Source organism: Xenopus laevis, chromosome 9_10L (genome assembly GCF_017654675.1).
Source record: "Xenopus laevis strain J_2021 chromosome 9_10L, Xenopus_laevis_v10.1, whole genome shotgun sequence".
Lineage (NCBI taxonomy): Eukaryota > Metazoa > Chordata > Amphibia > Anura > Pipidae > Xenopus > Xenopus laevis.
Window position 1 is genome coordinate 27337648 of NC_054387.1, and position 122131 is coordinate 27459778.

Genomic DNA, 122131 nt, shown 5'->3' on the forward strand with positions numbered 1-122131 from the left:
GATTCCCGCCTTGTACGTAGTAAGTTACAATACCTTACCAGGTGGAAGGGTTTCGGCCCTGAGGAGAACTCCTGGGTCTCAGTGGATGACATCAAGGCTGACCGACTCAGGAAGAAATTTCATCTTAAATTTCCTGGGAAGCCTGGGGTCCAGTGGACCCCCTAGAGGGGGGGGGTAATGTAAGAAACATACCTGGTGGTGTAGTGGGGGGAAGGCAGGGACGCCTGCCGTCCCCCTCGGTGGGGACGCCCGCAGCGTCGTGTGAGTTTGGGACTCTAACAGATGAAATGCTAGGAGACCAAATAGTGGAAAAAACAAACTCACCTCGCATTAGAGACAGACTGTTCCTAGAGCAGGATTTAACCCTTGCAAAGGCTATTACAGTTGCTAGCCAAATTGAAAGAGCAGTGGCAGAGGCTAAAACTCTGTCAGGGAACTGCTGGAAATGTACAGATTGTGAATTCAGCGCTGTGGCCTCTTTAGCTTTAGATGCACAGTCACAGGCAAAATACAGTGCTAAGGAAAGGGATCACCTACACTGCAAAACCATACAACAAATACAAATAGAAAATACTGCTTTCGCTGTGGTTCAACAGAACACACTGCAAATCATGTTACATGTCCTGCCAAAGCTAAACAGTGCTGTAACTGCAAAAAGGTAGGACATTTTGCTAAGACCTGCCGTAGATCTGCTAAAGATGTTCATGAAGTCACTACTACAAATGTCACAGTATTAAGTGTGGATAAAGCTGGTAATTTATTCCAGACAAGTTTATATGCACTGTCAGTGTCAATACTGCGTCTGCTGACAAAGGACACTCCATTAACCTGATGCTTGATACAGGTTCACCTATTTCTATACTACCAAAGGATATTTTCTTGAAATACTTTGCAAAAGATCTGCTTGTTGCACCTGCCCTGAAACTGGTCAGTTACTTAAAGGATCCAATCCCTGTGCTTGGTTGCTTGTCAGTGACTGTACAATTTGAATCAAATACTGCAAAATCTGACTTTTACATTGTGAATAAGGGTACTGCTATACTTGGAAGGGATCTCTTTGCTGCATTAAACCTACAATTAGTTGATGGTCTCATTACTACAGCAACAGTGCCTGCCACACAGACAGTGTCTAAAATTTCACCACAAAGCAACACTTCACTGGGTTGTGTGAGTTTTCTGGATAATGGGTTTCCATATAATGGATCCCATAACTGTATATGGAACAGAAGCTAAACACAACACAAAATGGGAGCATTGTGGTCCCAGAACTGAAGACAAGATCAACTTGTTTTGGTCCGAATCAGAACAAATGGGTCTTAACTGGAATTAAAAGAATGTCACAAAAACCTTAAACCTTTTAAAAAACACAGTGGTTTTGTATACTTTGTTATTCCAGAATGCCAATTTGGAATAGATTTCTCCATATGAATCTGGAGTACAACTTACATCAAGCTGATGTTAGCTTGTTGGAGTTCATGACATCAAATTAAGAATGATGGAATTAACTGATAAAATTGGTCTATTCCAATTTTTGACAAAAAAAAGTTTTTGTTGGTGTAGTGTGATGTGGTGTTCAGACTATTTTCTGGTGTAAACTAACATATTTTGTCAATTTATTGCCTTATTCAAGTTATTGCCACTTTTGTGATTTCTCTCCTCAGAGGTACATTTATTGGTCCTGTCCTATTACAAAGTGGGATTGGGTCCAAGAGCTTAATTGCCTCTCTGGGGCTCTGTTATTATTATTTGGTATGACTCCCATTCTAAGTGTTCCAGTTGTTGCTAAAATTCAGCTGGACTGAGTTCATTATAGGGGGTAGTTCACAACCTTTATTATCAGTGAAATTGTCAGTGAAATACTGACACAGTTTGCAATTGGTTTTTATTTTTTATGTTTTTATTTTTCATTATTTTATTAGGTAGTGGTTTGAATGACAGACTGAAAGATGAATACAGAGCACTGGTATAATTACCCTTTAGCTGTATTCTTAAGGTATCTTGAACCCCTGCTTCCATCCAAAGCGAAATCCAATAATGCAAGTTGAAAAAGAGCTACTAGCTCGAAACATGTCGTGTGAATACGAGAATTCTTTCCCCAAACTTGTCTGCAAGACTGAAAGATGAATAGGAGAGGACCTAAACAGAAAGATAAGTAATAAAACATAGATAATAACAATAAATTTATAGCACCACAGAGCAATAGGTTCTATGATGGGGTCAGTGACACCCATCAATCAGATCACATTCTAAATTGCAAGCTTGAAAGAAGTAGAAAAAGAAGGGCATTCTATAACATTCTTAAAGGGATCGGTCACCTTTAAGTGAACATTAAGAGGGTTATTTAAGTCCAAATTTATCTCAATAATTTATGCTACAATCTCTGATCAAATCCGCTCCGATTTTTTGTGCTTATTTATTATTACGTCTTTCTGTAAATTTGCTTTGCGGGAAAAACCAGATTTTCACGATTTTTTTCACGAAAACTCAGATTTTTGCCCGAAAACGTTGGGGTATTGTACGAAACCCAGCGCAGATCAAAAAGTCATTGGGACTTCTCCCATTGACTTATATGCAACCTCTACAGGTCTGAGATGCCGTATTTTCAAATTCTGACTTTTCCATCCTCGGGGTTTAATAAATCCTGAAAAATTCGGGATTTATTAAAGTCCGAAAATCTATTTTCGTGATTTTTGCATTCAGAGCTTAATAAATAACCCTCTTATTATGTTGTAGAATGGCCAATTGTAAGCAACCTTTCAGTTGATCTTCATTATTTATTTAGTTATAGTTTTTCAATCATTTGCCTTCTTCTTTTATTTGCCACAAATAATAAAGAATCAAAACCAATTGCAAATTGACTCAGAATATCTCTTTCTACATCATAATAGAAGTTAACTCGAAGGTGAACAACCCCTTTAAATGAACTTTAAGATGAATTACCCCTTTAAGCAATACATAGACCAGAAACTGTTTCGTTTTACTATTCATGCTTTTACACAGTTGCAGTCCCTGAGTAGCACACATGCAGGACCTTTGTTGCAAACTGCAACTGATGACATTGGAAGGCTCACTGTGATCATATTAGTGACCATGTACAACAGATCAGTCTAACCCCAAAGGGTTTGTTGACCTTTGAGTTAACTATTAGTATTTTGTAGGGGATGGTATTTGGAGACAATTGTTTTTTGTTTTTTATTAATTGAGGTTTTTGCGTTTTTTGCAGCTCTCTACTTTGCAGTTTCAGCAATCTGGTTGCTATGGTCCAAATAAGTCTAGCAACCATAATTGATTTAAATAAGAGACTGGAATATGAATAGGAGAGTGCCTGAATAGAAAGATGAGTAATAAAAAGTAGTAATAACAATACATTTGTAATGGGTTTGTTGACCTTTGAGTTAACTTTTAGTATTATGTAGTAGGGGATGATATTTGGAGTAGGGATGCACCAAATCCCGGATTCGGTTCAGGATTCGGCCTTTTTCAGCAGGATTCGGATTCAGCCGAATCCTTCTGCCTGGCTCAACCGAATACAATTTGCATATGCAAATTAGAGGCGGAGAGGGCAATTGCGTGACTTTTAGTCACAAAACAAGGAAGAAAAAAGGAAGATTTTTTTACCACCCCTAATTTGCATATGCAAATTAGGATTCGGATTCGGTATTTCCCACCCCTAATTTGCATATGCAAATTAGGATTCGGATTCGGTATTTGGCCGAATCTTTTGCGAAGGATTCAGGGGTTCGGCTGAATCCAAAATAGTCGATTTGATGCATTCCTAATTTTAAGACAATTGTTTTTTATTTTTTATTATTTGAGGTTGTTGCATTACTTAGCTTTTATTCAGCAGCTCTCTACTTTGCAGTTTCAGCTGGTTGCTAGGGTTAAATTAGTCTAGTAACCATATACTGATTTAAATATGAGACTGGAATATAAATGGGACAGTGCCTGAATAGAAAGATGAGTAATACAAAGTAGTAATAACAATACATTTGTAGCTTTACAGAGCATTTTACATGGGGTCAGTGACAGATAAGAAGAAAAAGAGGAGGCAAATAATTATAAAATGGTAAAAAATAATGAAGACCAATGTAAAAGTTGCTTAGAATTGGTTATTCTATAACATATTAGAAGTTAAAATCTGTTATTCAGTTAAACCACAGTCTTCCATAAAAGTGTCTCAGTTGACATCCTTGCTGCAGGAATGGGGCCCCTACAGGGCACTTCAGGAAAATATCTTGAGGTACTTATATGTGCTGATAAGGATTGCTGTGTATCACTGGAACCCATACAAACAGTAACTACACATGCAAATTATACATCAGCCTGTGCTTTTATCTCAGAATCCATTGTAAATTGCGTGCAGGCGTTTTGAGTTAGGGGCTGTCAAGGACTTTGGGGAACAATCACTACTGTCTCTGAGCGAATAGTAGGCCTGAGTCACAACACAAGCTAATGACTAATCCCACAGGCAGGGCAGCCATCAGGGGGGACAGGGGGGAGAGTTGTAGGGGGCCCGAGGGTAAGGGGGGCCCGGCCATGCCACACTTACTTGATTAGCCGGGCCCCTCACCTTTCTGAGAGCTGCTGACTTCAGGAAGGCATGGAGGTTTAAGGGGCCCTGGCCACCAATTTTCTTATAATGTGGGGGGGGGGGGGGCCTGGCCACCAATTTTTTTTTCTCATGTGGGGTCCTAGCCACCAATATGTTTTAATGGGGGCCCCTGGCCACAAATGTTTTTTTATGGGGGCCCTGACCACAAATATCTCTTTATTTTTTATTAACATGTGGGAACTCTAGCAACCAATATTTTTTTTTGTTTTTTACTGTGTGGTGGGGGGCGGACCTGTGGGGTGGGGAGGGCGGACCTGTAGTGGGGCTTGCAGTGGGCACAGCCCAGGGGGCCGAGGAAATTTTGTCATATAGGGCCCTGTGATTTCTGATGGCGGTCCTGCCCACAGGACATGCATTTCAATAATGTTACCATTCATATATCTACTCCTATGCTGCCTAGAACCTGCAGAGTTCAAAAACAGAATTCCTATATGGAGATAAAGCAGTCACAACACGGAGAGGAAAGAAAGTGGCAAGAAATTACATGTTCTGACTACTTTGATTCACAGTACATGACACATGCGTATTTGGGAAAAATACTCTGCTGACTTAAATGGACGTTAAACCTGTAATGCAGTGGTCCCCAACCAGTAGCTCGCGAGCAACATGTTGCTCTCCAACCCTTTGGCTGTTGCTCTCAGTGGCCTCAAAGCAGGTGCTTATTTTTAAATTACTGTCTTGGAGGCAAGTTTTGGTTTCATAAAAACCAGGTGTACTGCCAAACAGAGACTCCTGAGGGCTACCAGTCCAGATAGGGGCTACCAAACAGCCCTTATTTGACATCCCCATGGACTTTTTCATGCTTGTGTTGCTTTCCAACTCTTTTTTACATTTAAATGTGGCTCACGAGTAAAAAAGGTTGGGGACCCCTGCTGTAATGTATGCAAACATATTATACCTATGACGTCAGTCCTGGACTGTGAGTTCTGGAGGGGATGACAGTGACGACATATCACTGGGCTCCACAGCAAATTATATTTCAGGCCCCCAGAATTTTGGAGGTTGACCTGCTTTACTAATGTTTATTTTAATGTTATATGAATTAGGGCCTCAAAGGGCCAGCTGCACCTGTAGAGTCTGCTTCCTCTGTAGTTCCGCTCCTGGGGGCTGCTGGAAGTGCTATTGCTATCGCTATTGATTGGGCTGGAGCTGTGCAATGGCACTTTAGGGAATGTTCTCCTTTTAACCACCTCATTGCTACCACAGATAAATGGAAATACGTGGAAAATAAAACACAGTGAGCAAAACCTTCCTGTTGTGTGCCCAAGGCCTTATGAGATTCTCATAGACAGACTCTCACAGAACGTTGCTCACGAAGACTGAAATGAATAATGAATATCATTTTTTTACAGAAAAATGTTAGGGACTTTCTTACTTAAATTTCAACTTTGAAATTCTGAATACTCTCCACCAGTAAGGCTGAAGTTCGTCGAAGACACGATGACATACACGAGTAAATACAGCCGGAGGCTCTCAGAGAAGGACGTGCACTGGTTGTGTTTGCCGCCTGATCGTGCCTGTGTGTCTCTCTCTGTTTTTGTGTGTGTCAAGAGGAACACTACGGTTCGTTTGTGCCCTGTTTTACCTCAGCTCGACAGCAGTGGGCGCTCTAACCAACAGCGGATAGAGGGAAGAGGTGTGTGTGCGTGTGTGTGTGCGGGTAGTAGGCAGCTAGAGGGTAACACAAATCACCCAACAGCATTGGCAGTGCTCACGACTCGCTTTTAGCCTATTACACTGCATTACACTGAGAGGCACCACAGCAGCCGAATATTGTCACCCTGCGACTCCTGAGGATATACCTGCAAGAGGATGATGCTGAATTTCCAGCTGATACCTCCCACCCGCTTTTGCCCGTGCAGTCTCCTACTGACCCCATATTTCTGACTTGCCAAGTGCCACTGATCTGTTCTTTGATGCCCCCTGTGCGCCTGATGCCTGCCAATGGGAGGCCTCCTTGCGCTGATCATGTCCTCCTTTTTCAACCTCAGCTTTGCCTTTAGCTCCCACTTCGACTCCGGTAAGTTCTAAGCGCTTCTTCATTTCTCATTCCTTTAGATTTGATAGAATTTATTTGCCTTTAATACTTCCCTCCTGAGATCCTAGAGACAAACCCAGACTCCCCTCCCCCTCTTTCTGCATATCCCTCCCCTCTGCGGATTGATTGGGGAGGCAGGGGAGCAGAGGTCTGATGGAGAGCCCTGGTACCTGCTGCCTCTCTGCTATTCTATTGCTGCCCCTTTGTATCCACTGAGCCCTATCTACACAGCCCAATGCTGAATTCCAGCAGGGGAGGGTACCCTGTGGTTTAGGGATTGTAAATGCTTTTGCACAATGACATGTGCTGGGAATTAAGATTAAGTGGCACTGTGTGCGTCTCCGGGTGCTGCAGGATCAGACAGACCATTTAACTCACACAGGATTGCAGGATGGATTTAGCATCATAGGAAATCCAGGTAACATGCCCTCACTTCACTTTCAACTGTACCTCATTCACACTTCCTCGTGGGTGCTGCTGGGGTTACCCCCTCTTGCATCCATCTTACAATCACAAATTGGTAAATAGAGAACTGACCTTAAGCTTTGCTCTTGATTTCATGGTGCTGGCTTTGAAGGTTATACTTACACTAACTAGCGTAGATTGGGCATTTCCTACCAGTTACACAGTATTTTAATTACATACATAGATGTATATTTCTGATAAACATGTAGTACCAGTACTCTTCTGTAGGACCAGCAGCACCAACAAATGTTCAGCTTCATACCAAGGTTACCTGATCATGCAAGTGTCCATTATATATTATATGTGTATATGGTGTCATTATATATATATTATATATATGTTATGTTTAATTTTTGCCAATTCAAACTTTACTTTTAAACGGATACTATAATGGGAAAACTGTTTTTTTCAAAACGCATCAGTTAATAGTGCTGCTCCAGCAGACTTCTCCACTAACAAACTGATGTTTTTATATTTAATTTTGAAATCTGACATGGGGCTAGACATATTGTCAGTTCTAAGAAGTCCCCATTCAAGTGACTTGTGCTATGATAAACTTCAGTCACTCTTTACTGCTGCTCTGCAAGTTGGAGGGATATCACTCCCTCCCCCCCCAGTAGCCTAATAACAGAACAATGGTAAGGTAACCAAATAGCAACTCCCTAACACAAGATAACAGCTCCCTGGTAGATCTAATAACAGCACTCAATAGTAATCCAGGTCTCACTGTGACACCTTCAGTTACAATGAGGAGAAACAATAGCCTGCCAGAAAGCAGTTCCATAGTGCAACACTGGCTCTTTCTAAAAGCACATGACCAGGCAAAATGACCAGAGATGCTTCCTACACACCAATATTACATCTAAAAAAATACACTTATAGGTTCAGGAATGAAATTATATATGGTAGAGTGAAATAAACACTACACCATAAAAATCATGCCAGAATCCCTTTAATGTCACATGAATCAAAACGATTTAGAATACAATGGTTGCTTTTTAATAATATAACGTATATCTTGTTAACCTGTTTTCTGTGGCAGTTCTCTGAAAAGGTTCCGTATCAATTGAGGGTAACCTGTATTCTCACACCTGTTTGGCCATAGTGATATTTAAATTATATGTTCCTGGTTTATAATGACAATGCAGTTTACGGCTGATATACAGGGGTGCATGAGTTTTTACTGCTTTTTGACCACATTGTAAAAAATTGCATACTTTGGCAAGATTATAGTATGATTAAAGGGGTTGTTTATGTTGAAATGAGCTCTTCGTATTGCATAGACAGCTGTATTATAAGGCAATTTGCCATTAGTCTTCATTTTTGTTTGCTATGTTTTTTATTTTTTTGTTTTTGTTCAGAATGGAAGACGAATAAGAGAGGGTCTCAAAAGAATAGCTGCAAACCAGGAATAGCAACCAGGAAGCAGCATATTCACTGGTCAGTAATTGGTTGCTGGACCTGGGCAAACATTGCAAACAATAAAACAAGAATATCAATACATAGTAACTCTCACCATTGATCTCCTTTTTAGTTGCCAGGGTTATTTTCCCAACCAGATAGCTTTTTATGTTCAGGCTGTAAAAAGGATGGAAGACAGTTAAAAAAATATAAAAGAAATAATGAAAACCAACTGAAAAGTTGCTTTGAATAGTTAATTCTGTAACATACTAAAAGTAAATTTTGCTGGTCATGATTGTGGATATGACAGACTACAATTAGAATTCTACTTCTGTTTGTTTACTAAAATCGTTTAATAAAATTGTTTAATAAATCGTTAATATGCCATATTATGCTCACTTTTTATATTATAAGTATGAATTATAATGAGGCAAATACTATCCTCTAAAGCATGTGCTGCTGTATGATTGCATGGATCATGTAGCTCCTAGGTTTCCTGGACAACTAGACAAGCCATCTATTCCCTGATTGATCTTCTGATATCCTGGCTACCCCCAGTGGTGTACGTAAAAGTCAGCATGAGTACACAGTGCCTTGTGCTTTAGTACACACTGTGCCCTGTACCATGGCACAGTGCAGGTGACAGGTTCAGAGAGGTGCAGTTTTTCTGGCTACATAATGTCCCTAATTGCTGTGTGTGAAAGGCTGAGATTTTGCATAGAGAGATTGCCCTCACATATATAAAACTTGAGAACTAGCATGTTCTCTGTATGTTACAAATGGCAGATGCACCTGGGGATTGCATATTTCCCACTTAAATGCATGATTGCAAAATTGTAAAGTCCTTCCTGCACCAGTCTAGTTGCCAATGTGCCAGTGTCTTCACATTCAAAATTATCTCTTTTTATTCCAGTTGTTTCCACCACAGTGGTTGCAGCAGCACAAACTTGCATCTACACAAAATAATTCAGATGCTTTGCCACCATTTTCTTACTATATTTTTAATTTTTTTCTGCCAATGTAATTAGACATCGTTCACACTGGTTATTTAGTTGTATTTGGAAGAGATAGTTGTTCCTCATGTAGGAACACTTTAAGGCCAATTTTTACTGTTTTTTTTCTTTAGGTGAAAAAATTTAACAATTATTGCTTTATAGCTTTCTGCAGCTTTCACTCAGGGCGTGTGGCAGTTGTAGTTCTTTCATAGATGTAATGTCAATGATTGGCTGTATTTGAATTGGTGCAATAAGTCAAGGTCTGCAAAGTAACAGCTGTAAAGAACCAGAGCTTGAAATTAAATTTATTTTACAGGGGCAGTTCACCTTAAAGTTTTTGTTTGTTATAGAATGAGTTATTCTAAGCACATCATATCACTTGGCTTTTTTTTAGTAATTTGTTGCCTTCTTCTGGCTTTTTACAGGGGTTGTTCACCTTTGCGTTAACTTTTAGTGTGATGAGACAATTTGCAATTGGTTTTCATTTTTATTATTTGTGGATTTTGAGATATTTAGCTTTTTTATTGAGCAGCTCTCCAGTTTGTAATTTCCGCAATCTGGTTGCTAGGGTCCAAATTACCCTAGCAACCATGCATTGATTTGAATAGGAGACTGGAATATGAATAGGGGAGGGCCTGTATAGTAAGTTGAGCAATAACAATACATATTTTAGCCTTACAGAGCATTAGTTTTTAGATGGGGTCAGACCATTTGAGAGCTGGAAAGAGTCAGGAGAAAAGGGCATTCTATAACATACTAAAAGTTAACTTAAAGGTGTTCTTCATCTTCCAACACTTTTTTCAGTTCAGTTGGTTTCAGATAGTTTGCCAGAAATAAAGACTTTTTCTAATTACTTTCTATTTTATATGTGTGACCGTTTTTCTAATAATGAACTGCAAAGTTTATTTTTTCACCTTCTAAAGCAGCTCTGAGAGGGGGGTTGCCAACTCTGTAAACTGTTCTAAATTGATACATTTAGTTGATACATTTGTTATCATTTGAGGCAGCTGCTGGAATTAATACAACAGTTGCTAATGCTCTAGAGATGCTCAACTAAATGTTGCAAAATTGTAATAGTTTAGAGTCTGCACATGAATTACCCAGCTGTCAGGCTAAAACGCCAGAGACAGGAAAGTAATTGAAAAAAAGTCTTTATTTATGGGGAACAATCTGAAAACAGCTGAACTGAAAAAAAGTGTTCGGAAGGTGAACAACCCCTTTAAATGGTGGGTCACTGACCCCATCTAAAACAAATGTTCTGTAAGACTATAAATTAATTGTTATTGCTATTTTTATTATCCATCATTCTATTCAGGCCTTCTCCTGTTCATATTCCAGTCTCTCATTCAAATCATTGAATGGTTGGTAGGGTAACTTGGATCCTAGCAATCAGATTGCTGAAAATGTAAACCAGAGAGCTGCTGAATAAACAGCTAAATAAATTCCAAACCACAAATAAAACAAAATGAAAATCAATTGAAATTTGTCTCCAAATATAACTCTCTCTAAAAGTTAATTTTAAGGCGAACAACAGCTTTAATCTTTTTGTAATTAAAAAATATGTTTACAAGAAATCACTAAATACACACCACATCAGGTATTGTTATAGCTATATAGAAGATATTTAAGAACTTTTTGGTTTTGGCTGCAAAAATCCTACACAATATCTGGGATCATTCCAAATTACAATATGCAGTATAGAATTTTAGTGCAGCTGCTCCTAACAATACAGTTGCATCTGTGATCTCCCAAATATCATCTCCTGTGGAAACATGTGTTACATTCAGTTACATTCAGGGGGTTATTTATTATGTCTGAATGCCAAAAACTCAACAAATTTGCGAATTTTTCTAGATTTATTATACCCCAAGGATGGAAAAAGTCTGAATCCGAAAATCCAGCATCTTAGACCTGCTGAGGTTGTATATAAGTCAATGGGAGAGGTCCCTATCCTACTTGGAAGTTTCTGTGGTTTGTGCTGGAATTAGCCCAAAAATCCAACAAAAATCCAAAAATCCGATGAAATTGGGAAAAAAAACGTGAAAAAATATTACGATTCTGGGTTTCGCTCGATTTTATCGTGTTTGTCCCTGATCTGATTCAATTTTGCTTTTTTAATACTAAATAAGGTCACATTGTAGATTCTACTTTGGTCGGACATTTTTATTTCAAAAAATCAGAAAAAATTGGATTTTGATAAATAACCCTTTCAAAGTCACAGTAGGGTTTGAATGGGGTTGTACATTGAATCCTGGGACATATCCAGTTTGATGCTGGGTTACTGTTCCTGTATATTTGTCTTGCTAATTAGCATTATTTATTCTACTGTATGAAATGCCCCACACCCAGCTTCCTATTTGTTTGGTGCAGTCTTGGTACTTTATTAACCTCTTCAGCTTCTCCAACTCTGGGTGCTGCTTCTTCATGATCAGAGTTTAGAAATATTTCTGCCTGTGCTTTCCTATAGGCTTTTATGACACAGGAAACGGGTGGGTCAGGGGCCACTTCCTAAAATCTGACATGCTGGGGAATTCAGAATTGAAAGCAAGAGGCAAGGCTGCTCAAAGAGGTTTAGGTGCCCTATGAAACATGCAGTCTTGTTATATGTAGCATTTGTGCTTCTATTCTGGAACTGGAACCATGTTTTATTATGTACCCAAGGGATATGCAGACAAAACAGTATATTTCTGAGACATCAGATAGATTTGTAACAGAGGTTGTATGTTTTGGAAGATTATTGCAAATAATCCCAGGTAAACAACCACCTTCACCAACCCACTCCCCTCTCAATTACAAACACCCCCTTTTTTTAAGACCCATTTTAGCTGCAAGAATCAGATCTTCCCGCTAAAAAGGAGATATGGTTGAAGGTTTATATAAGCAACACAATGAAAGTGTAGGTATCTGTAGACTTGGGTGGTAGAAACATTCCTATAAAAATGCTGGCCAGGTGAAAATTATGCAAGAATAATGTAGGTCACAAAAAGTAAGTGCAAAAATTTAATATTCTGTGATGAATTTGACGTAATCTGTTATTTAGTTTAAAGCGTAACGTTTTAAAGGGGTTGTTCACCTTCCAACAGTTCAGCTGTTTTCTAATGGTTCACACAAAATAAAGACTTTTTTCAATTAATTAAAATTTGTATTTGTTACTGTTTTTCTAATATTGAAGTTTAACATTTAATTTTTCGCATTATGTTGTTCTGAAGCAGCTTGGAGGCTTGTCACTGACTTTGTAAACTGTTCTAAACTAATACATTAGTTGGTACATTTTTTATCTTTGGCCCTACTGAGCAGAATCCCTGAGTTTCATTAAAGGCAGCTGTTATACAATAGTTACTAATATTCCACAGATGGATCTTAATTGAATGTAGCAAATTGTAACAGTTCACGATCTGCACCTGAATTACTGAGGTGCCAGACTGAAAAACCAGAGACAGGGGTTATTTACTAATACTCAAATTTATCTCATATTTTTATTAAGCAAAGCTCAACCAAACTTTCTTCCATGATTTAATCTTATTTATCAATAAAATAAAATAAAAAGGTCGGGTCAGGAAAATACTCGATAAAATCTGACATCTGACATTGACTTCTGCATGACCTCAGCATGGCAGAGGTTTTTTTTTCTAAAAATTCGAGTTTTTGCCCAAAAAAACCTTGACCAGAAAAAAAACATAGTTTGGTTAATAACCAGTACTATAAATTTTGAAAAAACGTCAAAAACAAAAGATGAAATGCAATTGAAAAAAAGTCTATATTTCTGTTTTAAAAATGAACTGACATCATATGGGTACATTAAGCTCAGACAATTGTTTGAGATGTCATCAACCCCAGGCTGACCTCGTACATTGTCTTATTATCCAACTCTTCTGGGGTGAGGTTCAGGAATATTGGAAGTCTCTAACACAACAAACAAACACTTTTTCTTTAACATGGGCAATTTTTGGAATACCACCTCCACAATTAAATCTTACACGCTCTGAGAGACAATTAGCTGAAAGGTTAATGGCAGCGTCTAGGAAAACCATCTTACATCACTGGCTCTCCTCATTAGTTAAACAAAAACTTCACTGCATTTTCCATATGGACTGCTTGGAATCTACAACGAATAAAGAACAACACACAGAAAAGTTATTTTCCATTTGGATGAGTTACATTTCCTCACTCCCCACACATACCAGATATCTCACAATATACGGATTCAGACATACAACATGGTATGACACTGAAGTATTACTTGATAACAGGTGATAGGAACAGAATTTACAATCACCCCCCCCCCCCCAGGAGTCACCAAATTAATTGGATCCTGCATACAAACGGTTAAGTATTTTTAAACTATGTATGTGAAAATACTGTTTTGCAGAGCAAAACTCTCTTTGGGATAACTAATCTGAAAATGCTGTTTGGAAGGTTTCTAGTAGCCACTAAGAAAGTAACAAATATGGAATATACATTTATCTGTTTTTCTTTTACCTCCAAAACCCTTTTATGTTTGTTTATTTGTATTGTTATGAAAACCAAACAAAAACAATTTTGAAAAAAACAAAACACTGAACTAGAAGGTGTTTGGAAGATAAACAACCCCTTTAAGACTGTAGAAATAAACCTGAGTTTTTCGGACATAGATTTTTGGGCTGCTACTAAAGTACAGTACTTCCAGCACTAAATGATGAAGTATTCACATGCTGCTTTTTATACCATTTCTAGATCTATGCCAATTTCTATTGACTCTTATGTTGAAAAAAAGCTGGTGTTAAGTGAAGAATGAAGCACTGCAGCAGTTCCACATATTCCAATTGCAAACGCAGCTTCAGGACCCCAAAATGCTTTAGAGTCAATTATGTTTTTTATTTTGTATTGTAGGAATACATTTCATAGTATGATCATGGAGAGCCAGTTCACACAGCATAAGGACCCATGTGTGTGTTCTGACCAGTAGGCTAAAAATCCATGCCTCAGTAACTTAAACCTTTAGTTTATGCACATTACATTAAATCAATGAACTAAAATTCAGGTATGGGATCCATTATCTGGGAACCAATTATCTGGATCAATTCTAAATAGCGACCATCTTCTTGTGCTGCTTCATTCTTCTATGGATAGTTCATGCACAGTAGAATGAAAAAGCCTTTCACGCAATTGTGCATTCTGCAGTTACAGGAGCACAGACCTGGGGTATCAGGTAAGTAATTATAATCATTTGGAGGTGCCTAACATTTGGAACCCCCCCTTAATAAATTTATTTTTCCTTCTCCTTAACATCTTATCATCATCTCCAGGCCTGGATTTACATAACTGGCACCCTAGGCTGGCTCTGCTCATCGTCCCCTTCTCCATCTCTGTCCCCTCCTAGTCTCCCTCCTTGCCATAAATCTTGCCTGATCATCTCCCTTTGCCAGTTGGTCAATATGCACATGTGTTCATCTCTGCTGACACCCAGATTATCACTAAAGAGAAAAGGATCAGGGCAAAACAAAAGGCATGCAAAGGGCTTGAGCATTTTACTCTGCATATGTTCTCCCCAAAGTCAGATTTTCAAACACTGAATGGAACTTAGATACATTATTTATGTAAAGGGGAAAGATTGTACTTATTCCAGACAATGAAGACAAAATCTAGTGTCACAGTAATTACGCTTCTCACAGGGGTCCAGTTTTAGTCCTGAGCCATACTTATCCCTGCTGCTTAGTGGCTCAGTGGGTAGCAATTCCACCCTGCCCAGAGGCAGAGGGAGGTTTTGGCTGGGGCACGGGGCCCTGGGGGGGGGTTGTGCAGACCCCTTAAGCAGCAACCCTGGTGGACCCCAGCCCTCCCCCAGTCTGACTGAATCCATAGTGCAAACCAGCAAACCAACATAAACCCACAGATAATTGACTAAAAGTTGTTAAAGGGGTTGTTCACCTTTCAAACACTTTTTTTCAGTTGAGTTGTTTTCAGATTGTTCCCCAGAAAATACTTTTCTAAAAACTTTCCATTACTTATTTCTTTCCAAAATCTTAAAGTTGAATGTTCCTGATCTGGTGTCAGCTCAGTAATTCAGGTGCAGGCTCTAAACTATTTTGCAACATTTAGTTGATACATTTCTCAGCAGCATCTCTGAAGTATTAGCAACTATTGTATCAATTATAGCTGCCTGAAATAAAACCCAGGGATTCTGATCAGCAGGGACAAAGATAAGAAATGTATCAACTAAATGTATCAATTTAAAACAGTTTACAGGGTCGGCGACACTTTAGGGCACAGACACTTGGAGATTTGCGGAGATTAGTCGCCCGGTGACATATCGCCTCTTCTTTGGGTGACTAATCTCCCTGAACTGCCTTCCCGCTGGCTACAATCTAAATCAGCGGCGGGATGGCACTCAGAGCACTTCGTTTTCCAAGGTCGCCCGAAGTTGAAACTCCGAGATTCTAGCCGGTGGGAAGGCTTTCTTGGGAGCTTAGTCGCCTGAAGAAGAGGTTATTAGTCGCCAGGTGACTAAATCTGCCCAAATCTTCCCGTGTGTCTCTGCCTTTACAAATGTTACAATATTAGAAAAACGGTAACACATAGAAAATTGAAAGGAATTGGAAAAAATAATTTCTGGTGATCTATCTGAAAACAACTAGTTGTTTGAAGGTTAACAACCCCTTTACTGATTTTATCTGTATGTGAAGCATATAACATATCTGCTGGGAATTCTAACTGAAATTTCCTGTAAGCATATCTCTAGAAGGACAGTACTTATTCAGAGAAAATTTAGACATGGTCTGCTTTCTAAATGTCCTTCATGATAAAACTTATCAAGGAAGATTACAAATTCTTACAGAGTCTAGTCAACACGCAGATGAATTTGTTTATGACCCCCATGTCTTGCATTCAGTAATGTGATTCCTGTATATATGTGGATAACCACTTTTTTTCATGTTATACACTCTATCCCGACCAAATCAGAATGTAAGCCTTGTAGTGAAGTGCAGCTATGTCTGAGAAACTATATGTACAGCAAGGCATTCATACTGTATACTGTATATGAATGTGTCACATTGATTTGTCTTTTGTACCTAGAGGAAGAGGTTTCATATAAAAGAGCCTTACTGGGGAAAGAAATGTTCCTTTCCAGGTTGAATTTAGGCTCTGGTGGGAGTCGGGACATTTATAGTTCAAGAAAGGTCCTTGACAAGGCAGTGTCAATATATTTCTCTTTTATCACAAATAACTTCCTCCCTATTCCCTTATAAGCTCTAACATCTGGGTACAAAAAACGTGTCAGATTTTTGGTGATGAAAATGCCAAAGCACAATTTATTTAAGATTAGTTAAACTTGTAAATATCTTAAACAAGAAGCTTTAACCATAATATTTTGCCATTGTTAAATAACACAATCCCACTTGAGCACCTGAGGCCAGCCATCTCAATTTTTCTAGCAAAAAATCTCATGGCTGAAACTCTATCATTTTTACCATCTATTCCATAGCAACCTAATTAACTCCCTCAAAGCGAGGGAGGATGGGAGCAGTTAAAATTGCACATTTCCTCACCCCTCTGCTTAATTTTTAGTTAGCGCATTCCACCAATTAGACAGCAGAACTAACTTTCCTACATACCTCCCAACTGTTCTGGTTTATGCAGAACAGTCCTGATTTTGAAAGCTCAGCCTGGGTTCTGGTTTCTTACTAAAATATCCATCATTTCTCTTTGATCTCCTGCACTGGCACCAGAAAAAGATACAGTGTTTCTGAAACTGCTTTTGGCAGAGAGCCATTGATACAATTGTAAAATAAGATAAGCAGGTCTCTTGGGGGAACTGAGACTTTGCAGCTTAAACTTCACCTTCATTAGCAAAACTGTAATAAAACATGGCCCTAAGGGTCAGAGCACACAGGCAGATTCAGGGAGATTAATCGCCCGGCAACAAATCTCCTCTTTTCTGGGCTGACTCATCTCCCCGAACTGCCTTCCCTCCAGCTAAAATGTAAATAGCCGGCGGGATGACACTCAGCGCGATTCGTTTTCCGAAGTCGCCTCTTGAGGCAATTTCGAGCGACATCGGAAAACTAATTGCACCAGGCGACTAATCTTCCTGAATCTGCCTGTGTGCCCTGACCCTTAAGATTCCAGAAACGTGTTCAACCTTTCCATAACCTGCCAAATTTTGTAAAATCTATGTGGTATTTAGGGGGTGTGGCCATAAAATGGGGGTGGTCAAAAAATATATGCCACGCAGAACTTTTTGTCCCTAATTCCATTTTTGAAATGTTGGGAGGTATGTTTCCATAATCCCTGTAACCATAAACTCTGCTGGGTCTTCCTTGTCATGGCCCTGCCCCCTGAACCTGTGCCTTGCTCTATACCTTTCTTTTTGTTAGACTAGGGCACATAGTTAATTATGATATTTACAAGATTTATTTTTTTTAGAAAGCAAAACATCTATAGTAGAACATAGAAGTCAGAACCCTCTTTTATCTGCAATGATATGATATTTTATTATACATAATGCCTTGTCCTGTCCAAAGAACCTACAGATGTGGCATTCTGTTATTCAATAGGCTTATGTAGTGACTTGCTACCTATACCTTAACAGGTATAGGTAGCAAGTCACTACCTACTACAAATTGCATTTTATATTCTTACGTTTCTATGCACTGTTCCTGTGTGCCAAGTCTGATACCTTTAACTGCATTGGACAAAATGTAACAATTATTCCCACAGAGTGATACATTGGCTGACTCTAATTATAAAGTGCAGAGTGGTTCAGCTGGAAAAAAAACAAAAGTGGAATAAATGCATTTGCCATCCTGCTTCCTATAAATAGAGTAAAAGGCTTAGCAATCCTGGGTCTCAACCTTATGCTCAAGCTATATATGTTGGAATATCTTTAACGCCCACTCAATTTCTGTAAGAAGAAAAAAAAAATCACTTCTTCGTAAAGCACTTAAAAGCTTTGCTTTGTATGTACCACATTGCAGTGCTCCTAAACGACTGCTCTGTGAGACATGGCCTATTTACCTTTGGCACAGGGGCAAGAGCACTAAGGGGTGCAGAACAGCATTCTTTAGGGCCAATACACAAATCTCTTGCATCCAGAGTAATTGTCTGTTTTGCAGGTTGTGCAGTATTTCTAATAGAAGGTGGCAATTCAATGGCTTGCTATCACTTGTGCACCCATGTTTGTGCAAATCAGCTACTGGTGTGAAAGGGAATGCCAAGATGCCAAGTCCTGCTTATATATATATATATATATATATATATATATATATATATATATATATATATATATATATATACAGGGCCAGCAAAAAAACTAATTTTAGTGAGTTTTGCATATGGGAGCAACCTAGAAATCTCATGTTATGCAAAAAAAATGGCCAATATGGCCAAAGTGGGCCAAACAGCCTTCTTCTGTGTTTTGGCACAATTACTAAATACAATTTATACATTTTGAATTCATCAATTTAAAATTTATCTTTGTGCATTTTAGTTTGTATGTATCAAAATGTTTAGGTAACTATTTCCAGTCAAATGACTGCTTTATATCTGGTGCCTCATGGCATATAACCAAGACTGGGAGTTCAGTGCCCTAGACCTCCAGTATTTGTAAATTGTGATTTTCAGATGAGCAGTCCTTGCTGTTTATTCATCTGAAAGTCAGACTTATCTTATTGTTTGGGATGTTTGTATATGATATGTGGGCACATGCTTGCTGTCTGAAAGGCAATTATTAGAGGGGTAATGTACCTTATGCAGTAGAGAAGTAGAGAAGTTATTATTTTTAATATTCAGATTCCAAATTTAAATTTTGCAACCTTCAACTTCCAGCAGCAATTGGACATCTGTAATCAATAAACTAAAAATAATAAGATTTTGTTGCTTTAATTAACATTCCCCTGCCCCTTTCAAAAGCCCCCTCAATTCTTAGGGCACAGGGCTATTTCCTTATTGGCCATACACTAACAGGCATGCTCCATAGGATAAAAAAAAGTTATAGTGTGTGGTGTATATCTTTCTCAAGGAAAGCAGCATTGTAACAACCATGTATATGACTCAAATTATAAGAGTAGAATTTTCATCTTCTTCAGTCTTTTTTAACCATATTAGCGGGCAAATTTCTGATGGGTTAGTCAGAGTATATTGCTCCAGAGTATCAACTCTTAGCAACCAGTGTTTTATTAGTATTTTACAGTTGGATAATCAGAGTTAAATGCAGCTTGGTTGCCATGGGTACAAAATTACACAAGTTTTTTGACTACCCCTGACCCCGACCATGAAGGCTGATTGATCAGATTTCTGTAAGATTGATGGTTTCATTTTTTATTATTTGTGGTTTTTGATTTCTTTAGCTTTTTATTCAGCAGGTTTCCAGTCTGTAGTTTCAGTAATCTGGTGGCTAGGATCCAAATTAGCCTAGCAATAATGTGTTGATTTGAATAAGAGACTTGAATATGAATAGGAAGGGGCTTGAACAGAAAAATTTGTAAAAAACGTAGAAATAACAATAAATGTGTTACGTGTAGCCTTACAGACCATTTGTTTTTCAGATGGGATCAGTGACTTGAAAGCTGAGTCAGAAAAAGAATGCAAAAAAAAAATGAAGGCCATTTGAAAAGTTGCTTAGAATAAGCCATTCTATAACATGCTAAAATGTATTTAAAAGTGAACCACCCCTTAAGTTGAACATCTAGTGAGTTAAATAGGTGATAGTTCTACTTAATTGTATATTTTCCTGTTTCCTGTTACTATTGCATAGTTCTAAGCCTGATAGATTTATCACCTCATAAAGGAGTTCTGAATTGAACCATTCACACAGGGGATCTTCAGTGTGCTCCTCCCCAGCTTCTACTCAACTACAGGTAACTGTCAAAAGAAAAGAGAAAATTCTCAATTAATTTAAATATACAACGTGTAATCAAAGCCAGTGATAACACAAACGTGTTATTCCAGTGGTAATAAAGCAATTATCCTTTCCTGTTTAGAGAAAAGTGTACAAATGGTGCATTTAAAAAAACAATGTCAAATTTAAATATCCACATTAGTTTATGGTTTCCATTCTCACTGAATAATGCATTTAGAGCATCCCCAGTCAGAATATTAAAATTACAAATGAGGGTAATGTTCCTATGGAGAAAAGCTTATGTCATTTGAATATTTGAAAAGGGATTACGATCTCAGCCTGGCAATTATAGGCCAGTAAGTAAGGAAACTGGCTATAGGATCGGGTACAGAGGGTTGTTGTTAATGGTACATTCTCAGCTTGGAATAAGGTTCTTAGTGGGGTCCTCAGGGCTCAGTATTGGGTCCACTTTTATTTAACTTGTTCATTAATGACTTAGAGGAGGGTATTGTAAGTAATGTATCAGTTTTTGCAGATGACACAAAACTATCCAGCCCAATAAATTCCATCCAGGATGTGGCATCCTTTCAACAGGATTTGGACAAACTGGCAATCTGGGCAGATAAGTGTCAAATGAGATTCAATGTTGATAAATGTAAAGTCATGCACCTGGGATGTAAAAATATCCCCTTAATGGGACTGCACTAGGCAAATCTATTATGGAAAAGGACCTTGGAGTCCTTGTAGATAATAAACTTGGCTGTAGCAAGCTATGCCAGTCAGCAGCATCAAAGGCAAATACGGTCTTGAGCTGTATTAAAAGGGGCATTGATTCATGGCAGGAAGAGGTAATTCCTGTGTCAGACTGGGGGTCCTTGGCCCACTGGGACTGCTACCTCAGGGGCCCCAACACAGTGTCGGACTGGACACCAGGGGCCAACTCTCAGTTCTATTATTCTTCCTCTCCTCACTCAATTTCTATTCTCCTAGTCTCTTCTTTACATACTATAATATATTAATCCATCTATTTAGCTTCTTTGTTCTCATAGACATTGATAATGACCATTAAATAGGCCAAATGTTTAGAAGCAGGAGGGCCCACTGACACCTGGACCCACTGTAAGTTTTCCTGGTATCCTGGTGGGCCAGTCCGACACTGGGTCATTCTTCCACTTTATAGAGTGGTAAGGCCCATCTAGAATATGCCGTACAGTTTTGGTCTCCATCACTCAAACACAACATTCTTGTATTAGAGAGGGTACAGAGAAGGGCAACTAAGCTGATAAAAGGTATGGGGAATCTTAGCTATGAGGAAAGACTGGCCAAATTGGGGATGTTCACGCTGGAGAAGAGGATCTTAAGGGGTGATATGATAACTATGTATAAATATATAAGGGGATCATATAATAATCTCCTTTATTTACCAGTAGGACCGTCTATAAATTCTACCTTAACCTCTCAAGTGTTGACTAGGTTACAGTGAAAATGTATACTAATAAGAGTCCTTGGGCTTCCAAAAGTCTGCCAGAGACTCTGCGCTTTTATTAAACATTAATATGCACTCTGGAGAATTGAAGATAATTGAAGGCCATTTTCATTGTTTTAACCACTAACATCAACATGGTCCATATATTTTTAATGCCCAGTTCTACAATTTGTAAAACCTGAAAATGTAAGTAGCCACTGGTGAGAGCTATTTCTTATAGAAACTTCATATTCTAGTAAAAACTGGCAGGAAATATTAGGAACGTATCAAATGCACACATCAATACACAATATATACAAAAGGCAGTCACTGACACAGTGCAGTTTACAATATGTAATCTGGATATTATATTAATTAAGATTGTTTCTCAAAAACAGCAATATTCATGTATTTTGTAGATATCATCTAAGTCATCAAATTGGTGGTGACTGCAAGGAATGCTGGGATTCGAGAAAATTGCAGCAAATTTTCAAATTTAATCAAAATGAACCTATTAAAGGAAATTTAATATGAGATTACTGAACAGCAAATGGGAGATAAATGTGCCCATGCTGTGTAACAAGGAAAATGCCAATACATTTCCTGCAATTCTTACATTCGGCCTTATAAACTTTTTTACATGGGAAATTGAGATGTGTTTAATAATTGAAATCAAGAAATGAAAATAATTGATTTGAAATTTATGCTGAAGATGTATTTTTATTTTTATATTGAACCTGAAATCATGTATTTTTATTGCTGTCAGGTCTGGTTTCAGTTATTGAGAGCATTTGGCTTAACTGGACATGCACCCAAAACATAACTTTTAAGATTCTCACTGTTTAATTTTATATTTTGCTGGTGGCACTGTGTTGCACTACAGAAACTTGTCTCCCAGGGTAAAAAAACTTTCTTTGCCTCCTGACAGGACCTTCTCTTATTTAACCATACTTTTATTTATCATTGAGTTACTAAATGCAGGCCCGGATTTGTGGAGAGACCACCAAGCCCCGAGCCTAGGGCAGCAGGATTTTGGGGGGTGGCATGTTGCCCAACCACAAGCACATTGGTTCAGAAACACTGATGATGCGCAGGAGTTATTATAATTTTTTAAATCTCCCGTTTGCCAATCTCCATTGCTCCGGTCCAGATGAAAATTTGAGGGAATAAAAGGGAGGGGGTGACAAACGACAGCAGCCTAGGGGTGCCAGCTGTATAAATCTGGCCCTGACTATATGGCTCCTTGTGCCAAGCTAAAATAAAACACTACCTGTAGACTCAAATGAAATAGCTTAAATACTGTAAAATAATTCCAGTTGAATGGTTTTACTTAGCAAAAACATTTCAGCAAATATCTTAAGGAAAGTATTACAAAGCCCATCCCTTTTTATTTATTTTTTTTGTGCATTATACAAAACAATATAGAAAAAGAGAATATAGAAGAGTCATAATTTATGTCTAGGAGAGCTTCTTTATGTCCATGGCCTAATGCATTGTGAGATTATTGCACTCTTGTTGCTAGGGATTAAAGACAGGTTACCTATATTTTCTGGAATGTTCTACTGTTGCCTTACAGGCAATTTGTATAAATCCATTTGTGCATTTGCTAGTCTCATGAATTGCATTCTCTTCTCAAGAATAACCCTTTTTGGCATTGTTGTTGGTGGTGGAGCTAGGGGTGAAATGAAGTAAGAGGAACCTGCCATCCTTAGAGTAACAAGAATAATAAAAAATGGTTAGAATAATGCTCAGAAACCAAAATCCTTTAATCCCTTTGATATTGTACAGCTGTAGGAACCCCAGTGCAAGGTTAGTGTCATAATACCACCATGTCACCCATGGGAGACTGGCTCCTTGGGAAGCACTGAATGCCGGATCTGCCAAAATCCCAGCAATTTTTTAATAATTTTCAACCCCGCAGAATATAAACCTTTATTATTTGTAATGTGTTACTGGATAATATATATATGAATCTGCGACCTAGTCCACAGCTGTGGACAATTAATATATCGAACAAAAAAGTCTAGACAGGTGTTTGTATGGGTAACAAAAAAGATTTTACCTCATTATCTTGCAACGGTTCAAGGCTCCCACCTCTTTTTCAAGCATCATAATGCCTACTGACATCATATCCTATATACAGGCAATCCATAAACATGAACACACCTCTCCCATTACAAGGATCATCCCACAAGCAATCATCACATATAGTATGGTTTACATAAAGTGCAATATTCCAACATATAAGAAACATACATAAAGCTAATAAGTATCATCATATATCTTTTGCCATCAGGGAAATATTTTCCAATAAGAACAATATTCTACAACAAGAATCATATTTAGTAGAGTGTGTCATGTTAAACTTAGTCACAATTCTGCCCGAAAGTTAATTCACTAATTACTTTTACTCAAATGAAAGCATATAGATCATACGCCCGATTAAGTCCCCTAGGCTGTAATGTATGCAGTGTGTGAATCCAAAATTTCTCTGTCCTCTGGAGTGGGGGGCGGCAACAAACTCGATGACAAGAAACCTGAGTGATGCTGGTGTATGTCATGCTGAGTGAAAATGAGCAGGAACCGGCAACTTCAGCTCCTCCTTTCTTATGGTCGATTTATGTTGTCTGATTCTGTCACAAATGGGTTGTATGGTCTCACTTATATAGGCAAGACCACATGGGCATTTCAGCATGTATATAACATACTCAGAGTCACATGTAAAGTGGCCCTGTATATCAAATTTTCTACCTGTGTGTGCGTATTGCGCTGGAACGTTGATTACATCTCCCGAATGGGTACATGCCACCCTTCAGCGGTGTTAACATTCTCTGAAGACTACTACGTGTAGTTCCCAAGTCAGCCTGCACTAATCTGTCCCTTAAATTATGTGCGATAAAAGTGGATGTTCTCCAGAACATCAGGATATGCCCTCCATAGGAGAGGCCAGTGTTTATGGATAACATGATGTATCTTACATACATTTGGGAGATAAGTGTGCACAAATGGTATGCCAACCTTTCTCTGTGTTCCCTGTACTTTCTCTTGTATAATTGCAACCCGATCCATGTCATTCACTCGTGTCACTTCCTGATCAAGGTTTTCACCCATTGGAGCCTATGGATGTGATTTTCACAACAAAACTTGGAGAAAAATTTCATTCATAACTAATTGCCATCTAGCCGGTAAAATAACAGCCAAAGCCAGGGCCGGTATTACAATAATACAGGGGTTACTTTGGATTCCTCATAATTATTTCTCAGATTGTAGCCTGTAATAGACAAATATTTATAGGACCTATACAAGATGCCACTGAAAAATAATCACAATCAATGTCCATCAAAACAATGTGCTCTCAGCAATGTAGACATGTGAAGGGAAAATTGTTTATTTATTGAAATGTGACATGCATACCGACATGAATCAGCTTAATAACATTATTATTGTCATACTGAGGTGACCAGTTACAACTTTGTATAGAGGTAACAATTAACACATTCTGAGAAAGGCCATCTGAGCAAGTATACAGTATATTATTTGTAGAAATTTTACAGTACAATTCTACAAAAATCTGTTTTACATATATGAAGAAACACAGTGCACAGTAATCACAAAATTGATACTGTTGAATCAGCACATGTAGGTACTTTCATGTATATTCGGCCTCTAGAGGCAAAAGGAAGTCAATGAGTTGCTTTTTCATATATCACAAATCAATTGTGTAGCTGGGAGATGTATGGTGTCTGGAAACTGGTGCTAAAAGATTTTTATTTACAGGGTGCAGTGCAGCATCACTACCCAACCGGCTCCAGTTCTGTAATGATGCAGATGTACCTCTCTGTAGTACAGTGCATATTATGTGCTAAGTACAGACCAGAGTAAGGTGGAGTTCTAGCTTGTGCAATGCGGCCCCTGTTTAAAAACAGTGCAGACTCTGTGTTGGGTGTTTTATAAGCTGTGGTACCATGTACGCTTTCTACAACCCAGCTCAGTCCTCAGACATCTGCCAGGTTTAAAAACTATTTAAACCTTTACCATTATTTAATATTGTTTGTTGTTTCAGGCTCATTCACACTGGACCATTTAGCAAAAAATGTGGGCACTAGCTTTATGTAAAATAGTGTTGCTGTATCACATGAGACTTAATTTAAATGCTGAATTGCAGGATGTTTCTTCTTACTGCTAATGCAATGTCTACAAGTTTTTTGTCTGTTTCAGGGACACTGTTCACATAACCAAAACATGCCCATTTATAATTATAAGGTAGGGCTAAGTGAAGCACCAATTAGAAATTCAAATGTCCTAGATCTCACTTCTGGCCCTTTAATTCCATTCTCCTTTGGACATATTTCATAATAAATCAATACTTGTGCTTATAGCACATGAAGAAAAGACAACCAAATTCCATATAGTGGCTTTATCAAATAGGGGAGTGCTCTCACACCACTAATTTTCAAGTTTTTTTTAGGGGTGATAATTATATTCTTAAATTATCATACCTCCCAACTTTCCTGTTTTCCGCAGGACAGTAACAATTTTGACAGCTGAACCCGCAGTCCCGGGTTGTTACTGAAATATTCAAACTTTCTTTTTGATCTCCTGCACTGAACAGCCAGAAAAAGATACAAAGTTTCTAATCTAATTGTCTTTTGGCAGAGAGCCCAGAATATATGCCAGGTGCACTTTGATACTTTTGTAACAATTTAAGATAAGCAAAGAAGCAATTGTAACAATTTAAGTTAAGCAGGTCTCTTGGGGAAACTGTGAATTGCAGCTTAAAGTGCAATTCACCTTCATTAGCAAAACTGTAATAACACAAAAAAAAAACACAGAAATGTGTTCAAACTTTCATAACCTGCCAAATTTTGTAAAATGAACATGGTAATTAGGGGGTGTGGCCACAAAATTGGCATGTTAAACAATTTTCTTTTTGTCCCTCTTTCTATTTCCAAAATGTTGGGAGGTATGTATCATCCATTTTTTGGACTCACATATTGACCCAGGGTTAAGTAAATACTTTTGGAGCAGGAATCCAACTGTCCCAGAATGTTTGAATCACTCTGCAAGTCCACAGGCAATATAAATATCCACACAGGGAGCTGATGGTCAAGGAAGTGTAAGGGAAGTGTAAGGGCATCAGCTGCATACAGGAAAAACTATAATTTTATATTTGTTCAGTGATATGATGTGAGCAATGTGTCTCTGCTCATATTTAGTATTTTAAGGTTTTCAATCTATAATGATTTTCTTTTTTAAAGACTACTACTATGATATTTTTATTTGGTTAATTTTGAGGTTGAAATATCAAAAATACAGTATTTTTAAAGGTGGCCATACACGGGCCGATAAAAGCTGCCGACAGACCGTGTCGGCAGCTTATTGGCCCGTGTATGGGGGCCCCCGACGGGCTTCCCCCGATCGAGATCTGGCCGAAATCCCGTCGGATCGCGGCCGCATCTGTTTGTTGATGCGGTCCCGCGATCCGACCGCCCGTTTGGCGAACGCTAGGATCCGATCGTTGGGCCCTAGGGCCCACGATCGGATCAGCCCGATATTGCCCACCTCAAGGTGGGCATATCGGAGGGAGATCCGCTCGTTTGGCGACATCGCCAAACGAGCGGATCTATCCGTGTATGGCCACCTTTACATAAAAGCAGTACACAAAATGCTATTACAAATTGTTTCAATTTATATCTTCCTAAAATACTCTGCAACCTGTTAATAATTCTTGTCCTTTGGACAATTTCACAATTATTGTCTTGCCACAACACACAAATTGTAATTGGTACTTAAAATGATTATGCACTGGTGAAGAGAAGATTCTGTAGCCACTGGGAAACTGAGACAATAAAATGCCAAAAGAAGTACAGTACCTGGGGGTTCCCCTTTGGGCAACTTTTTTGTAAATCCAGCAACGGTCTGGACTGCTAGCGGTTTCCATAGCTAGTTTATGAACTTACATTATTAACATGAATGCTAGTTATAGCAAAACACAATTGTGTTGGGGACCCACTTAGAATGATTTGGGGCTTATTCTGGATAATAGGCATTGCAACTTAAGTAAGCATCTGTCAGTGGCAACTAAAGCTAATGAAGTACTATCATGTATGAAAAAGAGCATTTACTCCATGTATTAAAACATGAATTACTTCATTATAGACCCATGGTTAGGGCCACACCTTAAAGGATTTCTTCAGAAATGTTATGGAAGCGTGTGGCGGTTACTAAAATAAGGGATAAGAAAAACTCCAATCCAAGGGGGATTTGCGCTTTTATAAACCAATAATACACATTTTATGGAAATATGCCCCCCTGCCTTTTCCAAATATATATATCTATATATATATATATGTATATATATATATATATATATATATATATATATATATATATATATATATATATATATATATATATATATATATATATATATATATATACTTGCAGGGGATAACATGAAAGAGTGGAATTGGATTCTGTACTAGAAATCCCTTCCACAAAGGAGTAACAATAAATGCTTATTTTTTATGGTCTTGAATGTTACTGTTGGAAGAAGATGTACTAGCAGGTGAGAACAATGTGTCCTTGTGTGTTATTTAGCTGTGTTTGGTTTGATAGTGTTGTTCCCTGCCACTGTCTGGCCTTGTACTCATAATTATCCTGCTGTAGGATGTGAGGAATGCTTCCGTTTATTGCCTTCTCTGCTGGCTGCTTAATTTTCCAGTTGTTCCAGTGTTCTTCTCACGAGCAGTCTTCCGCTGCAGGGGGGTGGGAGAGACTAAGTACTTGGGTGGGGGGGGGCTCAGACAGTTTAAAGGAAGTGCCATGTTTACAAGGAAAGGAAAGAATTGTTCTCGTCATTGTTTTTATTTTTATGCTAAGGACAGACATGCTGTTTCATGACTAATAATAACAGCTCTGAGTGGCTTGTAACCGCTATTGATAGCTATTGCATTAATCTTATGATAATGCAAATCTTATGCAGACAATGCAGATAATACAGAGCTTTAGCAGTTACAGGAGCCACAATAAGAAACTGCAGCATGTCTGCAGTACATGTCTGAGTGTTTTTAACAGGTCATTCACAGTCAAGATGTTGATTACTTTAATGCTTTTAAGAGTGGCTTGGATGATTTCTTGGACAAGCATAATATCCAATGTTATTGTAATACTAAAATCTATAGTTAATATAGATATGGGTATATATATAATTTATGTGAGTGTATGGAGGGGTCCAGCGTTGCTTTAAGGGCTGCTGTCACCTGAGGCAGCAGCCCCGATGCCACCCCCCCTCCAGATCCGTGCTTTCAATTTTTAGAGTCGGAGCTGGGTTCAGAAGGGGCCGCATCGCGAATGTAGTGAGCGATATTACGCTTGTTACACTAGCAGAGACAAATTTCTGTGTTAAAAAATGGAAATTCTGCTCTTACAGTTACCAGAAGTGACTTTTTGAAGATCATTATAAAAATAATGGGTTGTATTTTACAAGCCCCCCCAGTAAGTGATTTCCTGGATGGAAAAGTCTATAAGCACTCTCATAAATTTCTCATTCTTGATGACTGTTTATCTGACAGAAAAGAGCACAGTTTATCTGACTGTGAGACTTCCTCCTACCATGATGGAGCAACAGTCTGATGCCCATCCAACCAAAATACAGTTTAGCTCCTGAATCTCATGCCTAGTTAGTGAGAGGGGACTCTCTTATTAAGAGCATGAAACTTGTGTATTTAGTCCCCCTTTGGTCCACATCTGAAATGCATACCAAACTATTAAGTAGCCAATGGCAAACCAAATGAGCAGGCACTTCCAAAGATCACTCCTCCAGGCAGACTTGTCAAAAAATAAGTAACTTTATTCCGGTATACAAGGTTTCAGCCTTATGCGTTTCATATCACACTGATACTTAATCATAGGCTAGGTACTCATATTTCCCACAACATATTTAAAACAAAGTAGAGCCAATCAATGGCGGGTATGCTAAGGAGTTACAAATGAGTTAGCAACAGACTACTCAATTGGTAGTTCTTAGTATGACGTCATTACATGTTACTTAATGGGCAGGTTAAAACAACATAAAGAGCACAAGATTTTAACTGATTGGCTCTACTTTGTTTTAAATATGTTGTTGGAAATATGAGTACCTAGCCTATGATTAAGTATCAGTGTGATTTGAAATACGTAAGGCTGACACCTTGTATTTTTGACAAGTCTGCCTGGAGGAGTGATCTTTGTAAGTGCTTGCTCATTTTGTGTGCCATTGTCTGCTCCCCTAAGCTGAAGGTTCAGGGAGTAGAATAGAGACCAGAAAAGTTTTTGTTTATACTACTATCATCCACATTTGTTCATCATTCGTTGTGAAACTATTAAGTAGCACTGTTAACCACAGTGGGTTGTGCACCTTTCCCAAGGCATCCTCAATGGAAAGTAATACATTTTTAGAAACAATTTATAGTACAGTTCTACCTATGTGACTGAATTCATGAGGTACTTACTTGTAAATTCTGCAAAAGTGGGTCAGTATGTTGCCTCTTTATCACAGACCCTAAGAGACTCTATGTAGCTGGTAGATATATGAATCCTGGAATCTGACTCGTTGTTAAGATAACATGGCACATCACTATCCAGCTGCTCTCCAGATCTGTGCTGCAGATATAGCTCTCTGTAGAGCAAAATTATTAGGTACAGGCCACAGCGACATGGAGTTCTAAGAAAATTTTAATTCAAAAAAATTATGCTGTTTGATAAAATATGGTGAAGGTCCCCTGTTTGATAAAATATTGGTGATCAGTAGGTTTTAGGTGGCGAAGTAGGTAGTCTAAGTTTTTTTTAAAGAGACAGTACTTCGACTATCGAATGGTCGAATAGTCGAACGATTTTTAGTTTGAATCGTTCAATTCAAAGTCGTAGTCGAAGGTCGAAGTAGCCAATTCGATGGTCGAAGTAGCCCAAAAAAACCTTTAAAATTCGAAGTATTTTTCATTCTAATCTTTCACTCGAGCTAAGTAAATGTGCCCCCAAGTGTCCTGCATCAAAGGCGTGCAGATCCAAACATACAAAAGAGGAATTTGATCAATGCACATTTCCCGGTCCTCTGTTTAACTAATATTTTTTTTTCTATGCAAGTACATATACTTCCAAAAACAGGGGGTTTTAGTTACAAAGTTATCATAAAATTGTCAATCCACCATACCATGTGAAGGTAAACCCCATATGGTGATCCTAACTATTTACTTCTGGTCATTTTTCGTAGGCTGGCACCTCCCTGCATAGTAATATTTCTTGGGATAAGTCTCTCCTGACAAAGGGACTGGTCCTCTGTCATCAGCTTTACAGAAGAAATCTTTTTATACTTGGGGGGTTGCCAAAAGGCACCCCCAAGTGAGACACTGACACCCCGGCCAGCGAGCACCACAGAGAGATTGGCTTCTCCTTTGTTCTTGCGACTGCAAATGTGCAGTAGAGCGAAAAGCCAAGCTTTAACGAAAAAGCCAGCTATTTCGTTCTACTGCACATGTGTCTGCCCTGGAAAATTAGAAGAAAGAAGAAGCAGGATGATGATCACTCAGTGGTGCTCGCTGGAATAACCCCGGGCCGGTGCAGTTGTCTCCTGTTAGGTGCACCGGCCTGCGGTGTCCGGTAAGTAAATGCGAACACTTACTTTTGTCACCCCCAAGTAAAAATGACTTTCCGTCTCCTTTAAAGGAGACAGACTACAAAAATAAATTGTCACAAATGGCACCCTAAACTCAGAACTAAAGTCAAGCTCCCAGTCAGGTCTCACTCTTCTGCCTTTAGCAGCCGTCTTTGGCTTTGGGATGAGCCTTCAGCTACTCAGATACCGCCAGTACTTAATGTGAGAGGAACAGGACAAATGTTCTGAGCAAACAAAGGGGCCAATCGTAACAGATTTGGAACTTCGAGAATACACTATAAAGTTCAATGGCAGCTTCAATAGAAGGGTGGTCTAGGACAGGCAGGGGTCGGTCGAGGCAGAGTTCAGGCAAAGTTGGTTATACAGGCATGGATCTGTTCAGGCAGAGTTCAGGCAAAGTCAGTTATGCAGGCAAAGTCGGTTATGCAGGCAAAGATAAAATTGACAAGTCACCATTCCACATCAAAGTTAACTCCATATGGCCCTTACTAATTATCTTATTTTTCTTAGGCTTTCACCTCCCTGCATAGTAGCATTTTTTGTGATAAGTGTCTCCTGACCAAAGGACTTGCCTCATAGAGGCAACTGTCCCCTGTCATTAGCTGTCATTCTGGTAAATAGTTAGGACCACCATATGGGATTTACCTTGACATAGTATGGTGGTTTGTCAATATCAGATAAGTAAAAACAATTACTGTGGAGTGCCTAACTTTTAGTACCCCCAGTGATTAATGCTGTGATTGATGACTTTCCTTCTCCTTTAAAGTACCAGGATTGCAATAAAATGAAAAGTCCATTTTAACATTTAAAGTTTGTGTTATACAGAACCTCCAAAAATTATTTCTTGGAAAAAAAAATGTCCTTCTGTAGTTCTCTAGGCAGGAACATGGTCAGATAAGCACATTGGGGGCCCAACAGGACTACAATAAAAAAGTCCCTCCTGGCAGTCACCAGGAGCCCCCTCCCAAATTTTAATCTATGTGTGCCAATGTGCAAACAGAGATACATCAATTGAACAGCGGCACTTTGCGCGTATGCACGAACATCACACTAATCAGGGGAGCAGGTCTGGGACGACCCTGGGTAGGAATGAATGGTGTTTCATCCTTGTTATTTGTACTTTGTAAGAACTTTCTAGTATTGTATTGTATTCTACACTGCTCAACTTAGCTTCTCAACTTAGCTTCTCATGTGGCTAATCAACACATATTTATATACTATAAGTGCTTCAGAAGCAAACTTTTAATTTGTATGAGTGTAGCGTAACAGTGCATTATATTTAAATAAATTTTTTGTGTTATTGGTCATTTAACCCGTTGCAATGCAGAGGTAGGGGTGCAGAACCATTGCACAATGATGCTCTGTCCATGGTGCTGAATTCAGGCACAGCCTTAAGACTCCAGAATGGCTTGATTGGTTGGTTTCTTGAACAAATCTTCTTAATATGCAGCACTGGGATTCTTTCCAGTATTATCCCTGCCTGGCGCAGTTACTGTAACGTTTTAATAGGATTGAAGTTAAATGGCACTTAGGCTTTTTGTGCTTTGATTTGTCCCAAGCTTGGTGTATTTCATGTAGAGCATAAGAGCAGACTAGTGTTTTTGCAATAGAACAGGGCATTAAAAACTCCGTCATAAGGATTACCACCCACAGTACTATTCTGTATTAATGGGGTAGTTCACCTTAAAACTGACTTTAAAGAAGAGTGGTATTGAAAGATCATTTACAGCTAGTCTTTAGTGTTTCTTTTGTGTATTTTTATTTACATTTTACAGCTATCTGGTTGATAGGGTCACTTACATAGCAACCATGCAGTGGTATGCTTGATTGGTCTGAAGTATGAATCGGAGAGTATATAAATGAACATAAAACTGCAAGTTGGTGAAGTACAAATTGTGACCTAATTTTGTGTGTACTTTAAAGTTATACTGACACTCCGCTTAAGCTGCCCCTTAAGGTACGACCCACCGCTGCCTTTATGGCATGTACAGTTTATCAAGGCCCAAAGACTCAAGAAAAAGTGCTAATTAATAGCGTTTTACAGCATCCCCTCTGGCATGTGCCAGAATAATCTGTTGATCAAGGTCTGTAGGTAATCATTGCACCCTAATATGTTCCTGGCTGTGGTAGTAAATAAAGACACTATTGGAATATACTTACGGGTTATTTACTAGAACTCTAATTTTTCTGGTCGGGCTTTTTGGGATAAAAATTTGAATTTTCATGGAAAAAAACCTCAAATTTTTAAAATTTATTATGCCCCGATGCTGCAAAAAGCTTGAATCCGAAAATCCACCATCTTAAACCTGTCGAGGTAATAAATAAGTCAATGGCAGATGTCCCTATCTCAATTTGAAGATTTCATGGTTTGTGTTGGGCTTTGCCTGATAATCTTAAAAATTCTGGGTTTTCGGGCAATAACCTGAAAAAAACGTACGATTCGGGTTTTCTATTGAGTTTATCGCGTTTTTTCCGATGCAATTTATTCGAGTTATTTTTAAGATAAATAAGGTAGATGGGAGTTTGGTCAAGCTTTATTTAATAAAATAATGAGATAAATTTAGATTTTAGTTATTAACCTCCTTAATGTTTATGTGCCTGAATTATTGTATTATTGTATGATTTGCTTGATCAATTTTAAATCCTGACAGCTGTAACAGTTTCTCATTAGTGCACCCATAACAGAACCTGGTTTAAATTATAATGGATAATATACCTATACAAATATGTAGAAGCCTATTATAATTCACCTCACAGATTCGTGACTAATCAGTAAATTACATTAGTACAAGGGTAAATTATCATCAGATTCTCAGACTTATGTACATAAAGCAATATTACTGTTACACAAGCACAATTTTATCCTCTCTCATGCTGACTTGGTTACATTCCACACCATGTTCTTTCTCTTCTATCAATGATTCTATTCTTCCTGTAGAAAGAATTCTTTCTAATTACACCACTTGTTCCTGGTGGTGAAATTGTAATGTCACAGCTGCAGCCTGGAATAACATCTCCCCCCCTCCATCTTGAATACAAATAAGTGGCAGAGAGGTGATTTTCCAGTATTGAGCACAAAGGATGCTCAGAGACTGAGAGAAAAGGCCTAGGCTGGCTTCACCCACAGGATCTTAGCTGATGGATGTCTCTCATTCTTGTGCCCTAACTGAATCCCCATTTCCCATCTAGTCAATTGGCAAATTATACCAAAGAAAGATGCATAGATACTGTATGTCATATGCTAGTTTTTTTTACTCTGTTTTCTTCCTCCCATGTTTTACCTACTAATCTTGTACATGTATGCCAAAGGATGCAAATCCTATGAATAAATTGAAGGTAAGGAAGAGACATAATATTAATATCAGCAGATAGCCGTTGCATTGCCTTCTTATCCTCAGAGGTAATATAATGCAATCACTTACAGCAGATTTGTGCTGTGGACTTCTAATGCCAAGTAATGGTACTCAAAATCCATCCCTCCTTTCTGTGCCAATAAAAGACAAGTGAATGTGACAGCAAAATTTTGTGTTCCCAAGGTTTGTGATGAACTTTAGTTACTTTTTTTGGATCACTACATAACCTTGTGCACAGGATTTAGGGGAAAATGCAAAACAGCCATGGTCTATATTATACTTTATTTGCTTCTTCCTTCCTTCACACTATGCACTGCAAAAGGGCTAGTTGAAAGTTCATGAGCTATAGTTCAGATAAGATTTTTTCAGCATGGTCCACAGTCCAGATTGATTGTTCCCTTTTTCCTTATCTTTATACTGTACTATGTATTTAATCTTTATGATGTATACAGTATTTACAGTAGGCCTAAAGTAAAGTATTACTGTGCGAAGAAGAGTCTCTGGATGGATTGTTTTCAGCAGGGCCTTCTGAGATTGCTGGTTCCTTTAATAAAAACATCCTTATATTTACTTGTTCATATGTTGATATGAGTCTGAATCTTTTAAGTTACAGTAACATCCTTGAATAAGGCAATACAATGATGTTTGAAATTAATACCTATTATTAACAGAATCTGATGTTTATAGTATTTTAATTTAAGAGAATCCTGGTTGGGACAATGAACTTCAGCACATTTTTATATGTAATTGTTTTTATTATCCATTATATAACTTCTTATGTGTGTATAGCAAATGCATGGAGATATGGGTTTTTAAGTTGATGCCAGACTCAAGGTGGGGTCGTATCCAGATATGGAAAATAAGGGCACAAAGAGATCAGCTGTAGAAATAGCCCACACATTCCATTTCTATGGCATTTACATTAATGTCAAGTGAAAATTGTTCATACACTGAATTGCAACTGTGTTTTTGCATATACCAGTGCCTCACTTATAAGATGTAATATTACCATAAGGGTAGCGGATGACAATTTCAGGAAGTAAATGTAATCACTAAAGAAAGCGGTTACCTTTGTTGTCCTCTGCACTCCTGGTTCTGACTACATGCACCATTCAAATTATCTAGTAGCAGTCAGCTGCCTTCCAGTTTTGTGTTCTGTGATAAACAGACCTTTGTGCAGGGCTGTATTTTGCTTCTGTGCCACCCTAGATTCAAGACCAGGCTGCAGCGAGGTTGGTGGGAGTTATGTCATAACCTAGGAGCAGATTTATTATTACATTTATCAATTACAACTTTTTTTTTTAGGTCAAAACTCTCAAAATGGAATTATGAATTATACAAACTTGATTCAAATTTTAATTTGAATTGGAATTTCGATATTTATCAAACCTAAAGTATATTCCTACAGGAATAAATCTAATTAGACTATTTGCCACCTTAAACCTGCCAAGTTCATGTATAAATCAATAGGAGAGATCCAGTGACCAATTTGAAGATGTTATTAGCCTTCCTGACATTCATGTTTTTTTCTGGTCTGTACTATTCGTTCAAGTTTTAGATTTTTAGATTTTTCTTAAATACTCTCCCAATCGGTTTTCGACTATATTTGAATTTATTAGAGTTAAAAAAACTCACATGAATTTGAAATTTGACCTTTGATAAATGGGCTTCTCTCATGGCACCTTGCAAGATACCCCCTGCAGATAAGGAAAGCAGAAAAGTATCTGGTAGGAACGGGAGAGCTTTATTTACCATATAGGTGCCCCCTTAAGCTTCCACCCTAAGCATGGGCCCTCTAGTGCATATATGATAAATATGCCCCCAGGCTTTGTGGGCTGTGGTACACTGAATGTTTTGGTGGTATTGAGCACCATGTTTAATTATCCAAAAACCATAGCCCCAAACCACCTGGAACTGTCCCTTGTACGACATTGAAACTGCCTGATGTGCACTTGTGCTAGCACCTTTCAGTGATTTTGGTGTAAGTCTCTAGGGGCTGTTTTGAGTGGTTTGGAGCAGCATAGTTGGGCTCTTAAAGTTTCAAATACTCTGTGCTTTTGCCCTAAAGAAGGAAAAAGTATGCAAAGCTTTTTGGCTACTGGAGTCTGGACTTGTAGTAAGGTGACTACTGCATGGTACAGGTAGCCTGAACCAAAGGTGCAGGGAAAAGGACAGACAGATTCCTTCAATAACGATTATATTTACAAATAATGTTAAAATCATTGAAACCTTGTTATTTTAGCACTAGATTTACTTTCCTTGCACATTTTTATTTCTATTTACAGCACATGCCTTTTAATAGAATGGAACAGCTTTGTACAATGACTTGGCAAGACAAAGATATGGATATCTGACGAAGGGGCACACCCCCGAAACATTGTACAATGTGGCTGGACACCCCTTTTGCAGCATATATGTGCTGGTTTATTTGCAAGATTCATGGTGGGGGTGACATCCACTTATATCCATAGCACCATATTACTTAAGAGAAGAGGCCAGGTGTGTGCATGCAAATTCTTTTTAAAAGATATGGATAGCCTTATAATAGGGATTCAGGCACTGCACTTTCCCTGCCTTCTAATGAGAGTGATTACTTTAAACTGTCACAGAAGGTGCTTGTCACTCATCAGCAAATACAATACAGGATTTATAGACTAATATAACCCCTTGCTTTTCAAATCATAAGGAGAGAGGGCAGTATCAGGTCACCAGTGCATTTGTGCCTTGCGCAGTGAAGAGATTACACATAAAGTGGTGGAGGGTTTGATTGATTGCATTCATCGGTTAAGTGCAGTTACAGAATCTCTTGGATGCCTCTGGTGTTTCATTTTCCAAAGGGACGAGAGGAGGTTAATTCCCAAATGATCTCCCCTCTCTTTGCTCTAGCTCTCCCTCCTTTCTCTCACAGTGACACAGCCAGCTGGAAGCTGGGAGCACATCTAGAGGCTATGTGAATTCAGGCATATCAGGATGAAATAGAAAAATACAAAGAAAGGAGGAGGGAGGCTGCTGAATTCACTGGAATGACCCAACTTGAGCTTCAAGAACAGCAACATTTTATCAGACTATATTTTACATTTATAATATTTATAGTTACAAATACATACAGTATATGGGACATGTTATTTAGAATGCTCTATGCCTGGGGTTTTCCTGATTAGGGATCTTTATGTCATTTTGATCTCCATACTTTGTCTACTAAAAAATCAATGAAACATTAAATAAATCCAATAGAATTGTATTGCCCCCAATAAGGATTTGTAATGTCTTTGTTTGGATAAAGTACAAGGTTGTTTTATTAATACAGAGAAAAGGGAAATCATTTTTAACAAATTTCATTGTAATGCGATTGTTTGGCCCTAGGATTACCACAATGTTGCCCACAACACAGGGAGGATCTCGCCGATGAGCGAATCTTACAGTGCATGGCCACCTTTACTCTGTCAGTGGCTTTAGTACCAATGGAATTGTTCCCTGTGTGTTGCATTCAAAAATCAGATGCTGCATGTATTAAATGCCTTTCTTTCTCCCACAGACGGAACTCAGCTGAGCGAGCTGTCCTGGCCATCTTCTCTGGCAGTAGTGACAGTTTCCTTCTCCGGGCTTATCACCTTTATCTTCCTCATGCTAGCCTGTTTGTGCTGCAAAAAGGGGGACATTGGCTTCAAGGTATGAATTCAGGCCTAAGCTCTAAAAAACAGATGCAAACAGTTTTGGTGGTCCTATATATACTTGGTCCCTGGCTATCAAGTGAAATTTCTGTACCACCTTTCTCTAGCTGTATATGCTTTGTTGGTGATTTATTTGCAATTTTAACCTTGGCATAATTTTTATTTTCAAATAACTCCTTTTGTCTGGTTTAGGAACACCAATGGCATACTGTAGATGTAGACATTGCATAAATCCAACAGACGTTTATGCATTACAAGAGGTACTGTCAGTGGATGGTTGTCTTGTGAATTCTAACAGAGTGGTTGCCCCATCAGAAGCAAGGGCCCCACTAGAACTTATCCATAATCATTGGTGTGTATTCAGCTTGTCATTGCAAATGATTGTCCGAAGCCCTTGCTGTTGCCATCCATGTTATGGCCACAGCTTTTGCAAAATGTGCTGCCTGCCAGTTAGTAAGCCACCATAAGACATCTCATCAACTGATACTATTGCTAAGTCATGCAATATGTCTTTCTCATTCCCGGAGGTTCAGGGCATTTGCCTTACCCTGGACCTCTGGGAATGAGAAAGACATATTCCATGACTTATCAATAGTATCAATAGTATGCTATTGGTAGAGTGATCTCAATTGACATATGGAATTGGGAAGGAATATTAGGTAAGCATTCAAATGCTGGCCTTATGAAAATTTTAGGAGGAATAAATTACTGAGTCTGGTACTTCTGACAGTTAATAGAAATAAAACACTGAGGGTCATTCTGAGAAAAGGTAGGTTGTATGTTTGCAAATGCAAGGAGTCTGACTGGTAAAATGGGAGAGCTGGAGGTGCCGGAGGGAAAATATGATGTGATTGGAGTGGCCGAAACATGGCTGAATGAGTCACATGACTGGGCAGTTAATATCAGTGGCTATACTTTGTTTTGGAGGGACAGAGGCAATAGAAAAGTAATTATAATAGGGGATTTTAATTACCCAGATATTGACTGGAGCAACAGTACTGCCAGATCAGTTAATGGGAACAAGTTTATAAACTTATTGCATGACAATTTTATGGCACAGGTTATTGAGGAGCCTACCAGAAAAAATTATATTCTGGATCTAGTGATCTCAAATGACCCAGAACTTATAGCAAATGCGCAAGTCAATGAACCCCTGGGTAATAGTGACCATAATGTTATATCATTTAATGTCTGGTGCAAAAAACAAATATATACCGGGGCATGAATTTTGGAAAAGCTAATTTTAGTGCCTTGAGGGCTGCCCTACAGAGCATTGATTGGGGCATTAAGTTTTCAGCTAAAAACACAGAACAGAAATGGTTGTCATTTAAAATGATATTAAATCATTACTGTTCTTAATTTATTCCCTTAAGGAGTAAATGTAGAAGCTCTGAGAATCATCCTAGGTGGCTTAATACAGAAGTAAAGAAGTTAATAGGAAAGAAGAGAAAGGCATTTAAAAACTACAAATCTGTTGAGACAGAAGCTGCATTTAATGAATATAAACACTGTAATAAATGTTGTAAATCAGCAATCCGGAAGGCAAAGAAAGGAAATGAACAGTTAATTGCGGAGGAGGTGAAAACTAACCCTAAAAAGTTTTTTAAATATATTAATAGTAAAAAGATGCAGGTTGAGAGTGTTGCTCCATTAAATAACGGTACCAGTATGGCTGTAACAGATACAGAAAAGGCAAATGTGCTAAATCAGTTATTTTCATCAGTGTATACAATAGAGGAGTCTGAGTTCCCAGGCTCACATTATTGCTGCACTAATGGCTCAGCTCAATCTAGTCAGTGGCTGACTCAGGATATGATTCATAAAGCTTTACTAAAAATTTATGTAAACAAGGCTCCAGGGCCTGATGGCATACACCCCCGGGTTCTAAGAGAGCTTAGTTCAGTTTTAGACCAGCCCCTATTTCTGATTTTCTCAGATTCACTTTCATCTGGTATGGTGCCTATGGATTGGAGAAAAGCTGATGTTTTTCCAATATTTAAAAAGGGATTATGATCTTAGCCTGGCAATTATAGGCCAGTAAGTTTGACATCTGTGGTGGGCAAATTATTTGCAGGCTTGTTAAGGGATCACATTCGAAATGTTGTCCTAGTCATTGGCATTATGAGCAGCAATCAGCATGGCTTTATGAAGGATAGGTCATGTCAGACAAATTTGATTGCTTTTTATGATGATGTAAGTAAGATGCTGGACAGTGGGGGGGCAGTAGATGTTATCTGTTTGGATTTTGCCAAAGCGTTTGATACTGTGCCCCACAAACTACTGCTTTCTAAACTAAGGTCTGTTGGGCTTAATGAAGTCCTTTGCACATGTATAGGAAACTGGCTACAGGATCGGGTACAGAGGGTGGTTGTTAATGGTACATTCTCTACTTGGAGTAAGGTTCTTAGTTAGGTCCCTCAGGGCTCAGTATCGGGTCTACTTTTATTTAACTTGTTCATTAATGACTTAGGGGAGGGTATTGTAAGTAATGTATCAGTGTTTGCAGATGACACAAAACTATCCAGCCCAATTAATTCCATCCAGGATGTGGCATCCTTGCAACACAATCTTGACAAACTGGAAATCTGGGCAATCTGCCTTCCTCTGGATAAACTAGCAGTAAGGCAGATATAAAAAATAAACAAAAATAAAAAAAATAAAAGGTTGAACTTGATGGACGTGTGTCTTTTTTCAACCTACTTACTATGTTACTATGTTACTATGTCCCATGTCTTTATTTAGCATATGGAAAAATCCTTCTTAGAGCACAGAAATCCAATAAGAGGCTCCTTTTTCCAAGGCTTGTCAGTTAAAAGTTACCAGTGCTGAGACCTGGACCCAAACACACTGTATGTGTAACAATCTCGTAATAAGGAATCTTGTGTAGTGAACAGTACCTTTGGTTGCACAGGAGGACCCTGTGGTTCCGGTTGTTCACTAACGCCCTTTTTGGGCCCCATGATTTCTGCTGCGGAAACCAACAAGGAAGTGCGTAGCCAAAAAATGTAAACTAGGTACTGGTAGGGATCAAGAGGAAGTGTAGTCAGAGTCAGGTGGCAGAAATCGTAATCGAAAGATCAGGTCAAAACCAGGATTCAAAAAACAAAATAAAGCTTTAGCAGGAACAGATAAACTGAAGCCAGCTTGGGCACTTCTAAAATGGTAGACTGGCCTTTTAAAGATAACTTGGCACCAAAATTCAAAAATCGGTGGTTCTTGGTGATGTCATGACACACAGCCAGGAGGTAAGGGACATCAGCGATCTCCCGGCGCATCTTACAGTACCCCCCCCCTACAGGAGTACCCTCCGGGAACTTTCAAAATTTGTCTGGAAATTTCTTGTGAAAGGCCCAGATCAGATGAGGAGCATGAGTGTCAGCAGCTCTTACCCAGGATCTCTCTTCAGGTCCAAAACCCCTCCAATGAACGAAATATTGGATCTTGCCTCTCACTTTCCTGGAATCCAGAATCTCCTGAACCTAGAACTCTTGATGATCGTGAAGAATGATGGGAGCAGGGGGGGGGTTGATCAACCGAAAATTTTTTCTAACAAAAGGCTTGAGTGAAGAAACATGAAAAGAATTGGAGATATTCATGGTGGGAGGAAGTTCTAGACGAAAAGACACAGGATTAATCACGTCCTTAATCTTGAAAGGTCCCACATACCGAGGTCCAAACTTGGGAGAGGGTAGGCGAAGTTTGATGTGTTTTGTGAAAAGCCAGACGAAATCTCCAACCTGGTAGGAAGGATTAGCGCGACTGTGTTTATCGGCCACAATCTTCTGAGAAGAGGAAGCATTTAGTAGGGATTGATGGGCTTTGGACCATATGGTTTTGAAGTCACGAACGATGGTATCTGCTGCAGGAATTTCAGTCTTGAAAACCTCAAGTAGAAGGGCAGAAGGATTGTACCCGAATACAATAAAGAATGGAGAAAAGCCCAGTGAGTCATGTTGTAAGTTATTGTGAGCGAACTCAGCCCAGGGAAGAAGATTAACCCAGTCATCTTGATTTCGGGAGATAAAGCATCGTAAAAAACTGTTCCAATATTTGATTGGTTCTTTCAGTTTGACCATTACTTTGCGGATGATATGCTGAGGAGAAATTCAATTTGATCCCGAAATGTTTGGAAAAAGCACGCCAAAATTGTACGCCCCGATCCGACACAATAGACTGTGGAACACCATGTGGAACACCATGCAAACGAAAACTTGAGCCAAGCCAGCAACAGGGAAGTTTCTTCAGAGGTATAAAATGAGCCATTTTAGAGAATCTGTCAACAACTACCAGAATAGTATTTATGTCTGAAGACTTTGGCAAATCCACGGTAAAGTCCATGGCAACATCGAGCCAGGGTTGAGCGGATACAGGTAAAGGTTGGAGAAGGCCACAAGGCAAGGAACGAGGGGTCTTCTGTTGTGCACACACAGTGCAGTCAGAGACAAAAAGCATTGAAGGCCACCAACAATATCTAGAAATGAAATTGCAAGTCTTCTTGATGCCAGGATGTCCAGAAATTTTAGAGGAATGAGCCCATTCCAGGACTTGAGCAACCCTTTGTTGGGGTACGAAGATCTTGCTGGGAGGACACCCAGGAGGACGTTCCACATCAGGCAGATCTGACCATGAAAGGTACGTAGGCGCCACTACCAAATCAGGGGAGATAATAGTGTGGGTGGGACTGGATTAACCTCTGTTTGAACCAGACATATGGACAAAGCATCCGTCTTCGTGTTCTTCGAGCCAGGGTGATATGAAATAAAAAAATTTAACCTGGAGAAAAACAAAGCCCAACAAACCTGGCGGGGATTGTCTTCTGGCAGAAGAAATATATTCCAGGTTTTTATGGTCAGTCAAAATGGTAATAGGCTCCTTAGCTCCATCTAATAGAAGACAACACTCCTCCAGGGCAAGCTTAACAGCTAAAAGCTTGCTGTTACCCACGTCATAATTCCTCTCAGCAGGAGACAATCTATGAGAGAAGTAAGCACAAGGATGAAGAGCCCCCTAAAATTCAGCACGCTGAGACAAGACAACTCCCACCTCAGAGGTGTCGACCTCCAGAATAAATGGGTGAGCAGGATCAGGATGAAGAAGAATTGGTGCAGAACTAAAGGATCTTCTAAGAGACAAAAATGCCTCCTGTGTTTGTGGGGTCCAAGAAAAATTAAAAGGTTTCCTTGTGAGAGCCATTATTGGAGCCACAGTTTTGGAAAAGTTCTTGATGAATTTACAATAAAAATTAGCAAAACCCAAAAAACTTTGAATAGCCTTCAGACCCATGGGAACAGGCCAATCAAGGACAGCTGAGACTTAAGAGGGATCCATTTTGAATCCAGAAGATGAAATGATATATCCCAGAAAATAATCGTGGCCTTATGGAATTCATACTTCTCAAGCTTGGTGTAAAGAAAATTCTCCCTCAACTTGCGTAGAACTTGCTTCACTTGTAGAATGTGTTCAGACAAGAAAGAGGAGTAAACCAAAATATCATCCAGATAGACTATGACACAAGACTGCAAAAATTCTCGAAGAACATCATTGATCAGGTCTTGAAAAACAGCGGGGGTGTTGCAAAGGACAAATGGCATGACTAAATACTCATAATGGCCATCTTGGGTGTTGAAGGCCGTCTTCCACTCATCCCCTTGACGAATACGTATGAGATTATATGCCCCACGTAAGTCCCCTTAACCAATCAAACAATTCAGGAATCAATGGCAAAGGATAACGGTTCTTAATCGTTATATTATTCAAAGCACGATAATCAATCCATTGTCTCAGAGTGCTATCTTTCTTCTAGACGAAAAAGAATCCAGCACCAGCAGGAGACGTCGATTTTTTAATAAAAAAAAAAAAGAGATTGTCCAAAAGATTGTCCAAAAGATATTCGTTCATGGCTTGAGTCTCCAGGAATGGACAATGGATATGTTCTTCCCCTAGGAGGAATGGAACCAGGAATCAGATCGATCTGAGAATCGTAGGAACGGTGTGGAGGTAATACCTCAGAATTCTTCTTTACAAAGACAACAGCAAACTCTTTGTAAATGGCAGGAAGAAGAGAACCGGAAACTGGAAGCAAAGAAGAAGCAGCCACCGGAAGGATTGATGAAGCCATACAATTAGAACGACAAAAAGAACTCCAGGCCGAAAGTTCCCCAGTGGACCAGTCAATGGACGGGTTATGAAACTTGAGCCAAGGAAAACCCAAAATTATGGGAGTCTCAGGGCACTGAATCAAAAGAAAGGAAATTTCCTCTTCATGAAGACTGCCAACACGAATAAGGACTGGATCAGTAGCAGAAGTGAGAATGCCTGGAGAAATTGGTCTGCCATCCACAGCCCGGGTAGAGAGAGAAATCTTGAGAGGAATGGGGTTCAGACCACAGGACTTGGAAAAGGAATTATTGGTAAAATTGCCTGCTGCTCCAGAGTCAAGAAAAGCCTGGCAGGAAAATGTACCAGACAAGGTGGAAAGGGAAGCAGGGAGAAACATACGAGACTTGCAGGTAACTGGGAGGGTAAACGAGGTACCAGCAGGGATCACGAGGAAGCGTAGTCAGAATCAGGCGAAACGTTCAAGTCAGGCGGCAGAAATCGTAGTCGAAAGATCAGGTAAAGGATAACAAAAGACAAAATAATGCTTTAGCAGGAACAGATAAACTGAAGCCAGTGAAAGTAGATTTTAGTAACAAATCTAACCAATTACTGTCCAGTGACCAAAGGGGCTGAGAATTACCCATGGTGGTGATTTGAAGCATTGGTAACTTGGGAAATACAATCTAGATATGTATGTCATGTATTATGTGTGTGAATATAAAGGATAAAATAAAAAGGATAAAACAATAGACGCTAACCCATCATAGATATAACAGGTACTGTATACCTATGTATAATGATGCACCCTAATAATTCCAGGGGGCTCAGATCAGAGACTGTTGTGATCATTCACAGGCAGTGACAAGTGCACAGTGGAGTGTATTCATGGGCTGCTTTTACAACCTGAGGAGAGACTGAAGCCTCAAACACAACATAGGTACTTAGCCTTAAAGTGGAACTAAATTTAATATACTGTAAGCTTCATAATATTGACATAAGAAACTTTATAAACACAATCAATTAAATATTCTGCATCGTTTCTGAAACTATCAACTATCTTCACCATTGCTCTCTCAATGAATATCTGACACAATCAATTTGTTATTGATCTGTTTGTTAAAAACATCAAATCCCTGACGCGTTTCATATCAGCAGATACGTAGTCATAGGGGTCTCCTATGACTACATATCTGCTGATACGAAACGCGTCAGGGATTTGATGTTTTTGACAAAGTTGGAATAAAAGTTACCTTTTAACCTAAACGGATGGAAACGGAGTGCTCGTCTATTTTTGAAAATTAAACTACGCACCAACCCAACATGGTAAATGGCTATGATAAGACTCATGTGGTGTTCTGCTGTTGTAAGAAAGTGTGCAGTGGGCACCTCAGACATAGTAACAGGTATAGTTACCAGCTTGCACACTCTGGCTCTCCAAATCGTATATTGCCCGGTGCCCGGCCGAGAAGGCTTCGGAAACCCACAAACTTCAGAGTAAATAATTCCACCGGCACACAGGTCTTAGTTGCAAGCAGGGACAACCCTTGCTGTATTTTATTTGCGTGATTCAACGTTTCGGGGTGATCCCCTTTGTCAAGCATCATGGCACTCTGCCTGCCCTATGCCCCCTGTGTGTGCCATACTCTTCCTGTGTGTAATACACTGCATGCCCTATGCCCCCTGTGTGTGCCATTCTCTGCCTGCCCTATGCCCCCTGTGTGTGACAAACTGCCTGTCCTATGCTCCCTGTGTGTGCCATACTCTTCCTGTGTGTGACATACTCTGCCTGCCCTATGCCCCCTGTGTTTGACATACTCTGCCTGCCCTATGCCCCCTGTGTGTGACATATTCTGCCTGCCCTATGTTCCCTGTGTGTGCCATACTGTCAGGAGTGCCTGATGGCGCTCCCGTCTCCGGATCTAAAATGGCGGCTCCCACGTAGGTTGACGCCGGCGCCCTGATGCCGGCGAGATGACATCATGCGCTTGGTGCAAAATTTGAAGATAAAAGATGTCACGGGTTCAATACCCGATTATAGGACTTGTTTTGTGCATTTCTTGTGTGCTTTATAATTAGTGTAACATTGATTCCTGGACTTCTGACCCTAAACCATGACCTTGCTACTATTCTGCCTGCCTATTGAACTCTGCCTGATCACTATTTTGTACCACAAACTTGGACTTTAACACTAAGCTTCCTCCTTGGTCCGGACTTCTCTCGCTGGGAGCCAATAGGCCCGCTGACACATACTCTTTTTGCCGTATGTTCCCATTTGTGTCATACTCTGCCTGCCCTATGCTCCCTGTATGTGCCATACTCTGTCTACCCTATGCTCCCTGTGTGTGCCATACTCTGCCTGTGTGTGCCATACTCTGTCTGCCCTATTCTCCCTATGTGTGCCATACTCTGCCTGGCCTATGCTTCCTGTGTGTGTGTTATACTCTGTCTGCCCTGCTCTGCCTGTGGAGCATAAGCCTGGTATTTGTTCTGGGAGTTTGTTAGCATTTGAAAATTATTGTTATGGCCCCTAAGATGTTAAATCATGTGATGGGGGTGCTGTGTTATCCAAAGGGTAGGAGGGAAAAATGGATTTAAGGGTATGTCTTAACTATATTTAACATATGAATGATGAGTGATATCTTTGCAGTGAGCACCAACAGTTTGTTTTCTACCACTATTAATGTGGACATGGTCTTCTGGTTGCATGGGTGTGGTTTAAAAACAGGGAGTGGTCAACAGTGGCTTCCATTATCGGCCCTCCACCATGTACTCCAGAAAAACGACGGCCCTCGGTACCGCAGAAGTTGGACAGCACTGAAATATAACATGCCTTATGGAAACAATAGTATTTCAGCAGTTCCAAGTTTATTGGATTAACAGAAAATATGCAATATGCATCATAACAAAATTAGACAGGTGCAAAAATTTGGGCACCCCAACAGAGATATTACATCAATACTTAGTTGAGCCTCCCTTTGGAAATGTAACAGCCTCTAAATGCTGTTATTGCGGTATTTTTGACCATTCGTCCATACAAAAATTCTCCAGTTCGGTTAAATTTGATGGCTGCCGAGCATGGACAAATCATCCCATAGATTTTCGATGATATTCAAGTCGGAGGACTGTGATGGCCATTCCAGAATATTGTACTTCTCCCTCTGCATAAATACCTTTGTAGATTTCGAAGTGTGTTTAGGGTCATTGTCTTGTTGGAATATCCAACCCCTGCATAACTTCAACTTTATGACTGTTGCTTAAAAATTATCCTGAAGAATGTGTTGATATTGGGTTGAATTCATCCGACTTTAACAAGGGCCCCAGTCCCTGAACTAGCCACACAGTCCCACAGCATGATGGAACCTCCACCAAATTTGACAGTAGATAGCAGGTGTTTTTCTTGGAATGTGTGTTCTTCTTCCACCATGCAAAGCGCTTTTTGTTATGACCAAATAACTCAATTTATGTCTCATCAGTCCAAAACAATTTGTTCCAAAATGACAGTGGCTAGTCTAAATGAGCTTTTGCATACAACAAGAGTGCAGAAAGGGCTTCTTTCTCATCACCCTGTCATACAGATGTACTTTGTGCAAATGGTGCTGAATTGTAGAACCATGTACAGATACACCATCTGCAGCAAGATGTTCTTGCAGGTCTTTGGAGGTGATCTTTGGGTTGTCTGTAACCATTCTCACAGTCCTCTGCATATGCGTCTCCTGTATTTTTCTTGGCCTGCCATACCTGGGTTTTACAGCAACTGTGCCTGTGGCCTTCCAATTCCTGATTACATTCCTTACAGTTGAAACCTGACAGTTTAAACCTCTGAGATATCTTTTTGTAGCCTTCCCTTTAACCATGATACTGAACAATCACAAACAAGGAAAAGTTGTGCTCACCACTAATTTTTTAAAACCATTAAACGGGGGTGCAGTGAGGCTGTGACCACAAAATACATATAGACAAATACAAGAGGTCCTCTGCACTCAACCCATTATCAGTTCAAGACTTAACGAGCTAATCCAACCAATTTGGTGTTGCCAGTAATCAGTATTGAGCAGTTACATGCATTCAAATTAGCAAAATTACAATGGTACCCAAATTTTTGCACAGCCAGTTTTTCACATTTGATTTAATTTCATACAACTGAATACTGCTCACTTAAAATCTTTGTTCAGAAAACACCCCAGTACTCAGATGTTCCTGGGAAATGAAAGACATACATAACACTGTTATCTTATTTGTTGAAAGTGGAGTAAATTATTATGCAGACCGAACTTTTTCACATGACTGTAATTATACATAATTATCATATCACCCCTTAAGCACCTCTTCTACAGCGTGAAAACCCCCCAATTTGGCCAGTCTTTCCTCATAGCTAAGATATTATACCTTTTACCAGCTTAGTTGCCCTTTTCTGTACCCTCTCTATAATTCATTTTTGCCTTGTACTACCCACAGTTAACTAGCTGATTGCGCTTTGGCAGCTCATTAGTGAAACTATTAACAGAGGGGGAAGGAATAGACTTCTGTAGTAGTAGTTGTTATTAAAGGATCATTACATTTGCTCCTTTATTTGTTAGATCAGTGGTGTACACCATCCCATTCAAGCTGGGAAGTAGAGGGATTTAGATGGTGCTTTGCTGCCACCCCTAGGGCTTAAAGAAAATCATACTCCCAAGTGGTGGACGCTAGAGATATCTTATTAAACATTACAAATCATTAGCATATGCTGATGACCTTCTTTTGATTGTTAGTAGTCCAACATTATCACTTAGAAATATTTTTAATTTTTTTGACTATTATAAGACTTTTTCGGGATATTTTATTAATTCCAGTAAAACAGATATTTTGAACATTTGCTCCAACATCCCAAGACAATTGCTAGCTGATCTTCAAATTAAATCTCCTTCCGGTAAAATTAAGTATTTGGGAATAATGATCTCTTCGGATCTCTCTAAATTGTACCCTTTGAATTTTTCTCCATTAAGCCACATAATGCATACCCATTGCAAAAAATGGATGGATAGTCCATTGAACCTAATGGGAAGGATAGCATTATTTAAAATGCTAATTTTTCCAAAAATTGCGTTTCCTATCCTGAACCTTCCGTTATTGCTAAAGCATCTTGATGTGCAGAAGATAGACCGAATCCTCAGAAATTTTATTTGGCATAACAAAAAACCTAAAATTTCCTTATTCAGACTTAGGAAACCTAAAGGCTTAGGAGGACTTAATGTCCCAGACTTTAGAAAGTTTAATATTGCTGCTAATACTAGATACATTGTGGAATGGTTGTCTGGTACTGAGAAATTTACTAATCTTAATCTTGAATTATTTTTGGACTCAAAAGAACATATTATATCCTCTTTACATAAAAACTGGTCTGAGCAACATATAGATATTAAGAGAAATCCAATTTTTTGAGATACAACCAGTACTTGGAAAATTTTATGTAAACATAATAATCTGAACTTCAATGTCTCACCTTTTTTATCTCCCTTCTTTCTGAAGGGGTTTCCCTTAAAGCACAGAAATCAATTTTCTAACAAATGGAGAAAATTTGGTATTTCTCAAATTATTCACATTTTAGACCCTATTTCGGGTGACCCACTTCCTTGGAAAATGTTTAAGGAAAAGTATAATCTTTCTGAGAAAGAAAGGCTCAGTTATTTGCAGATTAGACAAGGTTTCCAATTAATTGATAATAGAACAAAAGAACAACTACGTCATCATCAGTTTTATAAAAGTTTATTACAATTGGTTGAAGACATTAAACTAAATAGTATTTCATGGATCTCATTACATCTTTTAAAGTCAGTTTCCAAGGATATAGATCCACTTGAGAACTCGAGTAAAAAATGGTCTTCATTTTTGGGAACTAATATTTCTTCCAGAGAACTTCTGCACTCTTTCCAAAATTTTAGAAAGAATATATGCTCTGAGTCATGGAGAGACCAGCATTTTCGGCTCATTCATTTAGGTAATGGCTTATTGTTTCAAAACTGTGATGGCTCTCAGAAGACTTCTTTTTGCCCGAAATGTAAAGAGCAGAATGTTGATTTCTTTCATTATATCTGGGATTGTCCGTTTATTAGAAACCTGTGGGAGAAAATTAAAAGTTTTATTAAAAATTCAATTAATTTAGATGTTTCTTTAAATCCTCAATATGCTCTAGTAGATGTGAAAGATTTTTTTCAGGTATCTAACAATGGTTCTTCTATTAATGTCTCAGATGAAATAGTATCTTTTTGTTGGTTGGTTATGGCAGCTACTCGAAAATCTATATTCTTATACTGGATAAAAGAGAACCCCCCTTCTTTGAAGGACGTGCTTTCTTATCTATTTAACTTATGTATTCAAGAGGTAATTAGATTTAGAATGGATGATCTTCTCCAAAGAAATAGAATAAGGAATAGATGGTCTCTTTATATCTCTTCTTTAGAGGCTGATAGGAAGTCATTTATCCTTAGTCTTATGGGACAAGATTTAGGCTAAGGATACGCTAAAAGAGATATTTAATGCCTTCATTCACAAAAATGTTTCTCTATGTATTTTTGCACTGTCAGGTTTTAATATGTAAGGAAAGAATAACAGGTCTATTTATTTAATTTAATTTTATTTTACTTCATTATTATTTTTTCTAATATTTTAATATTTAATGCTATTTGTATCTTCCCCTTTTTCTTTCTTTCTTTATTTATTTACCTTTCTTTCATGTCAAATGCTTTGACCGTTATGCTTAAGAATATTTCTTTTGCTCCTTGTTGAAACATTGTATGTTTATCATATTGTCATATTCTTGTATTATATTGAAAATCTCAATAAAAAGAATTTTAAAAGAAAAGAGATATCTTATAATGGTGAGCTGTTATCCACATGCCATAGGGAAGGTATATACAGTATTTATGTATTATTATAGCTAGGGATGGGGAACAGAAGCAACAATGTGCAGCAAAGTCAGAGTTAATTGACTGGGATGCATAAAAATGCTAGATACATTCATATATGATATATGTAAATATTTATATATAGGTATATATAAGTTTTATGCACCTTTGCTGTAACATACTGGGAAGTGATTCCACGGGATGTTTAGTGATTGGTGCAGGCTGCATGAGGTTCCCATAAATTCTTATTTGGACATATGATACCCTGTGGTGGTGTCCCTTAGGAAAGTCTCACAAATACAAGATACCAAAGGATTAAACAGTGCAAACTTTAAGATCTGTAAGGAAGACACATGGAGCTACTTGTACCCAGCTACTTGTCGTGGCTACAAAATAGACAATACTGATCATTTTCTCTGCTGTTTTAGCAGAGACAATCTCATTATTGTCTCTGGCAGGGTATTTTTTGGTGTTTTGTAGGCATGACAACTAGCTGGCTTCAAGTAACACAGTGTTTCATAGCCCTAAGGAGCACAAGGCAAACAGAATCAGCATCTAGGCTATAGGAAAACAGTATGTATTGGTATGTATTGTTTCTAAAGCAGTCATATCCAAAATCAGGCCTGCGGGACAATTGCGGCCCGTTTTCGAATTTACACCGGCCCGCAGCCTCCATCATGAAATTAAAAATAATGTGGCCCACCCAGCACAGTGCAATCAGGAATGACGTAGCCGTAGCAGTAATATTTGGGCACATTAATGAAATGATCTGCATACTTCTTTAGGGCTGAAGGAGCAATAGACGTACTGATGTGCCAGTACAGTAAACTAATGAAGTATGTGAGAGTGGCGCTTCACTACGTGCCAGTACGTGTCTAATCCTAACACTGTCAGCACACAGGCAGCAGTATAGACCAAGTTGCAGATCATTTCACTAATGACTAATGTGCCAAAATATTACTGCTACGGCTATGCAATTCCTTGTTTAAATGAGGTGCGGAGAATAAGTCCAAACAGACTTCACTTCTCCATTGCTAAACGCCGTGTACGTGCCCATCTCCAGAAGTGAATGATCCTGATCGCAAGCTAGCTACCTCGGAATGGATGTCAGGCTGAATGGTCGGCCCCCACACATTTTCACCTCACCAAATCTGGCCCTCGTTTAACATCCATGGTGACAAGAAGACTATCATCTGGGATATCATTTAATTCCTTAAGTCTTCTAATGACATGACTGGAGTCCTGTGTATATGAAGGCATAAGTTGCACGGTTGTAGGAAGTGATTGACATAAGTAAAAACAAATTGGTAGCTAGAGCCTACTGCTGAAATGATAGGTCTACCTGGAGGGGCAGAGAGGGATTTGTGTATTTTTGGTAGTGTATAAATCACTGGGGTCAGACCTGGACAGGGAGTCAAAATAGGCCCTGCCATTCCAAGTACACAGAGGCCCAAACAGCCCCCTACCAGCCCAAAACAGCCTCCTACCAGCCCACTATATGGTAACATTCTATGGAACCATACAGCAGCACCTCTGGCATTTGCCAGAACCCACAGATTGCCAGTCCGGGCCTGATTAGGGTGCATGAGTACTCAGTGACCAAATACCCATTTGCATTCTTGTCCACTCTCCCAGCGTTTCTAGCCATAAGCAAAACCTCATCCAATTCCCTTTTAAATTTAGCAGGATCCCCGAGAAGCTGTCTGTATGTGTCAGACAATTGGCTTAATATTTCACTTCTGTAGTAGGCATAATCCAATAGGACGATTGACCCACCTTTGTCAGCAGGTCTTATAACCAAGTCTGTATCAGCTTCAAGTGTCTTGATAGCCTGCTGTTCAACTACAGTCAAATTGTTATGTATTGTTATATTGCCTTTCATATATGGATGAACCAAATCCAGGATTTGGTTGGGGATTTGGACAGGATTCAGGCTTTTTCAGCAGGATTTGCATATGCAAATTAGGGACGAGGAGGGAAACCGCGTGACTTTTTGTCACAAAACAAGGAAGTAAAAAATGTTTTCCGCTTACCACCCCTAATTTGCATATACAAAGTAGAATTTGGATTCGGTTGGGTATTTGCCCGAATCTTTCGCAAAGGATTCAGGGGTTCGGCCAAATCCAAAATAGTGGATTTGGTGCATCCCTACTTTCATATTTCTAGCATCTCTGCTAAGGATGTTACCAAAAGTCCTGACTGGAGCTGGTGTATTGGTTGGTTCAAAAGAGCATTTGGACTTGAATTGTGACTTAGACAAGTCTGGGGAAACATTATAGAATTCTTTCAGTTTCCTCTGAAATCTGTGGACATCAACTAGTAAATCAAGGATGTCAGGGGATTTACTGGGGACAAAGGAAAGACTGTTGGAAAGGAGGGAAATCTCTCCAGGGTTCAAAATATGATTATTGAGATTAAACACTATGTTTTCTTGCCCTGCCAGGGTTTTCCTTTTGGATTTATGACCACCCTGTCTGGTGTGTCTTCTCTTGCCCCTTCCCCTTCTCTCCTTTTCTTGGGTCTGGTTCTGACCCCTAAAAAAGTTTTAGAAGTACTATTCTCTGCCCCTGAGTCAGTTGATTGGTTGGAGCTAGCTACAGTTTGCAGGGTTCTAAGGAGACATCTCCTCCTATCAGTGCCGGACCACGCTGGGCAGGTGCCCTAGGCAGGCCCGGCAGTCGCGGAGCCTGTTTAGTGTGCGCATTCGCGAATTTGCGTGCATGTGCGCATGCGCAGAAGTGCAAAAAGCGTGAAAAATGCATAGAGTCAGGCAGAGAAGGGAACCGGACTTGGCGTAGGCGACAGAGGAGGTACGTGCGCCCTCCCAGCTTTGCGCTCTAGGCACATGCCTACTCTGTCTACCCCTAGTTCCGGCCCTGCCTCCTATATGGAGGTACCTTTTAATTACCAGTTCTTAATCCCAGGAGCCAGATTTATATTCATCTGAAACTTTTTAAAGTTTATTTTGTTTAAAAATTGTCAGATCCTGTTTATATTTCCCAACGGTATATTTTAATACATTTATATATCTATATTTTAGGTATTCGGCCGAATCTTTCATAAAGGATTCATTGCTTTGGCTAAATCCAAAATAGTGGATTCGGTGCATCCCTAGTGGATCTTAAGTATTAGTTGTGATAAATCCTCAGCCATACCCACCAGTAGAATGAAGGATAAATAAAGGCTATAGAAATCCGCACACAATTGGTCTAAAAAAAAAAAGGTAATAAACATTGCATCAACGTTTCGGTTTCGAACCTATCACGAGATGCCAAACTTTAGAAATGTCAATAATTCAATTACAAAATGTAAAACATACATAATCCCACCCCCATAGTGACATGGTTCCCTATGATAGGATAAATATCCCTGGAGTCAAACTAGTCAAATTACATCACTTTCAAGTGGAAACAAAATACATTAAATAATCACAAAGAGTTGCCATATAGCTAACAGGAAGGATAAGATGTTACAATGTTGCAGAGACTAGCGCTTATCAAGAAAGCAGTTCAATGAGCAGTATTCATTCAACCCCCATGGGGACAATGTATTTTAATCTAGAAACATTCACGTTGTAATAACATACGTGAACGATCACCTCCTCTGCGTGGTATAGGAACATTGCTATATATTTGAAGGTGGGCAAACCTTGTCCCATCTCCAGCATCATGTCTGTCTTGCCGACATATAACAAGCCGCAAGGGCAAGTAATTAAATAAATCACATGTGTTGTTGTACATGTGATATGATGGCCAATGGAATAACGATGTCCAGTTTTTGTATATACAAAATTTTTTCCAGGAGTCATTTATAGGCAAGACAGACACGAAGGGCACTTAAAGCAGCCCATTGTATTTGTGGGGAGCCATGATGGTACCGAACTATTTAAGGAATAACATTGTGTGGGGTCTCCCACCACTAATAAATCCCTACGATTTTTACCCCTACGATATCCAAACATAGGAGGATTCGGACTAATCTTCGGACTAATCTTGTCCAATTGTGTATCTGCCTTAATAATTTTCCATTTGGCTTGAATGGCTTGACAAATAGAAGGGGATAGACCATTGAACTCAGTAGACAAAATTAAAGGACAAATGTCCCGTTTTTTAGCAGATATAGATGTTATTCTTTGTCTTGCTAAATCAAGTGCTTTGTCCAAAACTTGCCTGCTGTTAACCCCTTTCCAAGAAGCGTTCAGTCATGTATGTCAACTGTAATTCACATTTACTAGGATTTGAATTATTTCTCAAAACTCGTTTCAAGGAAGGGCATGGCAACTTGTCGTGTGCAACAATTTATTTTTTTATGAAACAAAGAATATTCCAATTTAGAATTACTCAGTGTCAATTGTATATCCAAAAATTCCAGGTCATAACCACATTTAGAGGTAAATTTAATAGAATCCGAACCATTACCATTAAGTTTAACCAACATGTCTTTGAAACTCTCCTCACTTCCTCTCCAGATCATAATAATGTCATCGATGAAGCATTTATATAAAACTATATTTTTTTTAAATTTGGCCAAAATATGAATATGTTCAAACTGATGCATGAAAAGATTTGCATACAAGGGAGTCATTGGTGCCCCCATTGCAGTCCCCGAGATTTGTTGATAACATTTTGCTTAAAATCAAAAATAGTTATAGTTAAGGCACATGTTTAACAACTCAATGACAAAAAAAAATCAGTGGTCCTGTATATTCATCAAATTCCAATAATGACTTTTCCACTGCCTTCAGTCCCTCTCGATGAGGTTTGCTTGTGTACAAGGCAAGCTAATCACATCAATAGTGGCCAATAACAGAGGGGTGTACTGTACATATATATATATATATATATATATGTATTCTGGGGTTCATTTGGAGGGGATGAATGTGATGGACTTTTTTCTAACAGATATATAAATAATACAAAACTTTATTTCAATGACCTCCTGTTGCTGCCATGAAAGATTTGGCCAAATCCTTCTGCCAGGCTGAATCCAAATCCTAATTTGCATATGCAAATTAGGGGTGGGAGGGAAATCGCATGACTTTTTGTCACATAACAGCGAATTAAAAAAATTTTCTCCTTCCCACCCCTAATATGTATATGCAAATTAGGATTCTGATTTGGTTCATTATTCGGCCAAAATCTCTTGTGAAGGATTTGGTGGTTCCGCCGAATCCACAGTAGTGGATTCAGGGCATCCCTAGTTTTTTTTTATTGATTTTCAACGAAACATAAATTAAAGAAACATTGCAATAAAAAGTAAAAAAAGTAAGTAGAAAGAGGGTGTAAAGAAAGAGAGGAAAGGAAAGTGGGGACCAAGCACCTTGCTTATCAGCACTTGTGTTCTACTTATACTTGCTAGTTTTCAACACATTCGGGCTAATTGTGTCAGAATTTAAAACCCATATCATCCATATATTTATAAACTTATCTGTACATCCTGTGGACATATATACAGCTTTATAATACGGTAAGGCTTTATTGACTTAAGATGGCCATAGATGTTGAGATTTTTAAAAGGTCAGATCCTGATCGTGAGACCACGATCTTCTCAGAACGATCGTACGATCGTACGAATTTACCATCAACTAAAAAGACCAATTTGCCAGGAAAACAAAGGGGAGCTGCCTGCTTGGCCCTGCAAACATAGATAGATTTCACTGGGGCCGACAAAGATTTTTTGACCTGGCCGATCAATTTCCTGACAGATGTCGGCCGAAAAATCGTAACATGTACGATCGTTCGAATCCCACTAACCGCACGATAATTTCGAAGGATTGATCGGGCTTCCCTAAAATTGGTCGCTTGGCAAGAAGAATCGTCGCGTCTATGGGGATCTTAAGTCTTTCCACTCCTCAATTCTAGGTACAACCAGCCTGTTCCATTTCAAAACAATTAATTTCTTAGCATAGTACATGAGCAACTGAAGCAAAGTTCTGCTTTCACCAGGCCTTCTGTATATCCCAACAGTGCCAAATTAGGGTTTGGTTGTATGGGAAGTACCATCACCTTGGAAATAAAGGAGAAGATTCTCACCCAGTAATGAGTCAGTTTGGGGCATGTCCATACCATATGAAACCATGTTCCCGGGAGTCCGCACGCTCTGGTGCAATTGCCATCTCTAGTTGGATCCATGTGATGTAGATGCTCCCAGGGCCGGATTTACATAGAGGGCACCCCTAGGCCCACTGTTGTTCGTCACCCCCCTTCATTCATGAACATGCACAAATTTTCATCATCAGATCAGGAGCACTGGTGATTGGTGCATGGGAAAATTAAAAAAACTATTGTATCTCATGATCAGCCCCAGATTTTCTGAACCAAATTGGGTGTGGTTGGGCTGCCCCCTAAAATCCTGCCGCCCTAGGCCTTGGTGGCCTCGCCACAAATCCGGGCCTGGGCACTCCAGCTATGGTAAGAGCGATGTATAAATTTCAATTGTATTAACTTATCTCTAGCTGATTGTTGTTGGAAATAGCAGTTGTCTCAGGACCTCCTTCCATTTGTCTTCATTTAGATTTTCAAAGGCCCGGGTTCACTTCTGATAGCATTTTAGAGGTTACATAGTTACATAGTTAAATCGGGTTGAAAAAAGACAAAGTCCACCAAGTTCAACCCCTCCAAATGAAAACCCAGCATCCATACACACACACCTCCCTACTTTCACATAAATTATATATACCCATATCTATACTAACTATAGAATTTAGTATCACAATAGCCTTTGATATTATGTCTATCCAAGAAATCATCCAAGCCACTCTTAAGGTGGCCATAGACATAGAGATCCGCTTGTTTGGCGGTGTCGCCAAATGAGTGGATCGCTGCCTGATATGCCCACATTGAAGTGGGCAATATCGGGCTGATCCGATCGTGAGCCCTAGGGCCAAATGATCAGATCATAATGCAGGATAGCGGGCGGCCAGATCGTGGGACAGCATACATGCAGAGATGCGGCCGCAATCCAACGCGATTTTTTAACTTGTCCGATCGATATCTGCCCGACTTTCAGCAATGGTCCAAATGCATGGTTCAAAAGCAAACAGAGTAGATTTTTGCCAATTTACTTGAAGGCCTGAGTATCTCCCATTGTCATTTACTACCCCTAGCAAGCTACTTAGGGCTTGGCATGGGTTTTCAAGGCATACCAAAATATCATCGGTGTACAATGACACCTTTTCAGTTAGGTTATCTATTCTTAGGCCTTTTATGTCCTTTGTATTGCGGATAATTTCTGCTAGTGGCTCTATTGCTAAACAAAAGAAAAATGAGGATAGTGGGCACCCCTGCCTGGTACCCCGTCCCAGCTCAAAGGTAGAAGAAAGTATGTTATTGGCCCTTATCTGTGCCACCGGCGAGTGGTACAGTGCACGTATCCAACTCATATATCGAGAGCCGAAGCCAAATCTTTTTAAGGTTTATCATAAGAAGGACCACTTAACTGAATCAAATGCTTTTTTGGCATCTAATGCTGCTATAGTTCCAAGTGCCAACATCATGTGTTACCTGCATATGTGTAAATAGCTTTCTAATGTTGATATCTGTTGCTCTGGATGGTATAAAGCAAGTTTGATCTGAGTGGACCAGGTCCTTCATGTATGGTTTTAATCTATTTTCTAATATTTTGGCCAATATCTTGGCATCGCAATTTATGAGTTATATTGTCCTATAGGAAGCACATAGTTGTGGGTCCTTCTCTTTTTTAGGTATTATGGAAATATATGCTTGGGACGTAGACTCGGTCACAGCACCTTTCATAGTTATCTCATTAAGCATTGTAGTTAATTGCACCGCTATTAAGGCCTGATGATATTTGTAGAACTCAGCCAGCTGGCCGTCTGGCCAGGGGTCTTGCCTGAGGGAAGTGACTTTACAGCTGCTTCAACTTCTTCTTGTGTAATGGGTTCATCTAACCTTTCTTGTGTTGCTACTGAGAGGTATGGCAGTGGAACGGCTCCTAGGTAATCAGCTAGTTGCATTTCAGTACATTTTACCTTTGATGCATAAAGCTCTTGATAATACTGTCTAATATGTCTATAATTTGGCGAGGTTGAGTACTAAGTTACCCATCAGCATTTTCAATGCAGGGTATAGAGGCTGAGTTTAGGGAAGCCCGACCAATCCTTCGAAATTATCATTCGGTTAGTGGGATTCGAACGATCGTACATCTTACGATTTTTTGGCCGACATCTGTCAGGAAATTGATCGGCCAGGTCAAAAAATCTTTGTCGGTCCCAGTGCAATCTATCTATGTTTGCAGGGCCAAGCAGGCAGCTCCCCTTTGTTTTCCTGGCAAATTGGTCTTTTTAGTTGATGGTAAATTTGTACGATCTGCTCTTTCTCTAATGTTTTGACTTCATTTCCTATTGACTTTTTTGCTTGACTTATTCCTGAGATGTAAATTGCCCTTGCCGTTGCTTTAAATGCATCCCACACCGTGTAAGTATTTGCAGTTCCTGGGTTTAGTTGCCAGTATTTTGCTAAGGCAGGTTGAACAATGGGTTCCACCTTAGTTGTGCCTATCCAATGTGTGGGCAGTCTCCATATCTTGTCCATTGGGTGTATGACCAGTGTGAGTGCAAGTCGGGAGTGATCTGAGATGCCTCTAGGCAAATATTCTACTGTGCTTAGTTTAGGAAGGATCTCTGGGGACACAAAAGCCAAATCTACTGTATACGGGAGTGAGATCTGTATGTAGTTGAATAACAGGAGATTTCCCTTTTGTTCGGGTATTTCCACCGCCAAGCTTCTGTAAATATGTTACTGTTGGCCCAGTTATTCAATTGTAGTTTACTGTAATGTGTCATATCTAAAGTGGGGTGTAGGACTGTGGGAGTTGGTGTCATCTCAGCCAGCTGTGTAGTGATGTTGGACAAGAATTGGGTATCTACTGCAGAAGGGGCATATATAGATGCCATTATCAGCCTGATTCCATTTTGGTCTTGTTCAACCTGCTCTGTCTGACAATTTATATTTTTATGTACCAGGATTGCCACTCCCCTGGAATACGTTGAGTACGTAGCTTGAAAAGTTTTACCTACCCATGTACGTTTAAGTGCCATAATCTTTTGTCCAAAGAGGTGGATCTCCTGGAGCACCAAAATATCAGGTTTATGCTTTTTAACAAATTGGAATACTAGGGCCCATTTTCTTTAGTGCCTAGCACCGCACATTCCAGCTAAGTATTTTTAAATTCACCATTTTTATATATGTTGTCAAGGAGCCATGTCGGGTCTGCGTCCGAGGCCTTTGACATGGCGGACTGAGGTGTTGCGTCTTTAGGAGTTGCTGGCATGTCCAAGATGGTGCCGGGCCCATCACTCCTCTGTTGTTTGTAAGTGGTCTGTATCGCCCATTGGGACCTATTTCGGTTCCGAGCACCAATAGGGCCGATATATATGTCCCCTGAGCTATTGTATTTGGTTGTGCGGTAAGGAAAAATGCTGGGTAGGTAGTCAAGATGGGTTCTTTGTGGAGCTCCAGCCAAACACGTCTTCTCCGGAACCCTACATAGCCACGCCCCCATAATACTTATCATTATTCCATATTACTAAGCAGGGCCCTTCCCCCAGGGGCCCAGGTATTGGTGCACTACCACCTAAAGCCCTTAGACAGTGGGCATCCAAGTAAAATGCGACCCAATAATAAAATGGTCAACATAATACTACGCTATACTAATAACCTGATTCTTTGTGACATACTAGATGTAATTAAACTTTGTACCTTTAATGAATGGGCCATTTCTTAATGCCAATGAAACACACAGCCATACTGAACCAAGAATGAATATTTGTCTAGCCCACGAAGCTTGAAATCAATTTATTGAGAAAGTAAGGCTCAAACTACACAATTTCTGACTTCTGCTTTCTCTTAATTTTTTCCATGGAGATCAAATGGCCAATTAACATTTTTTTTTGAGGCGATCAGTGTTTTTCCTTGCCATTTCCGTGCACAATATAGTGTAGATTTTATTTTAAGTCATGTTCCAGGACCATTTACAATATACACATGTTGGATTGGTTAATCATTTTTACCAAGCTCTCCCTCCCATGTGAGCTTGTAGGGAGGTAATCTTACTGCACCCTTAAAAAAGAGGAACAAAGCCATTTTTTACATCAGTAGCAGACTTCACACGGCTCTCTATAAAAACTGCATCACTTGGAGATCTGAGACATGGGGAATAGGGAGTAAAAACTGCATTTTCTGTTTTTCGAATGTTTCACATTAAAATGTGAACTAAGACACATTATCACTTTTAGAGCTCAAATAAGGAAGACATCAAAAGATTACATTTTTAACTAAAGGAAATACTGTTATTTGTCACTAGCAAAAACTTCAGCAGAATGAATGTTTGGAAGCTGTGTATAAGACTCCAAATTCCTGGACTGGAGCTCATCAGCTTCTATTACACAACTTTGGGATTCCTACGGTTGTGCATTTGCACATACAGTTTATGTATGCTGTTCTGGCTCCTCTCTGCCCCCACACCCACATCATGCGCCATGTTGAAATTTTACTGGCGAAGCTGGTGGGACTGTGCACTATGTTTACTGAAGTGGACAGTCCTATCGGTAGTTGTGGTGCAGGCAGGTTGGAGAAGCACATACTTGTTTATTTATTTTTCTCCTCCACCCAGCCCAATTCTTTCTCATCCTTTCCACTGAGTAAGAACAAAGTAGTGCTCGAAACATTGGGGCAGATTTAGCAAAATGTGAATTTTGTCATTACCTAACTTCACCACAGTTTGTTTCACTTCGCCAGGAGTATTTTCACAACACATCTCCATATTTACTAAAAATCATAAGTTAACTTTTTCAAGAGAAATTTGGTGAATTGTCTCCTGGCGTAAATTCTCTGTAGCACCTGGGACTGCTGACCTATATAGTAAAGGGTAGTTATCCTCCTTGTATGGACAAATGGCAGACTTGAGTGAATATATATACTTTTTGTTATAGATTGTGGCCAATCTTGCATTGTGTCTACCTTATGTAACTGGTATTGAATAAACCCCGTTCCAATGGTGGAATCAACATAACAAGTTTCTTCTAGCCCTATTGAAAATGTCTTAGGTTTAAGTTAACCAAGCTGCATTGATGAAATCTACCACTGCCTGTACTTTTTGCAGATCACAGTACCAGTCAGTGCTGAAAATTACAACATTGTCCAGATTGGCAGAGGCATATTTTCTATGGGGTTAAATAATTAGATCTATCATTTTCTGTAATGTGACAGTGCCCCCATATAACCCAAAAAGCAGAACAGTGTACTGGAATAAACCATCAGTAAAAAATTCTGTTTTCTCCTTAGCCCTGACTGTAAAGGGAACCAGCAAGTAACACTTTCTATAGTGAATAAAGTACCCCCTTTTGTAAAATATAGGACTATTATAAGTTACCGAGGAGTTTCATGACCATATAAAAACACGAGGCCGAAGGCCGAGTGTTTTTATACAGGTCATGGAACTCCGAGGTAACTTCTAATATCCTCATATTTTACAATTGGGGGTACTTTATTTATTATAATACGCAAATTTCAATGAGTCATGTGACAGAAATGACATCAGAACTCACCGTTTATAACTGATGACATCAGAACTCACCGTTTATAAGGATATAATTTACAGGATATTCATGGCTTTTGTGTATTATAAAATAAATCCTTGTCATACACTTGACACACCCTGACTTTTCATATAGTTAATCCACCCTTGGAATAGAATACTGTATGCATCAAGTTTTGATACCTCATTTTGTTTTCTGAAATCATTGCAAAAACCCATCTGGGTTTGGAATAAGTGCAATTGAGCTAGATCACTCACTTTTTTATTACTCAATTATCCCCAGGTCTAAGATTCTCTTGACCTCCTTAAAGGTAGTCTGTAGGGTTTGAGATGAACTGCACCTCTGAGTTATAACATCATGTCATAATAAGTTGGTTCTACCTAGCAGTTCAGAGACCTGCAACCTGACCACCACCCACCACCCCACTAGACCTACTACCCAGCCTCAAATAGGTTAATTTGCCATCCACATCATTCATAGTGTATATTTGTTGTGGAATTATTGTGGATTATAATATATACCTTTTTGATGTGAAATTGACTTGCTTGAGTCTCTACAGCACTGAAGAACAAAAACTATGTTATAACCAGTTCCTTTAACTAGTTAACTGCACATACAGTATATTAGTAGGTCACTTGTGTCTGTTCACCCCTTTAAACCAGTGCTGTCTGATAGTCCAAGGGAAGTCTTCACTCGTCTCACAGACCTGTATATAAAATGGAAGAAGCCAGAACTGAAGACCAGCAAATTACAGAGACAGTTGTAATGGAACAATTTGTTAAAATTTTGCCAGAGGGTGTCGGTTCATGGGTGCAGAAACATAGACCAAAAACTGCTGAGAAAGCTATTTCATTGTCTGAGGACTACTTACTTGCCAAGAAAGATGCTGGTAGACATACCAAGAGGGTCCAGCAGCCACAAGTGCAAAGTGAAATAGCAAAGCAGGAATCTAAGGCACCAGCAAAATCTGATTCAATGGGAATGGTTTGCTTTGAATGCCAAAAAAGAGGACACATAGCCAAGAATTGTCGCAAGAAAATTAAAAGGGCTTCAACTCACACCTCTTTTTGTGGTTACAGTGACTATACCATGCCGGCACTACTTAATGGACACCCTGTAAATGCCTTGTTGGATACTAGAAGTAAACTCAGCTTGGTAAAGGCTGATTTGGTCACTCAAAAGAAAGGGTTTCCAAAGATTCCAATCACTTGTGTGCATGGTGACACAAAAACCTACCCAAGGTCACACATCAATTTACAAGTTCAGGAAAAGATCTTCACAGTAGAAGCTGCTGTTGTTTCTAATCTTCAAGTTCCAGTTATACTTGGGAGAACCACTCCTGGGTTTGATGACTTATTTAAAGGTGAAGAACAACTCTGTGCTGTGACAACCAGATAACAAGAAAAAAAGGAAGAAGATCCCAACAATGCCTTGGGACATATTTTTTCTTTTCATGAGGATATTGTGGTATTATCCTCCCCAAAAAGACAGACTCTCCCACCACAGCAAGTGAATGTCCATAGGAAGAAACTGGTGATGAATCCTGCCAAGGATAAAGGTGACTATATAAGTATCGGACTATGGGACACTGATATTGCTTTAGAACAAAAATAAAATCTTTATATCAGCAGGGTTTAAAGAACTGTAAAGCAAATGAAAAGGGACTTGTGCCACCCTATTATCTAGTCCAAGATGAAAAACTGTATAGGGTATGTGTTCATCCCAAGACAGGAGAACATGTTTCTACATGTTGGTGGTACCTAAAAAATTTACAGAGCAAATAGTGAATGTGGCTCATAATATTCCCATAGCTGGTCATTTAGGTTACAAGAATACCTTAGCTAGAATCCTTTATCGGTTCTACTGGCCAGGGGTATATGACCATGTTATAGCTCATTGCCGTTCTTGTCCAGAATGCCAGTACACTGCTTCTGTACCCCCTAAAGCTACTTTGGTACCACTACCCATAATTGATGAGCCATGGATATCATTGGTCCATTGGAGAAAAGCTCATAAGGTAACCGGTTTATTCTTACAATAGTGGATTACTGCACAAGGTATCCTGAGGCAATACCAATGAGAACAGTTACAGCTAAAAGGTTTGCTGAAGAGATTTTGAATGTGATTAGTAGAGTTGGGCTGCCAAAACATATCCTTACTGATCAAGGTAGCAATTTTACATCGACCTTACTATCAGAAGTATACCAACTTTTGGGTATTAAGCCACTTCAACAACCCCATACCACCCACAAACAGATGGCCTTGTAGAAAGGTATAATCAGACTTTAAAGAAAATGCTTAAGAAATTTGTGCATAATGATCCAAAACAATGGGATAAATGGTTGCCATTTCTATTATTTGCATATCGAGAAGTGCCACAAGAGTCAACGGGTTTTAGTCCCTTTGAACTCTTATATGGTAGACGTCCCAGAGGTCTTCTAGATGTTATAAAAGAAGTATGGGAAGATAAATCTGGTCATCAGAAAAATGTTATTGATTATGTGTTACAAATGAGAGAGAGGTTGCAGATCTTGGTAAAAGTAGCACATGAAAATCTTAAGAAGGCACAAACAAATCAGAAGAAAAGGTATAATCAGCATGCCAGGAATAAGACCATTAGAGTTGGTGATCAAGTCTTACTCCTGCTTCCTAGCAGTGAGAATAAACTATTGGCTAAATGGCAAGGTCCATATAAGGTCCTTCGTCAAACTGGTCCTGTTGACTTTGAAATTGAAACTCCAGGTAAAAAATCAACCAGTAAAGTATATCATGTAAATCTACTAAAGCACTGGTTTGAACCTAAATCCAAAACTAAGAACAAAATTGCCTACACTATTGTCTCAGAGTCTACAGAGGATATGTCTGAACAGATTTATAATCTGTTAAAGAGTCAGACTGAATGGAGGGATGTGCAAATTAACCCTGAGTTAACTAAAGAACAACAGGGAGACTTAAAAGAATTGATTAAGTCATACATAGTTACATAGTTACATAGTTACATAGTTAAATTGGGTTGAAAAAAGACAAATTCCATCAAGTTCAACCCCTCCAAATGAAAACTCAGCATCCATACATACACCCATCCCTACTTTTAATTAAATTCTATATACCCATACCTATACTAACTATAGAGCTTAGTATCACAATAGCCTTTGATATTATGTCTGTCCAAAAAATCATCCAAGCCATTCTTAAAGGCATTAACTGAATCAGCCATCACAACATCACCCGGCAGTGCATTCCACAACCTCACTGTCCTGACTGTGAAGAACCCCCTACGTTGCTTCAAATGAAAGTTCTTTTCTTTTAGTCTAAAGGGGTGGCCTCTGGTACGGTGATCCACTTTATGGGTAAAAAGGTCCCCTGCCATTTGTCTATAATGTCCTCTAATGTACTTGTAAAGTGTAATCATGTCCCCTCGCAAGCGCCTTTTTTCCAGAGAAAACAACCCCAACCTTGACAGTCTACCCTCATAATTTAAGTCTTCCGTCCCTCTAACCAATTTAGTTGCACGTCTCTGCACTCTCTCCAGCTCATTTATATCCCTCTTAAGGACTGGAGTCTAAAACTGAACTGCATACTCCAGATGAGGCCTTACCAGGGACCTATAAAGAGGCATAATTATGTTTTCATCCCTTGAATTAATGCCCTTTTTTATGCAAGACAGAACTTTATTTGCTTTAGTAGCCACAGAATGACACTGCCCAGAATTAGACAACGTGTTATCTACAAAGACCCCTAGATCCTTCTCATTTAAGGAAACTCCCAACACACTGCCATTTAGTGTATAACTTGCATTTATATTATTTTTGCCAAAGTGCATAACCTTGCATTTATCAACATTGAACCTCATTTTCCAGTTTGCTGCCCAGTTTTCCAGTTTAGACAAATCACTCTGCAAAGTGGCAGCTTCCTGCAGGGAACCTATAGTTCTGCACAATTTAGTATCATCTGCAAAAATAGAAACAGTACTTTCAATGCCCACCTCCAGGTCATTAATAAACAAGTTGGAAAGCAAGGGACCTTGTACAGAGCCCTGCGGTACTCCACTAACAACACTGGTCCAATTAGAAAATGTTCCATTTACCACCACTCTTTGTGGTCTATCTTTTAGCCAGTTCTCTATCCAGGTACAAATACTATGTTCCAAGCCAACATACGCTGATGTGTTTATCAGTAAACATGGACTTGTGTCCCAAGTATGCCATCAGATAGATACTGGGACTCATGCTCCAATTAGACAAAAGCCATATCGAATGCCTGAACAATTTAGGAAAACAGTGGAAAATGAAGTTACAGAGATGCTAAAATTGGGGGTTATTGAACCATCCAAAAGTCCTTGGTGTTCCCCAGTAGTGATGGTTGGGAAAAAAGATGGAACAATAAGATTTTGCATTGACTTCCGTAAAATTAATGCAATCTCCACTTTTGATAGTTACCCAATGCCACGCATAGATGATCTCATTGATCAACAAGGTGGAGCAGTGTTCATATCTACCTTAGATCTATCCAAAGGGTATTGGCAGATCCCTCTAGATGTCAAAGCTAAGGAGAAAACTGCTTTTATAGTACCTAGTGGGTTGTATCAGTTTAAAACAATGCCATTTGGACTACATGGTGCTCCAACCACTTTCCAAAGGGCTATGGACATACTCCTACGGGACCATGTAGGGTACAGTGCTGCTTATTTGGATGATGTTGTGATCTACAGTCATTCATGGGTAGATCATTTAGATCACTTGAGGAAAGTAATTGCCCAAATAAAGCAGGCAGGTTTTACCATTAACCAAAAAAAATGTTCAATGGGTTTCTACGAAACCAAGTATCTTAGATTTATTTTGGGTAACGGTAAAGTAAGACCAGAAGTCACAAAAGTCCACGCTATTCAGGCTGCCAATATTCCAGCTACAAAGAAAGAAATCAGGTCATTTCTTGGGCTTGCAGGATACTATCGGCGCTTTATACCTGAATTTTCTGCCATAGTTGCCCCACTTAACTAAAAAGAACAAGCGAGAGAATGTTACATGGTCAATAGAATGTGAACATGCTTTTCAGAAAATAAAAAAATGTCTGTGTAAGGAACCAGTTTTACAGAGCCCAAATTTGAAAAACCATTTATTGTACAAATTGATGCGTCAGAGGTAGGACTGGATGGAGTCCTTATTCAAGAGATAGATGGTGAGGAACACCCTATCCTTTTCACAAGTCGAAAACTGTTCCCTCGTGAACAGAGATACTCAACTATTGAGAAAGAAGGACTTGCAATCAAATGGAAGAAGCCTTACGCTATTATTTACTAGGGAGAGAGTTCACTTTAATTACAGATCATCATCCTCTAACTTGGATAAATACTATGAAAGACAAAAATGCTAGACTCACTAGGTGGTATCTTGCATTACAACCATTTAAGTTTGAGATTGATCATCGGTCAGGGAAAAAGCACCTGAATGCTGACCATTTGTCCAGATATGGTGCTGAGGTAATGTTTGCGGAAGGACAAGCTTCCTTTTAAGGAGGGAGGAATGTGGAGATGTGAATGGTACTGCTTCAAATTGTATATAATATGTACTAAAATCTATCACACTGGTTTTAATGCAAGTGTTCACATGGATTGACAGACCTATGCTGGGTGAATGGTATTCCTTTCTGTTACTTTTCCTTTTCTCCATTAGGCTGGCCACCTAAAGAAAGGAAAGTTCCTTTCTTTAATCTAAATCTGTCAGCACCTGTGAACCATGCATGTAATTAACTATCTTATGTTAAAAAATCTTACTGCTATTGTGTGTTACATTTAAATGTGTAAGGTAAATGCTACAGTGTACACACATGTATAGGAAAGGTAATTTGTGTTAACTATATCAGGAAGGATTTTAAAATACAGCGTAATTGCAAATGCAGCTTTGAAGTTAAAAGTTTTACCTGTGATACAACCTGGTGTGGTGGCTTGCACCTCTTAAGAGGCAGGCCAGCAGCACTTCCTTGAATTTAAAGGGAATGCTGCAGTGCATGGTGGGAGTTCTGACTCCTATAAAAGGCTGGAGTGATTAGAAAGCAGGGGAGTAATTTGTAAAGCACAAGTTGGAAGTGCTGGTCTAAACAAGTGGTGCTGTATGATGTAGAAATCATTTTTTTTGTTTTTTTTATTTGTAACAGTCTGCTTTGCAAGTTTCTGAACTGTTAAAAAAGAGTCTCTTATTGTTTTTTTTATAGAGGTCTGGAAAGTTAAATAAACCTCTGATTTTTTTTCATCAAGAAGAGTATTTTTTTGAGAAAATTTCCCCCTGCCTCACACTGTCCAACTTCTGTGGTACCGAGGGCCGAAATGTTTCTGGCCTACATAGTGGAGGGCCGATAATGGAAGCCAGTGTTGACCACACCCTATTTTTTAAAAAAAACACCCACTTTAAACCACACCCGTGTTACCACAAGATCATGCTCACAATAATGGTGGTAGCACACCAAAAAACCAAATGGTTGGTGCTCACTGCAGGGATATCACTTATCACTCATATGTGAAAAAAATTGGCATATTAAGACATACCCTTAAATCCATATGCCTCCTCTTCCCCTTGGATAACACAGCACCCCCAGCATATGATTTACACCTTAGGACCCCTAACAATAATTTTTTTTCAAATGCTAACAAACTCCCAGAAAAGTACCAGGCTTATGTACCACAGGCAGAGCAGGGCACATACAGGCAGAGTATGGAACACACAGTCAGAGCAGGGCACACACAGGCAGAGCAGGGCACAGCAGGCAGAGAGGGGCACATGCAGACAGAGTATGGCACACACAGGCAGAGCAGGGCACACGCAGGCAGAGCAGGGCACACGCAGGCAGAGTAGGGCACACAGACAGAGTATGGCACACGCAGGCAGAGTAGTGCACACAACACACACAGGCAGAGCAGGGCATACACAGGCAGAGCAGGGCACACACACAGGGAGCATATGGCAGGCAGAACATGGCACACACAGGGAGCATATGGAAGGCAGAACCGAGCAAGAGCCAAGGAAAACTATCAGGACAACTCTAATATGTACTACATAAAGTAGTGCTGGTGCCCCTCCAGCAGTTTGTATAAAGTGTGAACAGGTGAACAATGTGGGCAGTTTCAGTCTGGGTCCCAGGTGTGAACAGTACAGGGTTTTAGGATGTGAACAATAGAGGTTTCACAAGTGTGAACAATGCAGGGAGATCACAGGTGTGAACAATACAGGGCATTAGTCTGAATTTGAGGTTTAAACTATGCAGTTGCCAGTTAATCTCTGTAGTGATACCATTTAAAGTTTACACATGGTAAGCAAACACAGCAGGTATGTGGACAGCCCTGCTTTAAGGGAAATAAAGTGATGATCTACGATCCTCTGCCGGTGCACAATATCCGCTCCCCAGATTGACTAATATAGTGTAGTATTCTTAACTTTGGTTTGATTGGTGCTAAGGTGACTACACACTCTGTAGGGGGGGCTGTTTTTACTCCTTCATCTTTATGGTTATTACTACCACCTTTTCAACCGGACAGTGCAGGCATATATCCAAGCGGTGTCAGATGGGTTTACAGGTGGGTACTTACAAAAGTTTAAAATCTATACAGGCCTTCAGATATAGTGTTGTTTTTCACAATAGGGTCCGTTTGTTCCCTCTTGGATCCCAGTGATTCTATAGGAATGCGCTTAAAATAGTGTAATATCTTCTTTAATAATAAAATATATAAAAAAAACAGTTGCACTCACATGTTCACAATGTATTGGCGTTTTAAAACAAAGTCCCTGTGGTGTCAAAGTCCGGAGAGTTCGCAGTGTGGTATGATTTTTTTCTCGCAGCGTGTAGTCCTCAGGCGCACACGGGTGACGTCACAGCCTGACGCGTTTCGTCTTGCGACTTTCTCAAAGGCTTCACAAACACTATTGCGCATGTCTCCTTTTACGCTATGACCATAGCCGTGGCAGCGCAAACATGCCCTCGTTAAGGCGCCGTGTGCGTCATCCCAGTAGTGCATACACACCTCCCTTGCGGCACTGCGTGCGTCAACATGGCGACCTATCCCATTATAGCAGCTTAATGTAACCTAAAATTACAAACATTCCAAATCGAAACTAAACTAAATCACATCAATGGTATATATCTTATATTGGTATCCATAGGCAGAGGGTGAGGTTTTTTGTTTAGGGAGGCTAAAGATGGGCCATTCATAGACTGACCTAAAGCTAATGTGAGGTTTAGTGGATGTGCCACAGGAATGAAAATGACCTCCCACCCCAACTACCTCAAGCGGTTCTGTGGGTTCCACAACTCATATTAAATGGATTCTCCATCCATTTGTGTTCACAGATGTCCCTTTAATTTTAACAAAGGGGTGAAGTGTTAAACAGTGTTAAGCTTAGATGTGAGATGTAGCCTATATTTACAAAGCAAACACATATATGCAGTGATATGCAGTGGGTACTGGTGGCAGAGATTCAGATATTCATGCCCCCACACTGTAACATTGCCACTGAAATACAACATTGGTTTGTTTCCAAGCCACCTTAAAGGGGTGCTTTACTTTTAAATAAATGTTTAGTATGTTATAGAATGGCTAATTCTAAGCAACTTTTCAATTGGCCTTCATTTTTTCTTTTCTTTTTTTTAGTTTTTTAATTATTTACCTTCTCCTTTTGACTCTTTCTAGCTTTCAAATGGGGGTGACCTCTTCTAAAAACAAAGGCCACAATTCTATTGTTATTGCTTTTTTTTATTTCTTATCTTTCTGTTCAGACCCCTTTCCATTTCCTTATTCAAATCTATGCATGGTTGCTAGGGTGATCTGGACCCTAGCAAACAGATTGCTGAAATTGCACATTGGAGAGTTGCCAAATAAAAAGTTACACAAATAATAAAAAAAATTAAAGACAATTAAAAATTTTCTCAGAATATCTGACTAACTAACTAACTAACTAACTAACTAACTAACTAACTAACTAACTAACAGACTTAAAAGGGTTTGTTCACCTTTGAGTTAACTTTTAGTATGATGCAGAGAGTGATATTCTAAAACCAATTTGCAATTGGTTTTTATTTTTTATTATTTGTTGTTTTTGAGTTATTTAGCTTTTTATTCAGCAGCTCTCCAGTTTGCAGTTTCAACAATCTGGTTGCTAGGGTCCAAATTTCCTAGCAACCATGCACTGATTTGAATGAGACACTAGAATATAAATAGGAGAGATTCACAAATACTTCAATTGTTTGTCAGGTGGTCCCTCACTCCAAAAGCATCAGGGCTCTATCAAACAGAGTCAATGGCACCGTCCCAGCCACACAACATCCAAGGTATAAGCAAAATTCACTCTGGAGAGCCAAATTAAATTCAGTGTACTTTATTCAGACACAACATGTTTCGGACAGAAACATGTTGTGTCTGAATAAAGTACACTGAATTTAATTTGGCTCTCCAGAGTGAATTTTGCTTATACCTTATAAATAGGAGAGGCCTGAATAGAAAGATGAATAATAAAAAGTAGCAATAACAATACATTTGTAGCCTTACAGAGCATTTGTTTTTTTAGGTGGTTTGACCATTTAAAAAAAATGTAAAATTTAAAAGAGTCAGAAAAAGAAGAAGGCAAATATTTAAAAAGCTATAAAAAATAAATAATAGAAGCCAATTGAGAAATTGCTTAGAATTGGCCATTGTATAACATACTAACAGTTAGGGGCACATTTACTTAGCTCAAATGAAGGAATAGAATAAAAAAAACTTTGCATTTCAAATGATTTTTTTGGCTACTTCGACCTTCGACTTCGAATTGAACGATTCGAAGTAAAAATCGTTCGACTATTCGGGGAAGGCCCCCATAGGCTTTTTAACAATTTTCTGGTCGAAGAAAAATAGTTCGATCGATGGATTCAAATCATTCTAATCATTCGATTCGAAGGATTTAATCGTTCGTTCGATCGAACGAATTGCGGTAAATCCTTCAACTTCGATATTTGAAGTCGAAGGATTTAACTTCAACAGTCTTATATCGAGGATAAATTAACCCTCGATATTCGACCCTAAGTAAATGTGCCCCTTAAAGGGATACTGTCATGGGAAAAAACATTTTTTTCAAAATGAATCGGTTAATAGTGCTGCTCCAGCAGAATTCTGCACTGAAATCCATTTCCAAAAAGAGCAAATAGATTTTTTTATATTCAATTTTGAAATCTGACATGGGGCTAGACATATTGTCAATTTTCCAGCTGCCCCAAGTCATGTGACTTGTGCTATGATAAACTTCAATCACTCTTTACTGCTGTACTGCAAGTTGGAGTGATATCACCCCCCTCCTTTTTCACCCCCAGCAGCCAAACAAAAGAACAATGGGAAGGTTACCTTCCCATTGTTCTTTTGTTTGGCTGCTGGGGGTGCTGGATAACAGCTCCCTAACACAAGATAACAGCTGTCTGGTAGATCTAAGAACAACACACAATAGTAAAATCCCATGTCCCACTGAGACACATTTGGTTACATTAAGAAAGAAAAACAGCAGCCTGCCAGAAAGCATTTCTCTCCTAAAGTGCAGGCACAAGTCACATGACCAGGGGAAGCTGGGAAATTGACAAAATATCTAGTCCCATGTCAGGTTTCAAAATTGAATATAAAAATATCTGTTTGCTCTTTTGAGAAATGGATTTCAGTGCAGAATTCTGCTGGAGCAGCGCTATTAACTGATGCATTTTGAAAAAAAAATTTTTTCCCATGACAGTATCCCTTTAATGTCAAGGTGAACACCCCTTTGACTAAAATAAACAAAGTAAGAGAAAAAAAAAACAAGTGCACAATTTGCTTTTCATGGGGAAAGAGTTCATTCAAGATTTGAGCAAGGGAGATAGGGATATTATAGGTGCCAGTTGACAGAAAAAAACTTTGACAAAAGAAACTATTTTATTTCAGATAGTGTTTAAGCCTTTAGAGCTTTTCAAGTATAGTACTGTACCTCACCTCTGGTGAGGTTCTTCTTGTCAGTCCTTTCTGCAGTGCCTTCCGATGATCCGAATCTCACCCCACTCCCACCTTTATCTGTGACTTGATTGGCTAGTTCTACTGTCAGTCAAGAGAGCTGCATTCTGATTGGGGAAACCATGAGGAATAAGATCCAATCAGAGTGCAGTTGTTTACAACAGAACCGGTTTCCACGATGTTAAAGGTATCAACCAGTCAGAAACGGAGTGACTTTGTTTTAATGTGCCAGGCAGGTTTGGGGAGGCTTAGCCTCCCCTAGCCTTATTGAAAATCCGCCTATGTTGGTATCACTCTTTTGTTGACATAAATAGGTTAGAATAAATATATGGAATCAGAACATATAAAAATGTTTCATCTTATTAAAAACTACTTATAAAAATGCTCTCAGGTTAATGTCTATATTTAGACCTTTGGGGTCAATGTTTCTAGAGTATATATCCATCTACTCTCGCATTGGAGGGTTGTTTTCACCAAATCTCCTCCTCTCCATTTATTTTTTACTTCTTCTATACCCAAATAGGTTAACCCTTTAGGGTTCATCCCATGTACTTCTTTAAAGTGTTAAGAGACAATATGGTTTACTTTCCCTTTTTTATATTGTTTACATGTTCTCTTATTCTATCCTTGAACATTCGGTTAGTTTTTCCAACATATTGTAAGCCACATGGGCATTGTAGGCAATATATGACATTTTTTGTAATACATTTTATATTCTGTTTGATCTTAAACTCTTTTTTTTGTTAACTTCAGAGATAAAGGATTTTTTTCTTTTTACCATATTTACATGCTTTACATAGTGAGCAAGGGGAAAAACCTGCCCACGTGTGTTCCATGATTTCCCCAGTTTCTCTCCTAGTATTCCCATGGTTATTTGTTAGGATTTGTTTTAAGTTATTCGCCTTCCTAAATACAACTTTAGGTTGATCTCAAGCTATTTTTCTTTAAACCACTGACTCTGATCAAAGTTTTTCCTAGAAAGAATTCCTCTTTATAATTTACATTAAAGTGTGGAACCAGATTTAGTTCTATTTATGAAAAAATGTATGACAACCCCTACATGCACTAGCTTGCCATGCTAGATCTACAGCAGTTCTCATCATTTGCAGCAATGTGAAGGGAAAAATCTTCGGACCTCAAATGCAGTCATGTATTTCTTCTCTGAGACAGTAAAAACTTTGATCAGAAAGCCTTTTTCATTTGTTTCAAAATAATAGTTTTTGATTTTATTACCTGCAAAATTGTGTCACTTTTAGTGTCACCAAGCTGTATGAAACTTTTGTTCCAGACCGGATAATAAAACGCAACGTGCAGTGAACAGTCGGTATTGTTATAGCACGTGCTTTGGGGTGGCACAATGGCACAGTGTGGGCAGTAAATGGCATGTCACTGCTCTATACGAAAATGTGATGTGAGGGCCTGGCCGCCCCCATTTCCAGCACAGTCTTTGGATTCAGATTTGCAGTTCAGCAGAGTGTGGCTAATGTGCCAAGCAGAGACTGACAGAGCTGTGGCAGTTGGATGACTCGGTGTGTAATGGCAGTGTTAAGCAACCCTTGCTCCCCATCACCCCACTACTGACATGTTGACGCTTTCCTATTTAATTGCTGGGGCAGCTTTGGGGATTAAGGGCTTGTCTTGGAGGCACAGAGAGGTAGGGGCGTTTGTGCAGCTGTGCCAAAGTCTTTGCCTGTATGCACATGTAGAAAGGATTTTGTCCACTGGGACTATGAGACCCTGTATTTGCTGGTTTTATGCACTACTAATGTCCTCTTGCCAGTCTGTGGTTATCTGCTGCATGAAAATAAGCGTGCATACCCAAGGACTCAGGTATGTTCATATATGCATTTATACTTGCATGCCTAATAGTTTGCAGAATGTATGTTATACCTGGTTCTATGCACATATGTGTATGCACCCCATTGTGTGTTTATACATCTGTGCAGATGTACAGACTTGCATCTGTGAATGAATGACTCAGGAAATATATTTGTGTGTATGTGCCTCTGTTCCTCAAGGTGGGTAACCTCCCTATACAATGCATCCTAAAACTTGTACATGCTACTCTTTATATTTTTTTACTGTGTCTATACTGTACATTACTGCTTGAACTATGCAAATGTGTATTTATTTGTATAGCTTAGAATAGGTCTTGGATTGCAAACCTGTAACCCTTCAGCTTAGACTCAAAACAGCTAGAGGATTGTAAGGCAGCAACGCTAAAGCTGTCCACAGACGCAAAGATCTGATCGTACAAATCCTCGATTCGTATGATTTTCGGACCGCGTGTGGAGAGTCACGACATTTTTCGTCCCACGGAGATCGATTGTTTGGTCGATCGGCAAGGTTAAAAGATTTCTGTCGGCTGATGATAATTTCTCTGCATGTATTGCCACTGATTTTCAGTGGGAGACTGTCACTAGCTTTGGTCGGACATAACTTTCGTTTGATTGCTGTCAGGGGCAGAACATTGGCTGATCTGTTCTTTTACTACTTTATGTGATCGGAATGGGGTAGTGGCAGGTCGGGAGATGGGAAAGTCCGATCGTTCAAGGATTTAAACGATCGGATCTTTGCATCTATGGCCAGCTCGAGATAGACAAATATAGATAGACACACTGACAAATATTACCTTTCTGATCCTTGCTATTATCTTCAGTGGTGATTCTGACTTTTGAAACAACGTAACAGAAGCCAGCCAGATAACTGTCTTAGAGAAGAGCTGACTTCTGTTAAGATAAATAAAGAGTCAGAACCAGGAGTGCATAAACGAAAGGCAGATAACTGCTTTCAGTTGCAATTCACATTTATAAATAATTAGTAAAATAACTTAGTTAGTTAGGTTGAAAAAAAAAACACATCCATCAAGTTCAACCTTTTAACTTGTTTTAACCTGCCTAACTGTTAGTTATAAAGCAACTTAACATTTAATTAATACATATTGGAAAGTTGCTTAGAATTTTCATTCTCTCACTAATATGGAGCATATGGCTGCGCATGAGATTGTATCACTCTAGTTACATTGCAGAACATATAAGGTACAGATATGGAACCTGTTATCCATAATCGGACAACCTGGGGTTTTCAAGATAAAGGAACTTTGCATTTCAATAACTAATCTCCATTTATACTAAAAAAAATCATTTAAAATATTAAATAAATTCAACAGGATTGCATGCCACAAATAAGGATTCATTATATCATAGTTAGTATGAAATACAAGTTTCATTGTTTTATCATTACAAAAAAAGGGAAATCATTTTTTAAAATGTGAATAATTTAATTATAATGGAGTCTATGAGAGATAGCCATCCCATAATTCGGAGCTTTCTGTATAATGGGTTTCAAGTTAATGTTACCTGTACAAGCAAGAAGCATCACAAAATCAGTTGCAGGTGTGTGTAAGGCAAAAGATCCCACATAACCCAAGGCTGCTTGCAAATGCCACTCTTGATAGAAGCTGGCATCGTTCATAAACTAGGAGAAGGTGATCCTATGGCAGTTGCAGTGCAGTGGAAAGCCAGGCACCAATGAGATCACAACAAGTGAAGCATGTACATTGAGTGCAAGGAGCATGTGCAATCTCTGTTATGCACCAAAGTAATATGTTACATTTAGCCCTCTTGTAACATCAGTAGTCACTAGCACTGCAGCATTGCAGCCCTAGGGCCCTGCCAGGACACTGCCTGCATGGGACACAAGTGGGGCTTACCCTCTAAGGCAGACAAAGCATATACAAATATACTTTGTCTGCCTTAGAGGGTAAGCCCTATTTGAGGTAGCTCGGTGAAAGCTGGATGATGTCAGCTAGGACTGCCCTGATAAATAGGGTGTAGCTAAGAGCTGCAGTAGCCAGTCCGCAACATTCCATTACCATGTACCGTCCTAAAACCAAACCAGTGGAATTACATTTAAAGTGATACTGACACAAAAAAAATACTTTTTAAAATATGAATGTACATTAAAAGTTACCTATAGGTCATGCTGAGAGGTTTGCGGAGCGGTTTGTTTTTGTAAGTAATTGTTAGTTGAAGTTCCTAAAACTAAAGACTGTTTTGCCAACATGACTGTCCAATCTCAGCCTATCAGTTAAAGTTTCTAATGCTAACGACTCCTGCTGCACAAATATAGGCCATCACAAGTAGTTAGATAGGTAAGTAAAAGCATTGGGCAAATACTTTATGGCATAATTATAAGAAGCATGCAAAGTCAATATTGGTAGATGTAAAGGTTCAATTTCTGGTGTCAGTATCTCTTTAAAGGCTTTCTTCCTCAGGACTGGGGGCCTTTATATACATACTGAATGCAAATACATCCTCCATACAGCCCAGTTGCACTGAAAGTGTTATAGTTTTGGGTTGTGACAAAATCCTTGTCGTCCTCTCCTTTCTCCTTAAGTGGCTGTTGTTTCTCCTAGGAGCTTGACAATGTGGAAGGAGAAGATTACAACACAGAATTCTCTATCCAGAGCTCTCCTGCTGCACAGAATGGACCTGAGGTTTATGTCCTTCCACTTACAGAAGTTTCAGTGCCAATGTCCAAACAGCCGGGGAGATCAGGTAAGAATAGGTCAACCTGTGACCTACTATTATAGTCTAGCACAGGGTTGGGAAACTTGTGGGCTTCAATATGTTATTGATGTAGGACCCATACCTTTTGCTGTTGCAATGCTATAACAACCTATATGGCCAGAGGTTGCAGAAGTTTGTTTTGCAGAGGGCACACTGGGGCCAAGAAAATATTAGTGGCTCATAACTAAATACTAAAAGATTTTTTGAGAAACAAGGGATAAAATATATCTGCTCTTGTACCCTCGATTTTTCTGTTTTCTGTGTTACATTATGTCCTTGTGCCCCTATTTGGCAGGTCCAGAGATAAAACCAAGGGGACCAGTACATTTATTGATGTGTTAATGTTACTATGCATAGGTTTGTACTGGGTGGGTGAGACATACCTTGTGTGTATGAGTGCCCGAGAGAACTTGACTAATTGTGGTTTAGCATCAGAACACAGGAGGAGTTAGCAATACTTGTTTTGCATGAGGTGGGCTTATCACATACAGTACCAAGCTGTGAAACTCTATGCATGCTTTGCATGACCAAATGTGAGTAGGATTGGAATTTGGACCAAGAATTAATCATTTTTCAGAAGCCTCAGCGCAAGGGGGAGAGTACAGACACAGAGAGTGTAAGACAAACCCTCAAAGAACAGATATCTCGGAGAACAAGGGCATCTTTTCACAGGAGCTGACATATTCAAGTTTGGGCTGATGAAAGACAGAATGGCCCCAGTGTCTTGCATCTCCAGAAGGCGTGACCGGCAGTGCCAGGCTAATTACAATGCTTTTGTTTGTTTCTGGGGTCCGTTATGCACCCCTGGAATTCAAGGGCAGGGTGGTGGGTTGTCAGGCGTGGGAGCTTTGAAGGAGGCAAAATGTCACAATGTTGGGTTGCAGACTTTCTGACTTCATTGGGAGTATGACATGAAACTGGCCCAAAATGTTTTATTTTATTCTACTGCCAACAAAAACGAACTTGCTAGATATTCGATTGTAAGCTATTTTATAGGTCCAGCTAGACATGAAGGGGCAAATTCACTAACCTCCGAAAATTTGCCAGCGACGGCTTCGCTCACAGCGCAACACTTCGCCAGGCGTAGATTTGCCAGGAAAACGCAAAATTCACTAAAATCCGAAGTTGCATCCAGGGCGCCGAACGCTGACGAAGTTGTGCTAGCGTTACTGCGCCAAGTGAAGCGAAGTTGAGCTAGTCTTGGCTAATATGCATACAGTGGGAAGTTAAAGTTCAATGGATAGTGATGGGCGATTTTGTCCCGTTTCATTTCGGCACAAATTTCCTGCGAAATTTGCAAACTTGCAAACTTGCAAAACTTAGATTTTGGCACCGGCGACAATTCGACGGCATCAAAATGTGCCCCGCCATCAAAATGTGCCCCGCCATCAAAGTTGACGCCATTAAAGCCAATGGGCGTCCTTTTTTTCACTGCAAATTCGCCCATCACCATCAATGGATGTGTCAATATGTTGCAGCAAATTCTCATTTCTAGACATTGGTTGTATTTATTAAAATGGGCCAAAGATCAGATCATTCTACTATGATATCCATCTATGCACACCCTTCAGGAGAAGACCACATCAACTCCAGTATCCAATGGGTTTTGTCCCCACCTGATTGATTACTGGCTATAAACTGCCACATATTACAATTCTCATAAATGTCACAGATTTTGTTCAGTACGAATGAAACCTGGAGATTAGGGACAGCATTCTCATAATTCTATGATTTGTATAATGTAATCTGTAGTTAGTGTCATTTGCAGTCCGAGCATTTAAGTGATAGTCTGGTGCGGACAGGCAATCTTTAGAGTCTGACAAGTGCCAGATGGGCAGCTGTATGATGCCATAGACAGTCACTATTTATTTTGCCTGTCAGGGCTGCATTTACGTAGAGGGTACCCCTAAATTCGCTGACTTTCATCACCCAGTCCCGATGATTTTCATCTGGAGCTAAAATCCTGCCGCCGTAGGCTCGGTCCTTGGTGGCCTTTCCACAAATCCGGGCCTGGGACAGAGCAGACTGTGGGCCTTACTGTATTTGAAATGTAAGGCCCTGTACCTGATAACAATGTATTTTAATATATTGTGTTGGATAACATATCCCATACACAATTTAATCTTTCTAATCTCTACAGTTCAGCTTCTCAAATCCACAAACTTGGGAAGGCAGAGCTTGCTTTACCTGAAGGAGATTGGTCTTGGCTGGTTTGGAAAGGTGAGTATTCCTTTGCTACCTCTGCAGGCTATACAAACTATTACAGAATTGTTCCAATGCAGAAATGTTTTACAAGTATGGGACCTATCATCCAGAATGGTCGCGACCTGGGGTTTTCTGGATAAGGGATGATTTCATAATTTAGAACTTTATACATTAAATCTACTTAAAATGTATTTAAACATGAAACAAACCCAATAGGATTGTTTTGCCTCTATTACAGATTAATTATATCTTAGTTGGGATCATGTACAAGGCATTGTTTCATTATTACAGAGAAAAAGTAATCAATCAATTTTAAATATTTGAATTCCTTGATTAAAATGGAGTCTATGGAAGATGGCCTTCTTTTAATCCGGGGCTTTCTGGATAACAGGTAACTGAATAACAAATCCCACACCTGTATTATATCTGTGTTAGTAGGTTTCATAAATGTAAATCTTTTATTGTTTTGCCATCTTTGCTCTGTTATCTCTCCCACCTAGGGCTATAGCAAGACCTTTTACTAATTGACAAGGATTGTTCTTTGAAGGCCAAGTGCTACTAACACTGCTTCCTTTGCAGACAGTAGGGAAAAAACAGCAGCAGTTTTTGTGTTTTGGTCACTAGTCAATAGTCAAAATTCCTTCGAGGTTATTTATAAAATTTGCACAGTGCATATTTATTTGCATATTGTTTTTTGCGCATGGTTTCCCTTTAAATACCTACATTTTGCACTGCTGTGCCCATCTTTCCAGGAAGCTGTAATAATTGATATAATAGTTGCTTGTGAGAAATGTATCAAATAATGTAGAAAATGGTAACAGTTCAGAATCTGCACCTGAATTACTGAGCTTTCAGACTGAAACACCAGAGACAAGAACATTGAAGTTTAAACTTATATTTTGGAAAAACGGTAATAAATAATACTTTAAAACGAATTGAAAATAAGTGTTTATTTCTGGTGAACAATCTGAAAACAATTGAACTAAAAAAAGTGTTTGGAAGGTAACCAACCCCTCCAGCCTTCAGTCCTGACATTTTTGAACATGCCTTTCATTTAAGATGTAAGCTTTCCTGTGTTAAAGGACCGGTATCATCAAATTTGTTAGTATACATTGAAAAAAAACAACCAAGACAAGTGAAACTTTAAAATCGCAAAGTCTTTATTAAGAAATAACTTACCGAAACTCTGCTTGCGCTCCTCTTCAGAAAGCGATCGGACGTCCTCCTTGTGTCCCACAATAGCCTGAAAGAAGTACTTTCCTCCAAATACATGATCGCACCTGGTCAGACCATGTGCCTATCGCATTGTACTTACAATCACCAAGGTCCACCACCACCATCCACCTGAAATAAATAGGGGCAAAATTAAAAAAAGCTAAAACAGATAAACAAAATGCCCAACTCTCCAAGATACGGATCCTCGAGACGCAGCATAAAACGACTGCATTGGGAACAGTACTAGCTGAGGTCACAATAGCCAGGCAAGAACTGAATAATACATTTGACACCTTCACGAGAAGAGCTATTACCATTTTGTGGCATAGATTTTATGAGCACGGTGACAAATGCAGAAACTGAAGAGCAAGCAAACCAAAAACAATATAACAACTATAAAAGATACCAAAGGGAAAATACACTACTTAATTGACAAAATAACAGATACATTTGAGAAATACTATGCTAAGCTTTATCAATTAAAAGACCCGCACCAATACCCAAACCATATAGCCACAAACACAATTCAAGGCTACTTGAACAAATCTAACACAACAAAGATATTGCGGCATTAGAACAGTCCAATTAGCCCTAAACAACACCCCCACAGGCAAGAGCCCAGGACTAGATGGCTGTCATATAACTTATTATAAAACATTTCAAGGGGCCCTTCTACCACATTTTACCAAGGCACTAGAAGACATTAAAAATAATAAGCATTTTAACCCTGCGTCCCTAGAGGCACATATCACACTGATACAGAAACCCGGTAAGAACATGTGGACCCTGGTAACTACCGTCCTATCTCCCTAATAAATGGGGATGTTAAACTTCTTGCCAAGATAATAGCTACCAGACTGCAAAACTTTATCCTGTACCTCATAGATCCAGAGCAAGTAGGATTTGTACCAGGTAGGGAGGCACGTGACAATACCACACGACTATTAAACCTTTTTTATATAGCTAAGCAGAGACAAATTAAAATGCTACTCCTTTCTACTGACGCTGAAAAGGCATTTGATAGAGCACTAGAAGACTTTGGGAGTTTAAGTAATCTAAAAATCAATTACATCAAATCTATAGCACTGAATAGCTCATTGCCTCAATAAGTGATAACACAGCTGAAACCCCGTTTCCCATACATGTGGACAACAAATGTACTACCATACCTAGGGGTAAAAATATGAAAAAATTACACACTGGATGGAAATAAACCTACAAGATCTCATAAATAAACTAAAAAAGGACCTACACGCTTGGGATGCTCACCCAATTTCTTGGTTTGGGCAGATTAATCTTTCAGGCACTACCTGTGCCAATTTCAATATCATATTTTAAGAGTATTCAGGCTATACTTACCAAATTTATATGGCTAGGAAAGATGCCTAGGATAAGCTGGAAAATACTAAATAGGTCATGATGAAAAGGGGGCATGGGTCTACCGTGCATTAATAAAGTACATAGGAGAATAATACATAAAGATCAACCCCTGGTATCGTATACACTCTGGGACACACTTAAGACCCCACACTCCCTAACGAAACATCCCTCGCCATTAAAACCCCTGCTAAATAACCCAGCGATTCCAGTAAGCCTAGACCAAGGATTTTTCCAGAAGTGGATAATACAGGGCAACCTACAACTTTTACACTTTATAGAAAAGGGGGAATTTGTCACTAAGCAAAAATTCCACAGTGTTAAACCCTTTACTCCTGCAGACCACTTAAAATATTCACAAATTATACATTACTACCGAGCACTGGGAGGCTGTACCTTATCCCGACCCCTGACAGTATTTGAAAAATACTGCGCACTTAGTGACCCACTAGGACATAACATCACCATGATATACAGATGTCTGCAAGCAACAGGCAGTTTACATAACTTAAATTTCATCTATTCATGGAACACAGACTTAGGACTCACACTCTCAGAGGAGCAGATTGGCAACCTAATACTAAAATTATTATACAGCTCTAGATGCAATCGTATACAGCAACTAAACTATAAAATCCTTACCAAATGGTACAGTACGCCAGCAAAGCTGAAGTCAATATTTCCACTGTCATTTAAAACATGCTGGAGGTGTCTTGGGGCAAGAGGCAACATGACACATATATTTTGGGAATGCCCACAGATAAAACCTTACTGGGATCAGATAATTTCTCTATCTGAAGAAAACCTAAATTTCAATATAGACAGAAGCCCTGCATATTGCTTGTTGTTCCATATAGAGAGCCCTATCTCTGCCTTCAAAAAATCACTAGAACCCTACCTATTAAATGCTGCAAAATGTTCCTTTACATTGGAAAACACAACATGTGCCAACAAAAAAGGATTGGCTCACAAAAATAGAAGAGCTTTATGTTTTCGGGGGAACTCTCATAGAAGAAGAACAAAACGCAAATTTCACAGCAACTTGGTGGAGGTGGCTAGAATTACAACGGAACAATACAAAGCTTTTTTCCAATGAAGGTATCACTTATATATCTATTTCCCCTCTGGCTACCCCCCCCCCTTTTTCTTCTTTCTTAATTGACCTTTCCCCCCTCACCCTAAACATCCCTCACCCACTCCTATCCCAATGATAATTATACAATTCTCGTGACCAACTATGAGATGTATCTGTTACATTGATATACTGCTAGGTCCTGCGAGATCGATATTTTATTTCTTAATAAAGGCTTTGTGATTTTGTTTAATTTGTCTTGGTGTTTTTTTTTTCAGTGTATACTAATAAATTTTTTTTTAAATTTGTTTAAAAATGCAATCTGCTGATGTCTGCCTGTGTATGGTACTTCTCTAGATTAAGTAAATAAAGGCTTTTTCATTTTTAAATGTACTGTTGCCTATAACCATTTAGTGCATGGTGCTTCGCCAGATGAAGTGAAGCAGCTTGTCGAATGGAACAATAGAAAAGAGGCCATGCATGTGTAATGCCAATCATACAATACCATGGGCCAACTGGTTGGTTACTGTATGGGTTAGCCAATGTATGACCAGCTTCAGACTTTTAAATAAAGATCAGCTCATTGGGCTTCTAAATGTGATTTTATGTTATGCTTGTAAGAACCAATAATAACAAAAACAAAATAATAGACAAACAGTATATTCATTGAAGTCATGTTAAAAAGGGGGTGTACTGCCTTTTAATGTAGATGAAAAGTGAGCATGGGTGAATAGACACATAAATTAAGTTTTGTTTATATTCTGCACCAGGTCCTGCTTGGGGAGATAAATTCTGGTCTGAGCAGCACCCAGGTGGTGGTGAAGGAGCTGAAGGTCAGTGCCAGTGTGCAGGAGCAGATGCTGTTCCTAGAAGAGACACAGCCCTACAAGTATGTATGGACTGGACTGATTATAATAGCCACTAGTAAAAGGCACAGCATGTGAAAATCTTAGTACCCCAGCCAATACCCTGCAGAAATGTGTAGAACCAGGAACATCCTAATCACTCAAACATCAAGTTAACAAAGGCAATCCAAATAGGGGGTATTCTTAGAATCAAATGATTACATTAAGTCCCTGCACACTACTTCAAAGGGGCCATGTCTTTCAGCACCGTTATGTGTATTCTCATATCCCACAGTGCACTTTTATGGCTTTGCTCACGTAATAACAATCATCATCTCTTATATTCAAAGTTACTGTAGGTATCTTTTAAGTGCTTAGAGCAGTACAGTACATGCAATTCTAGGCAGTCATACAGTGATTTCTTTGGTGCCTCGCTGCCCTTAATTGATTAAAAATTGTACAAGTGCATGTTCTGCCATGCAGTGGCACTGTTCTCTCATATATGGATGATTAACCAAATAACTGGATATTCTTGTAAAATTGGTTAGCACTATATTTAAAGGGATTTTGTCATAATTTTTATGGTATAGTCTTTATTACTAAATTGCCCTGTGTACATTACAAGTAATTAATTCTATTATTTAAAATGTTATTATTGAACCAAGTTTTCATGTTCCCTGCCTATATTATGCCTATGATATCATTCCAACTTGTTGTGGAACAGTAAAGGGTGACTGAAGTTTATCATACCATAGGTCACATGGCTGAGAGCACCTGGGAAGCTAAATACTTAGTAAAACATATAAGCTGCCCCATGGAATTTAGTCATACATGTAACAACATGTCTAGCTTTATGTCAGATTTCAAAATGAACATGAAAAAAAAACTGTTTTGGATTTCAATGCTGTATTCTGCCGGAGAGATGTTCACTGATGCATTTTGTTAACTACATAGTTTCATATGACAGAATCCCGTTAAATACAAATGCATTCTTAGAACCAGGGGTCTTCTGAATACAGTGTTTTTGAGTGTTATTTTATAAACATTTAGTATAAAAGCTCTTATTTGGAAGAATGAAGAGCTGTGTATACTAAAAACACGATTAGTAGATTAGCAGTGATGCTTTTCATGAATAAAGGATTTATAGATGATAAATTCCATTCCTGTACTGAAACATGTAATTAGTCACACTGCTTTTGCTTAACCTCTTACATTCAGCTGCACTGTATATTTCTGGTTTCCTGTTTGTTTAGTGCAGATCACAAGACAACTTTTTAACCTTCTTGTGGGAAATTGTCCTGCACTCAGTGGGTTATATGTTTGGTAAGCCATTTCTGTAAGTGCTCTGGTGCCAAGGTAGTCTATGCATGTGTATACTCATCAGGTTAGTTGGTGGGCTAACCTGATATCCTGCTCACAAGAAACTGACAGACACTCACAGGGTTAAATATTTAGTAAAACATATAAGCATGTGTTTTGCTGCCCCATGGAATTTAGTCATACATGTAGGACTTGCCATTGTAGTTTCGGAAATAATAATTAATAATAATTAATAATAAATATTAGTGATTTTATATGAAATGCTGGCCTCCAGTGGCATTATTGTTGAGAAAAATGGTAAAAATTTCACTTGCCTTTATTAATCACTTTCTAACAAAGGATCTCTCAGATATGGGAGTACTTATATAATCTTCAGGAAGAATAACTTTTATTAGTTTGTTTCCTAAAGCCAGAGTTGCTTTGACATGGTAATACAAAATACTATTTCAACCCTAGTTACAACACCATATTTTTCCCAGTAGTATGCCTCCTTATACTGCAGCTGCACTTTTTGTTCACCACAAAGGCTGGCCCCACTTATGCATAGAACACTGGGTCTCATTACCACCTGTATCTTAACTGTCAGCCCCAAGATGTTGTCAAACTAGAACTTACAAATACTTAAACCCTTGATTTTAGGTTGAAGAATGAGGGAAATTGTAGTCTAGCAACATCTGGAGATCCAATGCTGAGAGAATGTTGGGGTTGTTGCAGCCTAACTACTGGTGCTCATTTTGCCTGCACCAGTACTCCCTTGCTACTGTGGATTATTATAGGGTGGCCAATATGGTCATGTTATGAATTTGTATCCCTGATTGTGCCCTGGGTCTCTGGCCACCTGGTAAGGGTATTAATACCCTTTCCAATGACCTTGTTTTTCATGAAAACGCATGTTGGTACTCTTAACCTGAACTAGTAAAATATGCACAATATGCTGTGCCAGGACACTGCTCCACCCATCAGCACAGACAATAATAAAGCATTCTCTGTTACCCGAGTCTTGTGGGATCTATATATAGACCTGCAGGGCAATGTTGAACACAATGAAGCACTTATGTAAGATTGGCCGGGCCAATCCAGCCAGGCACCCTAGGTAACCTGGCCGGCCATGGCGCATTTACGCACAGACTAGCAGCAGCAGTCGGGAAGACACGGGACCGGACATGGGGTAGGTGACAGAGCAGGTATGTGCCTGGCGCCCCCCAGCTTTGCACCCTAGGCACCTGCCTACTCTGCCTACCCCTAGTTCCGGCCCTGATGTAAGATGCCCTTTCATCCAAAATCCATCACTAAAAATGATAACCCCCCCCCCAAACTGCCAGGCCCTGGTACCACTGACAGTGGTACCACTGGCACAGAAGACTGAACTTCCCCTGTACTGAAATAACCCACCCCCGAGATCAGTTTATGGTCTTATCTTCAAGTGTGTGCTGAAATGAATGAAAATCTCTTTCCTCTTGTAGCGTGCAGTGCTGCTTTTCTTGCCTCTGAAAGTGTGTGTATATATATATATATATATATATATATATATATATATATATATATATATATATATACTTGTATGTATGTGTATGTATATAGATATATCTATATCTCTCTCTCTCTCTCTCTCTCTCTATATATATATACATAGATATATATATATATATATATATATATATATATATATATACATATATATATATATATATATATATATATATATATATATATATATATATATATACACACACATATATATATAGTCTGTAGTCACATCTAGTGGACTAACGAGTTGCAGCAAAAGACAAATGCCTGGGTGCTGGTTAATTAATTAACAGAACTTCTTAAAAAAAAAACGCACAGCTCAGGGCTTAATCAAAGTGAAAAAACAAGTGGTTTGTTCAATGTTTCAGCCCCTGGACTCGGGCTGTCTTCAGGAATAGATATATAGATATATGTGTGTGTGTGTGTGTGGCCCTGTAGGGCCACTATTGGGAGGTACCACTTAGGGACCCAGGGAGATGCAAAGGTCCCCTGAGAGATGCAAAGTTCCCCTGAGAGATGCAAAGGTCCCCTGAGAGATGCAAAGGTATGATTCATATTGGGAGGTACCACTTAGGGACCCAGGGAGATGCAAAGGTCCCCTGAGAGATGCAAAGGTATGATTCATGTACCATTATGGTGATAGGATTAGCGTTTGGGCTGTATTGGGCATAGTTTATTGGTCTTTTTTTCCTATTCATTGGACCCCATTATCAGGGCTGGAACTAGGGGTAGGCAGAAGAGGCAAGTGCCTAGGGTACAAAGGTAGAGGGACCCCAGGCACGTACCTCTTCTGACACCTTCCCCTAGTTTGGACCCTTGTGGCCCCCATAGCTGTTGGAGAAATTCAGAGTGTGGGCTCTTCCGCGTTGCATGGTTGGCAGGGTTGCCCAGGGCACTTTGCTGACTTTGCCTAGGACTGCCCATTCAGGCAGATGGTTGGGTGTAGGGAAACTGAGTAGCATGGGGACCATTGTTTCTGATATATATATACATATATATATAGATAAAAAGGATAACATTAGGAGAGGGCTTGAATAGCAAGATGACTAACAAAAAGTAGCTATAACTATAAATGTGTAACCTTACAGAACATTTGTTTTCAGATGGGGTTTGTCAGAAAAAGAAGGCAAATAATATAAAAACTATAAAAAGAAAAACATGAAGGCAAATTGAAAAGTTGGTCACAGAAATTAGAATCCAGGAGCCCAAAGTTTAAATAGTACAAAAAGGTTTTATTTTACATAATGTATAAAAAAATGAAAAAAGCCTTACACGTTTCGTGTCTCCCAAGGAAACTTAATCATAGGCTAACTTTCTTTGGTCAAATACATGATATTTAAAGGAAAAGGAGCCAACATAAAATTGTTTAGGTGGAGTTTGTAAAGCTAACCAATGAGCTTTCATATGTGGCTCATGTGTAAAATACATAGTATATAGTTTCAATGCAAAACTACAAGGTAAGATTAGATTACAAAAATACAAAATGTTTCATTAACCAAAGTACAAAAAATCTAAATAAAAGCATTACATAAAGCAAGAGAGATCAAATTCAAAATTTAGCCTTAGTGGTTGTCTGGTCCCTAGGTGAAAGATCCATTTAGCTTCTTTTTTTAAAAGGTTTGAAGTTCTATTACCTCCTCGAATATTTTGAAAAATTTTGTCGATACCTATTACACTTAAGAAGGACACATCCCTAATTCTGTCTTTCAGTTTGCGGCTGGTTTGACCTACATATTGTTTCTGACATTTTTTAGAAGTTAATAAATAAACAAAATTTTTTGTGTTACAATTAATGTAATGTATTTTATGTGTCTTATTAGTAGTAGAAAAGGCAAAAACGGATGTTTTCTTTATATATTTACATGTAATACACTTACTCGCACCGCACTGAATTGTACTATATACTGTATATTTTACACATGAGCCACTAGAGGCAACGACATCTGGAAGCTCATTGGTTAGCTTTAGAAACTCCGCCTAAACAATTTTCTATTGGCTCCTTTTCCTTTAAATATCATGTATTTGTCCAAAGAAAGTTCATGGGAGACATGAAACACATAAGGCTTTTTTCATTTTTTTATACATAATTTAAAAGGTAAAGCATTTAACAGAGCAATTTACCAGGGTGCTGGAGGCAAGGTGCAAATCAATCAATAGTATAGTGATACAGAGCACAGAACTGAAGAGAAACCTGCACTGCATACAGTGGCGTAACTAGATATTACTGGGGCCAACAGCAAATTATTTTTTAGTCCCCCAAAATGTCCTGTTTTACCAATATTTATTGAAATTGTATATGAATTTAGGACTCATGGAACCCCAATACCTTTAGGGCTCCCCCTGCAGCCGCAGGGTCTGCTTCGTGACTGCTTGTACCCAAAGCAAAGTTCTAAGAATAATGAGACTGTACTTATAACCTGACAGACAATCCATCTACTAAACGGGTTATTATTGCAGGAAACATAAATATGCCAGCTACCAGGTGTGTCCCAAGAGAAAACTATTACACAGCTTTTTCCTCTACTGTGGTTCTACTCTTGTTCCAGCACATTAGTGGATATCACTGTAATGCAGCTTCTGTGCCTGGAACAGCAGGATATTTGTACTGCTATTTACTGGGTATCTGACGATAATCCTCTACCAACAGACAGTGCTGTGCATCTGGCAGCAATACACTATACTATGCCACTCTTTCTTTTTGCAGAGTGCTGCAGCATGCCAATCTGCTACAGTGCCTTACCCAGTGTGCAGAGATCACCCCCTATCTGCTGGTTATGGAATTCTGCCCATTGGTAAGTTTTTGGGGAGGGGAATCCATGGCAGCCATTTAGGTGGAGCAGCTGTACGGGACCACTCAGCAATTATAAAAAAAGAATAATTCATTCTGTATATAAGTGCAGACTTGGGTTTGCACCCAGAGGCTTTGTGGGGTTCTAAGTGACCATGGATGATCTCAAAGCAGAGAAAGAAAAACAGCAGTTCCACCAGCGTTTTATGACTGTGGTTGTCTCTTGGCTGATAATCTGAAGTAAGCAAATTAGACAGTATAGGAAGAGGTATCCTGCTTGCACATTTTGTAACTGAGGCTTGGGTGGAAGCACTAACACCATGTGTGGAAAACAAGGAATGTCTCAGTTGCCATTATTAAAGGTACATTGATATTTAAACACATGCACTCATGTGACAGCTTTCAAAACATATCATATGCCATGCGCTGTTTTTTAACAAGCTGAGTAAAGCAATACTACTCTGCACCTTCGGTGCACCTGACTGTACACCAGGGCTGGACTGAGAGTCAAAACAGACCCTGTCATTTCAGGTACACATAGGCTGAATTAGCCCACACAGAGGCCCAAACAGCCCCCATAAGCCCACTAAATACTGACTTTCTATGACACCTTATAGCAACCCCTCTGGCATTTGCCAGAACCCACAGATTGCCAGTCCGGGCCTGCTGTACACTAAAGAGCAAAGATGTAGCAGGTACTTAGGACTGTAAGTGAGAAAACACCCTTTGCTAGGCAAACATATTATATATTTAATATATTTAAAGCTTCAAGACCTCTTATTCAGAAGGCCAAATTATCACCTGCTTCTTGGGGTTCAGTGACCTCTCCAGTAACCTGAGATTTACTGTTCCATTTAGCTTGTATCCAGTATTGATCCAGGTACTGGTCCGATTGCCATCTTGCAGTCAGGAAGGAATTTTTCCCCCTCTGAGGCAAATTGGAGAGGCTTCAAATTTTTTTGCCTTCCTCTGGATCAACTAGCAGTTAGGCAGGTTATATATAGTATTAAAAGGTTGAACTTGATGGATGTTTTTTTTTTTCAACCTAACTTACTATGTAACTATGTAACTATCTATCCTTCAGTTCATCCTCACTAAAGTTAATTTGACTTCTGGAGTATACTGGATCTAATAAGGGAAAGTCAATGTAGTGTTAGTGTGTTAGCAATACTTTTATGTAATTAATAGGTCTGGGGCTCCTTTGTTATATGCTTTGTATTTTCAGGGGGACCTCAAAGGTTATCTCCAGAGTTGTGCTGCCTCTGAATCAACAGCCCCAGACCCCTTGACTCTGCAGAGAATGGGCTGTGAGGTGAGCTGTGGGCTTCTTCATCTGCACAAGCATAATTATACTCACAGGTAAGGATGGGTATATGGGAAGGTGCTGCAGGCAGGGGTCCTAATGTTGGTTTATGTAGGTGATCCTATTCTATTTCTTATGCACTCAGTGATCACCAGCATGTGGCTCTTGCTCAGTGATGCACATAGTTTAGTTTCCAGCATCTCTCATGTTCAACAGTCTGGCTATTGTTTATCAACAGCTAAAGGGAGAGGTCCCACCTGTAGTACGAGATATGTTACAAGTAAACCTGTTCCTTCATGGTCCTTTCCTAATTTTCTCATTATGTCTCATTGCTTTTCTTCCATTGCTTGTAGATTAAGTAGTTTCTCTTACACACCCCTGGACGCGTCTTTCAGTTTGTCTCCTGGAACAATATCCTGATGCTGAATGAGTGGGACATACAGGCTCCAGCATCAGTGATTTTGTTGCAGGCGGCACACATTGCTTCTGGTCCATTGGAAGGCTGCATGGCCCTATCCTGTGACATCTTCCCAATCTCTCTTTCAATGGCTGCACCATTCTATGATTAGTGACTTTTTTCATAGGCTGCTGTCTCACTGTCTTAAATTAAATGCTACAATTATTCTCTGTTTTACTTCATCTGCTCCTACAGCAACCCCCTTTTCCTAAATCCAGCTTGTCTCATTTGATCACTATCTGCCTGCCTGTTGTAGCCACTCAGTCCCCCTCCCATTATTTGTGGTCTTGATCTTACATCTCCATGACCAGAGTAGGAGGAAAGAAGGCACAGAACAATGCTAGAACAATGGCCAGTGGCATAACTACAGAGGAAGCAGACCCTGCAGCTCCAGAGGGCCCAGTAAGGCCCTACATAATGAGCAACTTTAATATATCTTGTTAAATTGGTCAGCTTACCAATGTTTTGGGGCCCTAAATGGAATTTGCTGTGGGGCCCAATAACATCTAATTACACCACTGCCACCGTCAACTCTCCAGCTGCTGTTGAATAATAACTTGCAACATCCAATGGCTAACTGAGCTTTCTCTGGAAGTTGTAGTTCTAAAACAGCTGGATTGCTGCAGGTTGGCAAGCCCTAGCACCTTCTTAGTGACTCATAGAGACACACACCACAGCCCACTCTGCAGCTGAATGGCAGAGATATACAGACAGTGGCAGACAGAATGTATTGTTTCTCATTTAATTAGCTTGCTGTGCATTAGCAAGGGATGGGCTCAGAGGCCGCTGTTTGCATAGTGCCCAAGGCTCAGTGAGGAGGGTGTACAACCTATAAGGGAATATTTGTCCTTAAACTGTTAGAAGAGTTTACACAGAGTCACTCATCTCTACCCTCAAACTGAATACAGGCACTGATGCTCTGGGCCGGATTTACATAGCAGGTGCTCTAGGCCTGTTGCTGTTGATCGCCCCAGTCCCCTCCCCTTTATTCACACAAATTTTCACAGAAATGGGGATTGGCGCATTGGAGGTTTAAAAATCTATGTTATCATCCCCAGTGTTTCTGAACCAATTTTTGATGCTCCAGACAATAGTGCAAAGTAGCCAACTAAGGTTCTCCTCTAGACTAAAGTTTAAGGTAAGAAATGGATGATCCTAAAAAAACCAGAGCAGCCAACAATGCACTGTGAGATGCTACAGCAGGGATATAGAACATATAGCCTTCCAGATATAGAATTACAACTCCCAGGAACTCTGACAAGCATTGGCTTAGTTCATGAACAACTGAAGGCCTGCAGGTTGCTGAAGCTTGTGCTACAATAAGCTGCTGGTTGTCACAAGGATCCCTCTGAAGTCTCTTTCACCCTAAATTATCTCTCTCCTTTTTTTTGCACTCATAGTGACTTCGCCCTTCGGAACTGTCTTCTTGCTGCTGACCTGACTGTGAAAATCGGGGACTATGGACTGGCACATTCCAAGTATAGGGTGAGCATAGCCTGTTTTTCAAAAACAACTCCGTTTAGATTAACTATTTAGCCAAATTGTAGCTCACATCTGTTACCCCAGGGCTTTCTGCCATAGGATTGAAGAGATTGCTGGGTACATTGCTTCAGGAAGAGGATCAGGGCAACACATTTGCTGATTGTCTTGTAGTAAATGAATAATTTGTTGGTACCTTGCAGTTAGCTTGTTTTGTGAGCTGTTGTCTAATTATAGGTTTGCTGGAACATGTTCTAATGCCCTACAAATTACACAAAAACAAAACTAAAACACCCCTTATTATAAGTGTAGCTGGAAGGGCAGAGCGATAAGACAGAGGAGCAGGCATATACAGATATATGGAGGGTACACACGCTCTGCCTCAGACACACTAGCCACACTCACTGACTTTTATGACAATTTTGCTTGCCTTTATCTGTGTGGTGCTGCTGCCACATTTATTCAGTGTTCTGGGACCAGTGAGAGTTCACTTACTGTAGAGACAAACAAGTCTGGGAGAGAGACATGAGTGGTATACAAAAAGATCACTAGCTATGGTTTTATTTTAAGGCAGAAATACCCTTAGCTCTAGGGTCACAGGGGCCATTTGTGGTTAGGGTTGCCACCGTTTCTGGAAAAAAATACCAGCCTTTCTAAATATTTATCTTTTTTCCCTATTAATAACATTGGGATCAACACTCACTTTTACTGGCCAGGCCGGTAAAATACCGGCCAGGTGGCAACCTTACTTGTGGTATAAGAACAAGCAGGGCCGGATTTACATAGCGCTTACCCCTAGGCCCGCTGACGTTTGTCACCCCTGTCCCCTCCCTTTTATTCAGGCAAATTTTCATTTGCATACAGGAAATTTAAAAAACTATTGTATCTCCTGAGCATCCACAGTGTTTCTGAACCAATGTGGGTGTGGTTGGGCAGCATACCGCCCCCTAAAATCCTGCAGCCCTAGGCTCGGGCCTTGATGGCCTTTCCACAAATCCCGGCCTGAGAACAAGTAAAAGGGACAAATTATATTGAGTTAAGCTGGCCAAACAAGTGCAGATTTTGTTGTGCCTCTGCAAATGATCTTATTGGGTTTAAACAAACAATTCATCCATCCAATGTTTAATTATATTAGAGGAGACTTTTTGTGTAGGCTGCAAGTACCTCTCTGACATAATTTGATGCCAATGATATAATAGGGAAAAACCATAATAATATAGGAAGGTCAGTATTTTTTTCCAGAACAGGTGCTGCAAGATCTCACATTTATTAACTGATGGCTGTCTGTCCTTATGCTTACTTTCCCAAAGGTATGTTCAGTGAAAGATCATTTAACAATGATTATCTGACTTATCGATTGCATTGTTCCAGGATGAAAATATTTAAACCTGTCCAATTGACTGTTGGGATGATTTTGTCGGAACGATATGATCATTTGCACCCCATTGTAATGTATTGTATTGTATTGTATTGTATTGTGCCAAAATCAGTCGCTTCGTGTTAGATATTTTTTAGTGAATACACCAAGAATGTCCATCGTTGGTTGTTGTGATGCTGGAAGGCCACGGGTTGGACATGACTGGTTAATCATTTTTTTGTAGGCCTGACAAGCACTTTTAAGCTAGCCTTGCAGTACTCATTGCAATTTTGCAAATGAGAAGTGTCCCTGCAACTTCTCTTTTGCATACAGGACTGGGAATGGCTGGGGGACAGTTTGTTTCTTTGCCTCACACTCAGACACACTTGTTACTATGTTACACACATTCTGTGGTTTGTAACCAAACACCCTGGCATGTTGCCAGCTGTCCCTAGCCTGTGCCAGTGCAGGCAGCCAGATGCCCAGATTAAGGAAGGGGAGGCGGAGGTAGGCGCTCTCTCACTTTAGAGCACGTCTCTGCCCCAAGGGGGAGGAGGGGACTCTCTGTTGCCTCTTTCTCTCTCTGTCAGGGTGAGTCAGACGTCGGCTGATCCTCGGGGAGGGGGGAGGAAGGAGGAACTAGCAGCAGGGGGAACCTGGAGCTGTGGCTGAGCGGGCAGTTATGTTTTTGCCTGGCAGGATGATTACCTTGTGACGTCGGACCAGCTGTGGGTGCCACTGCGTTGGATTGCTCCGGAGCTCATCGACGAGGTGCATGGGAACTTGTTGGTGGTGGATCAGACCAAGGCCAGCAACATCTGGTGAGAAATAAAATAGTCTTGCCACCCTCCCTTCTTGACTGTATCATTTATTCCTTGGATCTTTTGCTCTGTGGCTACAGGTCACACGCTTGTCACTAAACAGAAACCTGTTGCTTTTTTCACTTATTTATTTAATAAGTAGAGTGAAGGATGTGGATCACAGAATCCTGTTTATATACACATGGGCAGTTTACTACCCATCACTAGTACCTGGGTGTGGCTCTTGTCAGATCCTGTGTGCCTCTTTCCTAGTGACGGCAGCAAGCTCTTACAAGAACTTTATAAAAGTATAGCAGTCTGGAAGATAATGTCTTTCACTAACTCAAAGCCAAAACAACTGAACATAAGGTGTCATTTATATAACACTATGGGGTATTGGAGACATAAGTACAGGGTGCAGTGTCGGACTGGCCCACAGGGATACCAGGAAAACTCTCAGTGGTCTCAGTGGACCTCTTGCTTCTAACCATTTGGCCTATTTCATGGTTATTCCATATTTCTTTATGGCAAAAAAGAGGCGTAATAATGGAAGAATAGAGAATAATATGTAGAGAAGAGAGTCTAGGAGAATAAAGAGGTTGAGTGAGGAGAGTAGTTAGAATAGGTTTGAAAGTGGGCCCTCAGCCAAAGGTTTTTTGGTGGGCCCCTGACATCCCAGTCCAACACTGACAGGGTGATAAGGAAGTGTTGGATGGATACCGATGGCTCAGGTTGCTGTTTTAGGAGTTACACACTAGCACAGCACATTATTAGTTTAACAACATTTCCAAATTACCAATTTAGAGACTTTCCAAATCAAAATTAACCTGGAGACTGCTAAGAAAAGATAGGAAGGATCACAAATGTGGCAGCCAAATATGTCACTAAATGTGAAATGGCATGATGAAGGTCTGGGATATGTGCAACCTGCACACCTGAACATAAATATGTTCAGGTGTGCAGGTTGCACATATCCCAGACCTTCATCATGCCATTTCACATTTAGTGACATATTTGGCTGCCACATTTGTGATCCTACATTTGTAAGCTACTGGCTTTTTGACAAGCTTACTATTCCTTCATGTCTTAACACACTTGTACCTGAACAATAAAAGAGAAGGAAGGATGGTGTAAATGAGGGGCAGGGAGGGCACAGGTAGTAACCTATGGAATTACACTGCACAAATAATGGGCAAACTGAACTATAATTATTATCAAGGGTACCTTGTTGTTGGGTGAATGTTACACCTTTGCTTATTAATAAAGTGTGAAAGGGCTTATATATGTGCATGGAGGAAGGACACACAAGTGATGGAGATGTGACTGAGTAATAGTGAGTTCAAGGAACATGAGCTTCTCCAGCATTAGATTTTTAACCAAAAAAAAAACAGAAATACAGCCAAAGACCCCTATAGCTACAAATGGGATGTTGAATATATCTAGCTGGGGCTTTAGAAAGATGTACTAAACAAGCATACTAGTATAGATTTGGTGCATTACAAGTGCTTTTACTTCCCAGTGTACAGTTATTTTCCCATACGTGACTGTATCTCCTGTTCCTCACAGGTCATTGGGTATTACTCTTTGGGAGCTGTTTGAATTGGGAAGGCAGCCATACCCTAAGTATTCTGATCGCCAGGTCCTCTGCTATGTTATCAAGGAACAGCAACTCAAGCTGCCCAAGCCACAACTTAAACATCTGCTCTCGGACCGCTGGTGAGAATCTTGCCCACTGTCACAAATTACACATCAAAGACATTAGCAGCAAAGATAAATAGCTGAATAAATACAATCTATTCTAAAATATAAAATAGTATATCCCACCACATTGTAAGGCTTTTAAAATGCTCAGAATTTCCCTTGATATACTCACACACCCAGGACTGATGACTACAGAAACATAAAGCTATACCAGCAGTTACTGTACCTGCAGAAGAATATGTGTACAGTACCATTGTTTATTTACTGTAGATTTATTAAGAAAACACCAGAATACCAGATGTACTTCCTGAAGCTAAATGGATGTTGATCTTATAAAGGTTTTAACTTCTGGTGTATGTGTGACATTGGGGGTCATTTATAAACTTTGCGCAAGGCAGATTGGTTCGCAAAGTGAATATATTTGCCTTGTGCATGCTTATATTTATAAAGCTGAATAAGTGTGGTTCAAACAGAATTGCGAATTTTTTTTCACAATGCGAATGTCTATAAGAGCTTATTAAATATGTCAAAAATAAGCAAATTACAAATATTTATGCACACACTCTGCGACTGAATTACACCACAACTTTGGTGGCGGAGAAAATATTCGCAAAACAGTTTTGCAAAGTGCGAATTTAAGTTACTGTCAATGCTATTTTCAAACACAACAACTTCGCTCATTGGGTGCGCTTGCACAAACTCAGCATGTCTTTTGCGAAAATGTATTCACAATGCGAATTCGCAAAAAACAGAAAGACAGGCACAGCAGTACAATTTTTTAGCGTTCAGGAAAAACATGGGCAATACAACCATTTGCGAAAAAATATGCACTGCACGAACTTTATAAATGACCCCCACTGTGTAATCGGGCTTTATTCTGATGAATATACAATTGTCCACACAAAATCTGTAATTTGGAGTGGCAGCATCTAGCAATAAGTGAGCAACACAAGGGTATAATATATGGCCCAGCTTGTTCACATGTTCACAACAGCACTTGTAAGGTTGTATAATTAAATTTCTTGGGGGGCGTTGAAATACACACATATGCAACTTTTACAGTCATTTACAATTAAAAGTGACGTCTGTGTTAAACCTGTTTTTTTAGGAAAGTGAAAAATCTGATTACAGCAATGAAACAAGGACTAATTAACAAATGCAGTCCAATGTGCAAAGTGCAGTTTTTAGATACAGAACACCCACAAAGCAGCATTCTTTACCAGAATTACAGTTGAATTATGGGCACATGCTAAGTTACTGCTACTTTTCTGAGTAAAGCTGGCCATACAATATAAGGTCTGCTCAATTGGCAAGGTCACCAAACGAGTGGATCTTTCCCTTAATATGCACATCTTAGGTGGTTGATATCAGTCTTAATCCAATCATTGGCCCAACTGGCCCTAACGGTGGGAATATGAGCCATCAGAGCAAGGACTGCATGAATTAGTCCTCAGTCTGGCAGGAAAATCAAACCTGTTCAATCAACGTGTGGGAGGGGCTTCCAGGTTTTAAAGGGGAAGTAAACCCAACTGTTATTCACCACACGGAACTCGATGGAAAAGTTGAACAGAAGATCAGTATTTACAGGCACACCAGAGGCTTTTCTTCAGTCAGGCACACTTTATACACTCCAGTAAATACTTTTTCAGACACATTCAGTTACATATATTCCAACAAATCAGTTTCTTGATAGGCACACTTTCCTTAGGATCTTGAATTCCACCTAGTGGTATACTCCCCCCACTCTCCAATAGTGGCCCGATACATTCAGGGTGATACCCCTCCACTCTTTTTCCATTCAAGTCCTGGCCTTTAAGCCCCAGTGTCCTTCCTACCTGGTCCTAGACTACCACTGATTCCCTTACTTATGGAGTGCCTGTAGGAGACTAACTCCACTTTCCTCCTTGATGGGGCCACAACTGCCCTTACTAAATATCCTGACTATCTCATGCACCTAGTGCTCGCTCAATTTGATCTTTCCTATGCTAACTTCCCCTATCTACCGATGTAGGTCTCCACTCACCAGCCAGGTGATGTTGCTTTGGCCACGCCCTCACATGAAGACGGGGCACATCCTTTTATAGCCATCTATGTCCCATAGTGGCCTCTGGTGGCTGTGGTAAAAACTACACCTAAAATTAAGTTATAATATATACATTTTACATACATGCACATTTTGTCACACAGAAAGATTACAACATTCCTGCACATAACACTCTTCATTACTTTACACCCCCTTATAAACATCTTGCTGATTTTCAGCCAGGTATTGGTAGGGTGGGACTACCGGAGGGCCCCATACATGGGCAGATAAGATGCCGAATCGATCTAAAGGGCCAGAATCAACAGCTTAAATCTGCCTGTGCTTGTTCAAAAAAGATAATCCAAGCTACCCTTAGGTCAGGGCCAGACAATGGCAGAAATTCAGGCAGAGAATCCAAGAGGAGCAGCAGGGCAGTGGATTCTCCACTGGCCGAGATCAGTGTAGTGTGGCCCTAGCCTTAGAGTCTCTTTAGAGATTTTAAAATAAAAAGATTCCTTATTTTGTAAGGACTGGTGCCCTAAGATGCATAATTAAGGGACCTATAAAGCAGCCAAATTATGTTTTCATCTCTGGAGTTATTGCCCTTTTTTTAAATGCAAAGTTTACTTCATTTGTTTTATTAGCCACTTTAGTGACTCTGTCTAAAGTTACGCAAAATTCCCTAAATCCTGAACTAAGAGGCCCTCCAACATGCTGTCATTGAACTCAAATTAATTCGATTTTACTCGATTATCTATTTCAAAATCGAATATGTTAAACTTGGACGTATTTTACCGAATTGATTTAAATTCGCTCAAACTCGATTTGAGGTTTTTCTAAAAAAAAATTGGAATGTCAGGAAGGCTACAAACAGCTCCAAATTGGTCACTGCATCTCTCCCATTGACTTATACAGTAATTCGGCAGGTTTTAGATGGCGAATAGTCGAATTCGAATTTGATGAATCTCAAAAATCAAATTCAACATTTTTAAAAAACTCGAATCGAGATTGGATAATTCCCTACCCTAGTTGAATTTGACAGTTTTGACCATAAAAAAAATCGAAAATTTGAATTTTCAATTCAACCCTTAATAAATCTGCCCCTTTGTCTATAACTCACATTTATATTTTTTCTACCAAATTAACTTGCATTTATCAACACTGAACTTCATTTGCAAGTTTTCTGCCCAGTCCCCTAATTCAGTCAAATCTCTCTGCAGAGTGGCAACATTCTGTATGGAACATAATTTAGTATCATCAGCAAAAATAATATTATAATATGGGCAGTGATTGTTGAACCTGTCAATATGGTTTAAACTATCATTTAGTGTATATTTGTTTTTATCAGAAATAAAGGAAAAATAGAAGTAAGACAGATTTTTGCTTGCTACAGGCTGCTAGACTATGGAAGAGATTTTCCATTGTTACCACATGACCCCCTCAGTATTCACAGTGGGGTGCATTCTCACAAATCCAACACATCCTGATGAATGGAGTCAGTTCTGACATCTTTAAGACTCAGTTAAGCCTTTAATGATATGATGCTCCAATTATATCTTAGGACAATAAGTCCCAGACTACATTATCTCAGGCACATACATTATGAGGAGATCCATACTATGCAGTAGTCAACATAGGAACATATGCTATCCATTCCATATGAGATATCTCCATAGAAACATTCACATACATAGATGTCCTACAAGGGAACCCCATATTATCATCTTAGAATCATTGCCAGAGAAACCTGGAAATAGTGGATCTGTCACCTGGAAAACACATGCTATAAATATAGAAATACGCATATAAATGCAGTCATTAGGAATAAAGGACTAAAATAACTGTCTTAGAGGAGGTATCATGGAAAAAGAAATGGTCAATTGCTGTCATTGGGGAAATGCCACTTCCATTGAGGGATCATTGATGGGGGGGGGGGGGCGCTGGGCCTCTGCCTACCCCTAGTCCATGTTTGCTTTCTTTCTGGTTCCCAGGTTTGCCTCTCTCACCTCTTGTCAGCGTGTCCCTCTCTCCCATGTGACATCACTGCTAGGGTTGCCAACTGGTCGGTATTTTACCGGCCTGGTGGGTAAAAATAATGCTTGATGCCAATAGGATAATAATAGGAAAAAACGTCAAGAATATAGGAAGGTCGGTATTTTTTTCCAGAAAAGGTGGCAATCCTAATCACTGTGCATGTGTGTATGAGGGGAGGGAGGTGGTTGTGCGGGTTGGCCTGTGTGGAAGCATTGTGCTTTCCCATGCTTATCAGTGTACAAATATTAGAGGGCTTTGTAATGAGATATTATGTTAATAAGACAACAGAAATAAAATGGTTGCATACCTGGTGCAGACATGCAGTTGTAAAGTTTATAGTTGTATACCATGACCCACAATTCTTAGGTGCTCATATAAACCAGTAGAATGGCTTGTTCTTAATTGATTTGCAAAAGTAATTATCTGGAAATAGTGACTATTGAGATACAGACAAATAACATTCCACTTGTGGTGTCACAAGACTGCAGGTGTGCCTCTGCAGTACATATAGGCATGGATGGCTTATTAGAAGCATGGTTCTGCTTTTACTGCCTTAACTACTTAAGAGTCCAGTTTGCCTCTGTGAAATATGCCATGCACCTACCCCATATTCAGCTGCACTTCAGCAGATGCCCCATTGTCAGTTGCCTCGGCTGTTTGGAATGTCTTAGTGTTGAAGTAGACACCATGTTTTAGATTCATGAGCATCCAAAACATCAATTAACTACAATTATATATATATATATATATATATATATTTATATATGTACCACTAAGATAGGCTTACTGGTCCATAGATCAAACAAGACACATTTAATAAAATAAAATATTCTCACAATAGTAATTTAATAATCGATTTTATCCTAGGTTTGAGGTAATGCAGTTTTGCTGGCTGCAGCCTGAGCAGAGGCCAACTGCAGAGGAGGTGCATCTTCTACTTTCTTATCTGACTGTGAAGGGAGCCAGCGAGCTGGAGGAGGAGTTTGAGAAACGGTGGAATTCTATGAAGCCCACTGGTGGGTCAGGCAGTGGTAGTCATCATGAGGCTGAACTTTCTTCATACCCACTGCTTGAGCACTTCTCCTCAGATGGATTCCACACTGATGGTGATGATGTGCTAACTGTTACTCAGACCAGCCAGGGACTAAACTTTGAATACAAGTGGGAGCGTGGAAGACATGAACAGCACCCTCTAAATCCAGGTTGCCCACCATACCAAGACATGTACTTCACTTCAAGCACTGGGGACAGGCTGAGTCTAGGCGTATCTCCATCGTGTTATGAAAATAAAGAGGGTAATTCTTGTCCACATGAGGTAGTGCCAGTTCTAAGTGCTCACAGCCCATCAGTGGCAGGAGATTATTATATTCGCATTGAAGAACCTTTAAGCAGCAATGTTCACCAAAACTGCAGCCCACAATATGGAGTACACCCTACACAAGAAAAGGAATTTACTGAGAGCGAGAATCTAATCGAAAATAGTCCTTCTATTTCTTTATCTATGGAGCCATTGATGGTTGAAACAATCCGTAGTGATAAACAAGACAAACTTCTGCATAGACAGGTTCTAGAGCAGGACTATGAATGTTCTGAAGGGGCAGATACAGAAGAGATTCTTCTACAAGAACCCTCAAAAGAAGTAGAATGTTGCTCAGTTGCATTTGTGGATCCCCTTGGAGTCTCTCCAACTTTGAAGCAGCTTTGTCAGGCTAGTCTAGGCTCAGCACAAGTGGCATTTTCAAAGAACTCAGAATCTGAAGTTAAAAGATCTAATGTTTGTAAGACACAGCTAGATTCTGCAACACTAAAACTTGAAAATGAAGGAGAAACTCCGCAGTATAATGAATTTCAGGAAGATCTACCCACTGTGACCTCTCACTTAATGGCCTTTTCCCCCCACTGGGCTTCAAATATCTCCTCAAACAACAATATCTCCACTGCTCCCCTTGACTTTAGTTCTGCATCCTGGTGCAATCGCCGTTCTGATGATACCCAGAAAGTGGATAAAGAACCCTATGGTCCTGAATCTTGGCAGAACATGGAACCAGGGGAGTTAGAATGTTACAATAAAACTTTGTTTGATGGTGAGGAATGCAGAGACTGGTTGGAAAAAACCCTAGACATATCTTTAACTCCTTCAGAAGAAAAATTGATTGACTTAAAAATAACCCAAACAGAATATACAGAACTTCTTCCTTCTTGCATGGAGTGTCCAACTAATGCTGAGAGAGATTCTGAGCATAAAACTGATCCACTTGGTGCTAGTATAATAGGGTACTATACTCCCCCTACACAACCAGAAGCCATGCATTCTCTTGATATTTCCAAAAAGGGGGAAAATATATTCTCTGTCTCTCAAGAGATCTGTTCACCTTTGTTAATGGAAGAATTCAGTGGTCAAAGTGTTTCGCCAATCAAAGAAAGGGAAAGCCCTGAGGAATCTTTCTATATAGATTTAAATCAGAATGAGAGTGATGATGATGAAGACACAATGGAGGTGACATCCGGGGTCTTCACAGATCTCCCCAGTGAAAGGGGTGATATTTCTCAACCCTTTAGATCTCTTCAGAAGCAGGTTGGCACTCCCGATTCCTTGGACTCTCTGGACATGCCATCCACTGGCAGTTCCTGTGAGGCCTTCAGTCTTGGAACCTATACCAACTGTGGGCAGCACAAAGCTCTGGATAGTGGCTATGATACTGAAAACTATGAGTCACCGGAATTTGTATTGAAGGAACCTACTGATAGCAGAGACACAGATACTTATTACCAGATTAATCAGGCCAATGAAACTGGCTTAGGGTCAGAAGAAATGCCAATATCTAGATCAGTAAGTGGTGATCTACAAGGCTTGGATGAGAAAAATCCATACAGAGACAGTGCATACTTTTCTGATTATGACTCTTTTACCCGGGAAGAAGAAGAAGTTGATGGTGATCAAGAATTGGCGGGGGTGACAAAGGAAAAAGATTCTTTGGAGATTCAGAACACCAATCTAGAAATGTGTTTTGATGACAAAAACACTAATACAAACAGTTCTGTAACATTTCAGGACCAGGAACTCCCAGATAACAGTTCATCACTGCCTTCTCTACTTGTGCCAAAAGATTGTGTGTTAGTTGAGCCCCAGCTCATGGTGAGGCAAGACTCAGTGGATGAAGGGCTAGGTCTTGAATGTCAGAAAGAACACTCTACTGAAAAACTTTCTCCTATGCCTTCAACTGTACAGTCATCTTCACATAGGATCTTCACACTGTCACCAGTTCAGTTGTGCCTGACAAAAGAATGCACTGTTAAGCAAGGGAATCTGGGTAGTATCACCATTACCACTGGCCTTCAAATGGAAGAAAAGGTGATTTCTTGCAAGAAGGACACACTGAGCACCCATCACATGACAAAATGCCTTTCCCCTCCCCTTCCTCGTAAAGATGGTAAAGGTGGTGATTCTCTGGATGAAGAGGATGATGATGAAAGTGAAGATAGTGATGACTCTGATGAAGAACTCCGATGCTATAACATCCAAGAGCACAGTGAGGAGAGTGAGGAAGAGCATGGAATAGTTCCCATTGTCATAACAGATAACAGCAGCTCTGGACACCTTAGAAGTCTTCTGAAGATATCCAGCTTCTTACCTGAAGCAGTCTGCACTGCATTTGACAGGAAGAAGAAAGTGGTTTCTTTTTATGATGATGTCACTGTTTACTTGTTTGATCAGGTATGTTTCAATACCATGAGTAGTGCTAAGCAAAAATTACTTTTCAACACATATTTGGATGCCCCTGTACTACTAACAGACCAACACAGACTTGAAGGGAATTATTATGTAGTAAGCTAATTGTGCACCATTAAAGTGCAACTCATGGCAACCTATTAGATGTCATCATTATTGTAATACCTCTTATACATTGCTATGGGGTACTGGTAGCTGGTCTTCATTCTACATACCCCCTGAATTTATAATCCCTGAATCTTGTACTTGAACCCAAAATGTTTGGGTAATATAGCAACATAGTAATATGTTTCAGTACCATGAGTAGTGCTAAGCAAATAATTACCTTTCAGCACATATTTGGATTCCCCTCAACTACTTACAGACCAACACAGACGTGAAGGGAACATTGTGATTTTCCTGAGAAAACAGTTTTTTTTTTCTTTTAGGAGAGCCCAACACTTGATCTAGCAGAGCAGGATTTCCCAGAAACACCTCCAAGTAATGGTCCAAGTACTGTGCAGCAGGAAGTGGAACAGAGAGCATGTATGGAGCCTGGGGACAGACCCATTCTAGAAGAAAGTAAGTAAAAAAAGAATTTGAAAAATTCCATAGCTAAAAAAATATATATACGCAAGGTGGATCATTATGGGTTTAAAGGAACACATTAGTGCTAGGGACAGATCTTAAATAACCTAATGGGGCTATATACCGTAAATACAGTGAAATCTAAATTTTACATACCCTGATTTTAAGGAGAAAATTTGCCACTCGGCTTAACTCCCTTTTTTTCCCCAGAAGGTGTTGGGTTTGAGTGGGAAGACGACCTTGATCTCACAAAAGCAAAAGCCTCATTTGTAACTTCCCTGTCATCAGAAATGGTAAAGTCAGAGAACAACAGCCTTCCTGCCCCTGTGCCCATCCAGAATCCAGCGCTGTCTGTTCAGTTTTCTAGATTCAGCGTGTCTCCAACATCTCTCTCCCGTTTCTCCATTACTCAAGTGGCTGATTCTGACTTGAAATCTGTAGGAGGTAAGATACAGAACATGTAACCTACACAGTTACATAGTTAAGTTGGGTTGAAAAAATACTAAATCAATTTCAACCCCTTGAAATAAACCCCAGTATATATATATATATATATATATACACACACACACAAAAGCCATGAATATCTTGTCAATTCTCTCAGGTCTTAAAATGTTTCCAAAAATTTGAAATTTCAGGAAAACTCCAGGTCCCAAGCATCCTGATATATATATAAAAATACACAAAAGCCATGAATATCTTGTAAATTATATCCTTATACTCAGTGATTAGTGATGTCACCAGTTATAAATGGTGGATAGTGATGTTGTTTTTGTTACATAGTTAAATTGGGTTGAAAAAAGACAAAGTCCATCAAGTTCAACCCCTCCAAATGAAAACCCAGCATCCATACACACACCCCTCCCTACTTTTACATAAATTCTATATATCCATACCTATACTAACTATAGAGTTTAGTATCACAATAGCCTTTGATATTATGTCCAAAAAATCATCCAAGCCATTCTTAAAGGCATTAACTGAATCATCCATCACACCATCACCCGGCAGTGCATTCCACAACCTCACTGTCCTGACTGTGAAGAATCCCCTACTTTGCTTCAAATGAAAGTTCTTTTCTTCTAGTCTAAAGGGGTGGCCTCTGGTACGGTGATCCACTTTATGGGTAAAAAGGTCCCCTGCTATTTGTCTATAATGTTCTCTAATGTACTTGTAAAGTGTAATCATGTACCCTCGCAAGCGCCTTTTTTTCCAGAGAAAACAACCCCAACCTTGACAGTCTACCCTCATAATTTAAGTCTTCCATCCCTCTAACCAATTTAGTTGCACGTCTCTGCACTCTGTCCAACTCATTTATATACCTCTTAAGGACTGGAGTCCAAAACTGCACTGCATACTCCAGATGAGGCCTTACCAGGGACCTATAAAGAGGCATAATTATGTTTTCATCCCTTGAGTTAATGCCCTTTTTTCTGCAAGACAGAACTTTATTTGCTTTAGTAGCCACAGAATGACACTGCCCAGAATTTAGACAACTTGTTATCTACAAAAACCCCTAGATCCTTCTCATTTAAGGAAACTCCCAACACACTGCCACACTGTATAACTTGCATTCATATTATTTTTGCCAAAGTGCATAACCTTGCATTTACCAACATTGAACCTCATTTTCCAGTTTGCTGCCCAGTTTTCTTTGCAGAGTCACTCTAAAAGTGGCAGCATCCTACATGGAACCTATAGTTTTGCACAATTTCGTATCATCTGCAAAAATAGAAACAGTACTTTCAATGCCCACCTCCAGGTCATTAATAAACATGTTGAAAAGCAAGGGACCTAGTACACTCTAACAACACTGGTCCAATTAGAAAATGTTACATTTACCACCACTCTTTGTAGCCTATCTTTTAGCCAGTTCTCTATCCAGGTACAAATATTATGTTCCAGGCCAACATTCCTTAATTTAACCAGTAACTTTTTGTGTGGCACTGTATCAAATGCCTCAGCAAAGTCTAAGTAAATCACATCCAATGCCATCACAGAATCGAGGTCTCTACTTACCTTCTCATAAAAAGAAATTAAGTTAGTCTGGCAAGATCTATTACGCATAAAACCATGCTGGCACAAACTCATAGTATTATGATTTGCTATGAAGTCCAGTATCTTATTATTTATTTTGTTTTCATCAACCAGCTGACCCCCCTCTGATAGTAAGGGCCCACCCCTTCCTGCTTCTTTTTGTTACTATTAACATATTTAAAAAAATATTTTTGATTTTTTTTACTGCCTTATAGCTTCTTTGCATGATTTATTGGCCTCCTTGTACCTTATAAATGATTCAGCTGTCCCAGCTAACTTGAAAAGCACGTCTTTTCTTACCCACCTCAACACCAACGCTTCTATTGAACCAAAAAGGTTTTGCTTTGCAACAACGTTCCTTGCTTACAAGTGGAATATACTGACAAGTTCTGTGTTTAAACCTGTGAAAAGCATTTCCCACTTAATATGTTGCAAAGATGCCCTTATACTGTCGAAGTTTGCACGTCTGAAATTTAGTGTTTTAGTTACTCCCTTATAGAATTGCTTCTGCAACAGAATTTCAAAGGAGACCATGTTATGATCACTATTCCCTAAATTCTCACCCACACAAATGTTAGCAGGGCCGCGCCGCGCCGCACAAGCGCCCAAGGCAAGCCGGCAGACCCGGCTTAGCCCAAGTGCGCATGCGCAAGGTGGCGCTCGCGTGCGCATGCGCAAGGTGGCGCTCGCGTGCGTATGCGCAAGGTGGCACTAGTGTGTGCATGCACAAGAAAAGCGGTGGTTTTTACTTCTTTTGCGCTTCTGCGCATGCGCGAATGTGCGCGTGCAGAAATTGACGAGAAATGCATTTGCGCGCATGCGCAGGAGCGCAAGAAGACTTAAAAACCACAAATAGTTGGGCACCGGACTGGGGGTAGGCGACAGAGGAGGTGCGTGCCTGGCGTCACCCCAACTTTGCGCCATAGGCACGTGCCTACTCTGCCTACCCCTAGTTCCGGCCCTGAATGTTAGAGATGAGTTCAGTATTATTAATTATTACAAGGTCCAAAAGAGAGTTATTCCTAGTAGGTTCTTGAACGAGCTGGAATAAAAAGTTGTCATTCAGCATATTTACAAACCTACTAGCTTTTTCTGTTTTAGCAACCCCATTACCCCAGTCAATGTCTGGATAATTGAAGTCACCCATAGCAACAACTTGGCCCAGCTGTGAAGCCGCTTTCATCTGTGTACAAGTAGCTTCATATTCGACACTAATACGAGGTGGTTTATAGCATACACCAATGATAATTATTTTTGTAACCTTTTGCCCAGTCAAAATCTCTACCCAGAGGGATTCTACACCCTCACCAGTGCCAGCTATGGTTATTTATTTAGCACATGGCTTTAATTCAGGCTTTACATACAAACACACTCCTCCACCCTTTTTAATCACTCTGTCCCTCCTAAAAAGGCTGTAACCATTTAAATTCCCAACCCAGTCACATGTTTTAACCCACCAGGTCTCAATGATACCAATTATATCATAATTTTTAGAGCATACAATTAATTCTAGGTCTCCCATTTTACCTGACAAACTCCGTGCATTTGCCAGCATACAGGGTAGTTTTCTACTTTTGAAATTTGCATTACTTAGTGGAGAATTATATGTTAAGTTAGTATTACTCTGTTTTCCTTGCAACAGAGGGACCTCCTTAGCTGGTAAAGTGTATGCCCCCTCACTCCTCCCCCATCACTCCTTACTAATCCCACTGCCCCGTCTACCCTAGCTTCACCCTAAATTCTTTATCGCACCCCCCCCTTGACTAGTTTAAACACTCCTCCAACCTCTTAGCCATTCTTTCCCCTAGCACCGTGGACCCCCTTCCATTGAGGTGCAAACTGTCACGACTGTATAGATTGTACCCCAAGGAAAAATCAGCCCAGTGCTCTAGGAACCCAAACCCTTCCTTCCTTCCTACACCAAGACTTGAGCCACGCATTTAGCTCCCTAAATTCCCGCTGTTTTCCTAAACTTGCACGTGGCACGGGCAAAATTTCAGAAAAGATGACATCGGAAGACCTTTCCTTGATCTTAGAGCCTAGATCCCTGAAATTACTCTTCCATCTACCATTTATTTTGTCATTAGTACCGATATGCACTGACAGCTGGGTCATGCCCAGCCCCACCCAATAATTTGTCTATCCGATCAACCACATGCCGAACCCTGGCACCAGGAAGACAGCAAACTGTTCGGTTGTAACGACAAATTACCCTATCCATTTTCCTAATAATTGAGTCCCCTACAACCACAATCTTCTTAGGCCTGACTCTACTCTCCTCCCTACTAGAGAAACTGGTCTCCTGGCTGTTAGAGAGATCAGCCCCATCTAGAATTGCCAATCCAGAATTCATAATCTCATCATCTTCACACAATCTGGCAAATTTGTTGCGATGTATAAGCCCCGGATCAGCCTCCATTTTCCTTTTGCCCACCTTAGATTTTCTAACTGTCACCCAGCTAGCTGCCTCAACATCCTGCTGCTGTTCTGTTCCCCCCAAACTATCTGACCCCGCTAGGTCCTGCTCAGTGAGCAAAAGACTCCTTTCAAGATTGTCAATCAACCGCAGTGTTGCAATTTGTTGCTCCATGACATGACGCTCTAAAACTCTCTAAAACTTGTGTATTATAATAAATAAAGTACCCCTTGTTGGAAAATATGAGCTTTTAGAAGTAACCTCGGAGTTCCATGACCTTCGCCTCGTGCTTTTATATATAGTCATGGAACTCCTCTGTGACTTATAATATCCTTATATTTCACAATAGGGGGTACTTCATTCATTATATATGTTATATATATGTATATATATATATTTTTTTTCCCTACTTATGAAAAACCTGAAAGCTTTGGGTACATTTAGAAAAAAATCAGAAATTGTTTTTTTCTCTATACATGGGGACTAGAAATTGCGAAAGGGAATTGGTTTTTGGGGTCTAGTGCCTCCAATGTAACTCTGGCTGGTGGTGGTTCACTTGATTGTTACAATAAGAGCAGTGGGTTAAAAGTGGGCTGCTTCATTCTTAAAGTAATACAAAAGTATTCCTGTAAGAATGAAGCAGCCCAGATGACAAATCTGGGCCACTAAATTGCATTTATGACCTGTAATAACTGCATACAACTGTTTGCTGATACTGCCTGTTTGTTCAGCAGGAAATTGGGAGCCTGGAGAGAGTGTCTAACAAGGAGCACATTTTTTTAGCGCTAAAATCTGTCAGGACTGGACGACACAGAGTTTGCGGTTATCGGATTTTTTTTTTTGAACTGATGTTTTCTTTGCTGCTGTCCAAGAAATCTTTCCATAACCTACCACACACATGCACTCAGTTGTGTGCTTGCCTTGTGTACGTGCCTGCCAGAGTGTGTGTGTGTGTGTGTGTGTGTGTGTGTGTGTGTGTGTGTGTGTGTGTGTGTGTGTGTGTGTGTGTGTGTGTGTGTGTGTGTGTGTGTGTGTGTGTGTGTGTGTGTGTGTGTGTGTGTGTGTGTGTGTGTGTGTGTGCTATGCTGTATGTGAAAGTATATGTGTGAATGTGTATATATATGTTTGTGTGTGTTTCAGTTGTGATTGTATGTATGTATGTATGCGAAATATGCATCCCTCATGACTACTTTTGCAAGGGCATCCTTATTATGATGAAGGCAGATTTGTAAGAATTCTGGGACCACAGACTGATGTATTGTACATACTGTTTTTTTTAGCCTTTTATCTCTTTTCCCTGGTTTACGGAAAATTCCGGAACCTGGTCAACCTCCCAGCTTGCACTCTATGGCACAGACTCCTGGAGATAAAGTCCCAATGTCTGCAAGAAGGCAACCCATCCATTTGTGGCATGTGACTGAATTATTGATATCAACCTTCAATATACACCACTCTGTGCAGCCTGGCATTGATTCTGTCTCCCATGTGTGTATCTGCCATTGATATTTCCATGGACGGAAAGGTTGTCCACAAATGAATTAAGTGGAGAAGTATAAATAACTACTTTATTTTTGGCTTTGCACGGCACTGCTATAAAGTAATGTGTTGGCTTACTGCTGAATGCTGAAGAAGCAACTCTATATATATATATATATATATATATATATATATATATATATATATATATATATATATATATATATATATATATATATATATATATATCATCTTCTTGCACTTAATCTGGATAAAAACCATGAAAATTTGCTCTTTGTTGAAGGGCCATTTATATTAGTGATGCATGCCAAGCAGTGAAAGATTCTGGGTAAATCATTTCAGAATTACTGGCTACTACAGATTGACACATTCAGATGCTGGGCATATTATTCAATGGAAGCATTCAGATGTTTAAAGGGACCCTGTCAACGGAAAACATGTTTTTTTCAAAATGCATCAGTTAATAGTGCTACTCCAGCAGAATTCTGCACTGAAATCCATTTCTCAAAAGAGCAAACAGATTTTTTTATATTCAATTTTGAAATCTGACATGGGGCTAGACATTTTGTCAATTTCCCAGCTGCCCCTGGTCATGTGACTTGTGCCTGCACTTTAGGAGAGAAATGCTTTCTGGCAGGCTGCTGTTTTTCCTTCTCAATGTAACTGAATGTGTCTCAGTGAGACATGGGTTTTTAATATTGAGTGTTGTTCTTAGATCTTAGATCTTGTGTTAGGGATCTGCTATCTGGTTACCTTCCCATTGTTCTTTTGTTTGGCTGCTGGGGGGGGAGGGGTGATATCACTCCAACTTGCAGTACAGCAGTAAAGACTGATTGAAGTTTATCAGAGCACAAGTCACATGACTTGGGGCAGCTGGGAAATTGACAATATGTCTAGCCCCATGTCAGATTTCAAAATTGAATATAAAAAAATCTGTTTGCTCTTTTGAGAAATGGATTTCAGTGTAGAATTCCGCTGGAGCAGCACTATTAACTGATTCATTTTGAAATTATTTTTTTTCCCATGATAGTATCCCTTTAAAGTCTGGGGGGCAGCACAGCACAGGTTGAACAGAATGGCCAGACTGCATCAGCAAATACTGATGTATTGCTAGATCTGTCTGTACACAGGTTGCATAGAAGGATGTATGAGATTATTTATATTTTGTAACGCATTGTAAATGAACAATTTATCCTGCTGTTTGCAGTTGAATGCAGGTGTAAAGCAACTATATATATATATATATATATATATATAGATATATATATATATAGATATATATATATATATATATATATATATATATATATATATATATACGGTATATATGTATTGTAAGCGAGGGCATAAAACACTGTACATATTTTATTTTTTAAAATAACCTCCCTGTTTTCAACATGGTGTTTGCAAGAACAGAGATTACCCAGTCTCTCTGGCCTATGTAAAAAATAAATACATGATGACATACAATGATAAAAGAGTTAATTGGGGCCTCTCGATGATAAAAGAGTTAATTGGGGCCTCTCTAAAAGCCTGCCGGCCAATACCCGGGCAAATATCAGTTATATCCTTATAAGGATATAAGGCTTTTGCCACACAGGTTTGAATTTTCAAATTTTTTTTATGGTCAAAATTCTCAAATTCGACTAGGGAATTATCCAACCTCAGTTTGAGCTTTTTTAAAAAAAATCACATTAGATTTTCGAGATTTATCATACTCTGGCCCTTCGAATTTGACTATTCACCACCTAAAACCTGCCAAATTGCTGTATAAGCCAATGAATGAGGTCCAGGGATTAATTTGGTGATGTGTGTAGCCTTCCTGATATTCGAGATTTTGTGGAGAAAAAACTCGAATTGAGTTTTTTTCCATTCTAATTGAATTCGGTTTTTCTTGAATCCGTAACAATTCCATTTTATTAATAAATTTCCGCAAGTCGAATAGTATTTGGAGCAGTGCAGCACAAAGGTGTGTTAAACTTAAAGGAGGCATATTGTGTTAGAAAAAAGAATGTGCCAGTTCATTCTTAAATATAGAAGGAATGTGCTTAGAAAAATCGTGTTTTTTTTGTGATTTATTCAACATTTTTGCAAAAACGCTACTTGTCCAGCTCATCTGTTCCACTTTCTGCTCCCTCCTTTCCCAGGCTGTGAAGGGGAGCTGGCAGCATTCAGCTCACTGCACTGTAGAAATGGAACCAACCAGCAGCTAGGCTGACCTGATAGGGAACTAAAGCCTGTCCTTGCTTGTGTGACTGCAGGGCTGTGATTGGTTATCCCCCCTCCTACTGTTCTTCTGGCAGGGACATGCCCAACCCTCATCTGAAACATGGACAGGGACTGTAGTAAATCTTAATTGAGCTCCAAAAAAGGGCACATTATTAAAGATAATGATAATTTTTTAGCCCAGACAGTAATTAAGCCATTTGTGCAGTTTATTGATTTATTTTGGCTAACTGATTTATTGAACCAATCTACCCTGCTATTTTCATTCTGTTTCAAAAGCTGAAAAAGATTCTTGGGGAAAAAACCTAAACTGTAAAGCCTGTCAGTAGAGTACATCCTATTATAGCAGGGGTCCCCAACCTTTTTTACTCTTGAGCCATATTTAAATGTAAAAAAAAGAGTTGGAGAGCAACACAAACATGTCCATGGGGATGTCAAATAAGAGCTGTGATAGGCTGTTTGGTAGCCCCTATATGAACTGGTAGCGTATAGGAGGCTCTGTTTGGCAGTACACCTTTTGGCAGCAACTTAAACTTGCCTCTAAGATGGAAATTCAAAAATAAGCTCCAGCTTTGAGACTACTGGGAGCAACACCCAAGAGGCTGGTGAGCAACATGTTGCTCACGTCACGAGCTACTGGTTGGGGACCACTGTATTATAGGATCAGTTATCCGGAAAACAATTATCCATAAAGCTCCTAATTACAGGATGAAAACGGATAGACTCCATTTTCATCAAATAATTGACATTTTTATTTTTTCCCCTTTTTCTCTGTAATGATAAAACAGTACCTTGTACTGGATCGTAATAGTATTCATCTTTGCAGGAGGGTTTGTTTGTTTATTTAAATAAATAATTTGAATTATTTTTAAGTAGACTTAGGTATGGTGATCCAAATTACAGAAAGATCACTTATCCGGAAAACCCCAAGTCCTGAGCATTCTGCCCCATACCTATATAAAAATTGCCAATTGTTATGGCTAAAATATTCATCAATGTAAAATCAGGCTGAATTAGAAGCATTCATTCCCATTTACAATTGAAGCTTGGCAGCTTTTTGGAATAGCTTTGTTTCTCAGTTGTGGTTTTTGTTTTTAAACTTCCCAGTGCTTTTCACCTCGCCACTGCTTCCAGTCATACTTTCCAATTAACAAAGGAAGATTATCTACAGAATTCTTTTTTTTCTCTATGTATCATCTAAAGTGTGACTATAGAATTACAAGGATGATTGTAAATGAAATTTACTGATCCATGATACAGTATCCAAGCGCAGTTTCACAAACAAATATTCCGGCACCAAAGCCCATGGATTGCAGTTTATATATGTGTTTAAACAAAATGAAAAATCATTCATTTAAATCAATAAGAAAAACTATTTTTTGTAACATCAGATATTTTCTGTTGTAATATTTAGGGGCAGATTTATCAGGGGTCGAATTTGGAAGTAAAAAATACTTCGACTTCGAATATCGAGGTCAAAGGATTTTTCACAGAATTTGCCGAATGATCTTAGTGTACGATCGAACGATTTTACTTCGATGTGTAAAGACTTAGAAAAATGGTCTAGAAGGTCCCCATAGGCTAACATAGCACTTCGGCAGGTTTAATTTGGCGAAGTATTGAAGTCGAAGTTTTTTTTAAAGAGACAGTACTTCGATTATTGAATATTCGAATATTCAAACTATTTTTTACTTCGAATCAAATTCAAAGTAATTTTTAAGTTGTAGTATCCTATGCGATGGTCGAAGTATCCAAAAAATAACTTTGAATTTTTGATTTTTTTTTACTTCAAAAATTCCCTCGAATTCACTTCGACCCTTGATAAATCTGCCCCTTAGTGAATCTAAACAGCCAACCCAATATACAATGAGTTCTGCATAAATAGACATATGTCATGTACAGCGTTTTAAGTGTGACCATTTAAAGGGGGTGTTCACCTTTAAATTAAAGTTTAGTAGAGAGTGACAATTAGTATTTTCTATTCTCATTTTAATGTTAACTTAAATGTGAACCACCCCTTTAAATACACTGCTGTTTTGATTAGTTTGCATTAAATATATTCTTATTTTTTCTGTCACTTAAATGGAATTAAAAAAATTAATTAATATGAAATTAATCAGGGTGCTGCTCTGAGCAGTTTTGCAATTTACATTTATTTTATATTTTTTGGAGTTTGTAACATTTTTGCATTTTTACCCTGCTTATAACAGGCTTTTCTCTCAACTGAGAGTCAGCAACCTGAGGTTTAACTAACTTAGCTAGTTAGGCACATTCACTTGGGGTGCCTAACATTTGGCACCCCCAAGTGCTAAACAACTTTCCTTCTCCTTTAAAGGCAACTAAATATAATTTATATGCAGTCCAAAAAGACAAGGCAAGAGGAAAGTGACAGCACCCAAGATATGTGACTTTGTATGTACAGTACAATTGCTTTGTGGCTGACTGCTTGGTACTTCTAGTATTCTGAATGTCTGCATAGAGACATATAGAAATATACCTCCCCTATTATTGCAACCTTATAGCAAATAACTCTGGTCACTGTGCCTGATCCTGTGCTTTCAGAAAGAGCAGGTACTTCATAATGAAACTGCTTTCAGATAAGCTATTGTTTTGCTGACTCAATGTAAGTGAAGGAGTCACAGTGGGACGTTTTACTATTGACTGCTATTGTCAAATGTACCACTAGGTGGGGTGTGGGTGTCATGAACGTGTCAGAGAGCTGTAATCTTGTTACTTTCCCCTTGTTTTGTTGATAGGCTGCTGAGGGAAAAGGGAGGAGGTGGCATCAATCCAATTTGCAGTGCTGCAGTAAAGAGTGACTGCAGTTTATCAGAGCACAAGTCACATGACTGGTGGCACCTAGGAATCTAACAACACATCTAGCCCCATGACAGATTTAAAAATTAAATATTAAAGAAAAATCTGTTATTTTGAACAATGGATTTTACTGCAGAATTCTGCTGGAGCAGCACTAATAACTGAAGACTTTTGAAAAAGAAACAAACATGATGTGCTGTTATAGAATCCCTTTTAGCCATTTCTAAAACCTGTAAACTCTGGCTAGGAAATGATTAGGTTTGGGGCTACATCACATCCTGTACTGAAACAGATTCAAATGTAATTCACTTGGAATGGCTGTAAAGTCAAACCTCCTCCAGATGTGCCCAGGGTGTAAGGTAAGGCTACAGATATGGGTTTATAAAAAATATTCATAGGTCGCATTGATTTTCTCTGTATATAGGGTTTTAAAAGAACTAGGCTATTAGTCTAGAGGTGAGGGCTAATGATTTTTAGTGGGCAAATGTATGCCTCTAGGCCTCTTCTTTCTGTGTTGTAACAATACATCCATTCACCACCATGTGCTCTATCATTTACCAGCCTTGTGTTGGATCTGTTTTCCTTCCTGTCTTATTTCTTACTACATTGAAGGAGTGACATTTGATTAATTTCATCAATTCATCAATAATTTATCAATAACAGAGGCATTGTATGGTTTCCTTGTTCCTTTTCACTCATTATAGCAAGCAATTAAAAGGCACTGTTTTGCAAGCATCCCTGTCTCACTCCTGGTCCCACCACCTCAAATTACTACATAATGAAACAGTCGAAACTTACATTATTTTTGTAACATGTTCAAATGTATATCACTTAAAAGAATGAAAAGAATACAATTATGTTATTGCTGCCAAATAGATTATTATGGTTTTATTGCAGAATTTGTAATTTCCCCCTTCTTAACTTCTCGTGTTGTTACATTGAGACATAGGAACCCACGTGCAATGACAGTTCAATAAACTGTAAGATAATGTGTTTTTTTTATTTTTAGATGTTTTTTCCCTTTATTCATCTGAGGTGAGCACTGGTAGTGTTGTGGTCCTAATGCAACTGAAGCAGAGGTGTCCTGCTACAACTGCTATGAATTTCTTACAATTTGCTTGGTATCATCTTCAGTGGCAGAATTAGCTCAAAATCAGTTCTGAATGACCAAACTGCCCAAATGAACAAATGCATTGGTGTCTGTAATACTGTCACATCAATAGATTTATTGTATTTAATATGAAATCTATAATCTTACTTCTGGGAATTTCAGTAATTTGGAAAACCATGCAAAAAGGGTAAGCAATAGAATTCGAGATAGCATAGAGTGCAAGTTACTAGGGACCATTTATTCTTGACTTCACAACCAGATCAATCCCTGGATCAACGTTGCATTAAGATTATTACTGTTATAATTAGTAAGGGTATTTTCTCACTAAAAAAACACAAACCTTTCTTGAAACGATCAGTATTTACTAGGACAGTGCTGTCCAACTGGTGGCCCTTGGGCCGCATCTGCCCCTTGTTTGGCCCTCCACTGAAGTCTGGCTGCTTTGATTGCTTACCTTTGTGTAAACTTCACAAGGTATCAGAACAGAGATGAACTGGCCCCTGCATTCTTCACACATCAGATTCAGGCTGTAAAAGCCCCTGCATTGTTCACATTTATAATTCTAGGTATTGTTGACACCTTTAAGAACCTCCATTGTTCACACCTGTGTATTACACCTAGACTGATAACACCTCAGACTGTCAGTACCCACATTGTTCACCTGTTCACACCTTATACAGACTGTAGGAGCAGCACTGGCACTTTGTCATAGTACAGTAGGTACTGTTCATCTCCGAGTGGTCCCTGTCTCCTACCCTGCTTTGCCTGTGCCAACACTACTTGTGTGCCATACTCTGCCTGTCCAACTCTTTCTGTGTGTGCCATACTCTGCTTGTGTGTGTACCATACTCTGCCTGTCAAACTTTGCCGGTGTGACATATTCTGCCTGCTCTGTCTGTGGGTGCCATGCTCTACCTGTGGGAGATGAACCTGGTGGGGGAAATACTTGTTAGGAGGTCCCTAGGGTATTTAATCATGTGTTGGGTGTTGCTGTGCTATCCACAGGGGAGCAGGAGGTGGCATATGGATTTAAAAGTATGTCTTAATATGACTTAAAAACGTTTTTCACATATGAATAATGAGTGATATACCTGCAGCGAGCACCAACCATTTGTTTTTTGTGTGCTACCATTAATGTGGATATGGTCTTAACATTTTTTGTATTAACATGGATGTGATTTAAAGCAGGTGTGGTTTGAAAGGGTTGTGGTCAGCACCGGCTTCCATTATTGGCCCTCCACTACATAGGCCGAAAAAATTCAAGCCCTTGGTAACACAGAATTTGGACACCACTGTACTAGAACAATTGCTTCATAAAAACAATTACAGAACCCCAATAACCATTTTCCACAAATATGAAATTCTTCAAAGCACAGTATTTCCCACTTGTCCTCATGCACATCCAGCCATGTCCACCCTCTGGGCTAGCAGGTGCAATAATACAAATCAAAACATGCTGGCAGAGCAAATCATGGCCAATAAATCACCTTCAGACACAAATAATGCTTAAATATGATCAATTTTATTTTTCAAAAATTTACAACAAGCATTGATATTGCATCTGTTACCCCCAGAAAACGATAGCTGTCTTTATGGACACTGGCCTCCTGCAAAATTCTTTGCCCACATCAGTGTGTCTCTTATGTTACACAACTTGTATGTACATTGCTAAGGATGGGTATTTCCACTAGTTCAATAATGTATTATTTAAAGTAAAGGGCATATAAGATATAATATAACATTACTAAATTTACATTTCATGCAGACAGGCATGAGACCTTATTCCACACATCCTTCAGAACTGTAGTGTATGTTACTCCATTGGTTTAACTGTGAAACACACCTATTCCTGTAGAACAAAATCACACTATTCTACTTCGATTATTCCAATTTTTTGTTGCATTTAGTTCTCAGAAAGCATATGGCGGGTGATTATTATTTGTCTTTTGACTGGCAATAATGAACAATAGACTCTGCCTATTTTGATTACAGGGCTCCCTGGTGCCAAACACAACAGTCTGCTCTGTACCTTACAATGGGATTTTATCCAATAAAAGCCTGTATAGAGCACTACCCTGGGCCCTAACTTAGATGCACCTCAGGGATCTAGCATTTGAACACAGGGAAATTGTAAACAAAGCCCAATGTGTGTCTGCAGAGTGAGTTGATATTTTTGCACTTGCAAATATTTATTCTCTCTAGATTTGCATGCTATGGGATATTCCGATGTATGCATGCCATTAGGATTTTCAGATTCCCTGATATGACAATTATTCTTTATAGACTGAACAGCACCATCATGTGGTTATAAATAGATGGTGTTGCACTATTCTAAGAGAAAATGACACTACAGCAATACAGCTGTGCCTGGTTTACATTCAAAAATATAGACTAGGAAATGTTATCTGCCTGTTTCTATAGACAGCCCTACCCATAATACATATGGGAATAATAATAGAAGGTGAATCCAATCTGAATTTAAGATTTCATCAGTGCGACTCCCAGTAACTGTTATTTCAAATGCCCAGCCCCCAACTTGTGCACTTGGGGGCAAATTCACTGAGCAGCGAAAATGCGCTAGTGACGCCTTCGCCGCACTTCGCCAGACGAAATTTCGCCAGGGCGCCGCTAATTCACTAAAATCCCAAATTGCGCTCAGGGATGCGAACGGTAGCGAATTTGCGCAAGAGTTAATTCGCCAAGCAAAGCGAAGTTACGCTAGCGTTGCCTAATTTGCATACGGCGCCAAGTTAAAGTTGAATGGACGTATATGTAGCAGCAATACATTACACTACACAAGCCTGGGAAACCTTCATAAAATAAAATAAGAGTTGTTATTTTGCCCTACACATGTGCCCACTATATAGTTTAGGTGCCATATGTTAGGAAATGTAGGGGGGAAGGAGGGTACCCCCAAAAAAATTTACGATCTTTTTCAGCCTCTCACCCTTAAAAAAGGAAAAAACGCCAGCGTTTTTTGGGACTTAGAAAAAAATTCAAATATTTTTGAAGCAATCCCTATCTACTCTATTGCACTTCGCTTGGTCTGAGGTGGCGAAGGCAAGTCTGGCGCAAGAGGTAACGTTCAGTAAAATGTGCAAGTTAGTGAATTAGCGTAGTTATGTCCCATTCGCCATATCGCAACTTCGCCTGGCGTAAGGGTGCGAAGTAGCGCTAGAGTAGGTCTACTTCGCTAGCGAATTTACGCCAGTGCCCGTAAGTGAATTGGCGAAGTTACGAAATGACGTCAAGCTGGTGAATTTGCGCCAGCGTTAGTCACTTCGCCCTTTAGTGAATCTGCCCCTATGTGCTTTAGAGAGAGAAATGGAATCTATGGATCAGCAATAATTTTTTTAATATGTCAGTCTGATGCTTCTACATTCAGGTTCCGTCAAAAGTCTTCCACTGTCACTTGCATTCATTGTGCTATGTACTGTCAGTATAGGCACAAACTTCACTTCTGAGACCTGGTTATATACCCTTGCAGCAAAAGTAATGATAACACTACTGAACCCCCATGGCCACTTACCTTTCCTTAGTATATAAAATAATGTCATTTAAATCAAGATTTCTACAGTGGAGGGAGGCCTTCACTTTCTATTGCAAGTGTTGTCCAGCAACAAACTTCATGCTATGACATTATACAGGGCAGTAGAATCAT

General features: G+C 39.4%; 1 protein-coding gene across 7 annotated transcripts; it reads left to right on the forward strand.

Annotated features, from left to right (window-relative positions):
- The first annotated feature begins 6270 nt into the window (after nucleotides 1–6270).
- On the forward strand, nucleotides 6271–111834 carry aatk.L (apoptosis-associated tyrosine kinase L homeolog). Of its 7 annotated transcripts, none has more exons than XM_018235074.2 (14): nucleotides 6271–6632; nucleotides 38333–38466; nucleotides 78413–78554; nucleotides 80707–80786; nucleotides 85206–85324; nucleotides 90832–90919; nucleotides 92141–92274; nucleotides 94076–94160; nucleotides 96211–96332; nucleotides 97878–98027; nucleotides 102937–105784; nucleotides 106228–106360; nucleotides 106577–106810; nucleotides 111551–111834. In XM_018235074.2, exons 1-14 carry the CDS (start codon nucleotides 6557–6559, stop codon nucleotides 111580–111582), a joined length of 4377 nt encoding a protein of 1458 aa, XP_018090563.2. In that variant the 5' UTR covers nucleotides 6271–6556; the 3' UTR covers nucleotides 111583–111834. The 7 variants fall into 7 exon arrangements, with proteins under 7 accessions (XP_018090563.2, XP_018090564.2, XP_041431966.1 ...); XM_018235075.2 differs by having other exon boundaries at nucleotides 111554–111834; XM_041576032.1 differs by having other exon boundaries at nucleotides 106580–106810.
- The last annotated feature ends 10297 nt before the right edge of the window (nucleotides 111835–122131 follow it).

What these genes read in the sequence shown, in the direction of transcription:
- aatk.L (XM_018235074.2), top strand. Translation starts at nt 6,557, where the DNA reads ATGGGAGGCCTCCTTGCGCTGATCATGTCCTCCTTTTTCAACCTCAGC. An exon ending in GAAGAGACACAGCCCTACAA is followed by an intron (nt 85,325 to 90,831) that starts GTATGTATGGAC and finishes TTCTTTTTGCAG; the next exon opens with AGTGCTGCAGCATGCCAATC. An exon ending in AAGCATAATTATACTCACAG is followed by an intron (nt 92,275 to 94,075) that starts GTAAGGATGGGT and finishes TTGCACTCATAG; the next exon opens with TGACTTCGCCCTTCGGAACT.